At 48.1% G+C, this 140,427-nt stretch overlaps 3 long non-coding RNA genes across 4 annotated transcripts in view; 2 read left to right on the top strand and 1 right to left on the bottom strand.

The window, feature by feature from the left end:
* Positions 1–41,496: 41,496 nt before the first annotated feature.
* Positions 41,497–121,872, top strand: LOC130298380 (uncharacterized). Of its 2 annotated transcripts, XR_008849765.1 has the most exons (5): positions 41,497–41,627; positions 41,728–41,892; positions 81,126–81,290; positions 121,298–121,462; positions 121,565–121,872. It is a non-coding gene; the product is annotated as an uncharacterized LOC130298380 (long non-coding RNA). The 2 variants fall into 2 exon arrangements; XR_008849766.1 differs by lacking the exons at positions 41,497–41,627; positions 41,728–41,892; positions 81,126–81,290 and adding an exon at positions 121,060–121,195.
* Positions 56,398–59,754, bottom strand: LOC130298396 (uncharacterized). Its single transcript, XR_008849781.1, has 3 exons — positions 59,691–59,754; positions 57,389–57,456; positions 56,398–56,531 (listed from the first exon to the last, which is right to left on the bottom strand). It is a non-coding gene; the product is annotated as an uncharacterized LOC130298396 (long non-coding RNA).
* An 18,229-nt stretch (positions 121,873–140,101) lies between the features above and the next one.
* LOC130298386 (uncharacterized) overlaps positions 140,102–140,427 on the top strand; it is a 725-nt gene continuing 399 nt past the window's right edge. Inside the window, exons 1-2 of the long non-coding RNA XR_008849772.1 lie at positions 140,102–140,169; positions 140,270–140,427. The exon at positions 140,270–140,427 is cut by the window's right edge and continues 7 nt beyond it. This is a non-coding gene — a long non-coding RNA (uncharacterized LOC130298386). The remainder of the gene's footprint in view (positions 140,170–140,269) is intronic.

The following is a 140,427-nucleotide window of genomic DNA, read 5'->3' as shown; positions in this document are numbered from 1 at the left end:
GTGTGTGTGTGTGTGTGTGGGGGGGATTTACTATATAGTGTGTGTTGGGGGGGATTTATTATATAGTGTGTGTGTGTGGGGGGGGATTTATTATATAGTGTGTGTGTGTGGGGGGGGATTTATTATATAGTGTGTGTGGTGGGGGGGATTTATTATATAGTGTGTGTGGTGGGGGGGATTTATTATATAGTGTTTGTGTGGTGGGGGGGATTTATTATATAGTGTGTGTGGTGGTGGGGGATTTATTATATAATGTGTGTGGTGGGGGGGATTTATTATATAGTGTGTGTGTGTGATGGGGGGGATTTATTATATAGTGTGTGTGTGGTGAGGGGGATTTATTATATAGTGTGTGTGGTGGTGGTGATTTATTATATAGTGTGTGTGTGGTGGGGGGGATTTATTATATAGTGTGTCTTGGGGGCGATTTATTATATAGTTCGTGTTGGAGGGGATTTATTATATAGTTTGTGTGTGTGTGGTGGGGGGGATTTATTATATAGTGTGTGTGTGGTGGGGGGGGGATTTATTATATAGTGTGTGTGTGGTGGGGGGATTTATTATATAGTGTGTGTTGGGGGGGATTTATTATATAGTGTGTGTGTGTGTGTGATGGGGGGGATTTATTATATAGTGTGTGTGTTGGGGGGGGATTTATTATATAGTAAGTGTGTTGGGGGGGATTTATTATATAGTGTGTGGTGGGGGGATTTATTATATAGTGTGTGTGTGGTGGAGAGGGATTTATTATATAGTGTGTGTGTGTGTGTGTGGTGGTGGGGATTTACTATATAGTGTGTGTTGGGGGGGATTTACTATATAGTGTGTGTTGGGGGGGATGTATTATATAGTGTGTGGGGGGGATTTATTATATATTGTGTGTGGGGGTGATTTATTATATTGTGTGTGTGTGGGGGGGGTTATTATATAGTGTGTGTGTTGGGGGGGGATTTATTATATAGTGTGTGTGTTGGGGGGGGATTTATTATATAGTGTGTGTGTTGGGGGGGGGATTTATTGTATAGTGTGTGTGTGGTGGGGGGATTTATTATATAGTGTGTGTGTTGGGGGGGATTTATTATATAGTGTGTGTGGTGGGGGGGGGTTATTATCTAGTGTGTGTTGGGGGGATTTATTATATAGTGTGTGTGTGGTGGGGGGGATTTATTATATAGTGTGTGTGTGGTGGTGGGGGATTTATTATATAGTGTGTGTGTGGTGGGGGGGATTTATTATATAGTGTGTGTGTGGTGGGGGGATTTATTATATATTGTGTGTGTGGTGGGGGGATTTATTATATAGTGTGTGTGTTGGGGGGGATTTATTATATAGTGTGTGTGTGGTGGTGGGGATTTATTATATAGTGTGTGTGTTGGGGGGATTTATTATATAGTGTGTGTGTGGTGGGTAGGGGGATTTTATTATATAGTGTGTGTGTTGGGGGGATTTATTATATAGTGTGTGTGTGGTGGGGATTTATTATATAGTGTGTGTGGTGGGGGGGATTTATTATATAGTGTGTGTGTGGTGGAGATTTATTATATAGTGTGTGTGTGTTGGGGGGATTTATTATATAGTGTGTGTGTGGTGGGAGGGGATTTATTATATAGTGTGTGTGTTGGGGGGGATTTATTATATAGTGTTTGTGTTGGGGAGATTTATTATATAGTGTGTGTGTGGTGGGGGGGATTTATTATATAGTGTGTGTGTGGTGTTGGGGGATTTATTATATAGTGTGTGTGTGGTGGGGGGGATTTATTATATAGTGTGTGTGTGGTTGGGGGGGATTTATTATATAGTGTGTGTGTGGTGGGGGGGATTTATTATATAGTGTGTGTGTTGGGGGGGATTTATATATAGTGTGTGTGTGGTGGTGGGGGATTTATTATATAGTGTGTGTGGTGGGGGGGATTTATTATATAGTGTGCGTGTGGTGGGGGGATTTATTATATAGTGTGTGTGTGGTGGGGGGGATTTATTATATAGTGTGGTGTGTGGTGGGGGGGATTTATTATATAGTGTGTGTGTTGGGGGGATTTATTATATAGTGTGTGTGTGTGTGTGTGGTGGGGGGGATTTATTATATAGTGTGTGTGTGGGGGGGGGGGGGGGGATTTATTATATAGTGTGTGTTGGGGGGGATTTATTATATAGTGTGTATTGGGGGGGGGATTTATTATATAGTGTGTGTGGTGGGGGGGATTTATTATATAGTGTGTGTGGTGGTGGGGGGATTTATTATATAGTGTGTGTTGAGGGGGATATATTATATTGTGTGTGTGTGGTGGGGGGATTTATTATATAGTGTGTGTGTGGTGGGGGGGATTTATATTATAGTGTGTGTGTGGTGGGGGGATTTATTATATAGTGTGTGTGTGGTGGGGGGATTTATTATTTAGTGTGTGTGTGGTGGGGGGGATTTATTATATAGTGTGTGTGTGGTGGGGGGGATTTATTATATAGTGTGTGTGGTGGGGGGATTTATTATTTAGTGTGTGTGTGTGGTGGGGGGATTTATTATATAGTGTGTGTGGTGGGGGGATTTATTAATAGTGTGTGTGTGGTGGGGGGATTTATTATATTGTGTGTGTGTGGTGTGTGTGTGTGTGTGTGTGTGTGGTGGGGTGGATTTATTATATAGTGTGTGTGTGGTGGGGGGATTTTTTATATAGTGTGTGTGTGTGTGGTGGGGGGATTTATTATATAGTGTGTGTGGTGGGGGGGATTTATTATATAGTGTGTGTGGTGGTGGGGGATTTATTATATAGTGTGTGTGGTGAGGGGGGGATTTATTATATAGTGTGTGTGTGGTGGGGGTGATTTATTATATAGTGTGTGTGTGGGGGGGGATTTATTATATGTGTGTGTGGTGGGGGGGATTTATTATTAGTGTGTGTGGTGGAGGGGATTTATTATATAGTGTGTGGTGGTGGGGGATTTATTATTAGTGTGTGTGTGGGGGGGGGGATTTATTATATAGTGTGTGGTGCGGGGATTTATTATATAGTGTGTGCGTATGGGGGGAGATTTATTATATAGTGTGTGTGTGGGGGGGGGATTTATTATATAGTGTGTGTGTACTGGGGGGGGATTTATTATATAGTGTATGTGTGTGGTGGGGGGGATTTATTATATAGTGTGTGTGTGGTGGGGGGGAATTATTATATAGTGTGTGTGTGGTGGGGGGATTTATTATATAGTGTGTGTGTGTGATGGGGGGATTTATTATATAGTGTGTGTGTGTGGTGAAGGGGGATTTATATAGTGTGTGTGGTGGGGGAGATTTATTATATAGTGTGTGTGTGTGGTGGGGGGGATTTATTATATAGTGTGTGTGTGGTGGGGATTTATTATATAGTGTGTGTGTGTGGTGGGGGGATTTATTATAGTGTGTGTGTGGTGGGGGGATTTATTATATAGTGTGTGTGTGTGTGTGTGTGGTGGGGGGGATTTATTATATAGTGTGTGTGTGTGGTGCGGGGATTTATTATATAGTGTGTGGTGGGGGGATTTATTATATAGTGTGTGGTGGGGGGGATTTATTATATAGTGTGTGTGTGGTGGGGGGATTTATTATATAGTGTGTGTGTGGTGGGGGAATTTATTATATAGTGTGTGTGTGTGGTGGGGGGATTTATTATATAGTGTGTGTGTGGTGGGGGGATTTATTATATAGTGTGTGTGGTGGTGGGGGATTTATTATATAGTGTGTGTGGTGAGGGGGGGATTTAATTATATAGTGTGTGTGTGGTGGGGGTGATTTATTATATAGTGTGTGTGGTGGGGGGGATTTATTATATAGTGTGTGTGGTGGGGGGGATTTATTATATAGTGTGTGTGGTGGAGGGGATTTATTATATAGTGTGTGGTGGTGGGGATTTATTATATAGTGTGTGTGTGGGGGGGGGGATTTATTATATAGTGTGTGCGTATGGGGGGAGATTTATTATATAGTGTGTGTGTGGGGGGGGGATTTATTATATAGTGTGTGTGTACTGGGGGGGGATTTATTATATAGTGTATGTGTGTGGTGGGGGGGATTTATTATATAGTGTGTGTGTGGTGGGGGGGAATTATTATATAGTGTGTGTGTGGTGGGGGGATTTATTATATAGTGTGTGTGTGTGATGGGGGGATTTATTATATAGTGTGTGTGTGTGGTGAAGGGGGGATTTATATAGTGTGTGTGGTGGGGGAGATTTATTATATAGTGTGTGTGTGTGGTGGGGGGGATTTATTATATAGTGTGTGTGTGGTGGGGATTTATTATATAGTGTGTGTGTGGTGGGGGGATTTATTATAGTGTGTGTGTGGTGGGGGGATTTATTATATAGTGTGTGTGTGTGTGTGTGTGGTGGGGGGGATTTATTATATAGTGTGTGTGTGTGGTGCGGGGATTTATTATATAGTGTGTGGTGGGGGGATTTATTATATAGTGTGTGGTGGGGGGATTTATTATATAGTGTGTGTGTGGTGGGGGGATTTATTATATAGTGTGTGTGTGGTGGGGGAATTTATTATATAGTGTGTGTGTGTGGTGGGGGGATTTATTATATAGTGTGTGTGTGGTGGGGGGATTTATTATATAGTGTGTGTGGTGGTGGGGGATTTATTATATAGTGTGTGTGTGGTGGGGGGATTTATTATATAGTGTGTGTGTGGTGGGGGGGATTTATTATATAGTGTGTGTGTGGTGGGGAGATTTATTATATAGTGTGTGTGTGTGTGGTGGGGGATTTATTATATAGTGTATGGTGGGGGGGATTTATTATATAGTGTGTGGTGGGGGGATTTATTATATAGTGTGTGTGTGTGGTGGGGGGGATTTATTATATAGTGTGTGTGTGTGTGTGGTGGGGGGGATTTATTATATAGTGTGTGTGTTGGGGGGGATTTATTATATAGTGTGTGTGGTGGGGGGATTTATTATATAGTGTGTGTGTGGTGGGGGGATTTATTATATAGTGTGTGTGGTGGGGGGGATTTATTATATAGTGTGTGTGGTGGGGGGGATTTATTATATAGTGTGTGTTGGGGGGGGATTTATTATATAGGTGTGTGTGGTGGTGGGGATTTATTATAAAGTGTGTTTGGTGGGGGGAATTATTATATAGTGTGTGTTGGGGGGGATTTATTATATAGTGTGTGTGTGGGGGGGGGGGATTTATTATATAGTGTATGTGTGGGGGGGTTTATTATAAAGTGTGTGTGGTGGGGGGGATTTATTATATAGTGTGTGTGGTGGGGGGGATTTATTATATAGTGTGTGTGGTGGGGGGGGATTTATTATATAGTGTGTGTGGTAGGGGGGGGATTTATTATATAGTGTTTGTGTGGTGGGGCGGATTTATTATATAGTGTGTGTGGTGGTGGGGGATTTATTATATAGTGTGTGGTGAGGGGGGATTTATTATATAGTGTGTGTGGTGGGGGGATTTATTATATAGTGTGTTTGTGGTGTGGGGGATTTATTATATAGTGTGTGTGGTGGTGGGGGGATTTATTATATAGTGTGTGTGGTGGGGGATTTATTATATAGTGTGTGTGTGTGGGGGGGATTTATTATATAGTGTGTGTGTGGTGGGGGGATTTATTATATAGTGTGTCTTGGGGGCGATTTATTATATAGTTCGTGTTGGGGGGGATTTATTATATAGTTTGTGTGTGTGTGTGTGTGTGTGTGTGTGGTGGGGGGGGATTTACTATATAGTGTGTGTGTGGTGGGGGGGGATTTATTATATAGTGTGTGTGTGGTGGGGGGATTTATTATATAGTGTGTGTGTTGGGGGGGATTTATTATATAGTGTGTGTGTTGGGGGGGATTTATTATATAGTGTGTGTGTGTGTGTGGGGGGGATTTATTATATAGTGTGTGTGTGGGGGGGGATTTATTATATAGTGTGTGTGGTGGGGGGGATTTATTAGATATAGTGTGTGTGGTGGGGGATTTATTATATAGTGTGTGTGTGTTGGGGGGGATTTATTATATAGTGTGTGTGTGGTGGGGGGATTTATTATATAGTGTGTCTTGGGGGCGATTTATTATATAGTTCGTGTTGGGGGGGATTTATTATATAGTTTATGTGTGTGTGTGTGTGTGTGTGTGGTGGGGGGGATTTACTATATAGTGTGTGTTGGGGGGGGATTTATTATATAGTGTGTGTGTGTGTGGGGGGGGATTTATTATATAGTGTGTGTGTGTGGGGGGGGGATTTATTATATAGTGTGTGTGGTGGGGGGGATTTATTATATAGTGTGTGTGGTGGGGGGGATTTATTATATAGTGTTTGTGTGGTGGGGGGGATTTATTATATAGTGTGTGTGGTGGTGGGGGATTTATTATATAGTGTGTGTGGTGGGGGGGATTTATTATATAGTGTGTGTGTGTGATGGGGGGGATTTATTATATAGTGTGTGTGTGGTGAGGGGGATTTATTATATAGTGTGTGTGGTGGTGGTGATTTATTATATAGTGTGTGTGTGGTGGGGGGGATTTATTATATAGTGTGTCTTGGGGGCGATTTATTATATAGTTCGTGTTGGAGGGGATTTATTATATAGTTTGTGTGTGTGTGGTGGGGGGGATTTATTATATAGTGTGTGTGTGGTGGGGGGGGGATTTATTATATAGTGTGTGTGTGGTGGGGGGATTTATTATATAGTGTGTGTTGGGGGGGATTTATTATATAGTGTGTGTGTGTGTGTGATGGGGGGGATTTATTATATAGTGTGTGTGTTGGGGGGGATTTATTATATAGTAAGTGTGTTGGGGGGGATTTATTATATAGTGTGTGGTGGGGGGATTTATTATATAGTGTGTGTGTGGTGGAGAGGGATTTATTATATAGTGTGTGTGTGTGTGTGGTGGTGGGGATTTACTATATAGTGTGTGTTGGGGGGGATTTACTATATAGTGTGTGTTGGGGGGGATTTATTATATAGTGTGTGGGGGGGATTTATTATATATTGTGTGTGGGGGTGATTTATTATATTGTGTGTGTGTGGGGGGGGTTATTATATAGTGTGTGTGTTGGGGGGGGATTTATTATATAGTGTGTGTGTTGGGGGGGGATTTATTATATAGTGTGTGTGTTGGGGGGGGGATTTATTGTATAGTGTGTGTGTGGTGGGGGGATTTATTATATAGTGTGTGTGTTGGGGGGGATTTATTATATAGTGTGTGTGGTGGGGGGGTTATTATCTAGTGTGTGTTGGGGGGATTTATTATATAGTGTGTGTGTGGTGGGGGGGATTTATTATATAGTGTGTGTGTGTGGTGGGGATTTATTATATAGTGTGTGTGTGGTGGGGGGGATTTATTATATAGTGTGTGTGTGGTGGGGGGATTTATTATATATTGTGTGTGTGGTGGGGGGGATTTATTATATAGTGTGTGTGTTGGGGGGGATTTATTATATAGTGTGTGTTTGGTGGTGGGGATTTATTATATAGTGTGTGTGTTGGGGGGGATTTATTATATAGTGTGTGTGTGGTGGGTAGGGGGATTTATTATATAGTGTGTGTGTTGGGGGGATTTATTATATAGTGTGTGTGTGGTGGGGATTTATTATATAGTGTGTGTGGTGGGGGGGATTTATTATATAGTGTGTGTGTGGTGGGGATTTATTATATAGTGTGTGTGTTGGGGGGATTTATTATATAGTGTGTGTGTGGTGGGGAGGGGATTTATTATATAGTGTGTGTGTTGGGGAGGATTTATTATATAGTGTTTGTGTTGGGGAGATTTATTATATAGTGTGTGTGTGGTGGGGGGGATTTATTATATAGTGTGTGTGTGGTGGTGGGGGATTTATTATATAGTGTGTGTGTGGTGGGGGGGATTTATTATATAGTGTGTGTGTGGTTGGGGGGGATTTATTATATAGTGTGTGTGTGGTGGGGGGGATTTATTATATAGTGTGTGTGTTGGGGGGGATTTATTATATAGTGTGTGTGTGGTGGTGGGGATTTATTATATAGTGTGTGTGGTGGGGGGGATTTATTATATAGTGTGCGTGTGGTGGGGGGATTTATTATATAGTGTGTGTGTGGTGGGGGGGATTTATTATATAGTGTGTGTGTGGTGGGGGGATTTATTATATAGTGTGTGTGTTGGGGGGGATTTATTATATAGTGTGTGTGTGTGTGTGTGGTGGGGGGGATTTATTATATAGTGTGTGTGTGTGTAATGGGGATTTATTATATAGTGTGTGTGTGGTGGGGGGATTTATTATATAGTGTGTGTGTGGTGGGGGGGATTTATTATATAGTGTGTGTGTGTTGGGGGGGATTTATTATATAGTGTGTGTGTGGTGGTGGGGATTTATTATATAGTGTGTGTGTGTTGGGGAGGATTTATTATATAGTGTGTGTGTGGTGGGTAGGGGGATTTATTATATAGTGTGTGTGGTGGGTAGGGGGATTTATTATATAGTGTGTGTTGGGGGGGATTTATTATATAGTTCGTGTTGGGGGGGATTTATTATATAGTTTGTGTGTGTGTGTGTGTGTGTGTGGTGGGGGGGATTTATTATATAGTGTGTGTGTGGTGGGGGGGGATTTATTATATAGTGTGTGTGTGGTGGGGGGGATTTATTATATAGTGTGTGTTGGGGGGGATTTATTATATAGTGTGTGTGTGTGTGTGTGTGATGGGGGGATTTATTATATAGTGTGTGTGTTGGGGGGGATTTATTATATAGTAAGTGTGTTGGGGGGATTTATTATATAGTGTGTGTGTGGTGGGGATTTATTATATAGTGTGTGTGTTGGGGGGATTTATTATATAGTGTGTGTGTTGGGGGGGATTTATTATATAGTGTGTGTGTGGTGGGGGGGATTTATTATATAGTGTGTGTGTGTGGTGGGGGGGATTTATTATATAGTGTGTGTGTGTGGTGGGAATTTATTATATAGTGTGTGTGTGGTGGGGGGGATTTATTATAGTGTGTGTGTGGTGGGGGGATTTATTATATAGTGTGTGTGTGGTGGGGGGGGATTTATTATATAGTGTGTTTGTGGTGGGGGGGATTTATTATATAGTGTGTGTGTGTGTGGTGGGGGGATTTATTATATAGTGTTTGGTGGGGGGGGGATTTATTATATAGTGTGTGGTGGGGGATTTATTATATAGTGTGTGTGTGTGGTGGGGGGATTTATTGTTACGCCGAGCGCTCTGGGTCCCCGCTCCTCCCCGGAGCGCTCGCAGCGTTCTCTCATTCGCAGCACCCCAGTCAGACCTGCTGACCGGGTGCACTGCGATATTACTCCCAGCCGGGATGCGATTCGCGATGCGGGACGCGCCCGCTCGCGATGCGCATCTCGGCTCCCGTACCTGACCCGTTCCCCGTCTGTGTTGTCCCGGCGCGCGCGGCCCCGCTCCTTAGGGCGCGCGCGCGCCGGGTCTCTGCCATTTAAAGGGCCGCTGCGCCACTGATTGGCGCAGCAGGCCTAATCAGTATTCTCACCTGTGCACTCCCTACTTATACCTCACTTCCCCTGCACTCCCTTGCCGGATCTTGTTGCCATTGTGCCAGTGAAAGCGTTTCCTTGTATGTTCCTAGCCTGTGTTCCAGACCTCCTGCCGTTGCCCCTGACTACGATCCTTGCTGCCTGCCCTGACCTTCTGCTACGTCCGACCTTGCTCTTGTCTAATCCCTTGTACCGCGCCTATCTTCAGCAGTCAGAGAGGTTGAGCCGTTGCTGGTGGATACGACCTGGTTGCTACCGCCGCTGCAAGACCATCCCGCTTTGCGGCGGGCTCTGGTGAATACCAGTAGCAACTTAGAACCGGTCCACCAGCACGGTCCACGCCAATCCCTCTCTGGCACAGAGGATCCACCTCCAGCCTGCCGAGTCGTGACATTTATTATATAGTGTGTGTGTGGTGGGGAAATTTATTATATAGTGTGTGTGTGGTGGGGGGATTTATTATATAGTGTGTGTGTGGTGGGGGGATTTATTATATAGTGTGTGTGGTGGTGGGGGATTTATTATATAGTGTGTGTGTGGTGGGGGGGATTTATTATATAGTGTGTGTGTGTGGTGGGGGGGGATTTATTATATAGTGTGTGTGTGGTGGGGAGATTTATTATATAGTGTGTGTGTGGTGGGGGGATTTATTATATAGTGTATGGTGGGGGGATTTATTATATAGTGTGTGTGTGTGGTGGGGGGATTTATTATATAGTGTGTGTGTGTGTGGTGGGGGGGATTTATTATATAGTGTGTGTGTGTTGGGGGGGATTTATTATATAGTGTGTGTGGTGGGGGGATTTATTATATAGTGTGTGTGTGTGGTGGGGGGATTTATTATATAGTGTTTTTGTTGGGGGGGATTTATTATATAGTGTGTGTGTGTGTGGTGGGGGGGATTTATTATATAGTGTGTGTGTGGTGGGGGGGATTTATTATATAGTGTGTGTGTGGTGGGGGGGATTTATTATATAGTGTGTGTGGTGGGAGGGATTTATTATATAGTGTGTTTTGGGAGGGGATTTATTATATAGTGTGTGTGGTGGGGGGGATTTATTATATAGTGTGTGTTGGGGGGGATTTATTATATAGTGTGTGTGGTGGGGATTTATTATATAGTGTGTGTGGTGGTGGGGGATTTATTATATAGTGTGTGTGGTGGGGGGGGATTCATTATATAGTGTGTGTGTGTGTGTGGTGGGGGGGATTCATTATATAGTGTGTGTGTGTGTGTGTGTGGTGGGGGGATTTATAATATAGTGTGTGTGGTGGTGGGATTTATTATATAGTGTGTGGTGGGGGGATTTATTATATAGTGTGTGTGTGGGGGGGGATTTATTATATAGTGTGTGTGGTGGGGGGGGATTTATTATATAGTGTGTGTTGGGGGGGATTTATTATATAGTGTGTGTGTGTGGTGGGGGAGGGGGGTTTATTATATAATGTGAGGGGGTATTTATTATATAATGTGGGGGGGTTATTATATAATGTGAGGGGGTATTTATTATATAATGTGGGGGGGGTATTTATTTATTATATGTGGGGGGGGGGGCTATTATATAATGTGAGAAGGGAGGAAATTATGCATGTGAGGGGAGGATAATAATGATTATTATAATCCTCCCCTCACATATATGTAACATCTCCCCCTCACATGTATAATCTGATCACCCCCTCCTCACATTGATTATCCCCTCACATATATAATATCATAATCAGATTATATGTGAGGTGATTATCGATGTGAGGAGGGGGGTTATCAGATTATATATGTGAGGGGGAGATGTAACATATATGTGAGGGGAGGATTATAATAATCATTATTATCCTCCCCTCACATGCATAATCTGATAATCGCCTCCCCCCATACGTATCCTGTACTGATCCTGAGTTATATCCTGTAACTCTTTTTTATTATAAAAATGAAAAACACACCTGATACAAAACATAAAACAAAAACAAGCTTAACCAGCTATAACAAAAATAAAATTACAAAAACAAACTCTGCCTATCCGGCCAGCCCAAACTTACTAAAATACACTTTTACTTTTTTTCCCCATTCCAATACAACACACACAAACACGCATTCCAAAAAATGAACAGAAAAATAGCCCAACTTGGCTTATAAAAATATATAAACATAAAATTCAGCACGACTTGGCTATAAAAAAAAAACAAAAGAAAAGGAACATAAAAGTAGCACAACTTTGCTCTAACTGAAAAATTACCCTTACCCAGGGGATAAAAATTAAGTAAATAAAAAAATATATAAAAAAATATATAAATAAAAAAAAAAAAAATTGCTCAGCACAACTTGCTAAAAAAAACAAACAACGCTCTGCCTCCCAGCCAGAGATCCACAGGTGAAAGAAGGGCAAGGAAAAGCAGCGCGGAGATGCGGCCGGAGAGAGGGCCCAAAGAGCCCAGCCCCACGCACCGCCCCCGCATGGCCGCAAGGCCCGCGAAGCACGCCCAGCGGGGCAAGGAGCCGAGGACGGCCAGAGAGGATCTGCGCACGGCCCAGAATCCGGTGAGCGCTGGACCTAAAAAGAGCAAGCCAGAACCGAAGAGAAGGACAACACCGCCGAAATACGAGACCGCGAAGCCGGAGGCGACGAGGGCAGAGACACCGGAGGGGAGCGGCCCCCCCAAGGAGAAAGATAAACATACACAAACATACACATAAATACATCTGACACCACTTAACTACTGGCCCGACTGCCACTATACACTATATAATATAAAACAATATAAATACAAAACACAATATATACAAAACACAATATATACAAAAATCACAGAAAATATACAAAATATAATAAATACACTACAGAAAGCAACAGAAAACACCTACACTAAAACTATCCCCTCACCCACACCACCCCTCCTGTACATGGGTCAGAGTCCATACCGTCCATACAGTTCTCAAAGTACAGTCCTTGACTGACCCATGTCAGGTCCCCAAAACACCACAAAAACACAACCCACAAATACACCCTCCCCACCTAACACTCCTCCTAACAAACTTATATACAAACTTATACACTCTGAACCACAACCCCCTTTAGGCCCAAGTTTGGTTGCCTGTAAGCCCTTCATACCATGTCTACTGAAAACAAAACAAAAAGCTAATGTGCACATGCATCAGCCCAACACCAGGGAGAAGGATGGCAGACCTGATACATAAATCATTTTATACTCTTTCCCTAACTCCCCCTACAATTCTCCCAAATTCTATCCCTACAATAAATCTGACCCTGCCCTCACCCTATCTCTACCCCTATAACACTGCCCCTAACCAAAATAAAAGGTACTCTACCCAAAAGGTTTAGTACCTAGGGCACATGAAATGAGAAACCTCTCCACTGGAGAGAAGCCCTACTGGTACCAAGACTGCCATACTCCAGAGACCTGATCTTCCTGAGGTCACCGGTGATGTTCCTACAGACCTCCACCTCGGAGAGGATTTTCTGTTGGGTCGACACTAAGCATCGTGCATTCCACGTGTAGTACCTAACCACTAAACTGACTAAGAATAAAGTGCCCCGATCTCGGCCACCCAGGTTCCTGAATGCCCCATAAGCCCACTCCGGATAGGCAAGGCCGGCAAGTTGACTCCAGCCGATGGAAGTGCCCACCCTGTTTTAGACCCCTATGTTAAAGGGACAATGAAGCAGGAAGTGGTCCATGCTTTCCAGCGTGTCCCCGCACTCTTCTCGGGGACATCCCCGGTCATCAGATCTCCTTCACTTCAGATTGTCCCTTACACATAGCTTCCCCTGAAAGCAGCGCCAGGCCAAGTCCCAAAACTTCTGGGGGATCCTTTTCATAACAAACAAAACAAGAACGTGGTCTCAAATGTCAGGAAGTGCTCGAGCCCAAATGCTGGTGTGCATTTATAGGGAATAGCAAGTCCTGCACTTGTGGCCCGTTGCTATGGGCAATCCCCAGCAAAAAATGCATACAATGGAGGATGTCTGCAACCAACCACAAGGACCAACATATATCATCCTTACCCGATGAATGGGTGTGTGGATGTGAACATAGAGAAGTACAGAAACACAACATAAACATAAATGCACTGGTGTGGTGGATGTAACAATGACATTAGCTAACCCTCAAAACCAGGCCCGTCGCTACAGGACAGGCAAACCAAGCAATTGCTTGGGGCCCCAAGCTGGCCTGGGGCCCCGAGCAGAGCCGGTGTTTGCCCGTCTGGCCTGGGGCCGCCGGGAGATAGCGCATGCCAGGACGTCACTGACGTCCCGTGCATGCGCCCATAGCAACGGAAGCGCAGAAGACCGGAGCATCGAGGAGGAAGACACGCATTGGCCAGCTTGGTAAGTGACCGGCGGGACGTCATCTTCGGTGTTCCGACCACCACTTCTCCAGTCCCGGGAACTAATGCTATGGCCGGAGCAGAGGAGCGGTGGTTGGATTACTGAAGTCGGGCAGTACACAGGCATACAGCCTCCAGCCATACACTGTATATGGCTGGAGGCTGTATGTCTGTTGTGGAACACTGCCAGCCTAATGTGAGGGAACACTGCCAGCCTAATGTGGGGGGAACACTGCTGCATCTAATGTGGGGGAACTGCACCTAATGTGGGGGGATCACTGCTGCACCTAATGTGGGAGGAACACTGCTGCACCTAATGTGGGGAGAACACTGCTGCACCTAATGTGGGGGGAACTCTGCTGCACCTAATGTGGGGGCCTCGTATCGACGTTCACTCACATCGCACTCCCAGAATTTAAGGGCCGGCGTTACTGCGTCCTGACGCCGGCCCTAGAGCGTGAGTGCGTGAACATCGGGGGGGGGGGGGGGGGGGAGGGGCCTCCATGTCTATTTTGCTTGGGGCCCCCAAGTTCCTTCAAACGGCCCTGCTCAAAACTGATGTACAATTGAGACATTAGCCAGTATATCCTTATATGAAGGACATACCTGAGCCCGCATACCACGCCAAGGTTTCTCAAGTGATGCGGGACCTAACCTAAACCTGCCTGTGCATGATAAGCAAGAAAACAGGGGCAAATTACAAAAGCTTTTGGTACCACTTACAGACTGCTCCCAGTGTCAACTCCAGTGTGTGGTCACACAAACAATGGGAGGGAGGAAGCAGGCTATAAGCCCCACCTAAGTAGGCTGATGAGTTGCCGGCCTCACAGGTGCATCTAAATGCTACCTATACATGATAATAAAGGCGCATTGGTATATTATTACAAAACAAACAAAACAAGAACGTGGTCTCAAATGTCAGGAAGTGCTCGAGCCCAAATGCTGGTGTGCATTTATAGGGAATAGCAAGTCCTGCACTTGTGGTCCGTTGCTATGGGCAATCCCCAGCAAAAAATGCATACAATGAAGGATGTCTGCAACCAACCACAAGGACCAACATATATCATCCTTACCCGATGAATGGGTGTGTGGATGTGAACATAGAGAAGTACAGAAACACAACATAAACATAAATGCACTGGTGTGGTGGATGTAACAATGACATTAGCTAACCCTCAAAACTGATGTAAAATTGAGACATTAGCCAGTATATCCTTATATGAAGGACATACCTGAGCCCGCATACCACGCCAAGGTTTCTCAAGTGATGCGGGACCTAACCTAAACCTGCCTGTGCATGATAAGCAAGAAAACAGGGGCAAATGCACAATTACAAAAGCTTTTGGTCCGACTTACAGACTGCTCCCAGTGTCAACTCCAGTGTGTGGTCACACAAACAATGGGAGGGAGGAAGCAGGCTATAAGCCTCCCATTGTTTGTGTGACCATACACTGGAGTTGACACTGGGAGCAGTCTGTAAGTCAGACCAAAAGCTTTTGTAATTGCGCATTTGCCCCTGTTTTCTTGCTTATCATGCACAGGCAGGTTTAGGTTAGGTCCCGCATCACTTGAAAAAACCTTGGCGTGGTATGCGGGCTCAGGTATGTCCTTCATATAAGGATATACTGGCTAATGTCTCAATTTTACATCAGTTTTGAGGGTTAGCTAATGTCATTGTTACATCCACCACACCAGTGCATTTATGTTTATGTTGTGTTCCGGATCCTTTTCATGTTTAAAAGATACAACCTCACCCTCAGATCCCGACCTGGGCAGTCCCTGAGCGCCAGAGGCTTCTGGAAGTGGGTCAACAGAACCCGTTTGTCAAGGAACTGCCTTGACTGGGTCCTGATCTCCCACACTCCCAGACCCCACCGACGTATAGCCTTCAGAGTCGGGGTAGCGTAAGCCGGAAGATATCCATGGGGCGTACGGAGGTCCTTCACTTGCCCTCCTGTCTCCCATTCCTGGAAGAAAGGCCGAAACCATTCCCTGCAGGAGAGTACCCACGGAGGAGCCCTCTCTTTCCAGAGGCTTGCAATGTTGGCTTTCAAGAAGGTGTTCGTTAAGAACACCACAGGGTTTACCATAGATAAACCCCCTAGTCTCCTCGTGCGGTACGTAACCTCCCTCTTGACTAGGTTCAACCTGTTCCCCCATAACAGTTGGAAAAACAGGCTGTAGACCCTAGTGTAGTAAGCCTCTGGTAAGATACATACACTGCCCAGATAGATAAACAAGGGGAGCAGGTACGATTTGATCAGGTGTACCCTTTCCCTGAGGGTCATAGACCATCCCTTCCACTGGTTCACCTTCTGAGTGGCATCCTGGAGCTTACCATCCCAGTTTTTGGTGGGATAATCATCCTGGCCGAATGTGATGCCCAGAATTTTTGTTGACTCTTGGAGCCCTGGAAGGGTGTCCGGGAGATCAAATGTGGGATCTCCCCCTCCCAGTCAGAGACTTTCACACTTATCCTGGTTGATCTTGGACCCGGATGCCTCCGAGTAGCGGTCCACCTCTGACATCACCACATCGACCTCCTCCCGTGAGGAGACGAAAATAGTGACATCATCAGCGTACGCCACCACTCTCTGGGCGACATCCGGCTCCGCCAGAGTCCTCCCGACTCCCGCCAATGGCCCACAATCTACCCTCCGGACGAAGGGATCAATTGCGAACACGTATAACAGCTGGCTCAAAGGACAACCATGACGGACTCCGGACCCCACCTCAAAAGAGCGGCCAGACCAACCGTTCATCAGCGGGAAACTCTCTGCCCCTGCATATAAGGTGACAAGCCACTTCACAAAAGTACTCGGTAAGCCATATCTCAGGAGGACGGACCAGAGGTACTCGTGGTTCACCCGATCAAATGCTTTAGCCTGATCCAAGGACAGCATGTACCCCTTCCAGAGACCCGCACTACTCCGCTCCACTGCCTCCCTGACACTGAGGACTGCACTTAAGGTGCTTCGGCCTGGAACAGAGCAGTGCTGGGCCCCCGAAAGGAGCCGGGGTGCAAACTTCACTAACCGATTAAACAGTATCTTAGCCAGAAGCTTCCTGTCCGTATTGAGAAGAGCTATGGGCCTCCAATTCTCAATCCGGCTAGGATCTTTACCCTTTGACAGAAGAATCAGGGCTGACCTCCTCATTGACTTTGGTAGAGTGCCCGAGGAGAGACACTCATTGAATACCTCAGTCAAGAGGGGAGCTAAAGACTCCTTAAAGGTCCTGTACCACTCGGATGTTAAGCCATCCGGACCTGGCGACTTCTTGGGGGCGAGCCCCTCGATCGCCAGTCTCACTTTCTCTTCCCTGATTTCTTCTGCCAAAACATCAAGAGAGGGGTCTACCCCTGGCTCAGGAATAGTTTCAGCCAGGAAAGCCGACATCCCGTCTCGATCTAGATCCTTCCTTCCCAAGAGGTGCGAGTAGAAGGATCTGACGACCTCCAGGATCCCCGATCTGGACCGATTCAGAGTTCCCGTACTATCAATCAGTCATGAGACCACTTTACTACTCACTGACATCTTAAAGTTCTTGTAAGGGTCGGGCGAGCGGTACCTCCCGTAATCCCTCTCAAAAACCAAAGATGCGTGTCTATCGTACTGACACCTCATCAGCAAGGACTTCACTCTGGAGATATCCTCACGGCTACCTCCAGTCGAGACAAGGAGCTCGAGTTTCCTCCTCAGACCCTGATACAGGCGGTACCTATTCAGGGACCTGAGGCTCGAGAGCTGGCGGAAGAACCCTGCAACCCGCTTCTTGACTATCTCCCACCACTCTGACTTACTACTACAAAGGTCCAGTAAAGGTACCTGACTCTGAAGAAAATCCTCAAAGGACTGTATTATCTTCGCTTCCTCCGGGAGGGACAAATTCAGCTTCCAATAACCTTTACCCATCCGGGGGGGGTCTCTGAAACATTCAAGGAAAACAAAATCATACAGTGATCGGAGAATTCCACCTCAACCACGGACACTGCAGAAGAGACGGCTTCCTCCATTTAAATAAAACCTGTCTATCCTAGACCTGCAGCTACCTCGATGATAGGTGAAACCCACGTGGCCTGAGGGGCTCCGGATGTGGGCGTCCTCTAGGCGAGCTTCCCTAACTATATTATTGAGGGCCACGCTATCGTAAGCCAGCGGACCATTGGAACCTCTCCTATCGTGACATTATTGAAGTCCCCTCCAAAAATCACTTGCCGGATAGTAAAAAGGAAGGGCTTAATCCTCATAAAGAGATCTTTGCGGCCCCACTTGGTTTGTGGGGCGTAGATGTTAATGAGCCGGAGCTCTTGCCCCTTCATGAGGACATCTAAGATCAGGCACCTCCCATTTCTAACTCAATAACCCGCCGGCATTCAACCGGAGCGGTAAAAAGGACCGCCACCCCACTATACGGCTCAGCCGCAAGAGACCAGTGGGAGGGCCCGCGCCTCCACTCTCTTCTGGCTTTAACCAGAGAGGCTAGATCTCACAATCTGGTCTACTGTAAAAAGAAAATGTCGGCTTCAACACGGCCGAGAAAATCAAAGGCTGCAAATCTAGCCGTATCCGACTTTATACTGGCACAGTTAATGGATGCCAGCGTCAATGGGGTGAGTGCCGCCATCATGGGTGATTGAGTTAGATGGCCTCACCTTTATTTTTTCTTACCCTTCTTCTTCATCCCCTCATCCCCAGAAGAAGAAGAAAGGGCAGGACCGCTTTTGCCTCTTTTTTTGGACTCACTCTGGTCCATATGGTCCCCGTCTGCATCTGACCCCGGTCTAGCCCTGCCCTCCGAGGAAGGTGCCCCAACAGGACAGGGCCCAGTTCCCCAGAGAGGCTCTTTCTCCCTGGGCACCTTGCCCTCACCTTCCCCCTCCAAGGAGGGGGAGGATATGTTATCAAGGACGAGGTACCGGTTTGACAGGTCAACCAGAGGGGGGGCAGTCAGGCTTCCGCTTGGGACCCGGCCCGCAGTACGAGGGAGAGAGGGCTTGCACCTCTTCTTTCTCCCTTTCCTTTTGCCCTTGTCTTTCTTTTTGGCCTTCTCTACACTCTCCTCATCCACACTTTCATAGTGGGAGGAATCGGAAGAGTCGGCCATATTGCCTTCCTCTTCGCCCAGTCTCCTGATCTCCTCATCCAGCACGTCCTCCTCCAGGGCTTCAGTAATTTCAGGGCCAGCTTCAGGAGCAGGGGCCGGAGCTACCCCCGTCACTTGGGCACTCTCCAGCTCCCTACTCCTCCTCCGATTTTCCTCCCGCCTTAGTTTGGCAGGGCCCTTCCTCCTCACTAGCCCTGGTGCGCCCCCATCCCTGCTCGTACCCTCTCCAGCCGAGGCAACTTCACAGCTCTCCCCAGCCGGAGCGGCCGCCGCACGGGCGAAGGCGCTAGGACAACGGCTAAAAGGGTGCCCGAGGACACCACACAGATGACAGCGGATCTGCCTACGGGATGCGGCCAGATGACCCACCCCACCACACAAAGCACAGACCTGTACAGTACAGGCTGCGTTAAAATGGGTGGGGCTGCCACACCTGTGACAGACCTTAGGCTGCCTCTGATAGAAGACCTGGATCCTGTCACGTCCAAGGAAGGCGGCTGACGGAATGTGGGCAACCGTACTCCCTGAACGCCTGAGTTTGACGGAAAACGTCCAGGCCCCGGACCAGATCCCGTGCTCATCAAAGTTTTTCTTGGGCATGTCCGTCACATCCCCATACCGACCGAGCCAGGTCATGATGTCGTAACAAGTAAGTGACTCGTTACGGGTCAAAACGGTCACCTTCTTGACTGAGTTCTGACGGGAAATTGCCTTTACGGCAAAATCCCGCCAGCCGGGCTCCTTCTTCGCCACCTCGTAGTTTGACCAGAAGAGTTCGAGACCCTCTGGCCGAACGAAACTGACGTCAAACTCGGACGTACCGTAGGGGTGGATCAGGGCAAAGATGTCACTCGCCCCGAATTCCATCTGGAGGAGGAGCTCAACCACTTTAGCGCGAGGTGGGCACGCATCCTCACCCCCCCAAATCAGACGGACCACATTCCTGCGGTTATTGTCCTGCCCGGTTGTCGGGAGGGACCAGACCACCTAACCATTCTGCTCTCGGAAAGCCCCCAAACCGTGCCTCTCTATCCAGAAAGACAGGTCGACCTCACCCCTTCCCTCTACCTGCATCGACCTGTCGCCCCTACGCAGAGCCTCCAGGAGGCGCTGTTGCAAGTAACCCCCGGGGACTGACGGAGACGGGGACCCCCCTGGACCCCCGGCAGTGACATTAGCATAGCTCCTAGGAGCAGTCACTGCCGGGGGGGCAGCCGGGCCAGACCCAGACCCACCATTCACACCACCACTCACATCACCACTCACATCATCCTTTTTTCCATCCATACCACTACTCCCACCAACATTCACTCCACTGACACTCCTCTCATCCACAACACTACTACACTCAGCATTCTCACTCATACCCTGTCTAACTGATTCTGGGCTTGCTGGGAATTGTAGTACTGCTGGCTTTACTAAGTTCTTTTTTTCCAGCTTGGCTGCTGCTGCTGACGATGGCTCCTCCTCCTGACTGGGCAATGACGCCACCTGAGTCTAGGGCTGCCCCCCCGAGCGCACCCCAGCTCCTCCCACGGCGCCATTGCCGGACACTGATCCCGGCACCAGGACACTCCCCCCCCCCCTCACAGGGGAGTGCCCCGCAGTGCCCGCAGAACAAACCGTACTCGGGGGACCACCCCCCAAGCACACCGACTCAATGCTCTTTGGCGCCCGGACACTCCCCCCCCCCCCTCACAGGGGAGTGCCCCGCGGCGCCTGTAGTGCCCACAGTACTCTTGGAACCGCCCCCCGAGCACACGGCAGCGTAACTTGCCTCTGGCACTTGGACACGCCCCCTGCCACCCTGGGGCGGTCCTTCAGTGCCAGAGCTGCCCGGCATGAGCCCATCCTGCCCTTCCCTACCGACAGAATGAGTGGGCTTCACAACTATTGCACCCTTAGCCTTTCCTGACGCCATGCTGTACCCCCCATGCTGGCCCCGCTCCACCACAGGAACGGGGTCTGGCAGTTTGGGGGAGCCTGCAGCCTAAACCAGCTTTGCAGCTGGCCCAGACTGCTGGAAAGGGACAAATACATATTGCACCGTCTCCTTTGTCTTGCGCTTCTTGGCCTTCTGCTTTACCACCACATCCTCACACTCTTCATCGCCAAAGGTGAAATTCTGGAGGTGGGCTGGGGACTCTTACATCATAATAGCTCTCAATAGACCCCCAGCCTCACCCTCCACGTCATCCTCCTCGCTCTCACTTGGTGGTAGTGCCACCTGTCCAGCCTCAATGTAGCTGTCCTGGGTCTGGGTGTCACAGGGAGTATCTACAACTTCCGCACATTGTGCACTTTCCTCCATCACATCTTCACCACCATCCTCACTATGTTCACCGCCACTACTCTCCCCATCATCCACCTCCACCTTACCTGGGGATTTCATGGCGGCAAACCGATCGCTGTTGATCAGCTTCTCCTTGAAGAGACCGCTCCCCTCCAGTATCTCCGCTCTCCTCGCCTCCAGCTTCACAATCTCGCCTTTCAGCGATGTTATCCTTCTCTTCAGTTCTGGCTTGCTCTTTCTGGATCTGGTGCTCATCAGACTCTTGGTCGCACGCAGATCCTCTCTGGCCATCCTCAGCTCCTTGCCGCGCTGCTCATACTCCGCAAACCTTGCGGCCATGCGGGAGCAGTACGTGGAACTGGACTCTCCAGGCCCACTCTCCGACCACATCTCCACACTGCTTTTCCGTGCCCCTCTTCCACCTGTGGATCTCTGGCTGGCACCCGTAGCCTGGGAAGCAGAGCCTGCATTTCTGCAGACTCTGCCAGATCTTCTCCCGGCCGAAACAATGGCTGTTGAAGTTTTCACTCCACTCCCCGCCAGCCTAGAACGGGAAGTGGAGCCATGAGGCTCCATTGCAGGGGGCTCTTCCCCAGGAATCTGCCACCTTCCTGGGAAAGCAGGTGGAAAAAATCAGCCTCTCTCCACTGGAAGTCTGGAGTCTCAGGAGCTCAGCAACACACAGACCTAGTGACCACATCCTCCAGAGCTGGACTCACTATTCTGCTGGTGAGGTCACTGTGTACATACATTACATTTCTGATCCTGTACTGATTCTGAGTTATATCCTGTAGATCTTTTATTAGAAAAATATAAATCATAACAAAAACACAAAACCAGCACAACTTGGCCATAACTGAAAACAGCAACATGAAATAACATAAACCAAAACTTTACATTTAAAATAAAAGAACATAAATCCTGCCTAACCGGCCAGCCCAGTTTTCCTAACAAAAAGAAACACACCTTACATAACCTAATATCTAACAACACACTCACATGCATACTCAACTTACATAACCAAAAAAGAAACATAAAAATAGCACTATTTAGCTGTAACTCAAAAACACCCAGACTTGGGAAAAACACAAACACACAGAAAACACAACAAGCACTCCCACTACACACCACACCCCTTTTTTTTTATGTTTTTTTTTTTGTATTTTTTTTTTTTTTTTGTAAACTATTATTTTTTTTTTTTTTTTTTATAATAACACTAAGAATAATAATAATAATAATAATAATAATAATAATAATAATAATACTATGCCACACACATGCATCACAGATCCATAACTTTACAAAGGCATAAAGATACATTAATCTACAACTCAAAAAACACCCAAACTTGGGAAAAATCACATATTACAAACCGAAAACACTCCCACTGCACACCAAATGTTATATATATATATATATATATATATATATATATATATATATATATATACACACACACACACACACTTTTTTTTTCCCCTTCCACACACATATATACATTAGTTTTCTACGTTATCCCACAAGACCTAAACCACAACTGGATACAAAAATTACTACAAAAATAACATCTGGTTCGACTGCCATATCTATCTCTACTATAAACACAATATAAACAATATATAATTCACAAATCAAGATTTAAAAAAAAAAAAAAAAATTAATATATATATTTTTATAGTAATTACATGTAATGTACACAATTTATACATATAAACTATATACACTATATACACACCTATTATTGTACAGGAAACACACCTAAATATACAATAAAACATCCTACTCTAAACTATCCCTTCACCCACACCACCCGCCCTTCTGTACATGGGTCAGAGTCCACAGTTCTCAATGTCCAGCCACGACTGACCGATGCCAGGTCCACCAAAAGAAAACCACCACCCACCAAATACACCCACCCAACCTAGAACTCCTCCCAACCAACTTAACCATAACCAACTTTATAACATACATAAACAATATAACCCACACTAGGCCCAAGTTCGGTGCCTGTAAGCCCTTCATAACCTAAACATCGGAAAACAAAACAAAAAGCTATGGTACACATGCATTAGCCCACCACCAGGAAGAAGGATGGCAATCCTGATACATACAAAAATTTACATACTTTCCCTAACACCTCCCTACCTCTCACCCTACCATTATCCCTAAAATAGAAACTGACCCTACTATCACCCTAACCCTGTCCCCTTACATCACTGTCCCTAACCAAAACAAGGGTACTCTACCCAGAAGGTCTAGTACCTAGGGCACATCAAAAGAAAACCCTCTCCATAGGAGAGAAGCCCTACTGGTACCAAGACTGCCATACTCCAAAGACCTGATCTTCCCGAGGTCACCGGTGATATTCCTACAGACCTCCACCTCGGAGAGGACTTTACGCTGCGTAGACACTAAACACCGTGCGTTCCACGTGTGGTACCTAATCACTAAGCTAACTAAGAATAAAGTGCCCCGGTCTCGACCACCCAGGTTCCTGAATGCCCCATAAGCCCACTCCGGGTAGGTAAGGCCGGCAAGTTGACTCCAGCCAATGGAAGCGCCCACCCTGTTGTAAACCCCTATATTAAAGGGACAATGAAGGAGGAAATGGTCCATGCTTTCCAGCGTGTCCACACACTCTTCTCGGGGACAGTCCCGGTCATCAGATCTCCTACACTTCAAATTGTCCCTCACATATAGCTTCCCCTGAAAGCAGCGCCAGGCCAAGTCCCAAAACTTCTGGGGGATCCTTTTCATGTTTAAAAGAAACAACCCCACCCTCAGATCCTGACCTGGGCAGTCCCTGAGCGCCAGAGGCTTCTGGAAGTGGGTCAACAGAACCCGTTTGTCAAGGAACTGCCTTGACTGGGTCCTGATCTCCCACACTCCCAGACCCCACCGACGTATCGCCTTCAGAGTCGGGGTAGCATAAGCCGGAAGATATCCATGGGGCGTACGGAGGTCCTTCACTTGCCCTCCTGTCTCCCATTCCTGGAAGAAAGGCCGAAACCATTCCCTGCAGGAGAGTACCCACGGAAAAGCCCTCTCTGACCAGAGGTTTGAGATGTTGGCTTTCAAGAAGGTGTTTGTTAAGAACACCACAGGGTTTACCAAAGATAAACCCCCTAGTCTCCTCGTGCGGTACGTAACCTCCCTCTTGACTAGGTTCATCCTGTTCCCCCATAACAGTTGGAAAAACAGGCTATAGACCCTAGTGTAGTAAGCCTCTGGCAAGATACATACGCTGCCCAGGTAGATAAACAAGGGGAGCAGGTACGATTTGATCAGGTGTACCCTTTCCCTGAGGATCATAGACCAACCCTTCCACTGGTTCACCTTCTGAGTGGCATCCTGGAGCTTACCATCCCAGTTTTTGGTGGGATAATCATCCTGGCCGAATGTGATGCCCAAAACTTTTGCTGATTCTTGGGGCCCCGGAAGGGTGTCCGGGAGATCAAATGTGGGATCCCCCCCTCCCAGCCAGAGACTTTCACACTTATCCCGGTTGATCTTAGACCCGGAAGCCTCCGAGTAGCGGTCCACCTCTGACATCACCACATCGACCTCCCCCCTCGAGGAGACGAAAATGGTGACATCATCAGCATACGCCACAACTCTCTGGGCGACATCCGGCTCCGCCAGACTCATCCCGACTCCCGCCAACGGTCCACAATCTACCCTCTGGACGAAGGGATCGATTGCGAACACGTATAACAGCGGGCTCAAAGGACAACCCTGACGGACTCCGGACCCAACCTCAAAAGAGCGGCCAGACCAACCGTTCACCAGCGGGAAACTCTCTGCCCCTGCATACAAGATCTTGAGCCAATTAACAAAAGTACTCGGTAAGCCATATCTTAGAAGGACGGACCAGAGGTACTCATGGTTCACCCGATCAAATGCTTTGGCCTGATCCAAGGACAGTAAGTACCCCTTCCAGAGACCTGCACTGCTCCGCTCCACTGCCTCCCTGACACTGAGGACAGCACTTAACGTGCTTCGGCCTGGAACAGAGCAGTGCTGGGCCCCCGAAAGGAGTCGGGGTGCAAAATCCACCAACCGATTAAACAGTATCTTGGCCAGAAGCTTCCTGTCCGTATTGAGAAGAGCTATGGGCCTCCAATTCTCAATCCGGCTAGGATCTTTACCCTTTGAGAGAAGAATCAGGGCTGACCTCCTCATTGACCTAGGCAGAGTGCCCGAGGAGAGACACTCATTGAATACCACAGTCAAGAGGGGAGCTAAAGACTCCTTAAAGGTCTTGTACCACTCAGATGTTAAGCCATCCGGACCTGGCGACTTCTTGGGGGCAAGCCCCTCGATCGCCAGTCTCACTTCCTCTTCCTTAATTTCTTCTGCCAAAACGCCAAGAGAGGGGTCTACCCCTGGCTCAGGAATGGTTTCAGCCAGGAAAGCCGACATCTTGTCCCGATCTAGATCCTTCCTCCCCAAGAGGTGCAAGTAGAAGGATCTGACGACCTCCAGGATCCCTGATCTGGACCGATTCAGAGATCCCGTACTATCAATCAGTCCTGAGATGATTTTACTACTCACTGACATCTTGCAGTTTCTGTAAGGGTCGGGCGAGCGGTACTTCCCAAAATCCCTCTCAAAAACCAAAGATGCGTGCCTATCATACTGACACCTCATCAACAAGGACTTCACTCTGGAGATATCCTCCCGGCTACCTCCAGTCGAGACGAGAAGCTCGAGTTTCCTCCTCAGACCCTGATACAAGTGATACCTGTTCAGGGACCTGAGGCTCGAGAGCTGGCGGAAGAACCCCGCAACCCGCTTCTTGAATATCTCCCACCACTCTGACTTACTACTACATAGGTCCAGTAAAGGTACCTGACTCTGAAGAAAATCCTCAAAGGACTGTCTTATCTCCGCTTCCTCCAGGAGGGACGAATTCAGCTTCCAATAACCTTTACCCATCCGGGGGGTCTCTGAAACATTCAAGGAAAACAAAATCATACAGTGATCGGAGAACTCCACCTCAACCACGGACACTGTGGAAGAGACGGCTTCCTCCTTTAAATAAAACCTGTCTATCCTAGACCTGCAGCTACCTCGATGATAGGTGAAACCCGCGTGGCCTGAGGGGCTCCGGATGTGGGCGTCCTCTAGGCGAGCTTCCCTAACTATATTATTGAGAGCTATGCTATCGTAAGCCAGCGGACCATTGGAACCTCTCCTATCTTGGGACCTTGTGACAGTATTGAAGTCCCCTCCAAAGATCACTTGCCGGCTAGTAAAAAGGAAGGGCTTGATCCTCATAAAGAGATCTTTGCGGCCCCACTTGGTTTGTGGGGCGTAGATGTTAATGAGCCGGAGCTCCTGTCCCTTCATGAGGACATCTAAGATCAGGCACCTCCCCATTTCTAACTCAATAACCCGTCTGCATTCAACCGGAGCGGTAAAAAGGACCGCCACCCCACTATACGGCTCAGCCGCAAGAGACCAGTGGGAGGGGCCGCGCCTCCACTCTCTCCTGGCTTTTACCAGGGAGGCTAGATCTAACAACCTGGTCTCCTGTAAAAAGAAAATGTCGGCTTCAACACGGCCGAGAAAATCAAAGGCTGCGAATCTAGCCGTATCAGACTTTATACTGGCACAGTTAATAGATGCCAGCGTCAATGGGGTGAGTGCCGCCATCATGGGTGATTGAGTTAGACGGCCCTAACCCCCTCACTTCTGTCTTTTCTTTACCCCCTCATCCCCAGACGAGGAGGCTTCTTTCTCTTTTAGCCTTTTTTTAGACTTTGATTGGTCCATTTTTGAATCCCCATCTCCGTCTGGCTCTGGTTTGGCCCCATCCCCTGAGGAAATTGCCCCATCAGGACAGGGCCCAGTTCCCCCCGGAGGCTCCCCCACTTCAGGTACCCCATCCTCGACCACCCCCTCCAAAGAGGGGGAGGAGATGTCATCAAGGACAGAGAACCGGTTAGACAGATCAATCAGAGGGGGGGCAGGTAGGCTTCCGCTTGGGACCTGGTCCGTAGCACGGGGACTAGAGGGCTCCGACCTCTTCTTTCCCCTTTTATTGCCCTTCTTTTTTGGCCGCTCTTCACCCTCCTCATCCACACTTTCAAAGTGGGAGGAATCGGAAAGATCGGCCTTGCTGCCCTCTTCTCCACAGATTCTCCCCGCTTCCTCCTCCAGCACATTTTCCTCCAGGGCCTCAGCAGTTTCAGGACTAACCTCTGGAGCAGGGTCAGAAGCTACCCCTGCCACATGGGAACTCTCCAGTTCCCTGCTCCTTCTGCGATTAGCCTCCCGCCTCAGCTTGGCGGGACTTTTCCTCTTCACTGACCCTGTTGCACCTTCACCCGCACTCGTGCCCTCCCCAGCTGAGGCAACATTACTGCTCTCACCAGCCAAGGTGACCGTCGCACGGGCAAAAGCGCTAGGACAACGGCTGAAAGGGTGTCCTAAGACACCACACAGATGACACCGGATCTGCCTACAGGATGCGGCAAGATGACCTACCCCACCACACAGAGCACAGACCTGCACGGTACAGGCTGCGCTAAAGTGAGTGGGGCTGCCACATCTGTGACAGACCTTGGGCTGCCCCTGGTAGAAAACTTGGATTCTGTCTCTCCCAAGAAAAGCAGCTGATGGGATGTGGGCAACAGTGCTCCCCGAACGCTTCAGTTTGACGGAAAACGTCCAGGCCCCAGACCAGATCCCATGTTCGTCATAGTTCTTTTTTGGCATGTCCGTCACATCCCCATATCGGCTGAGCCAGGTCATGATGTCATAGCAAGATAGTGACTCGTTACGTGTCAATACGGTCACTTTCTTGGCCAGATTCTGACGGGATATCGCCTTTACGGCGAAATCCCGCCAGCCGGGCTCAATCTTCACCACCTCATAGTTCGACCAGAAGAGTTCCAAACCCTCCGGCCGAACGAAGCTGATGTCAAATTCGGAAGTACCGTAGGGGTGGATCAGGGCAAAGATATCACTTGCCCTGAATTCCATCCGGAGGAGGAGCTCAACCACCTTACCCCGAGGCGGACATGCATCTTCGCCCCTCCACACTAAACGGACCACATTCCTACGGCCACTTTCCTGCCCGGATGTCGGGAGGGACCAGACCACATCCCCGTTTTGTTCTCGGAAGGCGCCTAAGCCGTGTCTTTCTATCCAAAAAGACAGGTCAACCTCACCCCTCCCCTCTACATGGATTGACCTGTCTCCCCTACGTAGAGCCTCCAGGAGGCGCTGTTGCAAGTGACCCCCAGAGCCAGATGGAGATGGGGATCCCCCTGATCCCCCGGCAGTGACTCTGGCATAGCTTCTGGGAGAAGCAGCCACTACCGGGGGGGCAGTCGAACCAGGACCTGACCCAGATCCCAAACCAGGACCCTTGTTCTTAGCTGAGGTGTCAGTCAAACCTCTCTCTGGCATTCCACTACCACTCCTCACCTGCATTCCACTTGCACCCCTCTCTTGCACTCCACTTGTACCCCTCTCTTGCACTCCATTTGCACCCCTCTCTTGCACTCCACTTGCACCCCTCTCTTGCACTCCACTTGCACCCCTCTCTTGCACTCCCCTTGCACCCCTCTCTTGCACTCCCCTTGCACCCCTCTCTTGCACTCCCCTTGCACCTCTCTCTTGCACCCCACTTGCACACCCCTCATCCACACTTCTACTACAACTCCTCCCATGCGCACTACCATAACTCACACTCTGGACATTACCATTTTTCCACACATTTTTGCTCTCACTTTCACTCTTGCTTACACTCTGTATATTACAGGCTGGGCTGGCTGGGTCTATTGCATTATGTATAAGGGTCGCCGGTTTCAGGACTAAGGTTGCATTTCCAGTCTTCTGGGGTGCAGACACAGGCTCCGCCTCTGATATGGATGGCACCGCCCCCTCACACGAAGTCATGGATTTTGGCAGGAGCTGTCCCTCCGGACGCACTCCTGCCCCGCCTACTGCAGCTGACGTGCAGGGAACCTCCCCCTTTACAGGTGAGTGCCCCGCAGCGCCAGAAACGGTACCAACCGCACATAGGGGACCGCCCCCTGAACCACCAAGGTCTGGTGCCCGGACACTCCCCCCCCTCACAGGTGAGTGCCCTGCAGCGCCAGGACTTGTACCGCTCACTTCAACCCGGGGACCGCCCCCTGAACGGGAGAAACTGCCGCCATTTTCTGGTGCCTGGACACCCTCCCCCCTCACAGGATGGTGCCCTTTTTCTTCTATAGCACCCGCGGCCATTTTGGGTGCACTACTGTATCCCCCATGCTGGCCCCGCTCCACTACAGAAACGGGGTCTGGCAGATTGGGGGACCCAGCACCCTGAGCTGACTTCTCAGCCGACCCAGGTTGCTGGAAAGAAGAAAATACAAATTTCACTCCTTGTGCCTTCTTCCTCTTCTTGCCCTTCACTTTCTTCCTCTTCCCCTTCTCTTCTGGGCCCAAATCATCACCAAAAGTGAAGTTCTCCAGACGGGTGGGGGACTCCTGCATAACAATCGCACGCAGGAGACCCCCATCTGCCGAGCCGCTGCAATCACTACAGTCACTGCCATCCTCATCGTCCTCACTGGAGGGAGGTAAGGCCACCTGAGCCGGGTTTATGTAGTCCACACTGAGGGTAAGTGGGGGGTCTGGGGTAACAGTGGTGGTACAAGCAGAACCCGTGTCCATATCCCCCTCACTCACATCCCCCTCCTCACCTCCCTCCATCTCCTCCTCACTCTCATCTTGGTGACTTTCTTTTTCTGCACCTCTGGAGACCCCCTTTTTGGGGAACCTCTCTTCATTAAGAATCTTCTCACTGAAGAAGCCGGCTCCAGCCACAATGTCCGCTCTCAGCTGAACAATCTCCTCCACCTCTTTCTTTAGTGCTCTCACCTTTGCAGTGAACGCTGCTCTCTTGCCCTTGGCTGCTGTAACTCTTTTTATTATAAAAATGAAAAACAAATCTGATACAAAACATAAAACAAAAAACAAGCTTAACCAGCTATAACAAACATAACATAAATAAAATTACAAAAACAAAATCTGCCTAACCGGCCAGCCCAAATTTACTAAAATATACTTTTACTTTTTTCACATACCAAAAAACTAAATATCACACTCAAACACGCATTCCAAAAAGAACATAAAAATAGCCCAACTTGGCTTATAAAAATATATAAAACATAAAATAAGCACGACTTGGCTATAAAACAAAAGAAAAGGAACATAAAGGTAGCACAACTTGGCTGTAACTCAAAAATGACCCTTACCCAGGGGGAAAAAAAAAAAAAGTAAAAAATAATATTTCAGCACAACTTGCTAATAAATAACACTCTGCCTCACAGCCAGAGATCCACCGGTGAAAGAAGGGCAGGGAAAAGCAGCGCGGAGACGCGGCCGGAGAGAGGGCCCAAAGAGCCCAGCCCCACGCACCGCCCCCGCATGGCTGCAAGGCCCGCAAAGCACGCACAGCACGGCAAGGAGCCGAGGACGGCCAGAGAGGATCCGCGCGCGGCCCAGAAACCGGCGAGAGCCGGACCCAAAAAGAGCAAGCCACAACCGAAGAAAAGGACAACACCGCCGAAAAGCGAGACCGCGAAGCCGGAGGCGAGGAGAACAGAGACACCGGAGGGGAGCAGCCCCCCCAAGGAGGAAAAAATAAAATATAAAATTTTATACACAAACATGTATACATGCATATACGCAAGCATACACATACATATACATACATATATATATATATATATATATATATATATATATATATATATACACATACATACACATGTATATACACATAAAGCACACATATACATACACATAAACACATATGACACTACTTAACTACTGGCCCGACTGCACTATACACTATATAATATAAAACAATATAAATACAAAACCAATATATACAAAACACAATATTTACAAAACTTACTGAAAATACACAAAAATATACTACAGAAAACAACGGAAAACACCTACACTAAAACTGTCCCCTCACCCACACCACCCCTCCTGTACATGGGTCAGAGTCCATACCGTCCATACAGTTCTCAAAGTCCAGTCCTTAACTGACCCATATCAGGACCCCAAAACACCACAAAACCACCACCCACAAATACACCCTCCCCACCTAACACTCCTCCCAACCAACTTATATACAAACTTATACATTCTGAACCACCACCCCCTTTAGGCCCAAGTTTGGTTGCCTGTAAGCCCTTCATACCATGTAAATTGAAAACAAAACAAAAAGCTAATGTGCACATGCATCAGCCCACCACCAGGGAGAAGGATGGCAGACCTGATACATAAATCATTTTATACTCTTTCCCTAACTCCCCCTACAATTCTCCCTAATTCTATCCCTACAATAAATCTGACCCTACCCTCACCCTATCTCTACCCCTATAACACTGCCCCTAACCAAAAATAAAAGGTACTCTACCCAAAAGGTTTAGTACCTAGGGCACATGAAATGAGAAACCTCTCCACAGGAGAGAAGCCCTACTGGTACCAAGACTGCCATACTCCAAAGACCTGATCTTCCCGAGGTCACCGGTGATGTTCCTACAGACCTCCACCTCGGAGAGGATTTTCTGTTGGGTCGACACTAAGCACCGTGCGTTCCACGTGTAGTACCTAACCACTAAACTGACTAAATATAAAGTGCCCCGATCTCGGCCACCCAGGTTCCTGAATGCCCCATAAGCCCACTCCGGATAGGCAAGGCCGGCAAGATGACTCCAGCCGATGGAAGCGCCCACCCTGTTGTAGACCCCTATGTTAAAGGGACAATGAAGCAGGAAGTGGTCCATGCTTTCCAGCGTGTCCCCGCACTCTTCTCGGGGACATCCCCGGTCATCAGAGTTCCTGTACTTCAGATTGTCCTTTACACATAGCTTCCCCTGAAAGCAGCGCCAGGCCAAGTCCCAAAACTTCTGGGGGATCCTTTTCATGTTTAAAAGATACAACCCCACCCTCAGATCCCGACCTGGGCAGTCCCTGAGTGCCAGAGGCTTCTGGAAGTGGGTCAACAGAACCCGTTTGTCAAGGAACTGCCTTGACTGGGTCCTGATCTCCCACACTCCCAGACCCCACCGACGTATCGCCTTCAGAGTCGGGGTAGCGTAAGCCGGAAGATATCCATGGGGCGTACGGAGGTCCTTCACTTGCCCTCCTGTCTCCCATTCCTGGAAGAAAGGCCAAAACCACTCCTTGCAGGAGAGTACCCACGGAGGAGCCCTCTCTTTCCAGAGGTTTGCAATGTTGGCTTTCAAGAAGGTGTTCGTTAAGAACACCACGGGGTTTACCATAGATAAACCCCCTAGTCTCCTCGTGCGGTACGTAACCTCCCTCTTGACTAGGTTCAACCTGTTCCCCCATAACAGTTGGAAAAACAGGCTGTAGATCCTAGTGTAGTAAGCCTCTGGTAAGATACATACACTGCCCAGATAGATAAACAAGGGGAGCAGGTACGATTTGATCAGGTGTACCCTTTCCCTGAGGGTCATAGACCAACCCTTCCACTGGTTCACCCTCTGAGTGGCATCCTGGAGCTTACCGTCCCAGTTTTTGGTGGGATAATCATCCTGGCCGAATGTGATGCCCAGAATTTTTGCTGACTCTTGGAGCCCTGGAAGGGTGTCAGGGAGATCAAACGTGGGATCTCCCCCTCCCAGCCAGAGACTTTCACACTTATCCCGGTTGATCTTGGACCCGGATGCCTCCGAGTAGCGGTCCACCTCTGACATCACCGCATCGACCTCCTCCCGTGAGGAGACGAAAATAGTGACATCATCAGCGTACGCCACCACTCTCTGGGCGACATCCGGCTCCGCCAGAGTCATCCCGACTCCCGCCAACGGCCCACAATCTACCCTCCGGACGAAGGGATCGATTGCGAACACGTATAACAGCGGGCTCAAAGGACAACCCTGACGGACTCCGGACCCCACCTCAAAAGAGCGGCCAGACCAACCGTTCACCAGCGGGAAACTCTCTGCCCCTGCATATAAGGTGACAAGCCAATTCACAAAAGTACTCGGTAAGCCATATCTCAGGAGGACGGACCAGAGGTACTCGTGGTTCACCCGATCAAATGCTTTGGCCTGATCCAAGGACAGCATGTACCCCTTCCAGAGACCCGCACTACTCCGCTCCACTGCCTCCCTGACACTGAGGACAGCACTTAAGGTGCTTCGGCCCGGAACAGAGCAGTGCTGGGCCCCCGAAAGGAGCCGGGGTGCAAACTTCACCAACCGATTAAACAGTATCTTGGCCAGAAGCTTCCTGTCCGTATTGAGAAGAGCTATGGGCCTCCAATTCCCAATCCGGCTAGGATCTTTACCCTTTGACAGAAGAATCAGGGCTGACCTCCTCATTGACTTTGGCAGAGTGCCCGAGGAAAGACACTCATTGAATACCTCAGTCAAGAGGGGAGCTAAAGACTCCTTAAAGGTCCTGTACCACTCGGATGTTAAGCCATCCGGGCCTGGCGACTTCTTGGGGGCGAGCCCCTCGATCGCCAGTCTCACTTCCTCTTCCCTGATTTCTTCTGCCAAAACATCAAGAGAGGGGTCTACCCCTGGCTCAGGAATAGTTTCAGCCAGGAAAGCCGACATCCCGTCTCGATTTAGATCCTTCCTTCCCAAGAGGTGCGAGTAGAAGGATCTGACGACCTCCAGGATCCCTGATCTGGACCGATTCAGAGATCCCGTACTATCAATCAGTCCTGAGACCACTTTACTACTCACTGACATCTTACAGTTCTTGTAAGGGTCGGGCGAGCGGTACCTCCCGTAATCCCTCTCAAAAACCAAAGATGCGTGCCTATCGTACTGACACCTCATCAGCAAGGATTTCACTCTGGAGATATCCTCCCGGCTACCTCCAGTCGAGACAAGGTGCTCGAGTTTCCTCCTCAGACCCCGATACAGGCGGTACCTATTCAGGGACCTGAGGCTCGAGAGCTGGCGGAAGAACCCCGCAACCCGCTTCTTGAATATCTCCCACCACTCTGACTTACTACTACAAAAGTCCAGTAAAGGTACCTGACTCTGAAGAAAATCCTCAAAGGACTGTCTTATCTCCGCTTCCTCCAGGAGGGACAAATTCAGCTTCCAATAACCTTTACCCATCCGGGGGGTCTCTGAAACATTCAAGGAAAACAAAATCATACAGTGATCGGAGAATTCCACCTCAACCACGGACACTGCGGAAGAGACGGCTTCCTCCTTTAAATAAAACCTGTCTATCCTAGACCTGCAGCTACCTCGATGATAGGTGAAACCCACGTGGCCTGAGGGGCTCCGGATGTGGGCGTCCTCTAGGCGAGCTTCCCTAACTATATTATTGAGGGCCACGCTATCGTAAGCCAGCGGACCATTGGAACCTCTCCTATCTTGGGACCTCGTGACATTATTGAAGTCCCCTCCAAAAATCACTTGCCGGCTAGTAAAAAGGAAGGGCTTAATCCTCATAAAGAGATCTTTGCGGCCCCACTTGGTTTGTGGGGCGTAGATGTTAATGAGCCGGAGCTCTTGCCCCTTCATGAGGACATCTAAGATCAGGCACCTCCCCATTTCTAACTCAATAACCCGTCAGCATTCAACCGGAGCGGTAAAAAGGACCGCCACCCCACTATACGGCTCAGCCGCAAGAGACCAGTGGGAGGGCCCGCGCCTCCACTCTCTTCTGGCTTTTACCAGGGAGGCTAGATCTGACAACCTGGTCTCTTGCAGATACAAAATGTCGGCTTCAACACGGCCGAGAAAATCAAAGGCTGCGAATCTAGCCGTATCCGACTTTATGCTGGCACAGTTAATGGATGCCAGCGTCAATGGGGTGAGTGCCGCCATCATGGGTGATTAAGTTAGACGGCCTCACCTTTATTTCTTCTTCCCCTTCTTCTTCGTGCCCTCATCCCCAGAAGAAGAAGAAAGGGCAGGACCACTTTTAACCCTTTTTTTGGATTCGCTCTGATCCATATGGTCCCCGTCTCCGTCCGACCCCGGTCTAGCCCTGCCCTCCGAGGAAGGTGCCTCAACAGGACAGGGCCCAGTTCCCCCCAGAGGCTCTCTCTCCCTAGGCACCTCGCCCTCACCTTCCCCCTCCAAGGAGGGGGAGGAGATGTTATCAAGGACTAGGTACCGGTTTGACAGGTCAACCAGAGGGGGGGCAGTCAGGCTTCCGCTTTGGACCCGGCCCGCAGTACGAGGAAGAGAGGGCTTGGACCTCTTCTTTCTCCCTTTCCTTTTGCCCTTGTCTTTCTTTTTGGCCTTCTCTACACTCTCCTCATCCACACTTTCATAGTGGGAGGAATCGGAAGAGTCGGCCATATTGCCTTCCTCTTCGCCCAGTCTCCTGACCTCCTCATCCAGCACGTCCTCCTCCAGGGCTTCAGTCATTTCAGGGCCAGCTTCAGGAGCAGGGGCCGGAGCTACCCCCGTCACTTGGGCACTCTCCTGCTCCCTACTCCTCCTCCGATTTTCCTCCCGCCTTAGTTTGGCGGGGCCCTTCTTCCTCACTAGCCCTGGTGCGCCCCCATCCCTGCTCGTACCCTCTCCAGCCGAGGCAACTTCACAGCTCTCCCCAGCCGGAGCGGCCGCCGCACGGGCGAAGGCGCTAGGACAACGGCTGAAAGGGTGCCCGAGGACACCACACAGATGGCAGCGGATCTGCCTACAGGATGCGGCCAGATGACCCACCCCACCACACAAAGCACAGACCTGTACAGTACAAGCTGCGCTAAAATGGGTGGGGCTACCGCACCTGTGACAGACCTTAGGCTGCCCCTGGTAGAAGACCTGGATCCTGTCACGTCCAAGGAAGGCGGCTGACGGAATGTGGGCAACCGTACTCCCTGAACGCCTGAGTTTGACGGAAAACGTCCAGGCCCCGGACCAGATCCCGTGCTCATCAATGTTTTTCTTGGGCATGTCCGTCACATCCCCATACCGACCGAGCCAGGTCATGATGTCGTAACAAGAAAGTGACTCGTTACGGGTCAAAACGGTCACCTTCTTGACCGAGTTCTGACGGGAAATTGCCTTTACGGCAAAATCCCGCCAGCCGGGCTCGTTCTTCGCCACCTCGTAGTTTGACCAGAAGAGTTCGAGACCCTCTGGTCGAACGAAGCTGACGTCAAACTCGGACGTACCGTAGGGGTGGATCAGGGCAAAGATGTCACTCGCCCTGAATTCCATCTGGAGGAGGAGCTCAACCACTTTAGCGCGAGGTGGGCACGCATCCTCACCCCTCCAAATCAGACGGACCACATTCCTGCGGTTATTGTCCTGCCCGGTTGTCGGGAGGGACCAGACCACCTCCCCATTCTGCTCTCGGAAAGCCCCCAAACCGTGCCTCTCTATCCAGAAAGACAGGTCGACCTCACCCCTTCCCTCTACCTGGATCGACCTGTCTCCCCTACGCAGAGCCTCCAGGAGGCGCTGTTGCAAATAACCCCCGGGGATGGACGGAGACGGGGACCCCCCTGGACCCCCGGCAGCGACATTAGCATAGCTCCTAGGAGCAGTCACTGCCGGGGGGGCAGCCGGGCCAGACCCAGACCCAGACCCAGAACCACCATTCACACCACCACTCACATCATCCTTTTTTCCATCCATAACACTACTCTCACCAACATTCACTCCACTGACACTCCTCTCATCCACAACACTACTACACTCAGCATTCTCACTCATACCCTGCCTGACTGATTCTGGGCTGGCTGGGAATTGTAGTACCGCTGGCTTAACTACAGTCTTTTTTTCTGGCTTGACTGCTGCTGACGATGGCTCCTCCTTCTGAATGGACACCGATCCCGGCACCGGGACACTCCCCCCCCTCACAGGGGAGTTCCCCGCAGTGCCCGCAGAACAAACTGTACTCGGGGGACCGCCCCCCGAGCACACGGACTCAACGCTCTCTGGCGCCCGGACACTCCCCCCCCTCACAGGTGAGTGCCCTGCAGCGCCAGGACTTGTACCGCTCACTTCAACCCGGGGACCGCCCCCTGAACGGGAGAAACTGCCGCCATTTTCTGGTGCCTGGACACCCTCCCCCCTCACAGGATGGTGCCCTTTTTCTTCTATAGCACCCGCGGCCATTTTGGGTGCACTACTGTATCCCCCATGCTGGCCCCGCTCCACTACAGAAACGGGGTCTGGCAGATTGGGGGACCCAGCACCCTGAGCTGACTTCTCAGCCGACCCAGGTTGCTGGAAAGAAGAAAATACAAATTTCACTCCTTGTGCCTTCTTCCTCTTCTTGCCCTTCACTTTCTTCCTCTTCCCCTTCTCTTCTGGGCCCAAATCATCACCAAAAGTGAAGTTCTCCAGACGGGTGGGGGACTCCTGCATAACAATCGCACGCAGGAGACCCCCATCTGCCGAGCCGCTGCAATCACTACAGTCACTGCCATCCTCATCGTCCTCACTGGAGGGAGGTAAGGCCACCTGAGCCGGGTTTATGTAGTCCACACTGAGGGTAAGTGGGGGGTCTGGGGTAACAGTGGTGGTACAAGCAGAACCCGTGTCCATATCCCCCTCACTCACATCCCCCTCCTCACCTCCCTCCATCTCCTCCTCACTCTCATCTTGGTGACTTTCTTTTTCTGCACCTCTGGAGACCCCCTTTTTGGGGAACCTCTCTTCATTAAGAATCTTCTCACTGAAGAAGCCGGCTCCAGCCACAATGTCCGCTCTCAGCTGAACAATCTCCTCCACCTCTTTCTTTAGTGCTCTCACCTTTGCAGTGAACGCTGCTCTCTTGCCCTTGGCTGCTGTATCCGCCTGGTAAGTTGCAAACTTTATGTCTTCTCTAAGACCACGAAGCTGTTTCCCAAGCTGCTCATATTGGGCCATCTTTGCCTTGATTCTAGATCCGAAAGTCTCCAGGGATTCCCTTGGCTCCTTTACCCCCCATTGCTGGGGTTCTGAGGAGCCTGAGGTAGAAGCCTTCACTCCACTCCTCTGCCTGGATGAGCTTCTTTTCCCAGAGGAACTTTTGCTGGAAGCCTTGCAGCTCCCAGCTGGGGATGGGGGAGGGGGCCCCACATGGCGATGGGCCCTGGTGGATCGTCTCACCCCATCCTGGCTGCTGGCCATCACATTTTCCTTTGCACCCCCCGCCGGCCGGGTACGGGGAGTGCAAGATGAAGCCTCCTGGGGCTCCATAGCAGGAAAACCCTCTACCCAGGTATCTGCCACACACCTGGGGAGGGGCGGATGGAAATCACTGCTTCACTGGAAGAGTCTGGAAGTAACAGGAGCTCAGACACACCCAACCTCTCTCCAGAGCTGGACTCACTATTCTGCTGGTGAGGTCACTGTGTACATACATTACATTACTGATCCTGTACTGATCCTGAGTTATATCCTGTATTATACTCCAGAGCTTTACTCACTATTCTGCTTGTGTGGTCACTGTGTACATACATTACATTAGTGATCCCGAGTGTGTGTGGGATGGAGGTGGGGGTGGGGGAACGGGGGGCCCAAAAAAAATTGCTTGCCAAAGGTCCAATCAAAATTAAAGACGGCCCTGTGTGTGCCGCTGGCACTGCACTGCGCTGCTGCTTGTGGGCCACTTACCGAGAATTGTGTGCCGTTTCGCTGCTGCTCGGGGGCAAAAACAAATGTAAGAATTACCTACAGATGTTCTTCATGAGTCCATAGAAAATGCCTATGGCAGTACATATCAGTATGGGCGGTGTAATTTGTGATGGGTGGGGTATATTGGCATGGGCGTGGCATACCTTGTGGGGGTGGAGCTTAGGGGCCTCCTCAAAAAATCTTGCAGGGGGGCCTCCAAATTTATTGTTACCCCACTGTTCCAGCTGTTGCAAAACAACAACTCCCAGCATTTCTGTACAGCCACTGACTGTCCAGGCATGCTGGGAGTTTAGCAACAGCTGGAGGCCCCCTGTTTGGGAATCACTGGTGTAGAATACCCCTATGTCCACCCCTGTGCAATCCCTAATTTAGTCCTAAAATGCGCATGGCGTATTTCAAGGAAACAGTTTAGGGCCACATATGGGGTATCTCCGTACTCGGGAGAAATTGCACTACAAATTTTGGGGGTCTTTTTTTTCCTTTTACCGCTTGTGAAAAGGAAAAGTTGGGGGCTACACCAGCCTGTTAGTGTAAAAAAATAATTTTTTTTACAATTACATGCTGGTGATGCCCCATACTTTTTATTTCCACAAGCGATAAAAGGAAAAAACAGACCGCCAACATTTGTAACACAATTTCTCCTGACTACGTAAATACCCCAGATGTGAGCGTAAAATGCTCTGCGGGCTCACAACAAGGCTCAGGAATGAGAGCGCACCATGTACATTTGAGGCCTAAATTGGTGATTTGCACAGGGGTGGCTGATTGTACAGCGGTTCTGACAAACACAAAAAAAAAAAATACCCACATGTGACCCCATTTTGGAAACTACACCCCTCACCGAACGTGACAAGGGGTATAATGAGCCTGAACACCCCACAGGTGTTTGACAAATTTTCATTAAAGTTGGATGGGAAAATTTAAAAATATATATTTTTTCACTAAAATGCTGGTGTTACCCTAAATTTTTCATTTTTACAAGGGAAAATAGGAAAAAAGCCCCCCCAAATTTGTAACCCCATCTCTTCTGAGTAAGAACATACCACATATGTGAATTTAAAGTGCTCTGCTGGCGAACTACAATGCTCAGAAGAGAAGGAGCGCCATTGGGATTTTGTAGAGAAAATTTGTCCGGAATTGAAGGCCACATGTGTTTACAAAGCCCCCATAGTGCCAGAACAATGGACCCCCGACACATGTGACCCCATTTTTAAAACTACACCCCTCACGTAATGTAATAAGGGGTACATTGAGAATTTACGCCCCAAATGTGTCTGACAGATTTTTGGAACAGTGGTCCGTAAAAATGAAAAATTAAATTTTTCATTTGCACAGCCCACTGTTCCAAAGAGCTGTGGGGTGTAAATACTCACTGCACCCCTTATTAAATTCTGTGAGGGGTGTAGTTTCCAAAATGGGGTCACATGTGGGGGGGTCCACTGTTCTGGCACCACGGGGGGCTTTGTAAACGTACATGGCCCTGACCATTCCAAACTAATTCTCTTTCCAAAAGCTCAATGGCGCTCCTCCTCTTCTGAGCATTGTAGTTCACCAGAACTTTCACAGTAGGAAAGCCGTTCACTGCAGCATCTTTGTCATTAGATCGGTCAGCCTGGTCCCAACCGGAGTGGTTGTGGTGCAAAACTGTGCAGCTAGGAAAAAACCACCAGTAAGTGCCCGCTGCATTCACCAGCACAGAAAGCCATATATGCCAGCGGAAAGCCGCCACATAAATGCTGCACGTGCTGGTCAAGTGGACCAGTTGCCCATAGCAACCAATCAGATCGCTTCTTTCACTTTTCAGAGGCCTTTTTAAAAATGAAAGAAACTACCTGATTGGTTGCTATGGGCAACTGGTCCACTTTTCCTCTTCCCTGGTTTTGATAAATCTCTAAGACCCCCCCCCCCCCCTAGTGCTTTTAGCAAAAATAACACAAAGATAGCTGAGAAAAGACATGAGGGGGAAGATTTTGATGTTTGCTTTTTTTTGCAAAATAAAAAACAAAACATCAAACAAGAATTGTGTTTGTTCCTAGGCTTAGGCTGTGATTAAAAACAACATATAAATGGTGTTTTTCAAAGCCCACATTGCTTTATTTCTGGTGCTTTTCCCCCCTTTCGACAGACGTCTGTCCAGCTATTGCAAAGCTACAACTCCCAGCATGCCCTGACAGCCGAAGGCTGAGAGTTGTAGTTTTGCAACAGGTGGGCAGCCACAGGGGATCGGTGTTGCAGTATGTCAATCTAGGGCCATGGTGTCTGATCTTGAACTGGCAGCAGGAGCCACGACCACTTTAAATCAATGGTTGCTGGGACGTCTGACTAGTGACATCCTTCGCTCCAGACCGCAACGTCAGGGACGTCACTCGTCAGACGTCCCGGCGGCCAGCGCTGCTCATTGAGCCTACCGGAGTAGCATTGATCTATGTAAGAAACCTATGGGCCCAGGCTGTTGGGGCCACCAAATGATATTACATATACAGAATGTCTGGTTAGGAGAAACAAATATAACGCACCCACAGGGAGTGGCGCCATTTTAATAAAAATTGTCAAAAACCTTAGATAACAGACATACAGAATATATTAGAAAGCTTTTTTGATTTTCAGCCAATCAGAGAGCAGCACTACTGAAATAGAACTCCCAGGAGGTAACAGCGTGTCACACATGTGATGTCATAACCATTGTCCACCAAAGAGCAGCACTGAGCAGAAATAACACGGCTCCTGTTCATTCTCCATCAGTGAGGGGCCGGTGCTGGACACTGTGTAGGGACGCGGGAATGCAAAGTCATACACATGACTGTGACTGGTAAGTGTTACATTGTTGTGTCCAAAAGATCTTTAGTGCAGTTCCATGTGTATTTCTATGATAAACATGTAAATAATTTATCTTTTTTTTCTTATCTTAGATGCACTATCTCCAGGACATGGAGTAGCATTTCCGGACCTACAGCAAGACGTTGGATGAAGGCATAGCCCCAGAAATAACACTGGTCCTGTTCATCAGTGAGGGGCCGGTGCTGGACACTGTGTAGGGACACGGGAATGCAAAGTCATGCACATGACTGTGACTGGTAAGTGTTACATTGTTTTGTCCAAAAGGTCTTTATTGCAGTTCCATGTGTATTTCTATGATAAACATGTAAATAATCTATCTTTTTTGTCCCATATCTTAGATGCACTATTTCCAGGACATGGAGTAGCATTTCGGGACCTACAGCAAGACGTTGGATGAAGGCACAGGCCTAGGAATCATGCACATACACAGAAACATTTGCCCAAATTATAGAGGTAACCTCCTTTAGTATGCCCACAGGAAGGGCCATACAGTAGCCATGGATTCCCTACAGGTTTCCTCCCCTCTGGAGGTTTTTCCTGTCCTGAGTATTAGTTACTGTACGCTCTTTGTGAGTGATGGGAGGTTACAAAAAAAACCCTACACAAACATTTTAATAAATAATAAATAAAGTTCCCCTTTTTTTTTTAACTGTTCTTTGACTTGTTCGACTCATTTATTTATTTCTGTGTGTGAAAATAGAGTTAGCAAAACATGGATGACCAAAGCTGCTCTCCTGCACGATCTGCATAATGCGGTGCGGAGAGAGGTAACTGGTGCTTGGTGGTGCAGTTTATGAGGCAAACGTAGAACACCCAGCAAGTTCCATGCACAAGCCTTTTTCTGATGAATGGGACTCATGCAGGGAACTTGCTAGGGGTCATACGGTTGCAAAGGATCAACTTTTGGGTACATGAACTGTCCCTTAAAGGGGTACTCCGCCTCTAGATATCTTATCCCCTATGTAAAGTATAGGGGATAAGATGTCTGATCAATGGGATCCTGCAGCTGGGACCCCAGCAATCTCCATGCAGCAACCAAAATTCTTAATAGTATGTTTAGCTCACTGGTTCCTGTGGCAGGATTTGTGACATCATGCCACACCTTCTTGTGACATCACACCACCTCCCATAGACATAAATGGAAAGGGCGTGGGGTGAGGTCACGACCCGCACCACGAGAACCCAGAGTTCTAAATATATTATTTGGAACGCCGGGTGCTGCATGAAGATCACGGGGGCCCCAGTGATCAGTCATCTTTTGTCCTATCCTTAAGGTAGGGGATAAGATATCTAGGGGCGGAGTACCACTTTAAGGAATTAGAGAGTGTAGGCATGCCTTACAAGCAGGTAGAAAAAGAACAGCTGGGAGAAATGACAGGACACAAAGCAATATTTGGCTGGGACCAATTTTGGGTGTGTTCTGGCCAATTAAAGGAGAACTATGGCAAAAATTAACTTATCCCCTACCCATGGGTTATGGGATAAGTAGCTGATCGTGGGGGGTCTCCCTGCAATACCTGGGATGAGACCCGTCGCTCAGTGAGAAGCGCTCGCTGCAGACGTCAAATCTCAATTTCCCTGGACCCCCCCCCCCTTCCTTCATGTCCACCACAGATGCCCCCAGACTGCTGTCTCTTACAGAGTTTTATGCCCAGAAATGGTTGGCTACTCACTTTGTCAGTAGATTCTCATCCTAAATATGAAGACAATCGGGGAAATGTACCTGTGGAGAGGAAATGTTGTCCAGTTTCTCTTAGCAACCAATCAGATCACTTCTTTTATTTTTCAGAGGTCTTCTCAAGAATGAAAGAAGCAATCTGATTGGTTGCTATGGGCATCCTGATGAAAACATCTTTTTTTTATTTAACAACTACAATACTACAACTCCCATTGCAGTGTGTCTGTTCAACCTGTGCCTCCTCCAACCCTGACCCTTAGGGGGGCATAGACGGACCACACTGGGGGTTGTAGTACTTTCATTTTTACAGTTCCCCTATAACTCTGCAGCTTCGGTAGAAGTATAAGGCTCAGCCTTAGAGTCAGTGTATATGGCTGCTCCGGTGTTCTTCTATTTTACAGCCTGGACCCTGTTCTCCTCCACACTGGTCCTTGTGGTCGGGTCAGATGGTTCTGGACTGGGGCTGAACGGTTGCTTGAGGGATTTAGTGGCAGATTTTTTTGGGACTTCAGTTGTTGGATGACCTCTCTCTTCAGTGGCTGCTGATATTCGTAGTACAGAATTTACAGGTGTTATGTAAAAGGGGTACTCCGGGGGAAAACATTTTTTTTTTTTTTTTTTTTTAAATCGACTGGTGCCAGAAAGTTAAACAGATTTGTAAATTACTTCTTAAAAATCTTAATCCTTACAGTACTTATCAGCTGCCGTATGCTACAGAGGAAGTTGTATAGTTCTTTTCGGTCTGACTACAGTGCTCTCTGTGAGTAGGAGCAAATCTCCATAGTAAACTTCTCCTACTCCGGACAGTTCCTCACATGGACAGAAGTGTCAGCAGAGCGCACTTCCTGTAGTCCAGAGAAGTTCAGTGTGTGCAGCGAGCGGGTGTGTCCCTTTCTGAGCTCCTCCAGACTTCCAGAGGCAAAGCAGCAGGTGTTACATCAGCTTTTCCCAGGAGCGTGGCAGGCTCCTCAGGAGAGCCTCCCTGCATGGAGTCTCGGGCCTCCACTCCTCGTTCTTCCAGGCTGGCGGGGAGTAAAGAGAAAACTGCAACAGCCAATGTTCCGGCCGGAGGAAGAAGATCTAGCAGAGTCTGCAGCAATGCAGGCTCTGCTCCTCCGGCAAAGTGTGCCAGCCAGAGATCTGGTAGAAAGAAGGTGAGGGGGAAAAGTGTGGAGTTGTGGGCTGAGAGAGGGCCCAAAGAGTCCAGCGAGACCTACTGCTCTCGCATGGCCGCAAGGTTTGCGGAGTACGACCAGTGCGGCAAGGAGCTGAAGATGGCCAGAGAGGATCTACGGGTGTCTCAGAATCTGGCAAATACGGGGTCCAAAAAGAACCATCCAGAATTAAAATAAAGGATCTCAGCGCTGAAAAGCGAAATTGTGAAATTAGAGATGCGGAGGGCAGAGATCATTGAAGGGAGCGGCCTCTTCCGGGAGAAGCTGATCAACGAGGATCGGTTTGCCGCCATGAAATCCCCAGGTAAGGTGGAGGTGGATGATGGGGAGAGTAGTGGCGGTGAAGAAAGTGAGGATGGTGGTGAGGAAGAGGAGAAGGTGGTGGAAAGTGCAGTTGTGGAGAAAGATGCTGTGCCTGTAGCCCATACCACCCAGGACAGCTACATTGAGCCGCACAGGTGGCACTTCCACTTACTGATAGCGAGGAGGATGATGCGGAGAGTGAGGCTGGGGGATTGCTGAGGGCTATAGTGTTACAGGAGTCCCCAGCCCACCTCCAGAATTTCACTTTTGGAGAAGACCCATGTGAGGATGTGGCAGTTAAGCATAAAGCTAAGAAACATAAGATGCAGGAAACTGTGCAGTATGTCTTTGTTCCTTTCCAGCAATCTGGGCCAGCTGCAAAGCTGGTTCAGGCTGCTGGGCCCCCCAGACTGCCAGACCCCGTTTCTGTGGTGGAACGGAGCCAGCGTGGGGGGTACAGCATGGCGTCAGTAAAGGCTGTGGACGCAATAGAAGTGAAGCCCACCCATCCTGCCGGTAGGGAGGGGCAGGATGGGCTCATGGTGGGCAGCTCTGGCACTGCAGGACCGTCCCAGGGTGGCGGGGGGCGTGTCCAAGTGCCAGAGGCGAGCTATGCCGCCGTGTGCTCTGGGGGGCGGTTCCCTGAGTTCTGTGGGCACTACCGGCACTGCAGGGCACTCCCCTGTGAGGGGGGGGGAGTGTCCGGGTGCTGGTGGCAGAGAGTGGTAGGTCCATGTGCTCGGGTGGCGGTCCTCCGAGTATAGTGTGTTCTGTGGGCACTGCGGGGCACTCCTCTGTGAGGGGGGGAGTGTCCGGGTGCCGGAATCATCCGCAGAGCCCGTGCGGTCGGGCAAGGCAGGTGCTGGCATTGTGGGAGGAGCTGGGGTGCGCCCAATGGGGCAGTCTCAGACTCTGATAATAACATCAGCCATGGAGGAGGAGCCATCGGTGTTGACCCCAGCAGCAGCAGCACCAGAGAAAAAGACCATTCTGAAGCCAGCAATACTACAACTCCCAACCAGCCCAGAATCTATTAGTCAGGTCAAGAGTGCAGGGTGGGTGAATGCTGAGTGTGGTAGTGTTGTGGATGAGAGGAGTGTATGTGGGAGTGTCAGTGGAGTGAATGTTGGTGGGAGTGGTAGTGATATAAATGGTAAGTCTGGTGTGGATGAGAGTGGTGGTGCGAATGGTGGTATTAGTAGTTCTGGGTCTGGTTCTGGGTCTGGTCTGGCTGCCCCCCGGTAGTGATTGCTCCTAGGAGCTATGCCAATGTCACTGCCGGGGGTTCAGGGGGGTCCCTGTCTCCGGCCGGCCCTGGGGGCCATTTGCAACAGTGCCTCCTGGAGGCTTTACGCAGGGGCGACAGGTCGATCCAGGTAGAGGGAAGGGGTGAGGTCGACCTGTCTTTCTGGATAGAGAGACACGGTTTGGGGGCTTTCCGAGAGCGGAATGGGGAGGTGGTCTGGTCCCTCCCGACACCCGGGCAGGACAATAACCGTAGGAATGTGGTCCGTCTGATTTGGAGGGGCGAGGATGCGTGTCCAGCACGCGCTAAAGTGGTTGAGCTCCTCCTTCAGATGGAATTCAGGGCGAGTGACATCTTTGCCCTGATTCACCCCCACGGTTCGTCTGAGTTTGACGTCAGTTTCGTTCGGCCAGAGGGTCTTGAACTCTTCTGGTCGAACTATGAAGTGGCGAAGAACGAGCCCGGCTGGCGGGATTTCGCCGTAAAGGCCATTTCCCGTCAGAACTCTGTCAAGAAAGTGACCGTTTTGACCCGTAACGAGTCGCTTTCTTGTTATGACATCATGACCTGGCTCGGTCGGTATGGGGATGTGACGGACATGCCCAAGAAAAACTTTGATGAGCACGGGATCTGGTCTGGGGCCTGGACGTTTTCCATCAAACTCAAGCGTTCAGGCAGTACGGTTGCCCACATTCCGTCAGCCGCCTTCCTTGGACGTGATAGGATTCAGGTCTTCTACCAGGGGCAGCCTAAGGTCTGTTACAGGTGTGGCAGCCCCACCCACTTTAGCGCAGCCTGTACTGTGCAGGTCTGCGCTTTGTGTGGTGGGTCATCTGGCCGCATCCTGTCGGCAGATCCGGTGCCACCTGTGTGGTGTCCTCGGACACCCTTTTAGCCGTTGTCCTAGCGCCTTCACCCGTGCGGCGGCCGCTCTGGCTGAGGAGAGCTGTGAAGTTGCCTTGGCTGGGGAGGGTACGAGCAGGGATGGGGGCGCAACAGGGCTAGTGAGGAGGAAAAAGGGCCCCGCCAAACTAAGGCGGGAGGAAAATCGTAGAAGGAGAAGGGAGCTGGAGAGTGCCTAGGTGGCGGGGGTAGCTTCAGCCCCTGCTCCTGAAGCTGGCCCTGTAACTGCTGAAGCCCTGGAGGAGAACGTGCTAGATGAGGAGATCAGGAGACTGCGCAAAGAGGATGGCAATATGGCCGACCCTTCTGATTCCTCCCACTATGAAAGTGTGGATGAGGATAGTGGGGAGAGGCCTAAAAAGAAATATAAGGGCAAAAGGAAAGGTAGAAAGAAGAGGTCAGAGTCATCTGCTCCTTGTACTACGGGCCAGGTCCAAAACGGAAGCCTGACTGCCCCCCCCCTCTGATTGACCTGTCAAACCGGTACCTAGTCCTCGATACCATCTCCTCTCCCTCCTTGGAGGGGGAAGGTGAGGGCGGGGTGCCTAGGAAGAAAGAGCCTCTGGGGGGAACTGGGCCCTGTCCTGTCGGGACACCTTCCTCGGAGGGCAGGGCTAGACACAGGCCGGATGGAGACGGGGATCAAATGGATCAATCTGAATCCAAAAAAAGGTCTAAGTGTGGTCCTGCCCTCTCGTCTTCTTCAGGGTATGAGGGGGCGAAAAATAAAGGGAAGCAAAAGTAAAGGGTGTGGCCGTCTAATTTAATCACCCTGTATGGCGGCACTCACCCCATTGACGCTGGCATCTATTAATTGTGCCAGCATAAAGTCGGATACGGCTAGATTTGCAGCCTTTGATTTTCTCGGCCGCATTGAAGCCGATCTTTTCTTTTTACAAGAGACCAGGTTGTCAGATCTTGTCTCTCTGGTAAAAGCCAGAAGAGAGTGGAGGCGCGGCCCCTCCCACTGGTCTCTTGCGGCTGAGCCGTATAGTGGGGTGGCGGTCCTTTTTACCGCTTCTGTTGAATGCCGACGGGTTATTGAATTAGAAATGGGGAGGTGCCTGATCTCAGATGTCTTCATGAAGGGACAAGAGCTCCGGCTCATTAACATCTATGCCCCGCAAACTAAGCGGGGCCGTAAAGATCTCTTTATGAGGATTAAGCCCTTTCTTTTTACGAGTCAGCAAGTGATCTTTGGAGGGGACTTCAATAATGTCACAAGGTCCCAAGATAGGAGAGGCTCCAATGGTCCGCTGACTTGCGATAGTGTGGCACTGATTAGCATAGCTAGAGAAGCTCGCCTGGAGGATGCCCACATCCGGAGCCCCTCGGGCCACACGGGTTTCACCTATCATCAAGGTAGTCGCAGGTCTAGGATAGATAGGTTTTATTTAAAGGAGGAATCCGTCTCTTCCGCAGTGTCCGTGGTTGAGGTGGAGTTCTCCGATCACTGTATGATTTCGTTTTCCCTGAATGTTTCAGAGACCCCCCGGATGGGAAAAGGTTATTGGAAGCTGAATTTGTCCCTCCTGGAGGAAGCGGAGATAAGACAGTCCTTTGAGGATTTTCTTCAGAGTCAGGTACCTTTACTGGACCTATGTAGTAGTAAGTCAGAGTGGTGGGAGATATTCAAGAAGCGGGTTGCAGGGTTCTTCCGCCAGCTCTCGAGCCTCAGGTCCCTGAACAGGTACCGCTTGTATCAGGGTCTGAGGAGGAAACTCGAGCTTCTCGTCTCGACTGGAGGTAGCCAGGAGGATATCTCCAGAGTGAAATCCTTGCTGATGGGGTGTCAGTACGATAGGCACGCATCTTTGGTTTTTGAGCGGGATTTCGGGAAGTACCGCTCGCCCGACCCTTACAGAAACTGTAAGATTTCGGGAAGTACCGCTCGCCCGACCCTTACAGAAACTGTAAGATGTCAGTAGTAAAGTCATTTCAGGACTGATTGATAGTACGGGATCTCTGAATCGGTCCAGATCAGGGATCTTGTAGGTTGTCAGATCCTTCTACTCGCACCTCTTGGGAAGGAAGGATCTAGATCGAGACAGCATGTTGGCTTTCCTGGCTGAAACCATTCCTGAGCCAGGGGTAGACCCCTCTCTTGATGTTTTGGCAGAAGAAATCAGAGAAGAGGAAGTGAGACTGGCGATCGAGGGGCTCGCCCCTAAGAAGTCGCCAGGTCCGGATGGCTTAACATCCGAGTGGTACAAGACCTTTAAGGAATCTTTAGCTCCCCACTTGACTGAGGTATTCATGAGTGTCTCTCCTCGGGCACTCTGCCGAAGTCAATGAGGAGGTCAGCCCTGATTCTTCTCTCAAAGGGTAAAGATCTCAGCCGAATTGAGAATTGGAGGCCCATAGCTCTTCTCAATACGGACAGGAAGCTTCTGGCCAAGATACTGTTTAATCGGCTTGTGAAGTTTGCACCTCGGCTCCTTTCGGGGACTCAGCACTGCTCTGTTCCAGGCCGAAGCACCTTAAGTGCTGTCCTTAGTGTCAGGGAGGCAGTGGAGCGGAGTAGAGCGGGTTTCTGGAAGGGGTACTTGCTGTCCCTGGATCAGGCCAAGGCATTTGATCGGGTGAACCACGAGTACCTCTGGTCCGTCCTCCTGAGATATGGCTTACCGAGTACTTTTGTTAATTGGCTTAAGATCTTGTATGCAGGGGCAGAGAGTTCCCGCTGGTGAACGGTTGGTCTGGCCGCTCTTTTGAGGTGGGGTCCGGAGTCCGTCAGGGTTGTCCTTTGAGCCCGCTTTTATACGTGTTCGCAAACGATCCCTTCGTCCGGAGGGTAGATTGTGGGCCGTTGGCGGGAGTCGGGATGAGTCTGGCGGAGCCGGATGTCACCCAGAGAGTGGTGGCATACGCTGACGACGTCACTATTTTCGTCTCCTCGAGAGAGGAGGTCGATGTGGTGATGTCGGAGGTGGACCGCTACTCGGAGGCATCTGGGTCTAAGATCAACCGGGATAAGTGTGAGAGTCTCTGGCTGGGAGGGGGGGATCCCACGTTTGATCTCCCGGACACCCTTCCAGGGCCCCAAGAATCAGCAAAAGTCTTAGGCATCACTTTCGGCCAGGATGATTATCCCACCAAAAACTGGGATGGTAAGCTCCAGGATGCCACTCAGAAGGTGAACCAGTGGAAGGGTTGGTCTATGACCCTCAGGGAAAGGGTACACCTGATCAAAGCGTACCTGCTCCCCTTGTTTATCTATCTGGGCAGCATATGTATCTTGCCAGAGGCTTACTACACTAGGATCTACAGCCTGTTTTTCCAACTGTTATGGGGGAACAGGATGAACCTAGTCAAGAGGGAGGTTAAGTACCGCACGAGGAGACTAGGGGATTTATCTATGGTAAACCCTGTGGTGTTCTTTACGAACACCTTCTTGAAAGCTAACATCGCAAACCTCTGGAAATAGAGGGCTCCTCCGTGGCTAATCTCCTGCAGGGAATGGTTTCGGCCTTTCTTCCAGGAATGGGAGAGAGGAGGGCGAGTGAAGGACCTCCGCACGCCCCATGGATATTTTCCGGCTTATGCTACCCTGACTCTGAAGGCGATACGTCGGTGGGGTCTGGGAGTGTGGGAGATCAGGACCCAGTCAAGGCAGTTCCTTGACAAACGGGTTCTCTTGACCCATTTCCAGAAGCCTCTGGCGCTCAGGGACTGCCCAGGTCGGGATCTGAGGGTGGGGTTGTACCTTTTAAACATGAAAAGGATCCCCCAGTAGTTTTGGGACTTGGCCTGGTGCTGCTTTCAGGGGAAGCTATATGTAAGGGACAATCTGAAGTGTAGGAACTCTGATGACCGGGGATGTCCCCGAGAAGAGTGTGGGGACACGCTGGAAAGCATGGACCATTTCCTGCTTCATTGTCCCTTTAATATAGGGGTCTACAACCGGGTGGGCGCTTCCATCGGCTGGAGTCAACTTGCCGGCCTTACCTATCCGGAGTGGGCTTATGGGGCATTCAGGAACCTGGGTGGCCGAGATCGGGCACTTTATTCTTAGTTAGTTTAGTGGTTAGGTACTACACGTGGAACGCACGGTGTTTAGTGTCGACCCAACAGAAAAACCTCTCCGAGGTGGAGGTCTGTAGGAATATCACCGGTGACCTCGGGAAGATCAGGTCTTTGGAGTATGGCAGTCTTGGTACCAGTAGGGCTTCTCTCCTGTGGAGAGGTTTTTCTTTTGATGTGCCCTAGGTACTAGACCTTTTTAGGTAGAATATCTTTATTTTGGTTAGGGGCAGTGTTATAGGGATAGTGATAGGGTGAGAGCAGGGTCAGTTTTAATGGAGGGATAGAATTAGGGAAAATTGTAGGGGGGAGTTAGGGAAAGAGTTTAAAATTATTTTCATGTATCAGGTCTGCCACCCTTCTTCCTGGTGGTGGGCCAATGCATGTGCACGCTAGCTTTTTGTTTTGATTTAAGCTGATATGGTATGAAGGGCTTACAGGCGACCAAACTTGGGCATAAGGTAGCTTTGGTTCAGTGTGTATATATGTATAAGTTTGTGTGTAAGTTGGTTGGGAGGAGTGCTAGGTGGGGAGGGTGTTTTTTTTTTTTTTTTGTGGGTGGTGGTGTTTTGCTTTTCTTTTGGGGACCTGACATGGGTCAGTTATGGACAGGACTTTGTGTACGAACGGTATGGACTCTGACCCATGTGCAGGAGGGGTGGTGTGGGAGAGGGTACAGTTTTAGTGTAGGGATTTTGGTAGGGTTTTCTATTGTTTTTTTAGGTTTTCTGTAGTGTATAAATATTATTTTTTTAGTTAAATACTATATTATTATGTTCATGTGATTTCGTATGTATATTGTTTATGTGTGTGTGTATATATATATTATGTGTGTGTGTATATATATATATATATATATATATATATATATAATAATAATAATAATTTTTTTTTTTCTTTTCACATTGCAGAATTACAGTAGTTATGGCAGTCGGACCAGTTATTATGTTACGTGCTTTATTTGAGTTTATTATGTTGTTACGTTGTTTATTTGAGCTTATTTTGTCCATTTTTTTAAAATTTATTTTTATTTATTTATAAAAAAAAAAATGAAATTTTTTATTTATTTATTTATTTATTTATTTTTCTTGTTTTGTTTCCCGAATATGGATGGTTTTGAGTTGTAGCCAGGTAGTGCTAAATTTTATTTTCATATTTTGATAAGCCAAGTGCTATTTTTATGTTCATTTTTGGTATGCGTGTGAGTGTGTTGTTTGGTTCGGTTAGGTGGGTTGACATATTTTAGGTTTTTGTAAAGCTGGGCTGGCCGGTTAGGCAGGGTTTTGTTTTAGTTCTTTGGTACCAGTATATTTGTTATTTATGTTATAGCTGGTTAAGCTTGTCTTGTGTTTTTGTATAAGTTTTGTACTTTTATAATAAAAAAGAGTGTCAGCAGAGAGCACTTCCTGTGGAACACAGCAGCTGTTGGGTGTGTCTGACTTCCAGAGTTTTCCAGAGAGAGAGGATTGAAGCAGTGTTTCCTACAGCCTTTTCCCCAGGAGGGTGGCAGCTTCCTTGGGAGAGCCTCCTGCTATGGAGCCCCAGACTTCCACCCCTCGAACTAGGACGGCGGGGGATGGGAGTGAGAGAGCTACGGCCGATTCCCAGGACAGGGTGAGAAGATCCAGCAAGCTCCGCAGTAATTTGGAGCCCACTCCGCCGTCCGTCGCTGGAAACCGCAAGGCGTCCAGTAAGAAGCTTATAGTTATGTCTTCGGGGACTGTGTCTGATACTATGGAACCCCAGCAATGGGGGGTGAAGGGTCCCAGGGAGTCGCTAGCTACTTTCAGTTCCCGCATGCAGGCAAATCTAGTAGAATATGAGTAGCTGGGAAAAAAGCTGAAAATCATAAGGGAAGACCTGAAGTTTGCTCGCTACCAAACAGATAACTCTGCCAAGGCCATGAGGGCAAGGTTCGCTGCCAGGGTGTGTCATCTGAAGGCAGAGGAGTAGGAGGTGGTGAGAGCCCGAATGCTGATTGTAGAGGGTGCAGGCATGTTTAAAGAAAAATTAAAGAATGAAAACCGCTATAAAACCATGCGTACCCCTGTGAAGGAGGAAGAGGATAGTCAGGGGGAGGAAGAGTGCTTGTGTGTCACGGAGGAGAAGATGGAGGAAGGTGGTGAGGGAGATGGCGGCAGTGAGGGTGATGAGAGTGAGGGGGATGTGTGTGATACCCCGTATACCCCTAAGACCTCTGTCACCCCGAGTGCAGATTACATCAACCCTGCCCAAGTCGCCTTACCAGCCACCTCTGAGGAAAGTGACAGTAGTGATGGCGGTGACAGTGGACTGGTCTGTGGGGGGCTCCTGTGGGCCATAGTGATGCAGGAGTCACCCACCCGTCTGTAAAATTGCAGTTTTGGCCAGGACCTGGGCCCTGAGGGGAGGAAGAGGAAAAAAAGAAGAAGAAAAAGGCTGAGGAGCAGATAAAGTTTGTTTTCTCTCCAATCCAGCAGTCTGGGCCACCTGAAAAGTTGATTCAGGCTGCTGGGCCTCCCACCCTGCCAGATCCCGCTTCTGCTGAGGAACGGGACCAGCACAGGGGGTACAGTGCTGCATCCAACATGGCCGCGGGTGCTACAGTCACGTGTCCTGCTGGTAGGGAAGAGCAGGACGGGCTAATGGTGGGCAATAGTTATGCGGCAGTTTGCAAGGGGAGCGGTTCCCCGAGTATTGTGGGCAATGTTACTAGCCCTGCGGGGCACTTCCCTGAGAGGGTGGGGGGGAGTGTCCAGGCGTCTGAGGTGTGTGGTGAGATCTTCTGCTCGGGGGGCGGTCCCCTGGGCGCTGCTAGTAGTGTCGGTGCTGCGGGGCACTCCCCTGAAAGGGGGGGAGCGTCCAGGTGTCAGAACCTGCTGCTGAGCCCGTGCGGTTGGGCACAGTGTGTGGCGCGGACACTGCAGGGATCTCCCCTGTGAGAGAAGGGAGTCCCTGCACATCAGTGGCACGAGGAGGGGTGAAGTTGCGCCCGGAGGGGCAGCCTCAGCTTCGGGAGGTGATGTCGGCGGTAACATCTCGAATGGAGGAGGAGTCAGCGTCGCCGACAATGGCAGCCGCCGGTGACCTGAGAATGTACAAAAATGCCAAGCTAAAGCATGTTTAGGCCAGCCCAGAGGTAGTGGGTGAAGCAGCTGCTGATCCCAAAAATACTGTCAATAAAAGCAATGTTAATACAAGGTGTTTGAAAGATGGGAGTGGTAGTGCGGTGGATGAGAGGGGTGTATGTGGCAGTGGCAGTGGTGCAAATGGGAGGAGTGGTAGTGGTGCAGATGGGAGGAGTGGTAGTGGTGCAGATGGGAGGAGTGGTAGTGGTGCAGATGGGAGGAGTGGTAGTGGTGTAGATGGGAGCAGTGGTAGTGGTGTAGATGGGAGGAGTGGTAGTGTTGTGGATGGGAGGAGTGGTAGTGGTGTGAATGAGAGTGGTGATAGTGGAGTGAATGAGAGGAGTGGTAGTGGTGCAGATGGGAGGAGTGGTAGTGGAGTGATTGGGAGGAGTGACAGTGAAGTGAATAAGAGTGGTGATAGTGGAGTGAAGAGGAGGGGTGGTAGTGGTGTGAATGAGAGGAGTGGTAGTGGTGCAGATGGGAGGAGTAGTGGTGTGAATGAGAGTAGTAGTAGTGGTGTGGATGGTAGGAATAAGAGTGGCTTTTGTGGCAGTACAGGTGGCCTAGGCGGGGATGTAGGGACGGTGTCTGGTCCGGCTGCCCCCCCGGTCGTCAGGAGTTATGCAAGTGTGGCGGCTGGGGGTTCAGTAGGATCTTTACCTCCTGCATCTGGTGAAGGTCAGTTGCAACGGCGCCTCCTGGAGGCACTAAAGAGAGGAGAAAGGACGCTCCAGGTAGAGGGAAAGGAGATGGACCTGTCTTTTTGGGTGGAGAGACATGGTCTGGGAGCGTTACGAGAGAGGAATGGGTAGGCCGTATGGTCTCTCCAGACACCCGGGCAGGAGATAGGTCGCAGGAATGTGGCCCGTTTGGTCTGGAAAGGCGAAGATGCGTGGTGGTGGTGGAGCTTCTTTTCCAGATGGGTTTCAGGGCTGGGGACATCTTTGACCTGATTCACCCCTTTGGCTCCTCCGAGTTTGACGTCAGCTTTGTTAGGCCGGAAGGACTAGATCTCTTTTGGTCTAATTATGAGCTGATGAAAAACGAGCCCGGATGGCGAGATTTCGCTGTAAAAGCGGTATCTCGCCAGAGTGTGGTAAAGAAAGTGACCGTTTTGACCTGTAACGAGTCACTTTCTTGTTATGACATTATGACCTTGCTGGGCAGGTACGGGGAGGTGACGGACGTCCCCCGGAAGAACTTTGACGAGCACAATATATGGTCTGGGGCCTGGACGTTTTCCGTTCGTCTCAGGCGTTCAGGGAACACGGTCACCCACATCCCTTCGGCCGCCTTTCTGGGACACGACAGGATTCAGATCTTCTACCAGGGGAAGCCGAGGCTGTGTCACAGGTGTGGTGACCCAAACCACTTTAGTGTCAACTGCACTCAGCAGATATGCGCCCTCTGCTGTGGGGTGGGTCCTCTGGCGGCCACCTGTGGGCAGATTCGGTGTAACTTGTGTGGTGACCTAGGTCACCCGTTCAGCCGGTGTCCACGCTTGTTCTCTAACACTGTGACCGCCCCGGCTGGGGAGAGCCTAACGGTTGCCCCAGCGGGGGAGGGGACTAGTGGAGGAGAGGGGGCACCAAAGCCAGTGAAGAAAAAACATAAGACCCCCTCTATGCGGAGGCGAGAGGAGAAGCGCAGGTTGGAGAGGGCCCTTGAGAATGCCCAGGTGCCAGGGGTGGCTCGGGGTCCCACTCCAGACACTGGCTCAGAAGGAGGTCAGAATAACTCTGAGGCTTTGGGTGGGGCCGAACTGGATGAGGAGATAGGGAGACTGCGTAGGGAAGAAGGTCAAGATGCTCCTTCCTCCAGTCATGCCTCTGAATCCGAAACTGTGGATGAGCAGGAGAAGGAGGGGCAGACAGTAAATGGTGGCCAGGAAAAGAAGAAGAGGAGGAAGAAGAAGGATAAGAGTAAGGCAGCGCCGTCCTCCTCTTCAGTTGTAGCCTCAGACCATAGAAGGAACAACTCAGTCTCTGACCCTCTGATCGTCCTTTCAAATCGATATGAGGCTCTTGGGGGATACCATCTCCCCTCCTCTTCTCGAGGGTCCGGAGGCAGTGCGGCCTCCAGGAGGTGCCGAGCCTCCTTCCTCTGGGGCAGTTTCCTCAGGGGCTAAGGTAACACCAGATGCTGGAGGTAAAGATCCTGGGATGATATATCCCTGAGTTTAACCCCTTGGGGACGGAGCCCATTATAACCCTTAGGACGGAAGCATTTTTTGCAATTCTGACCACTGTCACTTTAAGCATTAATAACTCTGAGATGCTTTTACTTTTTATTCTGATTCAGAGATTGTTTTTTCGTGACATATTCTTCTTTATGTTAATGGTAAATTTTCGGCGTTCCTTGCATCATTTCTTGGTGAAAATTCCAGAATTTGATGAAAATTTTGAAAATTTTGCATTTTTCTAACGTTGAAACTCTCTGCCTGTAAGGAAAATAGACATTCCAAATAAATTATATGTTGATTCACATATACAATATGTCTACTTTATGTAGGCATCATAAATTTGACATGTTTTTACTTTTTTTAAGATATTAGAGGGCTTCAAAGTAAAGTAGCAATTTTCAAAATTTTCTTGAAAATTTCAAAATTTGATTTTTTCAGGGACTAGTTAAGTTTGAAGTGGATTTGAGGGACCTTTCTGTGAGAAACTCCCCATTATGGACCCCATTATGAAAAGTGCACCCCTCAAAGTATTTAAAATGACATTCAGAAACTTTGTTAACCCTTTAGGTGTTTCACAGGAATGGCAGCAAAGTGGAGGCAAAAAATCTAAATCTCATTTTTATACACTAACATGTTCTTGTAGCCCCATTTTTAGACTTTTTACAAGGTGTTAAAGTAGAAAAAGACTCCTAAAATGTGTAGCCCAATTTCTCTCGAGTATGGCAATACCTCATATGTGGATGTTAAGTGCTCTGCGAACGCACCACATGGCTCAGAAGGGAAGGAGCAACTTTGCGATTTTGGAGAGAGAATTTTGTTGGAATGGTTTTTGGGGGGCATGTCGCATATAGGAAGCCCCATGGTGTCCTAACAGCAAAAAAAAAAAACCACATGGCACACTATTTTGGAAACTACACCCCTCAAAGAACGTAATAAGCATTACAGTAAGAACTTATACCTCACATATTTTTGAACAGTGGGTTGTAAAAGTTAAAAATTAGATTTTTAAACCCGAAAATTTTTGTGTTACCCAAAATTTTTCATTTTAACAAGGTGAAATTGAACAAAAATCTCCCCAAAACTTGTAGCCCAATTTCTCACGAATAAGTAAATACCTCATATGTGTAGGTAAATTGCTTGGCGAGAGCACTACAGGTCTCAGAAGAGAAGGAGCGCTGTTTGGCTGTAGGAGAGAGAATTTTGCTGTAATTGAAGTTGGGGGCAATGTGTGTTTCCAAAGCCCCCATGGTGCCAGAACAGCAGAAACCCCCCACATGTGACACCATTTTGGAAACTGCACCCCTCAAGGAACGTAATAAGCATTACAGTTAGAACTTAAACCTCCCAGGTTTATTGAACAGTGGGTTGTAAAAGTGAAAAATTTGATTTTTAACACGAAAATTTTTGTGTTACCCCAAATTTTTCATTTTAACAAGGTGAAATTGAACAAAAATCCCCCCAAAATTTGTAGCCCAATTTCTCACGAATAAGTAAATACCTCATATGTGTAGGTAAATTGCTTGGCAAGAGCACTACAGGTCTCAGAAGAGAAGGAGCGCTGTTTGGCTGTAGGAGAGAGAATTTTGCTGTAATTGAAGTTGGGGGCAATGTGCATTTCCAAAGCCCCCATGGTGCCAGAACAGCGGAAACCCCCCACATGTGACACCATTTTGGAAACTACACCCCTCAAAGAACGTAATAAGCATTACAGTTAGAACTTAAACCTCCCAGGTTTATTGAACAGTGGGTTGTAAAAGTGAAAAATTTGATTTTTAACACGAAAATTTTTGTGTTACCCCAAATTTTTCATTTTAACAAGGTGAAATTGAACAAAAATCTCCCCAAAATTTGTAGCCCAATTTCTCACGAATAAGTAAATACCTCATATGTGTAGGTAAATTGCTTGGCAAGAGCACTACAGGTCTCAGAAGAGAAGGAGCGCTGTTTGGCTGTAGGAGAGAGAATTTTGCTGTAATTGAAGTTGGGGGCAATGTGCATTTCCAAAGCCCCCATGGTGCCAGAACAGCGGAAACCCTCCACATGTGACACCATTTTGGAAACTGCACCCCTCAAGGAACGTAATAAGCATTACAGTTAGAACTTAAACCCCCCAGGTTTATTGAACAGTGTGTTGTAAAAGTGAAAAATTTGATTTTTAACATGAAAATTTTTGTGTTACCCCAAATTTTTCATTTTAACAAGGTGAAATTGAACAAAAATCCCCCCAAAATTTGTAGCCAAATTTCTCATGAATAAGTAAATACCTTTATATGTTGACGTAAATTGCTCGGTGAGCGCACTACAGGTCTCAGAAGAGAAGGAGCGCTGTTTTGGCTGGAATTGTAGTTGGGGGCAATGTGCATTTTTCAAAGCCCCCATGGTGGCAGAACAGAGGATCCCCCCAACTGTGCCATCTTTTTGGAAAATACACCCCTCAAGGAACATAACAAGGGGTACAGTGAGTATTTCCAACTCAGTTTTTTTTTGAACAGTGGGGCGTAATAATTTTAAATCTGATTTTTGACACTGAATTGCTAGTGTTAGACCAGTTTTTGTTTTTTAACAGGGATTATAGGAACCAATGCCCCCCAAAATTTATAGCCCAATTTCGTTAGAGTAAAGAAATACCCCATATGCAGATGTAAAGTGCTGTGCAGGTGAAAAACAGGGCTAAGGAGGGAAAGAGCATTGGGCACTTTTGACGCCGAAGGTGGTGATTTGCCCTGCAGTGGCAGAGTTTTAGACCCAAAATCTAAAATAAAAAAATGGCAAGTGACCAAAATTTTGAAAATACACCCTTCAAGGAACGTAACAAGGGGTACAGTGAGTATTTACAGCTCACAGGTTTTTGGAACAGTTGCCAGTAAATGTTAACAAAAAGATTTTTTTTTCATTTAAATGTTGGTGTTACACAAAATGTAGCAAATTCACAAGGGCTAATAGGAGAAAAAGACCCAAAAAAGTTTAGCTCAATTTCTCAAGAGTAAAAAAATACCCCATATGTGGACGTAACTTGCTGTGTAGGCAAATAATGGAACTCAAAACTCATAGAGTCATGTTTGCATTTGAGGGCTATGACATTTCATTACCTGGTGATTACATATATTCAGAGGAAGATAAAAAAAGAAACACCCACATGTGACACCATTATAGAAAGTACACCACCTGAGGAATATGTATAGGGGTGAAGTGGACATTTGGAACGGTCGGGTGTTTCTTATAATTATTTTCCTGGAATGGATGAAGTGTAGTTTAGGAAAATGGAAAATTGCAATTTTCCAACTGATATGCTATCTGTGTACGGAGTATGATGACCCAGAGCATAGCCAAAAGTAAAATGTGTGCCCGCCACAAACCCTATGCTCTGCTTCATCATTATGGGAATGTGTTGTGGGGTGGCCGTCCCTAAACTGTTACCTGAAAATGTGCACACCGCTCAGGGGAGGAGAGAGCAATGTGCATTTGAGTCCTCTGTTTCTAACTGACATATCAGTAACTGACAGTTACATACATTCAGAGGAAAATAAAAAAAAGAAACAGCCACATGTGACCATATTTTGAATGGACGGGCGTTTCCTAGATTTATTTTCCAGGAATGGATGAAGGGTAGTTTTATTGAAAAAAGAAAATTGCAATTTTCCTAATATAAAAAAATTGGGTACCCAGAATGATGACCCAGAGTATAGCCAAAGGTAAAAATTATGCCCACCCCAAACCCTATACTCTGATTCATCATTCTGGGAATGTGATGTGTGGGGCCGTCCCTATTCTGTTACCCCAAATGCGCACCCCGCTCAGGTGTAGAGAGAGCGCTGCACATTTGAGGCAACCTGAAAACTCCCGATGCAAAAGACTGACACATGACCCAATACCACCAGAGGTCTTAACTGGGGTATTATGTTAATGGATTTTGGGTTTTTTGTTTGGGGGGGGGGGGGGTTTCGAGGACAATGTACTGTGGACAGGTGTACATTGGTGTCAAGTCAAGGGGAATTAAAATTTGGAAAGGAGAATTTAGCGCTCCATGGAAGTGTGATACTCCCTGAAGCAATCCTTAATGCAGAGGCCCGGATGATCGGGGCAAGTGTCGCACTGATAGGTGGTGTCCTTCCGTATCCCCCTCCTGCGACACACTCTGCATTTTTTCTGGGATCGTCCCTTCTTTCCAGTGTGGGGGACCTCACCTGGAAAGTGTTGGCCGGGGACGATCCTGGTGCATACAGTTCTGGAAGTGCTCGGGGCCGCTTCCCCCTGACCACCAAAGATCAGGGCCTTTATGAGCACCTCCTGGAACTGTATAAATCTCCCAGTGTTGCCAGCGCTCCGGTATAGTACATATGCGTTGTACATGGCAACCTGGACCATGTAGATCGCGACTTTTTTGTACCATGCCCGGGTTTTGCGCATGGCATTATATGGCTTGAGGACTTGATCAGAGAGATCAACTCCCCCCATATACCGATTGTAGTCCACAATACAATCGAGCTTGAGGACCGGTGCCGCGGTACCTCGGACACTGACAGGGGTGGTGCCATTCCCATGAATTGTGGTGAGCATAAGGACATCCCTCTTGTCCTTATACCTGACCAGCAACAGGTTATCATGGGTAAGGGCACGGGACTCACCCCTGGGGATTGGCACCTGGAGGGGATAGGTCGGGAGGCCTCTCTGATTTTTCCGCACGGTCCCACAAGCAGACGTAGATCTGGCGGCGAGGGATTTGAACAGAGGGATACTAGTATAAAAGTTATCCACGTACAGGTGGTAACCCTTATCTAGTAGTGGGTGCAAAAGGTCCCACACGATCTTACCGCTGACACCCAGAGTGGGGGGACATTCTAGGGGTTCAATCCGGGAATCTCGACCCTCGTATATTCTAAACTTGTAAGTGTACCCGGAGGTACTCTCACAGAGTTTATACAGCTTCACGCCATATCTCGCCCGCTTGGATGGGATGTATTGGCGGAAAATGAGTCTCCCCTTAAAACTGATGAGAGACTCATCTACAGAGAGCTCCCTTTGGGGAACGTAGGCCTCCATAAATTTGGCCCCAAAGTGATCTATGATCGGCCGTATCTTGTACAGCCGGTCATAGGCAGGATCACCTTGGGGAGGACATGCTGCATTATCATTGTAATGCAGACATTTCCTTATGGCCTCAAAACGTTCCCGTGTCATGGCCATACTGTAAAGCGGGGTCTTGTATAGTATGTCTCCGCTCCAGTACTGCCTGACACTAGGCTTTTTGTCCAGGCCCATATGCAGCACGAGGCCCCAAAATGTCCTCATTTTGGCTGCATTGACAGCGTACCATCCGTTGGGCCTGGCCAAAATCGAGCCCGGGTGAGCGGCAACAAAATGTTGGGCGTACAGATTGAGGTGGAGTTCTCCGACCACTGTATGATTTTGTTTTCCCTGAATGTTTCAGAGACCCCCCGGATGGGAAAAGGTTATTGGAAGCTGAATTCGTCCCTCCTGGAGGAAGCGGAGATATGACAGTCCTATGAGGATTTTCTTCAGAGTCAGGTACCTTTACTGGGCCTATGTAGTAGGAAGTCAGAGTGGTGGGAGATATTCAAGAAGCGAGTTGCGGGATTCTTACGCCAGCTCTCGAGCCTCAGGTCCCTGAACAGGTATCGCCTGTATCAGGGTCTGAGGAGGAAACTCGAGCTTCTTGTCTCGACTGGAGGTAGCTGTGAGGATATCTCCAGAGTGAAATCCTTGCTGATGGGGTGTCAGTACGATAGGCAAGCATCTTTGGTTTTTGAGAGGGATTTCGGGAAGTACCGCTCTCCCGACCCTTACAGAAACTGTAAGATGTCAGTGAGTAGTAAAGTCATTTCAGGACTGATTGATAGTACAGGATCTCTGAAACGGTCCAGATCAGGGATCTTGGAGGTCGTCAGATCCTTCTACTCGCACCTCTTGGGAAGGAAGGATCTAGATCAAGACAAGATGTCGGCTTTCCTGGCTGAAACCATTCCTGAGCCAGGGGTAGACCCCTCTCTTGATGTTTTGGCAGAAGAAATCAGGGAAGAGGAAGGGAGACTGGCGATCGAGGGGCTCGCCCCTAAGAAGTCGCCAGGTCCGGATGGCTTAACATCCGAGTGGTACAGGACCTTTAAGGAGTCTTTAGCTCCCCTCTTGACTGAGGTATTCAATGAGTGTCTCTCCTCGGGCACTCTGCCGAATTCAATGAGGAGGTCAGCCCTGATTCATCTGTCAAAGGGTAAAGATCCCAGCCGTATTGAGAATTGGAGGCCCATAGCTCTTCTCAATACGGACAGGAAGCTTCTGGCTAAGATACTGTTTAATCGGCTGGTGAAGTTTGCACCCCGGCTCCTTTCGGGGGCTCAGCACTGCTCTGTTCCAGGCCGAAGCACCTTAGGTGCGGTCCTTAGTGTCAGGGAGGCAGTGGAGCGGAGTAGTGCGGGTTTCTGGAAGGGGTACTTGCTGTCCATGGATCAGGCCAAAGCATTTGATATGGTGAACCACGAGTACCTCTGGTCCGTCCTCCTGAGATATGGCTTACCGAGTACTTTTGTTAATTGGCTTAAGATCTTGTATGCAGGGGCACAGAGTTTCCCATTGGTGAACGGTTGGTCTGGCCGCTGTTTTGAGGTGGGGTCCGGAGTCCGTCAGGGTTGTCCTTTGAGCCTGCTTTTACACGTGTTTGCGATCGATCCCTTCGTCCGGAGGGTAGATTGTGGGCCATTGGCGGGAGTCAGGATGAGTCTGGCGGAGCTGGATGTCGCCCAGAGAGTGGTGGCGTACGCTGACGATGTCACTATTTTTCTCTCCTCGCGAGAGGAGGTCGATGTGGTGATGTCGGAAGTGGACCGCTACTCGGAGGCATCTGGGTCTAAGATCAACCGGGATATGTGTGAGAGTCTCTGGCTGGGAGGGGGAGATCCCACGTTTGATCTCCCAGACACTCTTCCCGGGCCCCAAGAGTCAGCAAAAGTTTTGGGCATCATATTCGGCCAGGATGATTATCCCACCAAAAACTGGGATGGTAAGCTCCAGGATGCTGCTCAGAAGGTGGACCAATGGAAGGGTTGGTCTATGACCCTCAGGGAAAGGGTACACCTGATCAAATCGTACCTGCTCTCCTTGTTTATCTATCTGCAGCGTATGTATCTTGCCAGAAGCTTACTACATTAGAATCTACAGCCTGTTTTTCCAACTGTTATGGGGAAACAGGATGAACTCAGTCAAGAGGGAGGTTACGTACCGCACGAGGAGACTAGGGGGTTTATCTATGGTAAACCCTGTGGTGTTCTTAACCAACACCTTCTTGAAAGATAACATCTCAAACCTCTGGTCAGAGAGGGCTTCTCCGTGGGTACTCTCCAGCAGGGAATGGTTTCGGCCTTTCTTCCAGGAATGGGAGACAGGAGGGCAAGTGAAGGACCTCCGTACGCCCCATGGATATCTTCCGGCTTACGCTACCCCGACTCTGAAGGTGATACGTCGGTGGGGTCTGGGAGTGTGGGAGATCAGGACCCAGTCAAGGCAGTTCCTTGACAAACGGGTTCTGTTGACCCACTTCCAGAAGCCTCTGGCGCTCAGGGACTGCCCAGGTCGGGATCTGAGGGTGGGGTTGTACCTTTTAAACATGAAAAGGATCCCCCAGCAGTTTTGGGACTTGGCCTGGCGCTGCTTTCAGGGGAAGCTATATGTGAGGGTCAATTTGAAGTGTAGGAACTCTGATGACTGGGGATGTCCCCGAGAAGAGTGCGGGGACACGCTGGAAAGCATGGACCATTTCCTGCTTCATTGTCCCTTTAATATAGGGGTTTACAACAGGGTGGGTGCTTCCATCGGCTGGAGTCAACTTGCCGGCCTTACCTATCCGGAGTGGGCTTATGGGGCATTCAGGAACCTGGGTGGCCGAGATCGGGGCACTTTATTCTTAGTTAGTTTAGTAATTAGGTACTACACGTGGAATGCACGGTGTTTAGTGTCGACCCAACAGAAAATCCTCTCCGAGGTGGAGGTCTGTAGGAACATCACCGGTGACCTCGGGAAGATCAGGTCTTTGGAGTATGGCAGTCTTGGTAACAGTAGGGCTTCTCTCCTATGGAGAGGGTTTTCTTTTGATGTGCCCTAGGTACTAGACCTTTTAGGTAGAGTACCTTTATTTTGGTTAGGGACAGTGTTATAGGGATAGAGATAGGATGAGAACAGGGTTAGTTTGAATGGAGGGATAGGATTAGGGAGAATTGTAGGGGGAGTTAGGGAAAGAGTGTAAAATTATTTTGAATGTATCAAGTCTGCCATCCTTTTTCCTGGTGGAGGGCTAATGCATGTGCACGCTAGCTTTTTGCTTTGTTTTTAAGCTGATATGGTATGAAGGGCTTACAGGCGACCAAACTTGGGCCTAAAGTGGGTTGTGGTTCAGTGTGTATAAGTTTGTGTATAAGTTGGTTGGGAGGAGTGCTAGGTGGGGAGGGTGTGCTTGTGGGTGGTGGTGTTCATCTTTGGGGGACCTGACATGGGTCAGTTAAGGACTGGACTTTGTGAACTGTAAGAACGGTATGGACTCTAACCCATGTACAGGAGGGGTGGTGTGGGTGAGGGTACAGTTTTAGTGTAGGGTTTTTTCCTAGTTTTTTCTATTGATTTTGTAGGTGTTTTCTGTAGTGCATATATTTTGTTTATATTATATTTTATTTATATAGTAAATTTAGTAATTTTGTACCTATATTGTGTTATATCTATATTGTTTCATATTGTTTCATGTTATAACGTTATGGTAGCCTGACCAGTTGTTGTGTTGATATGTGGTTTATTTTGTTTATTTCAGTTATTTGGTCTGTTTTATGTTTTCTTTGGTATTTTCATTAGTCCCGGATAGAGGATACAGTTAATTTGGACGTTTTGTAAGTGAATGTATGTGTGATATGATTATTTTGATAATTTTTATTATTATTATTATTATTATTATTATTACAATATACATTTTTTTTTGCAATTTTTTTAAATTAATTTATTTATTTTTTTATTTTAATATATGAGAAGAAAAAAAAAATATCTATATATAAATATATATATATATATATATATAGATTAAAAAAATATAAAAAATGTAAAAAATAAATAAAAAAATATATAAAAAAATAAAATGTTAAAAAACATACAATAATTATTTTTATTTTATTTTATTTTTTTATTTTTTTTAGGTGTGCTTGCTACTTTTCTGTTTAGTTTTCTTGTTGCGTGTTCCCAAGTATGGATGGTTTTGAGTTATAGTCGGGTAATGATAACTTTTATGTTTATATTTTGACAAGCCAAGTTGTGCTATTTTATTTATTTATTTTTCTTATGTTCATTTTCGGTAAGCGCAGTGGCGTTGCTAGGGTTGGTGTCACCCGGTGCGGTAGAAAATGGTGTCACCCCCATACCTACCCCCTCCCCCCAGAAAGTTTTTAGCCTGTTGTGACAGACACCACTGTTGTAGCGCATTGTGAGAAATTCCAGTATAATAATCAGATATACCAGTTGCCACAGAATGGGAAAGTGTTAAAGAAGTTTTCACCATTTAAATATACAGCTCCCAGAATTACTTAAAGGGGTACTCCACTGGAAAACATTTACTTTTATATCAACTGGTGCCAGAAAGTTGAACAGATTTTTAAATTACTTCTATTTAAAATCTTAATACTTACAGTACTTATAAGCTGGTGTATGCTCCACAGGAAGTTGCGTAGTTCTTTCCAATCTGACCACAGTGCTATTCGCTGACACCTCTGTCCATGTCAGGAACTGTCCAGAGCAGGATAGGTTTGCTATGGGGATTTGCTCCTACTATGGACAGTTCTTGACATGGACAGAGGTGTCAGCACAGAGCACTGTGGTCAGACAGAAAAGAAATTAAAAAAGAAAATAACTTCCTGTGAATCGCTTATACAGCAGCTAATAAGTACTGGAAGGATTAAGATTTTTAAATAGAAGTAATTTACAAATCTGTTTAACTTTGTAGCACCAGTTGATTAAAAAAAAATGTTTTCCAGTAGAGTACCCCTTTATGCAGTGGTGAGGTTATGCTGGGAGTTGTAGTTTCACTGACCATAACTGTAGAACTGACAAGCGACTACAGCTCTGATAGGACACAGAGAGGAGAATACACAATGATATCAGTGACGTCTTCTCTATAGTCTTCCATTATCTAATTCAGATGGTACATACCGCCTGGTCCAGCTAAAACTTCTCTCTGTAGAATGTGACGCCCAGACGTCTCCTCACTATGTCAGCGCATTCTCATCCTCTATATGAAAACAATTATTATTATAAACCTGACAGACACTGTATCCTCTAAATATAATACTACTATACACTATACTCTTTGATTATAAACCTTCCATACACCGTACCCACTGAAAATAATACTACCGCATACTGTACATTCTGAATATACCAACACATACTGTACACTCTGAATATAAATCTGCCACATACTGTACCCCCTGAATATACCGTCACACACTGTACCCTCTGAATATAAATCTGCCACATACTGTACCCTCTGAATATAATACTACCACACACTGTACATTCTGAATATAATACCATCACATACTGTACCCTCTGAATATAAATCTGCCACATACTGTACCCCTGAATATAATACTATCACATACTGTACCCTCTGAATATAATACTACCATATACTGTACCCTCTGAATATAAATCTGCCACATACTGTACCCCTGAATATAATACTATCACATACTGTACCCCTGAATATAATACTATCACATACTGTACCCTCTGAATATAATACCAACACATACTGTGCACTCTGAATATATTACTACCACCCACTGCGCCCTCTGAATATAATACTTAGAGATGAGCAAACTACAGTGAATTCAACTCGTCACAAACTTCTCGGCTCGGCAGTTGATGGCTTTTCCTGCATAAATTAGTTCAGCTTTCAGGTGCTCCCGTGGGCTGGAAAAGGTGGATATTGTCCTAGGAGAATCTTTCTTATGAATGTATCCACCTTTTCCAGCCCACCGGAGCACCTGGAGGCTGAACTAATTTACGCAGGATAAGTCATCAACTGCTGAGCCGACAAGTTCGTGACGAATCGAATTTACTGTAAGTTCGCTCATCTCTAATAATACTACCACAAACTGCGCCCTCTGAATATAATACTACCACCCACTGCGCCCTCTGAATATAACACTACCACAAACTGCGCCCTCTGAATATAACGTTGCTATACAGTGCACCCTCTGAATATAATACCACAACCGCAGTAACACCCCTCAACATCTGTTAGCTGATGCTATTACCACGGGAGGGGGGTATTGGTGGTGTTGCTAGTGGATGATCGGGGTGCTACTACTGGGGGGGGGGGGGTGTTGCTGAAGGATGATGAGGGTGCTACTGGCCATCCCCCCTGGCAGTATCACCCCCATCATCCATCGGCAGGATCATCCTCCTGGCAGGAGCACCGCCATCATCCACCATCAGGATCTGCTGATGGAGGTGCTGCGGGGGGGGGGGGGGGGTATAGTTGCTGGCGGATGATGAGGGTGCTCCTGCCAGGGGGGGGGGAGCATTAGGTAGGCAGCAGTTCCCCCACATTAGGTAGGTAGCAGTTTCCCCACATTAGGTAGCATCTTTTCCCCACATTAGGTAGCATCTTTTCCCCACATTAGGCAGCATAGATTCCCCACATTTGGTACCAGTTTCCCCACATTAGGTAGGTACCAGTTACCCCACATTAGGTAGCAATTTCCCCATATTAGGTAGCACAGATTCCCCACATTAGGTAGCAGTTTCCCCACATTCGGTAGCACAGATTCCCCACATTAGCTAGCATAGACTCCGCACATTAGGTAGCATAGACTCCGCACATTAGGTAGCATAGACTCCGCACATTAGGTAGCATATACTCCGCACATTAGGTAGCATAGACTCCCCACATTAGGTAGCATAGACTCCCCACATTAGGTAGCATAGACTCCCCACATTAGGCCGCAGGTTCCCTTGCAGGTTCCCCACAATGCGTCAGTCTCCCCACACACACACACACACACACAAAAATAAAAACACATACAACACAGAGAGACACACACACAAACACACACAGTCAGAGAGACACACACTCGCAGACAGACACACAGTCACACAGTCACACACACACAGAGTCACACACAGAGTCACACACACACACACAGAGTCACACAAACACACAGTCACACACAGAGTCACACAAATACACAGAGTCACACACACACTCAGAGAGTCACACAAACACACACAGTCTCACACACAGACACACAGAGTCACACACACAAACATAGATAGAGACACACACTCACCCATCCAGCGCAGCGATCCTTCTCACTGGGCGCAATGCGAGTGACGTAACTGACGTCCCCCTGCGCGGCCATGCGGTGTGACGTCAGGCCGGCGCAGACGTGGGAGCGGAGGCCGGGCACAGTACTGGTGAAGGTGAGAGGGGGGGGGGCGCGTGATGACGGACGGGCGCACTGAAAGGGGGGGGGGGGGTTGCTAACGGACGGGCGCACCGCACACACAGCACAGGGGGGGGGGGTGCTGACGGATGGGAGGCCGGTCGGGCACATAGGGGGGTGTCAGTGTAGCTGGGGAGGGGGTGTGGGTGCTGCGGAGCGTCTTGGTGTCACCCCATTAGGTTGGTGTCACCCGGTGCGGGCCGCACCCCCCGCACCCGGGTCGCAACGCCACTGGGGAAGCGTGTGAGTGTTTGATTAGATATTTTGGGCATATTTTAACCCCTTCAGGACCAAGTCCATTTTGGCCTTAAGGACTAGAGCGTTTTTTGCACATCTGACCACTGTCACTTTAAGCATTAATAACTCTGGAATGCTTTTAGTTATCATTCTGATTCCGAGATTGTGTTTTCGTGACATATTCTACTTTAACATGGTGGTAAATTTTTGTGGTAACTTGCATCCTTTCCTTGTGAAAAATCCTAAAATTTGATGAAAATTTAGAAAATTTTGCATTTTTCTAACTTTGAAGCTCTCTGCTTGTAAGGAAAATGTATATTACAAATAAAAAAAAAATGTATTCACATATAAAATATGTCTACTTTATGTTTGCATCATAGAAGTGACGAGTTTCTACTTTTGGAAGACACCAGAGGACTTCAAAGTTCAGCAGCAATTTTCAAACTCACTATTTTTCAGGGACCAGTTCAGATTTGAAGTGGATTTGAAGGGTCTTCATATTAGAAATACCCCACAAAAGACCCCATTATAAAAACTGCACCCCCCAAAGTATTCAAAATGACATTCAGTCATCATTTTAACATTTGAAGGAGAAAATTCACAATCTTCATTTTTTACACTCGCATGTTCTAGTAGACCCAATTTTTGAATTTTTTCAAGGGGTAAAAGGAGAAAATGTATACTTATATTTGTAGCCCAATTTCTCTTGAGTAAGCACATACCTCATATGTCTATGTAAAGTGTTCGGCGGGCGCAGTAGAGGGCTCAGAAGGGAAAGAGCGACAAGGGGATTTTGGAGAGTATGTTTTTCTGAAATGGTTTTTGGGGGGCATGTTGCATTTAGGAAGCCCCTATGGTGCCAGAACAGCAAAAAACCCTCACATGGCATACCATTTTGGAAACTAGACCCCTTGAGGAACATAACAAGGAATAAAGTGAGCCTTAATACCCCACAGGTGTTTCACGACTTTTGCATATGTAAAAAAAAATTTATTTTTTTTTCACAAAAATGTGTATTTCCCCCCAAATTTCACATTTTTCCAAGGGTTAATATGTGAAAATACCCCCCAAAATTTGTAACCCCATCTCTTCTTAGTATGGAGGTACCCCATAAGTTGACCTGAAGTGCACTATGGGCGAACTACAATGCTCAGAAGAGAAGGAGTTATATTTGGCTTTTTGAGAGCAAATTTTGCTCGGGGAGCATGTCGCATTTAGGAAGCCCCTATGGTGCCAGGACAGCAAAAAAAAACACATGGCATACCATTTTGGAAACTAGACCCCTTGAGGAACGTAACAAGGGGTACAGTGAGCATTTGCCCCCCACTGGTGTCTGACAGATCTTTGGAACAGTGGGCTGTACAAGTTTTCATTTTCACGGACCACTGTTCCAAAGATCCGTCAGACACCTGTGGGGGGTAAATTCTCACTGCACCCCTCATTACATTCCCTGAGGGGTGTCGTTTCCGAAATGGGGTCACATGTCGTTTTTTTTTTTTTTGTGTTTGTCAAAACCGCTGTAACAATCAGCCACCCCTGTGCAAATCACCTCAAATGTACATGGTGCGCTCTCCCTTCTGGGCCTTGTTGTGCGCCCCCAGAGCACTTTGCGCCCACATATGGAGTATCTCCGTAGTCAGGAGAAATTGCGTTACAAATTTTGGGGGGCTTTTTTCCCTTTTACCTCTTGTGAAAATGTAAAGTATAGGGCAACATCAGCATGTTAGTGTAAAAAATTTAAATTTTTTACACTAACATTCTGGTGTAGACCCCAACATTTCCTTTTCATGAAGGGTTAAAGAAGAAAATACCCCCAAACCTTGTAACGCAATTTCTCCCGAGTACGGCGATACCCCATATGTGACCCTAAACTGTTGCCTTGAAATACGACAGGGCTCCAAAGTGAGAGCGCCATGTGCATTTGAGGCCTAAATTAGGGATTTGCATAGAGGTGGACATAGGGGTATTCTACGCCAGTGATTCCCAAACAGGGTGCCTCCAGCTGTTGCAAAACTCCCAGTATGCGTGAACAGTCAACGGCTGTCCGGCAATACTGGGAGTTGTTGTTTTTCAACAGCTGGAGGCTCTGTGTACCGGACGTTCTTATTGGGGGAGGGGGGCTGTGTAGGGATATGTGTATATGTAGTGTTTTTAACTTTTTATATTATTTTGTGTTGGTGTAGTGTAGTGTTTTTAGGGTACAGTCACATGGGCGGGGGATTACAGCGAGTTTCCCAGCGCAAAATCTGCTGGATCTCAAACTTGCAGCGAGAAACGAGAAACCCACTGTAAAAGCCTCGCCCATGTGAATGTACCCTGTACATTCACAGGGGGGGGGGGGGGGGGGGGGTGCACCAGCTGTTGCAAAACCACAACTCCCAGCATGCATGGTCTGTTGCATACTGCATGCTGGGAGTTATAGTTTTGCAACAGCTGGAGGCACACAGGTTAGGAAACACTGAGTTAGAAACAGACAATGTTTCCCAACCAGTGGGTCTCCAGTTGTTGCAAAACTACAACACCCAGCATGCCCAGACAGCTGAAAGGCATGCTGGGAGTTGGGGATCGGCAACATCTGAAGGGCCAGATGTTGCTGAACTAAAACTCCCAGCATTCCTGGACAGTCAGTGCATACTGGGAGTTGTAGTTTTGCAACAGTTGGAAGAGCACAGATTGGAGACCATTATACAATGGTCTCCAAACTGGGGCCCTCCAGATGTTGCAAAACTACAACTCCCAGCATGCTTGGTCTGTTAGTGCATGCTGGGAGTTATAGTTTTGCAACAGCTGGAGGCACACAGGTTAGGAAACACTGAGTTAGAAACAATGTTTCCCAACCAGTATGTCTCCAGTTGTTGCAAAACTACAACTCCCAGCATGCCCAGACAGCTGAAGGGCATGCTGGGAGTTGTAGTTCGGCAACATTTGAAGGGCCAGATGTTGCTGAACTAAAACTCCCAGCATGTCTGGACAGTCAGTGCATGCTGGGAGTTGTAGTTTTGCAACAGCTGGAAGAGCACAGATTGGAGACCATTAAACAATGGTCTCCAAACTGGGGCCCTCCAGATGTTGCAAAACTACAACTCCCAGCATGCCCAGACAGCCAAAGGCTGTCTAGGCATGCTGGGAGTTGTAGTTTTCAGACTCCTAGAAGCAGCACTGAAGATCTTCACTGCTGCTTCTAAAGACCATGTACTTACCTGCCGTTCCCGTCGCTGCTCGTCCACGTGGCCGGTCCCGCGCTGCTCCTCGGTCCCGCCGCTGGTTCGGGTAAGTCCGCCGGTCCCCGCGTGTTCCCCCACTTATGCCGCGAGCCCCCGCAGCCATCATCCCCCGTTCTGCCTGACTTCCAGGGGCGGGCAGTGCGGGGGATCTGAACTTTCACCCTAGATCACTGTGATTGGTCCACAGGGACCAATCACAGTGATCGCTGACCAGGACCATCAATGGATGGTCCTGGGGGTGAAGCAGAAGTTGTCCCCTGCTGGAAACAGCGGGACTTCTGCCAGTTAACCCGTGCGATGCTGCGCATCGCCGGGTTAACTGAATGTCATTTATAAACGTCGGGATGCGTGAACGAACTGCACAACCCGGCGTTTATATATGCCATTCTGCGGGAAGGGGTTAATATCTTAGTATTTTAGTATCTTAGTATAGCTGGGCTGGCCGGTTAGGCAGGGTTTTGTTTATGAGGTTTTGTTTTTGGTTCTAGAGTATTTCTTATTTATGTTATAGCTGGTTAAGCTTGCTTTGTGTTTTGTATTTGATAAGTTTTGTATTTTTCTAATAAAAAGAGTGTCAGCAGAGAGCACTGTGGTCAGACTGGAAAGAAATCCAAAAAGAAAATAACTTCCTCTGTAGAATACAGCAGCTGATAAGTATTGGGAGGATTAAGATTTTTAAATAGAAATAATTTACAAATCTGGCAAATTTCCCCAACCTCAAGGTTAATGTTTAACCACTTAAGGACCTAGGGCGTATGGAAACGCTTTGACGTCCTGGTACTTAAGGACCCAGGGCGTATCCATACGCCCGTGGGAATTTCAGTCCCCGCCGCGCGCCGGGTGGGGATCGGGCCAGGGTGACTGCTGATATCAATCAGCAGGCACCCCGCGCAAATGCCCAGGGGGGTCATCAGACTGTGGTCTCTAACTGTAGCCCTCCAGATGTTGCAAAACTGCAACTCCCAGCATGCCCAGACAGCTGTTTGGGCATGCTGGAATATGTAGTTTTGCAACAGCTGGAGTGCTGCAGTTTGAGACCACTATACAGTGGTCTCTAAACTATATACCTCCAGATCTTGCAAAACTACAACTCCTAGCATGCCCACATAGCTGTTTGTTGTCTGGGCATGCTGGGAGTTATAGTTTTGCAACATCTGGAGGTCCACAGTTTGGAGATCACTGTGCAGTGGTCAAAAAACTGTAGCTCTCCAGATGTTGCAAAACTGCAATCCCCAGCATGCCCAGAAAGCAAACAGCATTCTCGGCATGCTGGGAATTGTAGTTGGGTACCTCCTGCTGTTGCATAACTACATCTCCCAGCATGCCTTTCGGTGATTAGTACATGCTGGGAATTGTAGTTTTGCAACAGGTGGAGGCACACTGGTTGGAAAATACTGAGTTAGGTAACAGAACCTAACTGAAGGTTTTCCAACCAGTGTGCCTCCAGCTGTTGCAAAAGTACAACTACCAGCATGCACGGTCTGTCAGTACATGCTGGGAGTTGTAGTTTTGAAACAGCTGGAGGTTTGCCCCCCCCCCCCATGTGAATGTACAGGGTACATTCACACAGACAGGTTTACAATAAATTTCCTGCTTCAAGTTTGGGCTGCGGCAAATTTTTTGCCGCAGCGCAAACTCCTAGCGGGAAATTCACCGTAGCACGCCAGTGTGAATGTACCCTAAAAACACTACACTACACTAACACATAATAAAGGGTAAAACACTACATGTACACCCCCTTACACTGTCCCCCCCACCCCAATAAAAAATTAAAAACGTCTTGTACGGCAGGGTTTCCAAAACGGAGCCTCCAGCTGTTGCAAAACAACAACTCGCAGCATTTCTGGACAGCCACTAACTGTCCAGGCATGCTGAGAGTTTAGCAACAGCTGGAGGCACCCTGTTTGGGAATCACTGGCGTAGAATACCCCTATGTCCACCCCTGTGCAATCCCTAATTTAGTCCTCAAATGCGCATGGCGCTCTCTCACTTCGGAGCCCTGTCGTATTTCAAGGAAACAGTTTAGGGCCACATATGGAGTATCTCCGTACTCGGGAGAAATTGCACTACAAATTTTGGGGGTCTTTCTTTCCTTTTATCGCTTGTGAAAAGGAAAAGTTGGGGGCTACACCAGCCTGTTAGTGTAAAAAAATAAAAAAAAATTTACACTAACATGCTGGTGTTGCCCCATACTTTTTATTTCCACAAGCGGTAAAAGGAAAAAAACACCCCCAAAATTTGTAACGCAATTTCTCCTGAGTACGGAAATACCCCAGATGTGAGCAAAAAATGCTCTGCGGGCTCACAACAAGGCTCAGGAATGAGAGCGTTGAGGCCTAAATTGGTGATTTGCACAGGGGTGGCTGATTGTACAGCGGTTCTGACAAACGCAAAAAAATTAAATACCCACATGTGACCCTATTTTGGAAACTACACCCCTCACCAAACGTGACAAAGGGTATAATGAGCCTGAACACCCCACAGGTGTTTGACGAATTTTCTTTAAAGTTGGATGGGAAAATGAAAAAAAAAATATTTTTTCACTAAAATGCTGGTGTTACCCTAAAATTTTCATTTACACAAGGGAAAATAGGAAAAAAGCCCCCCCAAATTTGTAACCCCATCTCTTCTGAGTAAGAACATACCCCATATGTGAATTTAAAGTGCTCTACGGGCGAACTACAATGCTCAGAAGAGAAGGAGCGCCATTGGGATTTTGTAGAGAAAATTTGTTCGGAATTGAAGGCCACATGTGTTTACAAAGCCCCCATAGTGCCAGAACAATGGACCCCCGACACATGTGACCCCATTTTGGAAACTACACCCCTCATGTAATGTAATAAGGGGTACATTGAGAATTTACGCCCCACAGGTGTCTGACAGATTTTTGGAACAGTGGTCCGTAAAAATGAAAAATTTAATTTTTCATTTGCACAACCCACTGTTCCAAAGATCTGTGGGGTGTAAATGAAGGGGCAAGCTGTGCATAACTAGCTTGCCCCCTGACTGGTGAGCAGTTAAGGGGTTAAGAAATATACAGGCAATGTTTTTTAGCCCCCTCCCCCGCCTGTAAAAACTTGTTGCTAACTATAGTGGTATGTCCCATGGGTGGGGGGGAAGGAGTGCACCAATCAGGGGTCTAATAGTTTCCTCCCCTGGGTATTTATAGCTGTGGTGCCTCCCTTCCCCCCTCAATCTGCCCAGGACCCGGAGTTTTGCCCTCCCTCCCTCCCTTTTTGTATCTCTGTTTATTGTAAGTCACAGCTTGGCGGTAAGAAGACGGTGAAAGCGGGGTCAACCCGGGGTAGACCTCCACACAGGACAGTGTGGCAGCACCTCTCGGGTTGGCAAGAAGCCAATCGGTGTCTTTGTTACAGTTAAATTGTTATTTATATAAGTAATTTTATAAATAAAGCTGTGGCCGATCCCCACCCACGGAAAAGTTGAATTGTTGTTGTGTCAGTTATTATTTAATTAATTATTGTAGTAAGGGGGAGGGGTAGTTATAGCCTGCTCGGAGCTAATTGGGTCTCAACAGTCTACTCACTGCATCCCTTATTAAATTCTGTGAGGGGTGTAGTTTCCAAAATGGGGTCACATGTGGGGGGGTCCACTGTTCTTGCACCACGGGGGGCTTTGTAAACGCACATGGCCCTGACCATTCCAAACTAATTCTCTTTCCAAAAGCTCAATGGCGCTCCTCCTCTTCTGAGCATTGTAGTTCGCCAGAACTTTCACAGAAAGAAAGCCGTTCACTGCGGCATCTTGGTCGTTAGATCGGTCAGCCTGGTCCCAATCGGAGTGGTTGTGGTGCAAAACTGTGCAGCTAGGAAAAAACCACCAGTAAGTGCCCGCTGCATTCACCAGTGCAGAAAGCCATATATGCCAGCGGAAAGCCGCCACATAAATGCTGCACATGCTGTATGCCGCAACTATGCAAATATATCTAGCACAGCCTGCAGCCTGTTCACACCTATTGTGAAAACATTCATTTCAGCTGGGATTACACTTGGCGTGTTTGTCATAAAAAACACCATGCTCGCTGCGGGCACATGTTAGGTTGGAATCAATAGGGTAATATGAAACACCAGACACTAATGGGGGTTTCTTCATCCTTTTATGGTGTTTTTAGGCTATCAAATCTGTGGGATGCCGAGAGCATGTTTTTTTTTTTTTTTTTTTTGTATTTTGTATTTTCTCACAATTTTTTTTTTATAGAAATCCTTCAGTCAAATGATGAAAGAATCACATGACTTGTAATGAGAAAAGCCAGAGGGGAAAAAAACACCAAAGAAAAAACACTTCCTATAATAATAATAATAATAATAATAATAATAATAATAATAATAATAATGATGATGATGATGATGATGATGATGATGATGATGATAATAATACACATTGGGACAGATGTATGAAAACCTGTGAATGAAAGAAACTACCTGATTGGTTGCTATGGGCAACTGGTCCACTTTCCCTTTTCCCTGGTTTTGATAAATCTCTTAGACACCCCCCCCCCCCCCCCCCCCCAGTGCTTTTAGCAAAAATAACACAAAGATAGCTGAGAAAAGAAATGAGGGGGAAGATTTTGATGTTTGTTTTTTTTTGCAAAAAAAGAAAAAAATATCAAACAAGAATTGTGTTTGTTCCTAGGCTTAGGCTGTGATTAAAAACAACATATAAATGGTGTTTTTCAAAGCCTATATTGCTTTATTTATGGTGCTTTTTCCCCCCTTTCGACAGACGTCTGTCCAGCTATTGCAAAGCTACAACTCCCAGCCAGTGGCGGATCCAGGGGGGGGGCAACGGGGCAATTGCCCCCCCCCCCCCCCGAGATTGCTGCCCCCCCGCTCCCTAGCATGGTGGAGCAGAAGCTGTAAGCTCCGGCTCCACCATTCACTAACCCAGTGTTTTTCAACCACTGTGCCACGGCACACTAGTGTGCCGTGACATAGTGTAAGATGTGCCGTGGGAAAAACACCTGCCGGGTGTTTTTGCCGCAGGACACCTCTGTGTCCCGAAAGTTGCTTTTGGGACACAGGGATGCCTCTAAATCCCTGCGGCCCCACGTTCACTTTAAAAACGCGGGGACCGCCGGGAGGTAGCGCACGCAGGGACGTCACTGACATCCCATGCGTGCGCCCAGAGCAACAATCGCAGAGGACCGGAGCAGCGAGGAGGACGCGCGCTGTCAACTTGGTAAGTGTTACCAGCGGCGCGTCACCTTTGGTGTTCCAAGCACCGCTCCTCCGGTCCTGGGACCTACTTGTATAGCCGTACCGGAGGAGTGGTGCTCGGAACACCGAAGTGGGGCAGTACACAGGCATACAGTCTTCAGTAATACACTGTATGGCTGAAGGCTGTATGTTTGTGGGGGAACTGCACCTAATGTGGGGGGACTATACTGGGCCTAATGTGGGGGGACTATACTGGGCCTAATGTGGGGGGGAATATACTGGGCCTAATGTTGGGGGACTATACTGGGCCTAATGTGGGGGGACTATACTGGGCCTCATGTGGGGGAAAATAAGATATATGCCAAATAAGATATATGCAGTGTGCATAGGAATTTGTTCATATATATATATATATATATATATATATATATATATATATATATTTTTTTTTTTTTTTAACTATAGTCCGGTCCTCCAAGGAGACAAGTGCAATAAGTACTGAGTGACAGTAAGACAGATAAATAGATATAGTGCGGTGCGTTTTTTCCCTCTTTTTTTTTTGCTCGTCAACCTCGGTAGCGGTGCCTCGCGAAAAAAAAAAATTCCGAGGTGTGCCCCGACCCGAAAAAGGTTGGGAAACACTGCACTAACCTTACACACACACTGTGAGTACACAGCGTGTGAGCTGCGGGGACGAGATCCACTAAAGGCCGGCGCGATGACGTCACATCATCGCGCCGGCGCCTGAAGGACCCGTCCCTGCGGCCTGCATACTGTAAGTAAGGGTATGCTCAGGGTCCAGGGGATTATGGAAACAGGATATGCTGCACTGTTAGGAGGAGGGGGGTCAGAGAAAAGGGAATATTTAATGAGGGTCTGCAGGGCAAAGCACAGGGGGCATTATATGTGAAGAGCACATGACAGGGGGGCCCCCTGTCCTGTGCCCTTCACATATAATGCCCCCTGTGCTGTGCCCCTCACATAATGCCCCCTGTCCTGTGCCCTTCACATATAATGCCCCCTGTGCTGTGTGCCCCACACATATAAATTATGCACAGCACAGGGGGCATTATGTAAGGGGCACAACACAGGGGACATTATATGTGAGGGGCACAACACAGGGGGCATTATATGTGAGGGGCACGGGACAGGGGGGCATTATATCATATAATGCCCCCTGTGCTGTGCCGTTCACATAATGCCCCCTGTGCTGTGCCACACATATAAATTATATGTGTGGGGCACACAGCACAGGGGGCATTATATGTGTGGGGCACAGCACAGGGGGGCATTATATGATATAATGCCCCCCTGTGCTGTGCCCCTCACATATAATGCCCCCTGTGCTGTGCCCCTCACATATAATGCCCCCTGTGCTGTGCCCCTCACATATAATGCCCCCTGTGCTGTGCCACACATATAAATTATATGTGTGGGGCACAGCACAGGGGGCATTATATGTGTGGGGCACAGCACAGGGGGGCATTATATGATATAATGCCCCCTGTTATGTACCCCACACTTATAATGCCCCCTTTGCTGTTCCCCTCACATATATTGCCCCCTGTGCTGTTCCCCTCACATATATTGCCCCCTGTGCTGTGCCCCTCACATATAATGCCCCCTGAGGGGACAGGACATGGGGCTTTATATGTGAAGGGCACAGCACAGGGGGCATTATATGTGAGGGGCGCATGATAAGGGCATTATATGTGCGGAACGCATGATGGGGGCTTTATATATGAGGGGCGCATGATGGATGCATTATATGTGAGGGGCAAAGAATGAGGGCATTATATGTGAAGGGCACAGCACAGGGGGCATTAAATGTGTGGGGCACATGACAGGAGCATTCTATGTGAGGGGCACAGCACAGAGGGCATTATTATGTGGGGGAACAGGACGGGTCATATTATATGTAGGGGCACAAGATGGGGCATTATTACTATATGTGAAGGCACAGAGTGTTTTGCCTTTCAGAAGTATAGTGTATATTGTGAGGAATTTCTGGGGTGGTACGTTTTTTAGGGGCCACAATACATTACGGTATTTTACTCAGAGGGTAGTTACAGCACAGCAAGTTATATTCAGAGAATGCACTGTGTGGTAGTATTAGATTTAGAGGGCACAGTGTGTGTTAGTATTATATTCAGTGGGTACAGTGTATGATAGTATTATATTTAGAGGGTGCAGCGTGTGATAGTATTATATTCAGAGGGTGCAGTGTTTGGTAGTATTACATTTAGAGGGCACAGTGTGTGGTAGTATTATATTCAGAGGGTACAGTGTATGGTGGTATTATATTCAGAGGGTACAGTGTTTTGTATATTCAGGGGGTACAGTATGTCAGAATTATGTTAGGAGGGTATGTGCCAGTATTATATTCAAAGAATACAGTGTTTGGCAGTATTATAATAATTATTGTTTTCATATAGAGGATCAGAATGCGTTGGCATAGTGAGGAGACGTCTGGGCATCAAGTTCTGCAGAGAGAAGATTTAGCTGGAACAAATCCTGGCGGTATTTACCATCTGAATTAGATAAGGAAAGACTATAGAGAAGACGTCACCTGTAATCACTGATATCATTGTGTATTCTCCTCACTATAGAGAAGACGTCACCTGTAATCACTGATCTCTAAAGTGAGGAGAATACACAATGATATCAGTGATTACAGGTGACGTCTTCTCTATAGTGAGGAGAATACACAATGATAAGACCGTCACCTGTAGTCACTGATATCACTGCGTATTCTCCTCACTATAGAGCCTTAGCACTTTCCCATTCTGTGGCAATTGGTATATATGATTATTATTCTGACATATGAGCACGGCCTAAGAGTCTTAAACAAGGTTAGGACTGTATGATACATTTAATAATATTGTAAGTTCCGTAATCTTCTGTCCACCAACACAAAATACTCTAATAGCGCCCCTCCCGAGACTCGACTCTGGATCTGCCCCTGCTCCAGCATGCCCTGACAGCTGAAGGCTGAGAGTTGTAGTTTTGCAACAGGTGGGCAGCCACAGGGGATCGATGTTGCAGTATGTCAATCTAGGGCCATGGTGTCTGATCTTGAACTGGCAGCAGGAGCCACGACCACTTTAAATCAATGGCTGCCGGGACGTCTGACTAGTGACATCCTTCGCTCCAGACCGCAACGTCAGGGACGTCACTCGTCAGAGGTCCCGGCGGCCAGCGCTGCTCATTGAGCCTACCGGAGTAGCATTGATCTATGTAAGAAACCTATGGGCCCAGGCTGTAGGGGCCACCAAATGATATTACTTATACAGAATGTCTGGTCAGGAGAAACAAATATAACGCACCCACAGGGAGTGGCGCCATTTTAATAAAAATTGGCAAAAACCTTAGATAACAGTCATACAGAATATATTAGAAAGCTTTTTTGATTTTCAGCCAATCAGAGAGCAGCACTACTGAAATAGAACTCCCAGGAGGTAACAGCGTGTCACACATGTGATGTCATAACCATTGTCCACCAAAGAGCAGCACTGAGCAGAAATAACACTGCTCCTGTTCATTCTCCATCAGTGAGGGGCCGGTGCTGGACACTGTGTAGGGACGCGGGAATGCAAAGTCATACACATGACTGTGACTGGTAAGTGTTACATTGTTGTGTCCAAAAGATCGTTAGTGCAGTTCCATGTGTATTTCTATGATAAACATGTAAATAATCTATCTTTTTTGTCCCTATCTTAGATGCACTATTTCCAGGACATGGAGTAGCATTTCGGGACCTACAGCAAGACGTTGGATGAAGGCATAGCCCCAGAAATAACACTGGTCCTGTTCATCAGTGAGGGGCCGGTGCTGGACACTGTGTAGGGACACGGGAATGCAAAGTCATGCACATGACTGTGACTGGTAAGTGTTACATTGTTGTGTCCAAAAGGTCTTTAGTGCAGTTCCATGTGTATTTCTATGATAAACATGTAAATAATCTATCTTTTTTGTCCCCTATCTTAGATGCACTATTTCCAGGACATGGAGTAGCATTTCGGGACCTACAGCAAGACGTTGGATGAAGGCACAGCCCTAGGAATCACACACATACACAGACACATTTGCCCAAATTATAGAGGTAACCTCCTTTAGTATGCCCAGAGGAAGGGCCATACAGTAGCCATGGATTCCCTACAGGTTTCCTCCCCTCTGGAGGTTTTTCCTGTCCTGAGTATTAGTTACTGTACGCTCTTTGTGAGTGATGGGAGGTTACAAAAAGTCCCCTACACAAACATTTTAATAAATAATAAATAAAGTTCCCCTTTTTTTTTTTAACTGTTCTTTGACTTGTTCGACTCATTTATTTATTTCTGTGTGTGAAAATAGAGTTAGCAAAACATGGATGACCAAAGCTGCTCTCCTGCACGATCTGCATAATGCGGTGCGGAGAGAGGCAACTGGTGCTGGGTGGTGCAGTTTATGAGGCAAACGTAGAACACCCAGCAAGTTCCATGCACAAGCCTTTTTCTGATGAATGGGACTCATGCAGGGAACTTGCTAGGGGTCATACGGTTGCAAAGGATCAACTTTTGGGTACATGAACTGTCCCTTAAAGGGGTACTCCGCCTCTAGATATCTTATCCCCTATGTAAAGGATAGGGGATAAGATGTCTGATCAAGGGGATCCTGCTGCTGGGACCCCAGCAATCTCCATGCAGCAACCAAAATTCTAAATAGTATGTTTAGCTCACTGGTTCCTGTGGTGGGATTCGTGACATCATGCCACACCTTCTTGTGACATCACACCACCTCCCATAGACATAAATGGAAAGGGGCGTGGCGTGAGGTCACGACCCCGCACCACGAGAACCCAGAGTTCTAAATATATTATTTGGAACGCCGGGTGCTGCATGAAGATCACGGGGGTCCCAGTGATCAGTCATCTTTTGTCCTATCCTTAAGGTAGGGGATAAGATATCTAGGGGCGGAGTACCACTTTAAGGAATTAGAGAGTGTAGGCATGCCTTACAAGCAGGTAGAAAAAGAACAGCTGGGAGAAATGACAGGACACGAAGCAATGTTTGGCTGGGACCGATTTTGGGTGTGTTCTGGCCAATTAAAGGAGAACTATGGCAAAAATTAACTTATCCCCGATCCATGGGTTATGGGATAAGTAGCTGATTGTGGGGGGTCCCCCTGCAATACCTGGGATGAGACCCGTCGCTCAGTGAGAAGCGCTCGCTGCAGACGTCAAATCTCAATTTCCCTGGACCCCCCCCCCCCTTCCTTCATGTCCACCAAAGACGCCCCCAGACTGCTGTCTCTTACAGAGTTTTATGCCCAGAAATGGTTGGCTACTCACTTTGTCAGTAGATTCTCATCCTAAATATGAAGACAATCGAGGAAATGTACCTGTGGAGAGGAAATGTTGTCCAGTTGCTCTTAGCAACCAATCAGATCACTTCTTTTATTTTTCAGAGGTCTTCTCAAGAATGAAAGAAGCAATCTGATTGGTTGATATGGGCAACCTGATGAAAACATCTTTTTTTTCTTTAACAACTACAGTACTACAACTCCCATTGTAGTGTGTCTGTTCAACCTGTGCCTCCTCCAACCCTGACCCTTAGGGGGGCATAGACGGACCACACTGGGGGTTGTAGTACTTTCATTTTTACAGTTCCGCTATAACTCTGCAGCTTCGGTAGAAGTATGAGGCTCAGCCTTAGAGTCAGTGTATCTGGCTGCTCCGGTGTTCTTCTATTTTACAGCCTGGACACTGTTCTCCTCCACACTGGTCCCTGTGGTCCGTTCAGATGGTTCTGGAATGGGGCTGAACGGTTGCTTGAGGGATTTAGTGGCAGATTTTTTTGGGACTTCAGTTGTTGGATGACCTCTCTCTTCAGTGGCTGGTGATATTCGTAGTGCAGAATTTACAGGTGTTACGTAAAAGGGGTACTCCGGGGGAAAACATTTTTTTATTTTATTTTTTTAAATCAACTGGTGCAAGAAAGGTAAACAGATTTGTAAATTACTTCTTAAAAATCTTAATCCTTACAGTACTTATCAGCTGCCGTATGCTATAGAGGAAGTTGTATAGTTCTTTTCGGTCTGACTACAGTGCTCTCTGTGAGTAGGAGCAAATCTCCATAGTAAACTTCTCCTACTCCGGACAGTTCCTGACATGGACAGAGGTGTCAGCAGAGAGCACTGTGGTCAGACTGGAAAGAAATCCAAAAAGAAAATAACTTCCTCTGTAGAATACAGCAGCTAATAAGTATTGGAAGGATTAAGATTTTTAAGAAGTAATTTACAAATCTGGCAAATTTCCCCAACCTCAAGGTTAGTGTTTAACCACTTAAGGACCTAGGGCGTATGGATACGCTTTGACGACCTAATACTTAAGGACCCAGGGCGTATCCATACGCCCGTGGGAATTTCACTCCCCGCCGCGCGCCGGGCGGGGACCGGGCCGGGGTGACTGCTGATATCAATCAGCAGGCACCCTGCGCAAATGCCCAGGGGGGGTCATCAGACCCCCCCCCCCCCGCCCCCAATTGGCAATCGGCGCAAATCGCAAGTGAATTCACACTTGCGATTTGCGCCGATTCCGGGTCATACGGGTCTATTGTGACCCGGTGACCCGGAATAGAAGGGGGATCGCGGTTGTCTAAGACACCCACGATCCCCCTGTAGGCATAGGAGTGGGGTGGCAGGTATGCCACCCCTCCTATCCCTGCTATTGGTCTGCTATTGATCGTCAGAGGCGACGACCAATAGCAGACCGGGGGCAGGGGGGTTAACTTTCGTTTTCCCCGTCCTGCCCACCCACAATAGGCGGGGCAGAACAGGGAACCGAAGGGGACCGGGCTCCGACGTCCACTTACCCGTCCGGAGGCTGCGGCGACGTTGATCGGCGGGCGGCGTCACGTGCTTCTGAAGAGGACGGCTCCCGGGATCCTACGGAAGCCGGTAAGTTGATCTGGAGGGCTACAGTCTGAGACTGTGGTCTCTAACTGTAGCCCTCCAGATGTTGCAAAACTACAACTCCCAGCATGCCCAGACAGCTGTTTGGGCATGCTGGAATATGTAGTTTTGCAACAGCTGGAGTCCTGCAGTTTGAGACCACTATACAGTGGTCTCTAAACTATATCCCTCCAGATCTTGCAAAACTACAACTCCTAGCATGCCCACATAGCTGTTTGTTGTCTGGGCATGCTGGGAGTTGTAGTTTTGCAACATCTGGAGGTCCACAGTTTGGAGATCACTGTGTAGTGGTCTAAAAACTGTAGCTCTCCAGATGTTGCAAAACTGCAATCCCCAGCATGCCCAGAAAGCAAACAGCTGTCTCGGCATGCTGGGAATTGTAGTTGGGTACCTCCAGCTGTTGCATAACTACATCTCTCAGCATGCCCTTCGGTGATTAGTTCATGCTGGGAATTGTAGTTTTGCAACAGCTGGAAGCGCACTGGTTGGAAAATACTGACTTAGGTAACATAACCTAACTGAAGGTTTTCCAACCAGTGTGCCTCCAGCTGTTGCAAAAGTACAACTCCCAGCATGCACGGTCTGTCAGTACATGCTGGGAGTTGTAGTTTTGAAACAGCTGGAGATTTGCCCCCCCATGTGAATGTACAGGGTACATTCACACAGACAGGTTTCCAGTAAATTTCCTGCTTCAAGTTTGGGCTGCGGCAAATTTTTCGCCGCAGCGCAAACTCCTAGCGGGAAATTCACTGTAGCACGCCAGTGTGAATGTACCCTAAAAACACTACACTACACTAACACATAATAAAGGGTAAAACACTACTTATACACCCCCTTACACTGTCCCCCCCCCCCCAATAAAAAATTAAAAACGTCTTGTACGGCTGGGTTTCCAAAACGGAGCCTCCAGCAGGTGTAGCGGAGGCCCACGCAGCCCCCGCGGTGCGGGGGGCCCCGTCTAGGCTGGGGTCCCGGATTATCACTGGCGCTGTGGTCCAAAGCCTTTGGAGCACCTGCTCCAGGAACCCGCGCACAGTGAAGAAGGGGGCCCCCCGTTGCTAGGCCCGCGGGGCCCCCATTGCTACTCCACTAAGATATACCGGCTGAGAGGAGAGCGCGGGGAGATGAGCTCCCACCGGCAGTTTTCCAGCGCCAGGCCAGTACAGGTACCCCTCCCTCCCACTACAACTACCAGCATGCCCGGAGAGCCTTCAGCTGTCCGGGCATGCTGTGAGTTGTAGTTTTGCAACAGCTGGAGGAGCCCTGGTTAGCAAACACTGCCTTAGGGCCTAACCCAGTGTTTCCCAACCTGGGTGCCTCCAGCTGTTGCAAAACTACAACTGCCAGCATGCCCGGAGAGCCTTTGGCTGTCCGGGCATGCTGTGATGTGTGTGTGTGGTGGTGGTGGGGGGGGGGGGATTTATATAGTGTGTGTGGTGGGGGGGATTTATTACCGTATTTATCGGCGTATAACACGCACTTTTTAGGCTAAAATTTTTAGCCTAAAGTCTGTGTGTGTGTTATACGCCGATACCCCCCCAGGAAAGGCAGGGGGAGAGAGGCCGTCGCTGCCCGCTTCTCTCCCACTGCCTTTCCTGGGGTCTAGAGCGCTGCTGTCGGCCCTTTTCACCCCCTGGTTATCGGCGCCGCTGCCCGTTCTGTCCCCCTGACTATCGGTGCCGGCGCCAATAGCCAGGGAGAGAGAAGCGGCGCCGACAGCCAGGGGGAGAGAAGGGGCAGCGGCACCCATTGCCGGCGCCGCTGCCCCGTTGCCTCCCCGGTGGCATAATTACCTGAGTCCGGTCCGCGCTGCTCCGCTGCTCCAGGCCTCCGTCGTGCGTCCCCGGCGTCATTGCTATGCGCTGAACGGCGCGGCGCATGACGTCAGAGCGCCGCGCCGTGCATAGCAACGACGCTGGGGACGCACGATGGAGGCCTGGAGCAGCGCGGACCGGACTCAGGTAATTATGCCATCGGGGATGGGGGGAGGCAACGGGGCAGCGGCGCCGGCAATGGGTGCCGCTGCCCCTTCTCTCCCCCTGGCTGTCGGCGCCGCTTCTCTCTCCCTGGCTATCGGCGCCGGCACCGATAGTCAGGGGGACAGAACGGGCAGCGGCGCCGATAACCAGGGGTTAAAAAGGGGCCGACAGCAGCGCTCTAGACCCCAGGAAAGGCAGGGGGAGAGAAGCGGGCAGCGAAGGCCTCTCTACCCCTGCCTTTCCTGGGGGTATATCGGGGTATACACGCGCACAACACGCACCCTCATTTTTTCATGGATATTTGGGTAAAAAACTTTTTTTACCCAAATATCCGTGGTAAAATGAGGGTGCGTGTTATAGGCCGGTGCGTGGTATACCCCGATAAATACGGTATATAGTGTGTGTGTGGTGGGAGGGATTTATTATATAGTGTGTGTGGTGGGGGGGGATTTATTATATAGTGTGTGTGTTGGGGGGAATTATTATATAGTGTGTGTGGTGGGGGGTATTTATTATATAGTGTGTGTGTTGGGGGGGGGGGATTTATTATATAGTGTGTGTGTGGTGGGGATTTATTATATAGTGTGTGTGTTGGGGGGGGATTTATTATATAGTGTGTGTGTTGGGGGGATTTATTATATAGTGTGTGTGTGGTGGGGGATTTATTATATAGTGTGTGTGTGTGTGGTGGGGATTTATTATATAGAGTGTGTGTTGGGGGGGATTTATTATATAGAGTGTGTGTTGCGGGGGGATTTATTATATAGTGTTTGTGTGGTGTTGGGGATTTATTATATAGTGTGTGTGGTGGGGGGGTATTTATTATATAGTGTGTGTGTGGTGGGGGGGATTTATTATAGTGTGTGTGTGGTGGGGGGGATTTATTATATAGTGTGTGTGTTGGGGGGATTTATTATATAGTGTGTGTTGGGGGGAATTTATTATATAGTGTGTGTGGTGGGGATTTATTTTATAGTGTGTGTGTGGTGGGGGGGATTTATTATATAGTGTGTGTGTGGTGGGGGATTTATTATATAGTGTGTGTGTGGTGGGGGGATTTATTATATAGTGTGTGTGTGGTGGGGGGATTTATTATATATTGTGTGTGTGGTGGGGATTTATTATATAGTGTGTGTTGGGGGGGATTTATTATATAGTGTGTGTGTTGGGGATTTATTATATAGTGGGTGTGTGGTGGGGGGGATTTATTATATAATGTGTGTGTGGTGGTGGGGGGATTTATTATATAGTGTGTGTGGTGGGTATTTATTATATAGTGTGTGTGTGGTGGGTGGATTTATTATATACTGTGTGTGTGGTGGGGGGGATTTATTATATAGTGTGTTTGTGGTGGGGGGATTTATTATAGTGTGTGTGGTGGGGGGTATTTATTATATAGTGTGTGTGTGGTGGGGGGGATTTATTTTATAGTGTGTGTGTGTGTGGTGGGGGGGATTTATTATATAGTGTGTGTGTTGGGGGGGATTTATTATATAGTGTGTGTGTGTGGTGGGGGGGAATTATATAGTGTGTGTGTGTGGGGGGGATTTATTATATATTGTGTGTGGTGGGGATTTATTATATAGTGTGTGGTGTGGGGGGATTTATTATATTGTGTGTGTGTGGGGGGGGGGGGGATTTATTATATAGTGTGTGGAGGGGGGGATTTATTATATAGTGTGTGGTGAAGGGAATTTATTATATAGTGTGTGGTGGGGGGATTTATTATATAGTGTGTGTGTGTGTGGGGGGGAGATTTATTATATAGTTTGTGTGTGTGAGGGGGGGATTTATTATATAGTGTGTGTGTACTGGGGGGGGATTTATTATATAGTGTGTGTGTGGTGGGGGGGATTTATTATATAGTGTGTTTGTGTGGTGGTGGGATTTATTATATAGTGTGTGTGTGGTGGGGGGGATTTATTATATAGTGTGTGTGGTGGAGATTTATTATATAGTGAATGTGGTGGGGGGGGGATTTATTATATAGTGTGTGTGTGTGTGGTGGGGGGTATTTATTTTATAGTGTGTGTGGTGGGGGGGATTTATTATATAGTGTGTGTGTGGTGGGGGGAATTTATTATATAGTGTGTGTGTGGTGGGGGGGATTTATTATATAGTGTGTGTGTGGTGGGGGGGATTTATTAAATAGTGTGTGTGTGGTGGGGGGGATTTATTATATAGTGTGTATTTGTGGGGGGGGGGGGGATTTATTATATAGTGTGTGTGTGGTTGGGGGATTTATTATATAGTGTGTGTGTGTGATGGGGGGATTTATTATATAGTGTGTGTGGTGGGGGGGATTTATTATATAGTGTGTGTGTGTGTTGGGTGGATTTATTATATAGTGTGTGTGGTGGGGGGGGGATTTATTATATAGTGTGTGTGTGTGGTGGGGGGGATTTAATATATAGTGTGCGTGGTGGGGATTTATTATATAGTGTGTGTGGTGGGGGGATTTATTATATAGTGTGTGTGTGGTGGGGGAGGATTTATTATATAGTGTGTGTTGGGGGGGATTTATTATATAGTGTGTGTGTGTGTGGTGGGGGGGAATTTATTATATAGTGTGTGTGTTGGGGGGGATTTATTATATAGTGTGTGTGGTGGGGGGGATTTATTATATAGTGTGTGTTGGGGGGGATTTATTATATAGTGTGTGTTGGGGGGAGATTTATTATATAGTGTGTGTGGTGGGGGGATTTATTATATAGTGTGTGTGTGGTGGAGGTATTTATTATATAGTGTGTGTGGTGGGGGGGATTTATTATATAGTGTGTGTGTGGTGGGGGGATTTATTATATAGTGTGTGTGGTGGGGGGGATTTATTATATAGTGTGTGTGGTGGGGGGGATTTATTATATAGTGTGTGTGGTGGGGGGGATTTATTATATAGTGTGTGTGGTGGGGGGGATTTATTATATAGTGTGTGTGGTGGGGGGGATTTATTATATAGTGTGTGTGTGTGTGTGTGGTGGAGTGGATTTATTATATAGTGTGTGTGTGGTGAGGGGGATTTATTATATAGTGTTTGTGGTGGTGGGGATTTATTATATAGTGTGTGTGATGGGGGGATTTATTATATAGTGTGTCTTGGGGGGGATTTATTATATAGTTCGTGTTGGGGGGGATTTATTATATAGTGTGTGTTGGGGGGGATTTATTATATAGTGTGTGTTAGGGGGGGGATTTATTATATAGTGTGTGTGTGTGTGTGGTGGGGGGGATTTATTATATAGTGTGTGTGTTGGGGGGGATTTATTATATAGTGTGTGTGTTGGGGGGGATTTATTATATAGTGTGTGTGTGGTGGGGGGATTTATTATATAGTGTGTGTGTGGTGGAGAGGGATTTATTATATAGTGTATGTGTGTGTGGTGGTGGGGATTTACTATATAGTGTGTGTTGGGGGGATTTACTATATAGTGTGTGTTGGGGGGGATTTATTATATAGTGTGTGGGGGGGATTTATTATATAGTGTGTGTGTTGGGGGGGATTTATTATATAGTGTGTGGGGGGGGATTTATTATATAGTGTGTGTGGGGGGCATTTATTATATGGTGTGTGTGTGGGGGGGGATTTATTATATAGTGTGTGTGTTGGGGGGGATTTATTATATAGTGTGTGGGGGGGATTTATTATATAGTGTGTGTGGGGGGCATTTATTATATGGTGTGTGTGTGGGGGGGGATTTATTATATAGTGTGTGTGTTGGGGGGGATTTATTATATAGTGTGTGTGTTGGGGGGGATTTATTATATAGTGTGTGTGTTGGGGGGGGGATTTATTGTATAGTGTGTGTGTGGTGGGGGGATTTATTATATAGTGTGTGTGTGTGTGTGGGGGGGGGGTTATTATATAGTGTGTGTGTGTGGTGGGGGGGATTTATTATATAGTGTGTGTTGGGGGGATTTATTATATAGTGTGTGTTGGGGGGGATTTATTATATAGTGTGTGTGTGGTGGTGGGGATTTATTATATAGTGTGTGTGTGGTGGGGGGATTTATTATATAGTGTGTGTGGTGGGGGGGGGGTTATTATATAGTGTGTGTTGGGGGGATTTATTATATAGTGTGTTGGGGGGGGATTTATTATATAGTGTGTGTGTGGTGGGGGGGATTTATTATATAGTGTGTGTGTGGTGGGGGGGATTTATTATATAGTGTGTGTGTGGTGGGGGGGGATTTATTATATAGTGTGTGTGTGGTGGGGGGATTTATTATATAGTGTGTGTGTGTTTTTGGGGGGGGGATTTATTATATAGTGTGTGTGTGTGTGTGGTGGGGGGGATTTATTATATAGTGTGTGTGTGTTGGGGGGGATTTATTATATAGTGTGTGTGGTGGGAGGATTTATTACATAGTGTGTGTGTGTGGTGGGGGGATTTATTATATAGTGTGTGTGTGTTGAGGGGGATTTATTATATAGTGTGTGTGTGGTGGGGGGGGGATTTATTATATAGTGTGTGTTGGGGGGGGATTTATTATATAGCGTGTGTGGTGGGGGGGATTTATTATATAGTGTGTGGGGGGGGGTTATTATATAGTGTGTGTGGTGGGGGGGATTTATTATATAGTGTGTGTGTGTGTGGGGGGGGATTTATTATATAGTGTGTGGGGGGGGGGGTTTATTATATAGTGTGTGTGGTGGGGGGGATTTATTATATAGTGTGTGTGGTGGTGGGGGATTTATTATATAGTGTGTGTGGTGGGGGGGATTTATTATATAGTGTGTGTGTGGTGGGGGGGGATTTATTATATAGTGTGTGTGGGTGGGGGGGGATTTTATTATATAGTGTGTGTGGTGGGGGGGATTTATTATATAGTGTGTGTGTGGTGGGGGGATTTATTATATAGTGTGTGTGTGGTGGGGGGATTTATTATATAGTGTGTCTTGGGGGTGATTTATTATATAGTTCGTGTTGGGGGGGATTTATTATATAGTTTGTGTGTGTGTGTGTGTGTGTGTGTGTGTGTGTGTGGTGGGGGGGGATTTATTATATAGTGTGTGTGTTGGGGGTATTTATTATATAGTTTGTGTTGGGGGGGATTTATTATATAGTGTGTGTTGGGGGGGGGATTTATTATATAGTGTGTGTGTGGTGGGGGGGGATTTATTATATAGTGTGTGTGTTGGGGGGATTTATTATATAGTGTGTGTGTTGGGGGGGGATTTATTATATAGTGTGTGTGGTGGGGGGATTTATTATATAGTGTGTGTGTGGTGGAGATTGATTTATTATATAGTGTGTGTGTGTGGTGGGGGGGATTTACTATATAGTGTGTGTTGGGGGGGATTTACCTATATAGTGTGTGTTGGGGGGATTTATTATATAGGGTTTTTGGGTGTTTATTATATATTGTGTGTGGGGGGGGATTTATTAGATAGTGTGTGTGGGGGGGGGGATTTATTATATAGTGTGTGTGTGTTGGGGGGGATTTATATATAGTGTGTGTTTTTGGGGGGGGATTTTATTATATAGTGTGTGTGTTGGGGGGTATTTATTGTATAGTGTGTGTGTGGTGGAGGGGATTTATTATATAGTGTGTGTGTGTGGGGGGTTATTATATAGTGTGTGTGTGGTGGGGGGGATTTATTATATAGTGTGTGTGTGGTGGGGGGGATTTATTATATAGTGTGTGTTGGGGGGATTTATTATATAGTGTGTGTTGGGGGGGATTTATTATACAGTGTGTGTGTGGTTGGGGGGGATTTATTATATAGTGTGTGTGTGGTGGAGGGGATTTATTATATAGTGTGTGTGTGGTGGGGGAGATTTATTATATAGTGTGTGTGGTGGGGGGGGGGGGTTATTATATAGTGTGTGTTGGGGGGGATTTATTATATATTGTGTCTGTGGTGGGGGGGATTTATTATATAGTGTGTGTGTGGTGGTGGGATTTATTATATAGTGTGTGTGTGGTGGTGGGGATTTATTATATAGTGTGCGTGTTGGGGGGATTTATTATATAGTGTGTGTGTGTGGTGGGGATTTATTATATAGTGTGTGTATTGGGGGGGATTTATTATATAGTGTGTGTGTGTGGTGGGGATTTATTATACAGTGTGTGTTGGGGGGGATTTATTACATAGTGTGTGTGTGGTGGGGATTTATTATATAGTGTGTGGTGGGGAGGGGATTTATTATATAGTGTGTGTGTTGGGGGGGATTTATTATATAGTGTTTGTGTTGGGGGGATTTATTATATAGTGTGTGTGTGGTGGGGGGGATTTATTATATAGTGTGTGTGTGGTGGGGGGGGATTTATTATATAGTGTGTGTGTGGTGGGGGGATTTATTATATAGTGTGTGTGTGGTTGGGGGGGATTTATTGTATAGTGTGTGTGTGGTGGGGGGATTTATTATATAGTGTGTGTGTGTGGTGGTGGGTATTTATTATATAGTGTGTGTGTTGGGGGGGATTTATTATATAGTGTGTGTGTGGTGGGTAGGGGGATTTATTATATAGTGTGTGTGTTGGGGGGGATTTATTATATAGTGTGTGTGTGGTGGGGATTTATTATATAGTGTGTGTGGTGGGGGGGATTTATTATATAGTGTGTGTGTGGTGGGGATTTATTATATAGTGTGTGTGTTGGGGGGGATTTATTATATAGTGTGTGTGTGTTGGGGATTTATTATATAGTGTGTGGTGGGGAGGGGATTTATTATATAGTGTGTGTGTTGGGGGGGATTTATTATATAGTGTTTGTGTTGGGGGGATTTATTATATAGTGTGTGTGTGGTGGGGATTTATTATATAGTGTGTGGTGGGGAGGGGATTTATTATATAGTGTGTGTGTTGGGGGGGATTTATTATATAGTGTGTGTGTGGTGGGGAGGATTTATTATATAGTGTATGTGTGTGGTGGTGGGGACTTATTATATAGTGTGTGTGTGTGGGGATTTATTATATAGTGTGTGTGTTGGGGGGATTTATTATATAGTGTGTGTGTTGGGGGGGATTTATTATATAGTTTGTGTGTGTGGTGGGGGGATTTATTATATAGTGTGTGTGTGTGGTGGGGGGGATTTATTATATAGTGTGTGTGTGTGGTGGGGATTTATTATATAGTGTGTGTGTGGTGGGGGGGATTTAATATAGTGTGTGTGTGGTGGGGGGATTTATTATATAGTGTGTGTGGTGGTGGGGGATTTATTATATAGTGTGTGTGTGGTGGGGGGGATTTATTATATAGTGTGTATGTGTGGTGAAGGGGATTTATTATATAGTGTGTGTGGTGGGGGGGATTTATTATATAGTGTGTGTGTGGTGGGGGGGATTTATTATATAGTGTGTGTGGTGGGGGGGATTTATTATATAGTGTGTGTGGTGGGGGGGATTTATTATATAGTGTGTGTGATGGGGGGATTTATTATATAGTGTGTCTTGGGGGGGATTTATTATATAGTTCGTGTTGGGGGGGGATTTATTATATAGTGTGTGTTGGGGGGGATTTATTATATAGTGTGTGTTAGGGGGGGATTTATTATATAGTGTGTGTGTGTGTGTGGTGGGGGGGATTTATTATATAGTGTGTGTGTTGGGGGGGATTTATTATATAGTGTGTGTGTTGGGGGGGATTTATTATATAGTGTGTGTGGTGGGGGGATTTATTATATAGTGTGTGTGTGGTGGAGAGGGATTTATTATATAGTGTATGTGTGTGTGGTGGTGGGGATTTACTATATAGTGTGTGTTGGGGGGATTTACTATATAGTGTGTGTTGGGGGGGATTTATTATATAGTGTGTGGGGGGGATTTATTATATAGTGTGTGTGTTGGGGGGATTTATTATATAGTGTGTGGGGGGGATTTATTATATAGTGTGTGTGGGGGGCATTTATTATATGGTGTGTGTGTGGGGGGGGATTTATTATATAGTGTGTGTGTTGGGGGGGATTTATTATATAGTGTGTGGGGGGGATTTATTATATAGTGTGTGTGGGGGGCATTTATTATATGGTGTGTGTGTGGGGGGGGATTTATTATATAGTGTGTGTGTTGGGGGGGATTTATTATATAGTGTGTGTGTTGGGGGGGATTTATTATATAGTGTGTGTGTTGGGGCGGGGATTTATTGTATAGTGTGTGTGTGGTGGGGGGATTTATTATATAGTGTGTGTGTGTGTGTGGGGGGGGGTTATTATATAGTGTGTGTGTGTGGTGGGGGGGATTTATTATATAGTGTGTGTTGGGGGGATTTATTATATAGTGTGTGTTGGGGGGGATTTATTATATAGTGTGTGTGTGGTGGTGGGGATTTATTATATAGTGTGTGTGTGGTGGGGGGGATTTATTATATAGTGTGTGTGGTGGGGGGGGGGGGTTATTATATAGTGTGTGTTGGGGGGATTTATTATATAGTGTGTTGGGGGGGATTTATTATATAGTGTGTGTGTGGTGGGGGGATTTATTATATAGTGTGTGTGTGGTGGGGGGGATTTATTATATAGTGTGTGTGTGGTGGGGGGGGGATTTATTATATAGTGTGTGTGTGGTGGGGGGATTTATTATATAGTGTGTGTGTGTTTTGGGGGGGATTTATTATATAGTGTGTGTGTGTGTGTGGTGGGGGGGATTTATTATATAGTGTGTGTGTGTTGGGGGGGATTTATTATATAGTGTGTGTGGTGGGGGGATTTATTACATAGTGTGTGTGTGTGGTGGGGGGATTTATTATATAGTGTGTGTGTGTTGAGGGGGATTTATTATATAGTGTGTGTGTGGTGGGGGGGGATTTATTATATAGTGTGTGTTGGGGGGGATTTATTATATAGCGTGTGTGGTGGGGGGGATTTATTATATAGTGTGTGGGGGGGGTTATTATATAGTGTGTGTGGTGGGGGGGATTTATTATATAGTGTGTGTGTGTGTGGGGGGGGATTTATTATATAGTGTGTGGGGGGGGGGTTATTATATAGTGTGTGTGGTGGGGGGGATTTATTATATAGTGTGTGTGGTGGTGGGGGATTTATTATATAGTGTGTGTGGTGGGGGGGATTTATTATATAGTGTGTGTGTGGTGGGGGGGATTTATTATATAGTGTGTGTGGTGGGGGGGATTTATTATATAGTGTGTGTGGTGGGGGGGATTTATTATATAGTGTGTGTGGTGGGGGGGATTTATTATATAGTGTGTGTGTGGTGGGGGGATTTATTATATAGTGTGTCTTGGGGGTGATTTATTATATAGTTCGTGTTGGGGGGGATTTATTATATAGTTTGTGTGTGTGTGTGTGTGTGTGTGTGTGGTGGGGGGGATTTATTATATAGTGTGTGTGTTGGGGGTATTTATTATATAGTTTGTGTTGGGGGGGATTTATTATATAGTGTGTGTTGGGGGGGAAATTTATTATATAGTGTGTGTGTGGTGGGGGGGATTTATTATATAGTGTGTGTGTTGGGGGGATTTATTATATAGTGTGTGTGTTGGGGGGGATTTATTATATAGTGTGTGTGGTGGGGGGATTTATTATATAGTGTGTGTGTGGTGGAGATTGATTTATTATATAGTGTGTGTGTGTGGTGGGGGGGATTTACTATATAGTGTGTGTTGGGGGGGATTTACTATATAGTGTGTGTTGGGGGGGATTTATTATATAGGGTTTTGGGTGTTTATTATATATTGTGTGTGGGGGGGATTTATTAGATAGTGTGTGTGGGGGGGGATTTATTATATAGTGTGTGTGTTGGGGGGGATTTATTATATAGTGTGTGTGTTGGGGGGGGATTTATTATATAGTGTGTGTGTTGGGGGGTATTTATTGTATAGTGTGTGTGTGGTGGAGGGGATTTATTATATAGTGTGTGTGTGTGGGGGGTTATTATATAGTGTGTGTGTGGTGGGGGGGATTTATTATATAGTGTGTGTGTGGTGGGGGGGATTTATTATATAGTGTGTGTTGGGGGGATTTATTATATAGTGTGTGTTGGGGGGGATTTATTATACAGTGTGTGTGTGGTTGGGGGGGATTTATTATATAGTGTGTGTGTGGTGGAGGGGATTTATTATATAGTGTGTGTGTGGTGGGGGAGATTTATTATATAGTGTGTGTGGTGGGGGGGGGGGTTATTATATAGTGTGTGTTGGGGGGGATTTATTATATATTGTGTCTGTGGTGGGGGGATTTATTATATAGTGTGTGTGTGGTGGTGGGGATTTATTATATAGTGTGTGTGTGGTGGTGGGGATTTATTATATAGTGTGTGTGTTGGGGGGATTTATTATATAGTGTGTGTGTGTGGTGGGGATTTATTATATAGTGTGTGTATTGGGGGGGATTTATTATATAGTGTGTGTGTGTGGTGGGGATTTATTATACAGTGTGTGTTGGGGGGGATTTATTACATAGTGTGTGTGTGGTGGGGATTTATTATATAGTGTGTGGTGGGGAGGGGATTTATTATATAGTGTGTGTGTTGGGGGGGATTTATTATATAGTGTTTGTGTTGGGGGGATTTATTATATAGTGTGTGTGTGGTGGGGGGGATTTATTATATAGTGTGTGTGTGGTGGGGGGGGATTTATTATATAGTGTGTGTGTGGTGGGGGGATTTATTATATAGTGTGTGTGTGGTTGGGGGGGATTTATTGTATAGTGTGTGTGTGGTGGGGGGATTTATTATATAGTGTGTGTGTGTGGTGGTGGGTATTTATTATATAGTGTGTGTGTTGGGGGGGATTTATTATATAGTGTGTGTGTGGTGGGTAGGGGGATTTATTATATAGTGTGTGTGTTGGGGGGGATTTATTATATAGTGTGTGTGTGGTGGGGATTTATTATATAGTGTGTGTGGTGGGGGGGATTTATTATATAGTGTGTGTGTGGTGGGGATTTATTATATAGTGTGTGTGTTGGGGGGGATTTATTATATAGTGTGTGTGTGTTGGGGATTTATTATATAGTGTGTGGTGGGGAGGGGATTTATTATATAGTGTGTGTGTTGGGGGGGATTTATTATATAGTGTTTGTGTTGGGGGGATTTATTATATAGTGTGTGTGTGGTGGGGATTTATTATATAGTGTGTGGTGGGAGGGGATTTATTATATAGTGTGTGTGTTGGGGGGGATTTATTATATAGTGTGTGTGTGGTGGGGAGGATTTATTATATAGTGTATGTGTGTGGTGGTGGGGACTTATTATATAGTGTGTGTGTGTGGGGATTTATTATATAGTGTGTGTGTTGGGGGGATTTATTATATAGTGTGTGTGTTGGGGGGGATTTATTATATAGTTTGTGTGTGTGGTGGGGGAATTTATTATATAGTGTGTGTGTGTGGTGGGGGGGATTTATTATATAGTGTGTGTGTGTGGTGGGGATTTATTATATAGTGTGTGTGTGGTGGGGGGGATTTAATATAGTGTGTGTGTGGTGGGGGTATTTATTATATAGTGTGTGTGGTGGTGGGGGATTTATTATATAGTGTGTGTGTGGTGGGGGATTTATTATATAGTGTGTATGTGTGGTGAAGGGGATTTATTATATAGTGTGTGTGGTGGGGGGGATTTATTATATAGTGTGTGTGTGGTGGGGGGGATTTATTATATAGTGTGTGTGGTGGGGGGGATTTATTATATAGTGTGTGTGGTGGGGGGGATTTATTATATAGTGTGTGTGGTGGGGGGGATTTATTATATAGTGTGTGTGTGGTGGGGGGATTTATTATATAGTGTGTGTGTGTTGGGGGGGATTTATTATATAGTGTGTATGGTGGGGGGATTTATTATATAGTGTGTGTCTGTGGTGAGGATTTATTATATAGTGTGTGTGTGGTGGTGGGGATTTATTATAGTGTGTGTGTGGTGGGGGGATTTATTATATAGTGTGTGTGTGTGTGGTGGGGGGGGGGATTTATTATATAGTGTGTGTGTGTGTGGTGGGGGGGATTTATTATATAGTGTGTGTGGTGGTGGGGATTTATTATAGTGTGTGTGTTACGCCTAGCGCTCCGGGTCCCCGCTCCTCCCCGGAGCGCTCACGGCGCCTTTCTCCCTGCAGCTCCCCGGTCAGCGCTGACCGGGAGCACTGCCCTGTCATGGCCGTTGGGGATGCGATTCGCACAGCGGGACGCGCCCGCTCGCGAATCGCATCCCAGGTCACTTACCCGTTCCCGTCTCCTGCGGTCATGTGCTGGCGCGCGCGGCTCCGCTCTCTAGGGCGCGCGCGCGCCAGCTCCCTGAGACTTAAAGGGCCAGTGCACCAATGATTGGTGCCTGGCCCAATTAGCTTAATTGGTTCCCATCTGTTTCCTGGCTATATCTAGTCTCCTCCCTTGCACTTCCTTGCCGGATCTTGTTGCCCTTGAGCCTAGTGAAAGCGTTTTTTGTGTGTTTATACCCTGTGTACCAGAACTTTGCTATCTCCCCTGACTACGAACCTTGCCGCCTGCCCCCGACCTTCTGCTACGTCCGACTTTGCTTCTGCCTACTCCCTTGTACCTCGCCTATCTTCAGCAGCCAGAGAGGTGAGCCGTTGCTAGTGGATACGACCTGGTCACTACCGCCGCAGCAAGACCATCCCGCTTTGCGGCGGGCTCTGGTGAAAACCAGTAGTGACTTAGAACCGGTCCACTAGCACGGTCCTCGCTATCCCTCTCTGGCACAGAGGATCCACCTCCTACCAGCCGGGATCGTGACAGTAGATCCGGCCATGGATCCCGCTGAAGTTCCTCTGCCTGTTGTCGCCGACCTCCCCACACTGGTCGCCCAGCAAGCCCGACAGATTGCCCAACAAGATCACCAGCTGTCGTACTTGACCACCATGACTCAGCAACTCCAGTCGCAGCTACAGCAGATTCAGTCTCAGCTACAGCAGCAGCAACCATCTCCTCCGCCAGCTCCTGCACCTCTTCCGCAGCGAGTGGCCACTCCTAGCCTCCGCCTGTCTTTGCCGGACAAATTTAATGGGGACTCTAAGTTTTGCCGTGGCTTTCTTTCCCAATGTTCCCTGCATCTGGAGATGATGTCGGATCAGTTTCCTACTGAAAGGTCTAAGGTGGCTTTCGTAGTCAGCCTTCTGTCTGGAAAAGCCCTGTCATGGGCCACACCGCTCTGGGACCGCGATGACCCCGTCACTGCCTCTGTACACTCCTTCTTCTCGGAAATTCGAAGTGTCTTTGAGGAACCTGCCCGAGCCTCTTCTGCTGAGACTGCCCTGCTGAACCTGGTCCAGGGTAATTCCTCCGTTGGCGAGTACGCCATACAATTCCGTACTCTTGCTTCTGAACTATCCTGGAATAATGAGGCCCTCTGCGTGACCTTTAAAAAAGGCCTATCCAGCAACATTAAGGATGTTCTGGCCGCACGAGAGACTCCTGCTAACCTGCATGAACTCATTCATCTAGCCACTCGCATTGACATGCGTTTTTCTGAGAGGCATCAAGAGCTCCGCCAGGAAAAGGACTTAGATCTCTGGACACCTCTCCCACAGTCTCCACTGCAATCTGCGCCTAGGCCTCCCGCCGAGGAGGCCATGCAAGTGGATCGGTCTCGCCTGACCCTGGAAGAGAGGAATCGCCGTAAGGAAGAGAATCTTTGTCTGTACTGTGCCAGTACTGAACATTTTTTGGTGGATTGCCCAATCCGTCCTCCACGTCTGGGAAACGCACGCTCGCACTCAGCTCTCGTGGGTGTGGCGTCTCTTGATGCCAAGTCGGCTTCTCCACGTCTCACGGTACCTGTTCGGATTTCCACTTCAGCCAGCTCTCCCCTCTCAGCCGTGGCCTGTCTGGACTCTGGAGCTTCTGGGAATTTTATTCGGGAGTCCTTTGTGAATAAATTCCATATTCCGGTGACCCGTCTTGTCAAGCCACTCCACATTTCCGCGGTCAACGGAGCCAGGTTGGACTGTACCATACGTTTCCGCACGGAGCCCCTTCTTATGAGCATCGGATCTCATCACGAGAGGATTGAACTTTTGGTCCTCCCCAATTTCACCTCGGAAATTCTCCTTGGACTTCCCTGGCTTCAACTTCATTCCCCAACCCTGGATTGGTCCACTGGGGAGATCAAGAGTTGGGGGTCCTCTTGTTCCAAGAACTGTCTAAAACCGGTTCCCAGTAACCCTTGCCGCAACTCTGTGGTTCCTCCTGTACCCGGTCCCCCTAAGGTCATTAAGGACTCTGCCTGCCACAGGAAATGCCCTTCCCCCCCTCCCAGTTCCATCAGGCAAGCTTCTGTGTCCCCTCATGGCCCTCGTCCTGGTGTCACACTGCCCCGTGCCAGGTCCCGCCCTCTGCCCTCTCTCCCCATTCCTACTCCTGCGGTTCTGCCTGCCGTTGAGGAATCCCTCCATCCTTTCCCGGTGTCCTCATCCCAGGGGAGGCAGTTACCCGATAAAGAGAAGGGGAGACCTAAGGGGGGGGGGTACTGTTACGCCTAGCGCTCCGGGTCCCCGCTCCTCCCCGGAGCGCTCACGGCGCCTTTCTCCCTGCAGCTCCCCGGTCATCGCTGACCGGGAGCACTGCCCTGTCATGGCCGTTGGGGATGCGATTCGCACAGCGGGACGCGCCCGCTCGCGAATCGCATCCCAGGTCACTTACCCGTTCCCGTCTCCTGCGGTCATGTGCTGGCGCGCGCGGCTCCGCTCTCTAGGGCGCGCGCGCGCCAGCTCCCTGAGACTTAAAGGGCCAGTGCACCAATGATTGGTGCCTGGCCCAATTAGCTTAATTGGTTCCCATCTGTTTCCTGGCTATATCTAGTCTCCTCCCTTGCACTTCCTTGCCGGATCTTGTTGCCCTTGAGCCTAGTGAAAGCGTTTTTTGTGTGTTTATACCCTGTGTACCAGAACTTTGCTATCTCCCCTGACTACGAACCTTGCCGCCTGCCCCCGACCTTCTGCTACGTCCGACTTTGCTTCTGCCTACTCCCTTGTACCTCGCCTATCTTCAGCAGCCAGAGAGGTGAGCCGTTGCTAGTGGATACGACCTGGTCACTACCGCCGCAGCAAGACCATCCCGCTTTGCGGCGGGCTCTGGTGAAAACCAGTAGTGACTTAGAACCGGTCCACTAGCACGGTCCTCGCTATCCCTCTCTGGCACAGAGGATCCACCTCCTACCAGCCGGGATCGTGACAGTGTGTGTGGTGGGGGGATTTATTATATAGTGTGTGTGTGTGTGTGTGGTGGGGGGGGATATATTATATAGTGTGTGTGTGTGTGGTGGTGGGGATTTATTATATAGTGTGTGTGTGTGGTGGGGGGATTTATTATATAGTGTGTGGTGGGGGGGATTTATTATATAGTGTGTGGTGTGGGGATTTATTATATAGTGTGTGTGTGTGTGTGGTGGGGGGATTTATTATATAGTGTGTGTGTGGTGGGGAATTTATTATATAGTGTGTGTGTGTGATGGGGGGGATTTATTATATAGTGTGTGTGTGGTGGGGGGATTTATTATATAGTGTGTGTGGTGGTGGGGGATTTATTATATAGTGTGTGTGTGGTGGGGGGGATTTATTATATAGTGTGTGTGTGTGGTGGGGGGGATTTATTATATAGTGTGTGTGTGGTGGGGGAGATTTATTATATTGTGTGTGTTGGGGGGGATTTATTATATAGTGTGTGTGGTGGGAGGGATTCATTATATAGTGTGTGTGTGCGTGTGTGTGTGTGTGTGTGTGTGTGTGGTGGGGGGATTTATAATATAGTGTGTGTGGTGGGGGGGATTGATTATATAGTGTGTGTGTGTGTGTGGTGGGGGTATTTATTATATAGTGTGTGTGTGGTGGGGGTATTTATTATATAATGTGGGGGGGTTATTATATAATGTGAGGGGGTATTTATTATATAATGTGGGGGGGGTATTTATTATATAATGTGGGGGGGGCTATTATATAATGTGAGAAAGGAGGAAATTATGCATGTGAGGGGAGGATAATAATGATTATTATAATCCTCCCCTCACATATATGTAACATCTCTCCCTCACATGTATAATCTGATCACCCCCTCCTCACATTGATTATCCCCTCACATATATAATATCATAATCAGATTATATGTGAGGGGATTATCAATGTGAGGAGGGGGGTTATCAGATTATATATGTGAGGGGGAGATGTTTCATATATGTGAGGGGAGGATTATAATAATCATTATTATCCTCCCCTCACATGCATAATCTGATAATCGCCTCCCCCCATACGTATCCTGTACTGATCCTAAGTTATATCCTGTAACTCTTTTTTATCATAAAAATGAAAAACACACCTGATACAAAACATAAAACAAAAACAAGCTTAACCAGCTATAACAAAAATAAAATTACAAAAACAAACTCTGCCTAACCGGCCAGCCCAAACTTACTAAAATACACTTTTACTTTTTTTCCCCATACCAATACAACACACACAAACACGCATTCCAAAAAATGAACATAAAAATAGCCCAACTTGGCTTATAAAAATATATAAACATAAAATTCAGCACGACTTGGCTATAAAAACAAAACAAAAGAAAAGGAACATAAAAGTAGCACAACTTGGCTATAACTGAAAAATTACCCTTACCCAGGGGATAAAAAATAAGTAAATAAATAAAAATATTAAAATAAAAAAAAATAAATAAAAAAAAATTGCTCAGCACAACTTGCTAAAAAAAAAAAAACAACGCTCTGCCTCCCAGCCAGAGATCCACAGGTGAAAGAAGGGCAAGGAAAAGCAGCGCGGAGATGCGGCCGGAGAAAGGGCCCAAAGAGCCCAGCCCCACGCACCGCCCCCGCACCGCCGCAAGGCCCGCGAAGCACGCCCAGCGCGGCAAGAAGCCGAGGACGGCCAGAGAGGATCTGCACACGGCCCAGAATCCGGCGAGCGCTGGACCTAAAAAGAGCAAGCCAGAACCGAAGAGAAGGACAACACCGCCGAAAAACGAGACCGCGAAGCCGGAGGCGAGGAGGGCAGAGACACCGGAGGGGAGCGGCCCCCCCAAGGAGAAACATAAACATACACAAACATACACATACACATAAATACATCTGACACCACTTAACTACTGGCCCGACTGCCACTATACACTATATAATATAAAACAATATAAATACAAAACACAATATATACAAAACACAATATATACAAAAATCACAGAAAATATACAAAATATAATAAATACACTACAGAAAGCAACAGAAAACACCTACACTAAAACTATCCCCTCACCCACACCACCCCTCCTGTACATGGGTCAGAGTTCATACCATCCATACAGTTCTCAAACTACAGTCCTTAACTGACCTATGTCAGGTCCCCAAAACACCACAAAAACACAACCCACAAATACACCCTCCCCACCTAACACTCCTCCCAACCAACTTATATACAAACTTATACACTCTGAACCACAACCCCCTTTAGGCCCAAGTTTGGTTGCCTGTAAGCCCTTCATACCATGTCTACTGAAAACAAAACAAAAAGCTAATGTGCACATGCATCAGCCCAACACCAGGGAGAAGGATGGCAGACCTGATACATAAATCATTTTATACTCTTTCCCTAACTCCCCCTACAATTCTCCCTAATTCTATCCCTACAATAAATCTGACCCTGCCCTCACCCTATCTCTACCCCTATAACACTGCCCCTAACCAAAATAAAAGGTACTCTACCCAAAAGGTTTAGTACCTAGGGCACATGAAATGAGAAACCTCTCCACAGGAGAGAAGCCCTACTGGTACCAAGACTGCCATACCCCAGAGACCTGATCTTCCTGAGGTCACCGGTGATGTTCCTACAGACCTCCACCTCGGAGAGGATTTTCTGTTGAGTCGACACTAAGCATCGTGCATTCCACGTGTAGTACCTAACCACTAAACTGACTAAGAATAAAGTGCCCCGATCTCGGCCACCCAGGTTCCTGAATGCCCCATAAGGCCACTCCGGATAGGCAAGGCCGGCAAGTTGACTCCAGCCGATGGAAGCGCCCACCCTGTTGTAGACCCCTATGTTAAAGGGACAATGAAGCAGGAAGTGGTCCATGCTTTCCAGCGTGTCCCCGCACTCTTCTCGGGGACATCCCCGGTCATCAGATCTCCTGCACTTCAGATTGTCCCTTACACATAGCTTCCCCTGAAAGCAGCACCAGGCCATGTCCCAAAACTTCTGGGGGATCCTTTTCATGTTTAAAAGATACAACTCCACCCTCAGATCCCGACCTGGGCAGTCCCTGAGAGCCAGAGGCTTCTGGAAGTGGGTCAACAGAACCCGTTTGTCAAGGAACTGCCTTGACTGGGTCCTGATCTCCCACACTCCCAGACCCCACCGACGTATCGCCTTCAGAGTCGGGGTAGCGTAAGCCAGAAGATATCCATGGGGCTTAAGGAGGTCCTTCACTTGCCCTCCTGTCTCCCATTCCTGGAAGAAAGGCCGAAACCATTCCCTGCAGGAGAGTACCCACGGAGGAGCCCTCTCTTTCCAGAGGCTTGCAATGTTGGCTTTCAAGAAGGTGTTCGTTAAGAACACCACAGGGTTTACCATAGATAAATCCCCTAGTCTCCTCGTGCGGTACGTAACCTCCCTCTTGACTAGGTTCAACCTGTTCCCCCATAACAGTTGGAAAAACAGGCTGTAGACCCTAGTGTAGTAAGCCTCTGGTAAGATACATACACTGCCCAGATAGATAAACAAGGAGAGCAGGTACGATTTGATCAGGTGTACCCTTTCCCTGAGGGTCATAGACCATCCCTTCCATTGGTTCACCCTCTGAGTGGCATCCTGGAGCTTACCGTCCCAGTTTTTGGTGGGATAATCATCCTGGCCGAATGTGATGCCCAGAATTTTTGCTGACTCTTGGAGCCCTGGAAGGGTGTCCGGGAGATCAAATGTGGGATCTCCCCCTCCCAGCCAGAAACTTTCACACTTATCCTGGTTGATCTTGGACCCGGATGCCTCCGAGTAGCGGTCCACCTCTGACATCACCACATCGACCTCCTCCCGTGAGGAGACGAAAATAGTGACATCATCAGCTTACGCCACCACTCTCTGGGCGACATCCGGCTCCGCCAGAGTCATCCCGACTCCCGCCAATGGCCCACAATCTACCCTCCGGACGAAGGGATCAGTTGCGAACACGTATAACAGCTGGCTCAAAGGACAACTCTGACGGACTCCGGACCCCACCTCAAAAGAGCGGCCAGACCAACCGTTCACCAGCGGGAAACTCTCTGCCCCTGCATATAAGGTGACAAGCCAATTCACAAAAGTACTCGGTAAGCCATATCTCAGGAGGACGGACCAGAGGTACTCGTGGTTCACCTGATCAAATGCTTTAGCCTGATCCAAGGACAGCATGAACCTCTTCCAGAGACCCGCACTACTCCGCTCCACTGCCTCCCTGACACTTAGGACTGCACTTAAGGTGCTTTGGCCTGGAACAGAGCAGTGCTGGGCCCCCGAAAGGAGCCGGGGTGCAAACTTCACCAACCGATTAAACAGTATCTTAGCCAGAAGCTTCCTGTGCGTATTGAGAAGAGCTATGGGCCTCCAATTCTCAATCCGGCTAGGATCTTTACCCTTTGATAGAAGAATCAGGGCTGACCTCCTCATTGACTTTGGTAGAGTGCCCGAGGAGAGACACTCATTGAATACCTCAGTCAAGAGGGGAGCTAAAGACTCCTTAAAGGTCCTGTACCACTCGGATGTTAAGCCATCCGGACCTGGCGACTTCTTGGGGGCGAGCCCCTCGATCGCCAGTCTCACTTTCTCTTCCCTGATTTCTTCTGCCAAAACATCAAGAGAGGGGTCTACCCCTGGCTCAGGAATAGTTTCAGCCAGGAAAGCCGACATCCCGTCTCGATCTAGATCCTTCCGACCTCCAGGATAACCGATCTGGACCGATTCAGAGATCCCATACTATCAATCAGTCATGAGACCACTTTACTACTCACTGACATCTTACAGTTCTTGTAAGGGTCGGGCGAGCGGTACCTCCCGTTATCCCTCTCAAAAACCAAAGATGCGTGTCTATCGTACTGACACCTCATCAGCAAGGACTTCACTCTGGAGATATCCTCCCGGCTACCTCCAGCCGAGACAAGGAGCTCGAGTTTCCTCCTCAGACCCTGATACAGGCGGTATCTATTCAGGGACCTGAGGCTCGAGAGCTGGCGGAAGAACCCCGCAACCCGCTTCTTGAATATCTCCCACCACTCTGACTTACTACTACAAAGGTCCAGTAAAGGTACCTGACTCTGAAGAAAATCCTCAAAGGACTGTCTTATCTCCGCTTCCTCCGGGAGGGACGAATTCAGCTTCCAATAACCTTTACCCATCCGGGGGGGGGGTCTCTGAAACATTCAAGGAAAACAAAATCATACAGTGATCGGAGAATTCCACCTCAACCACGGACACTGCGGAAGAGACGGCTTCCTCCTTTAAATAAAACCTGTCTATCCTAGACCTGCAGCTACCTCGATGATAGGTGAAACCCACGTGGCCTGAGGGGCTCCGGATGTGGGCGTCCTCTAGGCGAGCTTCCCTAACTATATTATTGAAGGCCACGCTATCGTAAGCTAGCGGACCATTGGAACCTCTCCTATCTTCGGACCTCGTGACATTATTGAAGTCCCCTCCAAAAATCACTTGCCGGCTAGTAAAAAGGAAGGGCTTAATCCTCATAAAGAGATCTTTGCGGCCCCACTTGGGGCGCAGATGTTAATGAGCCGGAGCTCTTGCCCCTTCATGAGGGCATCTAAGAACAGGCACCTCCCCATTTCTAACTCAATAACCCGCCGGCATTCAACCGGAGCGGTAAAAAGGACCGCCACCCCACTATACGGCTCAGCCGCAAGAGACCAGTGGGAGGGCCTGCGCCTCCACTCTCTTCTGGCTTTAACCAGAGAGGCTAGATCTGACAACCTGGTCTCCTGTAAAAAGAAAATGTCGGCTTCAACACTGCCGAGAAAATCAAAGGCTGCGAAGCTAGCCGTATCCAACTTTATACTGGCACAGTTAATGGATGCCAGCGTCAATGGGGTGAGTGCCGCCATCATGGGTGATTGAGTTAGATGGCCTCACCTTTATTTTTTCTTACCCTTCTTCTTCATCCCCTCATCCCCAGAAGAAGAAGAAAGGGCAGGACTGCTTTTGCCTCTTTTTTTGGACTCACTCTGGTCCATATGGTCCCCGTCTCCGTCTGACCCCGGTCTAGCCCTGCCCTCCGAGGAAGGTGCCTCAACAGGACAGGGCCCAGTTCCCCCGAGAGGCTCTTTCTCCCTGGGCACCTCGCCCTCACCTTCCCCCTCCAAGGAGGGGGAGGAGATGTTATCAAGGACGAGGTACCGGTTTGACAGGTCAACCAGAGGGGGGGCAGTCAGGCTTCCGCTTGGGACCCGGCCCGCAGAAGGGGGGAGAGAGGGCTTGCACCTCTTCTTTCTCCCTTTCCTTTTGCCCTTGTCTTTCTTTTTCGCCTTCTCTACACTCTCCTCATCCACACTTTCATAGTGGGAGGAATCGGAAGAGTCGGCCATATTGCCTTCCTCTTCGCCCAGTCTCCTGATCTCCTCATCCAGCACATCCTCCTCCAGGGCTTCAGTAATTTCAGGGCCAGCTTTAGGAGCAGGGGCCGGAGCTACCCCCGTCACTTGGGCCCTCTCCAGCTCCCTACTCCTCCTCCGATTTTCCTCCCGCCTTAGTTTGGCGGGGCCCTTCCTCCTCACTAGCCCTGGTGCGCCCCCATCCCTGCTCGTACCCTCTCCAGCCGAGGCAACTTCACAGCTCTCCCCAGCCGAAGCGGCCGCCGCATGGGCGAAGGCGCTAGGACAACGGCTAAAAGGGTGCCCGAGGACACCACACAGATGGCAGCGGATCTGCCTACAGGATGCGGCCAGATGACCCACCCCACCACACAAAGCACAGACCTGTACAGTACAGGTTGCGCTAAAATGGGTGGGGCTACCACACCTGTGACAGACCTTAGGCTGCCCCTGGTAGAAGACCTGGATCCTGTCACGTCCAAGGAAGGCGGCTGACGGAATGTGGGCAACCATACTCCCTGAACGCCTGAGTTTGACGGAAAACGTCCAGGCCCCGGACCAGATCCCGTGCTCATCAAAGTTTTTCTTGGGCATGTCCGTCACATCCCCATACCGACCGAGCCAGGTCATGATGTCGTAACAAGTAAGTGACTCGTTACGGGTCAAAACGGTCACCTTCTTGACTGAGTTCTGACGGGAAATTGCTTTTACGGCAAAATCCCGCCAGCCGGGCTCGTTCTTCGCCACCTCGTAGTTTGACCAGAAGAGTTCGAGACCCTCTGGCCGAACGAAACTGACGTCAAACTCGGACGTACCGTAGGGGTGAATCAGGGCAAAGATGTCACTCGCCCTGAATTCCATCTGGAGGAGGAGCTCAACCACTTTAGCGCGAGGTGGGCACGCATCCTCACCCCCCCCCCCAAATCAGACGGACCACATTCCTGCGGTTATTGTCCTGCCCAGTTGTCGGGAGGGACCAGACCACCTCCCCATTCTGCTCTCGGAAAGCCCCCAAACCGTGCCTCTCTATCCAGAAAGACAGGTCAACCTCACCCCTTCCCTCTACCTGGATCGACCTGTTGCCCCTACGCAGAGCCTCCAGGAGGCGCTGTTGCAAGTAACCCCCGGGGACGGACGGAGACGGGGACCCCCCTGGACCCCCGGCAGTGACATTAGCATAGCTCCTAGGAGCAGTCACTGCCGGGGGGGCAGCCAGGCCAGACCCAGACCCAGACCCAGACCCAGAACCACCATTCACACCACCACTCACATCACCACTCACATCATCCTTTTTTCCATTCATACCACTACTCCCACCAACATTCACTCCACTGACACTCCTCTCATCCACAACACTACTACACTCAGCATTCTCACTCATACCCTGCCTAACTGATTCTGGGCTGGCTGGAAATTATAGGACTGCTGGCTTTACTAAGTTCTTTTTTTCCAGCTTGGCTGCTGCTGCTGCTGCTGACGATGGCTTCTCCTCCTGACTGGGCAATGACGCCTCCTGAGTCTGGGGCTGCCCCCCCGAGCGCACCCCAGCTCCTCCCACGGCGCCATTGCTGAACACTGATCCCGGCACCGGGACACTCCCCCCCCCCTCACAGGGGAGTGCCCCGCAGTGCCCGAAGAACAAACCGTACTCGGGGGACCGCCCCCCGAGCACACGGACTCAACGCTCTCTGGCGCCCGGACACTCCCCCCCCTCACAGGGGAGTGCCCCGTGGCGACAGTAGTGCCCACAGTACTCGGGGAACCGCCCCCCGAGCACACAGCAGCGTAACTTGCCTCTGGCACTTGGACACGCCCCCTGCCACCCTGGGGCGGTCCTGCAGTGCCAGAGCTGCCCGGCATGAGCCCATCCTGCCCTTCCCTACCGACAGGATGGGTGGGCTTCACAACTATTGCACCCTTAGCCTTTCCTGACCCCATGCTGTACCCCCCATGCTGGCCCCGCTCCACCACAGGAACGGGGTCTGGCAGTTTGGGGGAGCCTGCAGCCTGAACCAGCTTTGCAGCTGGCCCAGACTGCTGGAAAGGGACAAATACATATTGCACCGTCTCCTTTGTCTTGCGCTTCTTGGCCTTCTGCTTTACCACCACATCCTCACACTCTTCATCGCCAAAGGTGAAATTCTGGAGGTGGGCTGGGGACTCTTGCATCATAATAGCTCTCAATAGACCCCCAGCCTCACCCTCCACGTCATCCTCCTCGCTCTCACTTGGTGGTAGTGCCACCTGTCCAGCCTCAATGTAGCTATCCTGGGTCTGGGTGTCACAGGGAGTAGCTACAACTTCCGCACATTGTGCACTTTCCTCCATCACATCTTCACCACCATCCTCACTATGTTCACCGCCACTACTCTCCCCATCATCCACCTCCACCTTACCTAGGGATTTCATGGCGGCAAACGGATCGCTGTTGATCAGCTTCTCCTTGAAGAGACCGCTCCCCTCCAGTATCTCCGCTCTCCTCGCTTCCAGCTTCACAATCTCGCCCTTCAGGGATGTTATCCTTCTCTTCAGTTCTGGCTTGCTCTTTCTGGATCTGGTGCTCATCAGACTCTGGGCCGCACGCAGATCCTCTCTGGCCATCCTCAGCTCCTTGCCGCGCTGCTCATACTCCGCAAACCTTGCGGCCATGCGGGAGCAGTACGTGGAACTGGACTCTCCAGGCCCACTCTCCGACCACATCTCCACATTGCTTTTCCGTGCCCCTCTTCCACCTGTGGATCTCTGGCTGGCACCCGTAGCCTGGGAAGCAGAGCCTGCATTTCTGCAGACTCTGCCAGATCTTCTCCCGGCCGGATCAATGGCTGTTGAAGTTTTCACTCCACTCCCCGCCAGCCTAGAACGGGAAGTGGAGCCATGAGGCTCCATTGCAGGAGGCTCTTCCCCAGAAATCTGCCACCTTCCTGGGGAAGCAGGTGGAAAAAATCATCATCTCTCCACTGGAAGTCTGGAGTCTCAGGAGCTCAGCAACACACAGACCTAGTGACCACACCCTCCAGAGCTGGACTCACTATTCTGCTGGTGAGGTCACTGTGTACATACATTACATTACTGATCCTGTACTGATCCTGAGTTATATCCTGTAAATCTTTTTTATTAGAAAAATGTAAATCGTAACAAACACAAAACCAGCACAACTTTGCCATAACTGAAAACAACAACATAAAATAACATAATCCCAAACTTTACATTTCAAATAAAAGAACATAAATCCTGCCTAACCGGCCAGCCCAGTTTTCCCTAGAAAATACTAGAGACACACCTTACGTAACCGAATGTCTAACAACACTCACATGCATACTCAACTTGCATTACCAAAAAAGAAACATAAAAATAGCACTATTTAGCTGTAACTAAAAAAACACCCAAACTTGGGAAAACACACACAACAAGGACTCCCACTACACCCCATTAATTTAATGTATATATATATATATATATATATATATATATATACACACACATACTTTTTTTTTCTCCTAATTGTTAAGAAGGAAAATTAAATCTATAACTCAAAAACACCCAAACTTGGGGAAAAGAAGACCTTGACCAAAGAAAAACGAAATCCACTGCGGGATGCAAAAATACCAAAGAAAAATTACTTACAAAAATAACAACTGGTTCGACTGCCATAATATAAGATAAACAAAATTATAACATATTATACATATAGAATATATACACTATATACACCTAAATATACAGAAACACACCTACAAATACAATAAAACAACCTACACTAAACTGTCCCTTCACCCACACCACCCGCCCTCCTGTACATGGGTCAAAGTCCATACAGTTCATAGTCCTCAATGTCCAGTTCATAACTGACCCATGCCAGGTCCACCAAAACAAACAACCACCACCACCCACAAATACACCCTCCCAACCTAGAACTCCTCCCAACCAACGTTATCATTATCAGCATTACAATACACATAAACAAACAATACAATCCACTTTAGGCCCAAGTTCGGTGCCTGTAAGCCCTTCATAACCTTAACATCTGAAAACAAAACAAAAAGCTATGGTGCACATGCATTAGCCCACCACCAGGAAGAAGGATGGCAATCCTGATACATACAAAATATTTACATTCTTTCCCTAACTGCACCCTACCTCTCTCCCTACCATTATCCCTAAAAATAAACTGACCCTACTATCACCCTAACCCTGTCCCTACATCACTGTCCCTAACCAAATCATGGGTACTCTACCCAAAAGGTCTAGTACCTAGGGCACATCAAAAGAAAACCCTCTCCATAGGAGAGAAGCCCTACTGGTACCAAGACTGCCATACTCCAAAGACCTGATCTTCCCAAGGTCACCAGTGATGTTCCTACAGACCTCCACCTCGGAGAGGACTTTCCGCTGTGTAGATACTAAACACCGTGCATTCCACGTGCAGTACCTAACCACTTAACTGACTAAGAATAAAGTGCCCCGATCACGGCCACCCAGGGTCCTGAATGCCCCATAAGCCCACTCCGGATAGGTAAGGCCGGCAAGTTGACTCCAGCCGATGGAAGCGCCCACCCGGTTGTATACCCCTATATTAAAGGGACAATGAAGCAGGAAATGGTCCATGCTTTCCAGCATGTCCCCGCACTCTTCTCGGGGACACCCCCGGTCATCAGATCTCCTACACTTCAAATTGTCCCTCACATATAGCTTCCCCTGAAAGCAGCGCCAGGCCAAGTCCCAAAACTTCTGGGGGATCCTTTTTATGTTTAAAAGATACAACCCCACCCTCAGATCCCGACCTGGGCAGTCCCTGAGCGCCAGAGGCTTCTGGAAGTGGGTCAACAGAACCCGTTTGTCAAGGAACTGCCTTGACTGAGTCCTGATCTCCCACACTCCCAGACCCCACCGACGTATCGCCTTCAGAGTCGGGGTAGCGTAAGCCGGAAGATATCCATGGGGCGTACGGAGGTCCTTCACTTGCCCTCCTGTCTCCCATTCCTGGAAGAAAGGCCAAAACCATTCCCTGCAGGAGAGTACCCACGGAGGAGCCCTCTCTGACCAGAGGTTCGAGATGTTAGCTTTCAAGAAGGTGTTCGTTAAGAACACCACAGGGTTTACCATAGATAAACCCCCAAGTCTCCTCGTGCGGTACGTAACCTCCCTCTTGACTAGGTTCATCCTGTTCCCCCATAACAGTTGGAAAAACAGGCTGTAGATCCTAGTATAGTAAGCCTCTGGCAAGATACATACGCTGCCCAGATAGATAAACAAGGGGAGCAGGTACGATTTGATCAGGTGTACCCTTTCCCTGAGGGTCATAGACCAACCCTTCCACTGGTTCACCTTCTGAGTGGCATCCTGGAGCTTACCATCCCAGTTTTTGGTGGGATAATCATCCTGGCCGAATGTGATGCCCAGAACTTTTGCTGACTCTTGGGGCCCTGGAAGGGTGTCCGGGAGATCAAACGTGGGATCTCCCCCTCCCAGCCAAAGACTTTCACACTTATCCCGGTTGATCTTAGACCCGGATGCCTCCGAGTAGCGTTCCACCTCCGACATCACCACATCAACCTCCTCCCTCGAGGACACGAAATTGGTGACATCATCAGCGTACGCCACTACTCTCTGGGCAACATCCAGCTCCGCCAGACTCATCCCGACTCCCGCCAACGGCCCACAATCTACCCTCCGGACGAAGGGGTCGATTGCGAACACGTATAAAAGCTGGCTCAAAGGACAACCCTGACGGACTCCGGACCCCACCTCAAAAGAGTGGCCAGACCAACCGTTCACCAGCGGGAAACTCTCTGCCCCTGTATACAAGATCTTAAGCCAATTAACAAAAGTACACGGTAAGCCATATCTCAGGAGGACGGACCAGAGGTAGTCATGGTTCACCCGATCAAATGCTTTGGCCTGATCCAGGAACAGCAAGTACCCCTTCCAGAGACCCGCACTTCTCCGCTCCACTGCCTCCCTGAAACTAAGGACCGCACTTAAGGTGCTTCGGCCTGGAACAGAGCAGTGCTGGGCCCCCGAAAGGAGCCGAGGTGCAAATTTCACCAGCCGATTAAACAGTATCTTGGCCAGAAGCTTCCTGTCCGTATTGAGAAGAGCTATGGGCCTCCAATTCTCAATGCGGCTGGGATCTTTACCCTTTGAGAGAAGAATCAGGGCTGACCTCCTCATTGACTTTGGTAGAGTGCCCAAGGAGAGACACTCATTGAATACCTCAGTCAAAAGGGGAGCTAAAGATTCCTTAAAGGTCCTGTACCACTCGGATGTTAAGCCATCCGGACCTGGCGACTTCTTGGGGGCAAGCCCCTCGATCGCCAGTCTCACTTCCTCTTCCCTGATTTCTTCTGCCAAAACATCAAGAGAGGGGTCTACCCCTGGCTCAGGAGTGGTTTCAGCCAGGAAAGCCGACATCCTGTCTCGATCTAGATCCTTCCTTCCCAAGAGGTGCGAGTAGAAGGATCTGACGACCTCCAAGATCCCTCATCTGGACCAATTCAGAGATCCCGTACTATCGATCAGTCCTGAAATGACTTTACTACTCACTGACATCTTACAGTTTCTGCAAGGGTCGGGCGAGCGGTATTTCCCGAAATCCCTCTCAAAAACCAAACATGCGTGCCTATCGTACTGACACCTCATCAGCAAGGATTTCACTCTGGAGATATCCTCTCGGCTACCTCCAGTCGAAACAAGAAGCTCGAGTTTCCTCCTCAGTCCCTGATACAGGCGATACCTGTTCAGGGACCTGAGGCTCGAGAGCTGGCGGAAGAACCCCGCAACCCTCTTCTTGAATATCTCCCACCACTCTGACTTACTACTACAAAGGTCCAGTAAAGGTACCTGACTCTGAAGAAAATCCTCAAAGGACTGTCTTACCTCCGCTTCCTCCAGGAGGGACGAATTCAGCTTCCAATAACCTTTACCCATCCGGGGGGTCTCTGAAACATTCAAGGAAAAATAAATCATACAGTGATCGGAGAACTCCACCTCAACCACGGACACTGCGGAAGAGACGGCTTCCTCCTTCAAATAAAACCTGTCTATTCTAGACCTGCAGCTAGCTCGATGATAGGTGAAACCCGCGTGGCCTGAGGGGCTCCGGATGTGGGCATCCTCTAGGCGAGCTTCCCTAACTATACTATTGAGAGCTATGCTATCATAAGCCAACCGATCATTGGAGCCTCTCCTATCTTGGGATCTCGTGAACGTATTGAAATCCCCTCCAAAGATCACCTGTCGGCTTGTAAAAAGAAAGGGCATAATCCTCATAAAGAGATCTTTACGGTCCCACTTGGTTTGCGGGGCGTAGATGTTAATAAGCCGGAGCTCTTGCCCCTTCATGAGGACATCTAAGATCAGGCACCTCCCCATTTCTAACTCAATAACCCGTCTGCATTCAACAGGAGCGGTAAAAAGGACCGCTACCCCACTATACGGCTCAGCCGCAAGAGACCAGTGGGAGGGCCCGCGCTTCCACTCTCTCCTGACTTTTACCAGGGAGGCTAGATCTGACAACCTGGTCTCTTGTAAAAATAAAATGTCGGCATCAACACGGCCGAGAAAATCAAAAGCTGCGAATCTAGCCGTATCAGACTTTATGCTGGCACAGTTAATAGATGCCAGCGTCAATGGGGTGAGTGCCGCCATCATGGGTGATTGAGTTAGACGACCCTAACACCCTCATTTCTGCTTTTTCTTCACCCCCTCATCCCCAGACGAGGAGGCTTTGGACCGTTTTTTTTTATTCTGACAGGTCCATTTTTGAATCCCCATCTCCACCTGGCTCCGGTTTGGCCCCATCCCCTGAGAAAATTGCCCCATCAGGACCGGGCCCAGTTCCCCCTGGAGGCTCCCCCACTTCAGGCACCCCATCCTCGACCCCCCCCCTCCAAGGAAGGGGAGGAGATGTCTTCAAGGACAGAGTACCGATTAGACAGATCAATCAGAGGGGGGGGGCAGGTAAGCTTCCACTTGGGACCTGGTCCGTAGCACGGGGACTAGAGGGCTCCGACCTCTTCTTTCCCCCTTTATTGCCCTTCTTTTTTGGCCTCTCTTCACCCTCCTCATCCACACTTTCATAGTGGGAGGAATCGGAAAGATCGGCCTTGCTGCCCTCTTCTCTACAGATTCTCCTCATTTCCTCATCCAGCACATTCTCCTCCAGGGCCTCAGCAGTTTCAGGACTATCCTCTGGAGCAGGGCCAGAAGCTACCCCTGCCACATGGGAACTCTCCAGTTCCCTGCTCCTTCTCCGATTAGCCTCCCGACTCAGCTTGGCGGGACTTTTCCTCTTCACTGACCCTGTTGCACCTTCACCCGCACTCGTGCCCTCCCCAGCTGAGGCAAAATTACTGCTGTCCCCAACCAAGGTGACCGTCGCACGGGCAAAGGCGCTAGGACAACGGCTGAAAGAGTGTCCTAAGACACCACACAGATGACACCGAATCTGCCTACAGGATGCGGCAAGATGACCTACCCCACTGCACAGTGCACAGACCTGCACGATACAGGCTGCGGTAAAGTGGGTGGGGCTGCCACACCTGTGACAGACCTTGGGATGCCCCTGGTAGAAAACTTGGATTCTGTCGCTCCCAAGAAAAGCAGCTGATGGGATGTGGGCAACAGTGCTCCCCGAACGCTTCAAATTGACGGAAAACGTCCAGGCCCCAGACCAGATCCCATGTTCGTTAAAGTTCTTTTTTGGCATGTCCGTCACATCCCCATATCGGCTGAGCCAGGTCATGATATCATAGCAAGAGAGTGACTCGTTACGTGTCAAAACGGTCACTTTCTTGACCAAATTCTGACAGGATATCGCCTTTACGGCGAAATCCCGCCAGCCGGGCTCGCTTTTCACCACCTCATAGTTCGACCAGAAAAGTTCCAAACCCTCTGGCCGAAAAAGAAAAATTTTCTAGACAGGTGGGTGACTCCTGCATTACAATCGCCCGCAGGAGACCCCCTGTCTGCCAATCCGCTGCCTTCACCGCAGTCACTGCCATCATCCTCCTCACTGGAGAGAGGTAAGGCCACCTGAGCCGGGTTTATATAGTCTGGGTAAGTGGGGGGTCAGGGGTAGCAATGGTGGCACATACAGTGTCCATATCCCCCTCACTCACATTGCCCTCCTCACCTCCAACACCTTCCTCCATCTCCTCCTCCTCACTGCAGCAATCCTCATCTTGCTGACTTTCACAACCTCTGGAGGCCCTCATGCTGGAGAACCTCTCTTCATGAATTAGCTTCTCACCAAGAAACCCAGCACCCTCCACAATGTCCGATCTCCTCCTCACAAGCTCCTCCACCTCTTTCCTCAGAGACCTCACCTTGGTGTTGAATGCTGATCTCTTTGCCTTAGGTGCCTGATCAGCTTGATAGATGGCAAACTTTAGATCTTCTCTAAGGCCACGAAGCTGCTTTCCAAGCTGTTCATATTCAGCCATCTTCGCCTGGATTCTTGATCCAAAGGTCGCCAGGGATTCTCTGTTCCCCTTTACCCCCCATTGCTGGGGTTGTGAGGATCCAGAGACGGCTGCCTTCACTGCACTCCTCTGCCTGGAAGAGCTTCTTTTCCTTACAGGGCTTTTGCTGGAGGCTTTGCAGCTCCCAGCTGAGGACGGGGGAGGGGGCACCACATTACTGTGAGCCCTGGTTGTTCTCCTAATTCCGTCCTGATTATTGGCCGTGGCATTTTCCTTGACACCCCCCGCCGGCCGGGTACGGGGAGTGCAAGATGAAGCTCCAGATCCCCTGGGCTCCATAGCAGGAGAACCTACCCAGGTGTATGCCACACACCTGGGGAGGGGCGGAAGGAAATCACTGCTTCTGTGGAAGTCTCAGGAGCTCAGCAGAACACAACCTCTCTCCAGAGCTGTACTCACTATTCTGCTTGTGTGGTCACTGTGTACATACATTACATTACTGATCCCGAGTGTGTGTGGGATGGAGGTGGGGGATCGGGGGGTCCAAAAAAAATTGCTTGCCCAAGGTCCAATCAAAATTAAAGACGGCCCTGTGTGTGCCGATGGCGCTGCACTGCGCTGCCGCTCGTGGGCCCCTTACCGAGAATTGTGTGCCGCTTCGCTGCTGCTCGGGGGCAAAAACAAATGTAAGAATTACCTACAGATGCTCTTCATAAGTCCATAGAAAATGCCTATGGCAGTACATATCAGTATGGGCGGAGTAATTTGTGATGGGTGGGGTATATTGGCATGGGCGTGGCATACCTTGTGGGGGGTGGAGCTTAGGGGCCTCCTCAAAAAATCTCGCAGGGGGGCCTCCAAATTTATTATTACCCCACTGCTCCAGCTGTTGCAAAACAACAACTCCCAGCATTTCTGGACAGCCACTGACTGTCCAGGCATGCTGGGAGTTTAGCAACAGCTGGAGGCCCCCTGTTTGGGAATCACTGGCGTAGAATACCCCTATGTCCACCCCTGTGCAATCCCTAATTTAGTCCTCAAATGCGCATGGCGCTCTCTCACTTCAGATCCCTGTCGTATTTCATGGAAACAGTTTAGGGCCACATATGGGGTATCTCTGTACTCGGGAGAAATTGCACTACAAATTTTGGGGGTCTTTTTTTTTCCTTTTACCGCTTGTGAAAAGGAAAAGTTGGGGGCTACACCAGCCTGTTAGTGTAAAAATATAATTTTTTTTTACAATTACATGCTTGTGTTGCCCCATACTTTTTATTTCCACAAGCGGTAAAAGGAAAAAACAGACTGCCAAAATTTGTAACACAATTTCTCCTGAGTACGGAAATACCCCAGATGTGAGCAAAAAATGCTCTGCGGGCTCACAACAAGGCTCAGGAATGAGAGCGCACCATGTACATTTGAGGCCTAAATTGGTGATTTGCACAGGGGTGGCTGATTGTACAGCGGTTCTGACAAACGCAAAAAAAAAAAATACCCAAATGTGACCCCATTTTTGAAACTACACCCCTCACCGAACGTGACAAGGGGTATAATGAGCCTGAACACCCCACAGGTGTTTGACGAATTTTCATTAAAGTTGGATGGGAAAATGAAAAAATATATTTTTTTTTCACTAAAATGCTGGTGTTACCCTAAATTTTTCATTTTCACAAGGGAAAATAGGAAAAAAGAACCCCCAAATTTGTAACCCCATCTCTTCTGAGTAAGAAAATACCCCATATGTGAATTTAAAGTGCTCTGCGGGCGAACTACAATGCTCAGAAGAGAAGGAGTGCCATTGGGATTTTGTAGAGAAAATTTGTCCGGAATTGAAGGCCACATGTGTTTACAAAGCCCCCATAGTGCCAGAACAATGGACCCCCGACACATGTGACCCCATTTTTAAAACTAAACCCCTCACGTAAAGTAATAAGGGTTACATTGAGAATTTACGCACCACATGTGTCTGACAGATTTTTGGAACAGTGGTCCGTAAAAATAAGAAAAATTTAATTTTTCATTTGTACAGCCCACTGTTCCAAAGATCTGTGAGGTGTAAATACTCACTGCACCCCTTATTAAATTCTGTGAGGGGTGTAGTTTCCATAATGGGGTCACATGTGGGGCGGGGTTCACTGTTCTGGCACCACGGGGGGCTTTGTAAACGCACATGGCCCTGACCATTCCAAACTAATTCTCTTTCCAAAAGCTCAATGGCGCTCCTCCTCTTCTGAGCATTGTAGTTCGCCAGAACTTTCACAGAAAGAAAGCCGTTCACTGCGGCATCTTGGTCGTTAGATCGGTCAGCCTGGTCCCAACCGGAGTGGTTGTGGAGCAAAACTGTGCAGCTAGGAAAAAACCACCAGTAAGTGCCCGCTGCATTCACCAGCACAGAAAGCCATATATACCAGCGGAAAGCCGCCACATAAATGCTGCACGTGCTGTATGCCGCAACTATGCAAATATATCTAGCACAGCCTGCAGCCTGTTCACACCTATTGTGAAAACATTCATTTCAGCTGGGATTACACTTGGCGTGTTTGTCATAAAAAACACCATGCTCGCTGCGGGCACATGTTAGGTTGGAATCAATAGGGTAATATGAAACACCAGACACTAATGGGGGTTTCTTCATCCTTTTATGGTGTTTTTAGGCTATCAAATCTGTGGGATACCGAGAACATGTTTTTTTTTTTGTTTTTTTTTGGGGGGGGGGGGTATTTTCTCACTATTTTTTTTTTTATAGAAATCCTTCAGTCAAATGATGAAAGAATCACATGACTTGTAATGAGAAAAGCCAGAGGGGAAAAAACACCAAAGAAAAAACACTTCCCATAATAATAATGATGATGATGATGATGATGATGATGATGATAATAATAATAATACACATTGGGACAGATGTATGAAAACCTGTACAGAGGTCAAGTGGACCAGTTGCCCATAGCAACCAATCAGATCGCTTCTTTCACTTTTCAGAGGCCTTTTTAAAAATGAAAGAAACTACCTGATTGGTTGCTATGGGCAACTGGTCCACTTTCCCTCTTCCCTGGTTTTGATAAATCTCTAAGATCCCCCCCCCCCCCCCAGTGCTTTTAGCAAAAATAACACAAAGATAGCTGAGAAAAGAAATGAGGGGGAAGGTTTTTTAGCAAAAAACAAAAACAAAACATCAAACAAGAATTGTGTTTATTCCTAGGCTTAGGCTGTGATTAAAAACAACATCTAAATGTTGTTTCTCAAAGCCCACATTGCTTTATTTCCTGTGCTTTTCCCCCCCTTTCGACAGACGTCTGTCCAGCTATTGCAAAGCTACAACTCCCAGCATGCCCTGACAGCCGAAGGCTGAGAGTTGTAGTTTTGCAACAGGTGGGCAGCCACAGGGGATCGGTGTTGCAGTATGTCAATCTAGGGCCATGGTGTCTGATCTTGAACTGGCAGCAGGAGCCACGACCACTTTAAATCAATGGCTGCTGGGACGTCTGACTAGTGACATCCTTCGCTCCAGACCGCAACGTCAGGGACATCACTTGTCAGACGTCCCGGCGGCCAGCGCTGCTCATTGAGCCTACCGGAGTAGCATTGATCTATGTAAGAAACCTATGGGCCCAGGCTGTTGGGGCCACCAAATGATATTACATATACAGAATGTCTGGTTAGGAGAAACAAATATAACGCACCCACAGGGAGTGTCGCCATTTTAATAAAATTTGTCAAAAACCTTAGATAACAGTCATACAGAATATATTAGAAAGCTTTTTTGATTTTCAGCCAATCAGAGAGCAGCACTACTGAAATAGAACTCCCAGGAGGTAACAGCGTGTCACACATGTGATGTCATAACCATTGTCCACCAAAGAGCAGCACTGAGCAGAAATAACACTGCTCCTGTTCATTCTCCATCAGTGAGGGGCCAGTGCTGGACACTGTGTAGGGACGCGGGAATGCAAAGTCATACACATGACTGTGACTGGTAAGTGTTACATTGTTGTGTCCAAAAGATCTTTAGTGCAGTTCCATGTGTATTTCTATGATAAACATGTAAATAATCTATCTTTTTTGTCCCCTATCTTAGATGCACTATCTCCAGGACATGGAGTAGCATTTCCGGACCTACAGCAAGACGTTGGATGAAGGCATAGCCCCAGAAATAACACTGGTCCTGTTCATCAGTGAGGGGCCGGTGCTGGACACTGTGTAGGGACACGGGAATGCAAAGTCATGCACATGACTGTGACTGGTAAGTGTTACATTGTTGTGTCCAAAAGATCTTTAGTGCAGTTCCATGTGTATTTCTATGATAAACATGTAAATAATCTATCTTTTTTGTCCCCTATCTTAGATGCACTATTTCCAGGACATGGAGTAGCATTTCGGGAACTACAGCAAGACGTTGGATGAAGGCACAGGCCTAGGAATCATGCACATACACAGAAACATTTGCCCAAATTATAGAGGTAACCTCCTTTAGTATGCCCAGAGGAAGGGCCATACAGTAGCCATGGATTCCCTACAGGTTTCCTCCCCTCTGGAGGTTTTTCCTGTCCTGAGTATTAGTTACTGTACGCTCTTTGTGAGTGATGGGAGGTTACAAAAAATCCCCTACACAAACATTTTAATAAATAATAAATAAAGTTCCCCTTTTTTTAAACTGTTCTTTGACTTGTTTGACTCATTTATTTATTTCTGTGTGTGAAAATAGAGTTAGCAAAACATGGATGACCAAAGCTGCTCTCCTGCACGATCTGCATAATGCGGTGCGGAGAGAGGTAACTGGTGCTGGGTGGTGCAGTTTATGAGGCAAACGTAGAACACCCAGCAAGTTCCATGCACAAGCCTTTTTCTGATGAATGGGACTCATGCAGGGAACTTGCTAGGGGTCATACGGTTGCAAAGGATCAACTTTTGGGTACATGAACTGTCCCTTAAAGGGGTACTCCGCCTCTAGATATCTTATCCCCTATGTAAAGGATAGGGGATAAGATGTCTGATCAATGGGATCCTGCTGCTGGGACCCCAGCAATCTCCATGCAGCAACCAAAATTCTAAATAGTATGTTTAGATCACTGGTTCCTGTGGTGGGATTCGTGACATCATGCCACACCTTCTTGTGACATCACACCACCTCCCATAGACATAAATGGAAAGGGCGTGGCGTGAGGTCACGACCCGCACCACGAGAACCCAGAGTTCTAAATATATTATTTGGAACGCCGGGTGCTGCATGAAGATCACGGGGGTCCCAGTGATCAGTCATCTTTTGTCCTATCCTTAAGGTAGGGGATAAGATATCTAGGGGCGGAGTACCACATTAAGGAATTAGAGAGTGTAGGCATGCCTTACAAGCCGGTAGAAAAAGAACAGCTGGTAGAAATGACAGGACACGAAGCAATGTTTGGCTGAGAACGATTTTGGGTGTGTTCTGGCCAATTAAAGGAGAACTATGGCAAAAATTAACTTATCCCCTATCCATGGGTTATGGGATCGGTAGCTGATCGTGGGGGGTCCCCCTGCAATACCTGGGATGAGACCCGTTGCTCAGTGAGAAGCGCTCGCTGCAGACGTCAAATCTCAATTTCCCTGGACCCCCCCCCCCTTCCTTCATGTCCACCACAGACGCCCCCAGACTGCTGTCTCTTACAGAGTTTTATGCCCAGAAATGGTTGGCTACTGACTTTGTCAGTAGATTCTCATCCTAAATATGAAGACAATCGGGGAAATGTACCTGTGGAGAGGAAATGTTGTCCAGTTGCTCTTAGCAACCAATCAGATCACTTCTTTTATTTTTCAGAGGTCTTCTCAAGAATGAAAGAAGCAATCTGATTGGTTGCTATGGGCAACCTGATGAAAACATTTTTTTTTTCATTAACACCTATAGTACTACAACTCCCATTGTAGTGTGTCTGTTCAACCTGTGCCTCCTCCAACCCTGACCCTTAGGGGGGCACAGACTGACCACACTGGGGGTTGTAGTACTTTCATTTTTACAGTTCCCCTATAACTCTGCAGCTTCGGTAGAAGTATGAGGCTCAGCCTTAGAGTCAGTGTATCTGGCTGCTCCGGTGTTCTTCTATTTTACAGCCTGGACCCTTGACTAGGGGATATTATAGCTGCTAAAGCCTACCATCCACCAACCCCCAAAGCCCCCTTGTGTCCAAAACGTATTCAATGTCGGGCATGTCACCCAGATATGGGACATTGTCCCTTTTGAGCGTCCGCACCTCCAACATGCATCAGAAGCCTGTGCGAACATCTGCGCCAAAAGAGACGGCACTCTGTACCATCTCGTGATGATTTTATAGTTAGTTTCTTGTGCCTTGCATGAGATACTAGATTTGTGACAATGTAGCAGAGCACGAGACCAGTCATTGTCAGGAATAGAACATTGTAGTTCCCTTTCCCATGCCACTCGATAGGGCAGGGGAATTTCAGAGCGTTCCCCTATGATCAGGGCATAGAGAGTTCCGATTGCATGGGGGACAGGAGCGGAGGCCGCACAAAGGGTTTCAAAGGGGGTCAGTTGTCTATGAAGACGGAGTGCGGCTTTGTTGGTGTTATAGAAGTGTAGAAGTTGACTATATTGGAACCTATATATAGTTGAAGGCTGAGTTCCACCCAAAAGGTCGGAGAGGGATTTCAAGCCTTTGGGTTGCAGTAAGGAAGAGAATAGGACATAATCAGACTTTTTCCGCGTTAAGAAAGTGGCAGAAGTCTGCGCTGGAGGGAAGAGCACATTGCCAAACAGGGGCATAAGGGGGCCATCCAGGAAATAGTGAGATGTATTTTTCAGGTAGGACTGATGTGCTCGCAGTATTGAATGTGTTACCGGGGGTAAATGGTCAGGTGGGTGCAAGGGGGCGGGCAGTCTTTTGGTCCACAAGGTAGACCTAGCATCCACACCACAGAGATTTCTTTAAAAGACAACCCATTGCTTAGCAGTCTGACTGTGGTAGCAGTCTAGTATTCTGGCTAATATGATCGCCTTGTAATACGATAGGCAGTCTGGCAGTGCGAGGCCACCCACCCTCTTGCGTCTATAAAGCACCTTCCCTGCCAAGCGGGGATGTTTCTTACTCCAAACAAAGTGAGACTGCATTGCAGAGAGGTCCTTAAAGAAAGAATGGGGGAAAAGACAGGGGATACAGGCAAAGAGATAGAGTAAGCGGGGTAGGATGTTCATTTTAAAAATATTTACCCTGCCAATCCATGAGAAGTTTTTATTGTCCCATTGCGACAAGTCAGTTCTCAGGGTGTGGAACAATGGGGGAAAATTTAATTGAAAAGTGCTAGCCAGATCACTAGGGACTAGGATCCCAAGATATTTCAGTGATGACCTCTGCCATTTAAAAGGGTAAGTGGAAGAAATGTGAGTGATCATTTGGGAGGGCAGTGTGATATTCAAAGCTTCGCTTTTGGATGGGTTCAGTTTATAGTTACTATAAGCCGAATATTGTGCTATGGTGGAGAGGAGGGAAGGGAGGGTAGTGAGCGGGGAGGAGAGAAATAGAAGGACATCGTCAGCGAACGCTGAGCATTTGCAACTGCACGAGGGAGAGGAGAGGCCTCTTATATCTGGATTCGAGCGTATTGAATTGAGCAAGTGCTCCATGCATAGGACATAAAGGATAGGTGATAATGGGCATCCTTGCCTCGTATCGTTGCGAATGCTAAAGGGAGCCGACAGCTGTCCATTGATTCTGATTCTAGCCTGGGGTGAGGAATACAGCGCCATGATTCTGGCAAACATATGGGGGCCCAAACCTATTTGTCTCAGAGTCGATCCCAAAAATTCCCAGTCCACCCGGTCAAAGGCCTTCTCCGCGTCCAGAGAGAGCAAGAATAGGGGAGAACCGTGTAATCGAGCACAATGCACTGCAGAGAATGCTCATAGAGTATTATCTCTTGCCTCCCTTCCGTGGACGAAGCCCACCTGATCCGGGTGGATGAGGGAGCTCATGTAGGGTGCCAATCTATTTGCTATTAATTTCGCGAATAATTTTGTGTCAGTGTTAAGGAGAGATATTGGTCGGTAGTTAGAGCACTGCAGGGGGTCCCTCCCATCTTTTGGAATGACTGTGATATATGCGTCAAGGAAGGCCTGGGGGATTGAGGAGGAAGATGAGATAGCATTAAAAGTCAGCAGGAGTGTGGAGGACAGGTCATCCCTGAGGGTCTTATAGAACTTGGCAGTATAGCCATCTGGTCCCGGACTTTTACCAGCAGGTAGGGCCGATATCGCCAGGTGGAGTTCCTCAGGGGTGAACTGAGCCTCCAAGTCCGAGATAGATTCAGCAGTTAGGATGGGCAATGCCGTTTCATGTAAGTAATTCTGTAAGGAGGGTTGAGTGTCAGTGTGAGAGGAGAGAGCGGTAGGTTTAGGGAGGTTATATAGGTCTGTATAATATTTCTGAAAAGTTTCCAGTATTTCCGGCGTGAGGGAAGAAGGGGTGCCTGATCGAGTGCGAATGGAGGGGACATAGAGGGTCGAGCGTGTCGCCCTAAGGGCCCTCGCCAGCATCTTCCCCGATTTATTACTCCACTCGTAGAACAGTCTACCCGTTAGTTGTCTATAGTGGCAGTGTTTTTTGTTGAGCGTCTCTAACAGATCACTCCTGACTCTGATGAGTTCACGGTAAGTTGAGTCCTGTTGGTGTTGTTTGTGCCGTGTCTCTAGGATGTGCAGCTCTCGGTATAATGTCATCAGCTTAGCTGAGGCTTCCCTTTTCAGCCGAGCCCCATGCCTCATCAAAACTCCCCTCAAGACACATTTCAATGTTTCCCACTTGATTAGCGGTGACGACGGATCTGACGAGTGGTCTTGAATAAAATGGGGAATCGTCGATTTCAGTTCCAGAATGCAAAGAGCATCAGAAAGTAATGACTCATTAAGCTTCCAAGAGGCATGTTGCTTGGCCAAGGTCGGAAGCGTAAATGTACCCTGAACTGGGGCATGATCAGACATAGAGACAACACCAATCGTAACAGAAGTAAAAGAGGGGAGGAGGGAGTGTGAACAGAGAATGTAGTCTATTCTACTGTATGTTTGTCTAGGGTGTGAGGAGAAGGAATAATCTCGTCCTTGTGGATGGAAGGCTCTCCAGGTATCAATTAATTGTAGTAGATGTAGCTTATGCCTAAGGGCCCTGAGTTTACTATGAGAGATGTATGAGTGTCCTGACGAGGTGTCCACCTGAGGGAATAGAGGTGTGTTAAAGTCTCCACACAGGAGAATCTCACCCGTGGCAAAGGAGGAGAGTCTCTCCAAAGTCTTCAGTAAGAACTGAATTTGGTTATGGTTCGGAGCGTATATAGAGGCCACCGTCAGATTACGTCCCGCAAGGAGGCAATTGGCGAAGACAAATCGAGCGTCTGTGTCAACTAGGGAGGTCTGGATCGTAATGGGAAGCGTCCTGTGAAAAACTATGGATACACCCTTAGTCCTGGAGTTAGGGTTAACACTATGTATCCATTTATCATAGTGCCTGGTTGGTATGGTAGGGAGGTGACCTTTTTTAAAATGTGTTTCCTGTAGAGCTATGATATGGGATCTTTGCTTATGAATGGAGAACAACGTCTGGGCACGCTTTTCGGGGGTGTTGAAACCCTTGACATTAAGGGTAGTAATGTGAAGGTCAACCGCCATCAGATGTAATGTGTAAATGCCAATATTCACCACACCGTTGGTAGACAGTTGGAGGGTCCAGCCCATCAGTCAGGCAAGTGTCCGAGGATTCAAGTCTGCGTATAGAAGAGAGCACAAGTAAGTGGGGAGGAAGTGAAAAGGGAGGAAAGCAAGGGAAGAGAAGCTTTTGCACAGACACAGAAGCAAAGGGACTAAAGGAGTAGACCATAAGGGTCAGAGCTACCAACGGAACCAGTCCGATGTACATACTAGTGGGGTAACGTGATAGACAAGCCAGAAAGGACAGCATTTAGTGGTCCTGGGTTGGACTTATGAGTAACAGGTCAGAGCTTCATCCCCGCTTAAGGGGATGAGGCGAGTATGAAACGGGCTAAGTGTGACAACAGTAGCAACTAAATTAGGGGAACAATGGTAGTTGGTAGGTTATGGGCATTATGTGTGCAGGTAGTAAATTATATTTAGGAAGAGTGGGTACCATGGGAGCAAAGGAGACATAAAATAAACAAGTAAAGAAGATAAGACTAACAGGCCAGGAAACAGTGACCATATGAGGACAAGCTAGAAAAGACAATAAATATCAGTAATCTATCTGCGGTGACATAATGCAACCACATTTGACAGTGTTAAACTACATATGAGGTAATACACTAATATCTCAGATAGGCAGTTCAGGTTTTACGTTTCGATCTTTGCTGCAGCGGGACACTTGTGGTGACCTCGGATGGACGGTCTCTCGGAGATCGATCAGGACGGTTTTGCAGTGCAGCAGGAAGGGGAGATAAGAACAAGGCTTCCCACTCAGGCAGACTGACATGGGGGAGACGGAAGGCTTCAAGGAAGGCAGGCAAATCTTCCGGTCTCTTGAGCGTAGAGATATTGGATCCATACTTTGCAATCAGAGAGAAGGGGAAGCCCCATCTGTAAACAATTTTAGCATTTTGTAGCAGAGCCAGCAACGGTTTCAAGGAGGCTCTCAAACGGAGGGTCCGTAGAGAAAGATCTGGGTATATCTGTATAGGGGAACCATTATAGGAAAGGTTTTTAACCTGTCTAGTACCTCTCAGGATTGCCTCTTTCTGGAGAAAATGATGCACTCTGCAGACAACATCACGGGGCTTTTTCGGATCAGGATGTTTCGCTATGAGAGCCCTGTGAGCACGATCCAGTTCTATGTTCGAATACGGCGGTTTCTTTAGTAGTTCATTAACCCCTTAAGGACTCAGCCCATTTTGGCCTTAAGGACTCCTCCTCCTCGCCTTCTAAAAATCATAACTCTTTTATATTTTCATCCACAGACTAGTATGAGGGCTTGTTTTTTGCGCGACCAGTTGTCCTTTGTAATGACATCACTCATTATATCATAAAATGTATGGCGCAACCAAAAAACACTATTTTTGTGGGGAAATTAAAACGAAAAACGAAATTTTGCTAATTTTGGAAGGTTTTGTTTTCACGCCGTACAATTTATGGTAAAAATGACATGTGTTCTTTATTCTGAGGGTCAATACGATTAAAATGATACCCATTATTATATACTTTTATATTATTGTTGCGCTTAAAAAAAACCACAAACTTTTTAACCAAATTAGTACGTTTATAATCTCTTTATTTTGATGACCTCTAACTTTTTTATTTTTCCGTATAAGTGGCGGTTTGGGGGCTCATTTTTTGCGCCATGATCTTTACTTCTTTTTTGATACCACATTTGCATATAAAAAACTTTTAATACATTTTTTATAATTTTTTTTTAAATAAAATGTATTAAAAAAGTAGGAATTTTGGACTTTTTTTTTTTTTTTCGTTCACGCCGTTCACCGTACGGGATCATTAACATTTTATTTTAATAGTTCGGACATTTACGCACGCGGTGATACAAAATATGTCTATAAAAAATGTTTTTTACGCTTTTTGGGGGTAAAATAGGAAAAAAACTACGTTTTACTTTTTTATTGGGGGAGGGGATTTTTCACTTTTTTTTTACTTTTACTTTTACATTTTTTTTAATTTTTTTTTACACTTGAATAGTCCCCATAGGGTACTATTCATAGCAATACCATGATTGCTAATACTGATCTGTTCTATGTATAGGACATAGAACAGATCAGTGTTATCGGCGATCTTCTGCTCTGGTCTGCTCGATCACAGACCAGAGCAGGAGACGCCGGGAGCCGCACGGAGGAAGGAGAGGGGACCTCCGTGCGGCGTTATGAATGATCGGATCCCCGCAGCACCGCTGCGGGCGATCCGATCGTTCATTTAAATGGCGAACTGCCGCAGATGCCGGGATCTGTATTGATCCCGGCACCTGAGGGGTTAATGGCGGACGCCCGCGAGATCGCGGGCGTCGGCCATTGCCGGCGGGTCCCTGGCTGCGATCAGCAGCCGGGATCAGCCGCGCATGACACGGGCATCGCTCCGATGCCCGCGGTTATGCTTAGGACGTAAATGTACGTCCTGGTGCGCTAAGTACCACCTCACCAGGACGTACATTTACGTTCTGCGTCCTTAAGGGGTTAAAGAGACGTTGCAATGTATCTGGCAAGTTCTGAGGTAGAACTGTTTCCGGAAGGCCCTTGATCCTAAGATTATTGCGCCGATTCCTATTATCAAGATCGTCCAAGTGATCAATTGTGTGGATTTGCTGTAATGTCAATTTCTCTGTGGCTTCCTGTAGTTTATGGAGGTGGGTTGTAGTAGTAGAGCAAAAATCCTCCAGTCTCTGGACCTTCTTATGTAAGTTAGACACCTCAGCCTTAACGGGTTCCAGGTCACGGTTCCAAGCAAGTTTGAGATCGGTCGCCAGTGTTGCCAAGTCAGCTTTAGTGGGGATCAGGGTCAAGAGTGCTTGCAATTCAGGGTGTCCCTGCAATGTCGAGAGCGCCCTCTCAGGAGTAAGTGGAAAGGTAGGAGGTGGCACATGTGACTGAAACGCGGCAGCTATGGCTGGCATCTGCTGTCTAGAGGGTGCAGACCTATGAGGGGCATCCTCCGTTGGAGTATGAGAGTCCTCAGAGGATGAATGGTCACGGGAGCGGCGTTTATTATGTCTCACTTTCATCGGGGTCTTGAATAATTTTTTCTTTGCAGGGGGACTTTTACCCCAGTACACAGGGGCGTCACTATCCACAGATGAGTCTTGAGAGTCTCTATCAGAGTTGGAGCCATCAGAGTACATTTCATTGGCCCAGTCAGTTATGTCGCATGCCGGAGGGCCAGGAACCTTTTCTGGGAGCACAGGTAGCTGGGGTGGCGCAGCCGCTCCGCGTACAGGTGATGTACGTAAAGTCCCTTGAGATTTATGTCGTTTCTCAACCAGCCTCCAATCGCCATCTTGTGACTGCTGGGCATTCCCCGAGTCCTGGCAGGTAGGTAATAAAGGTGTCATAGATGCAGGATTCGTATACTGGATCTCACGTGAAACGTGTTGGCCAGTGGCAGGAGACAGCAAGGATGGCGAGGGGCCAGCAGCCTGTGGATTCATTGCGGCAGGACCGGCAGCCATGGAGGAGGCTATTGTGTCGGGTGATGTATTATTGGGAATTGGGGACTCAGGCTGCAAGCCCTGGCGAAATTCAGGTGCAGGAAGTACCTGATGTTCAGGTTGTGGCATCAAGCTGTGGTCAGGAGCCGGGGAGGCAGGTATTGCAGACTGCCCTACTGGTTTGTGATCAGTAGACTGTGAGGATCCCATCCCTATCTGTGTCACATAGAGGTTGGTGGATATAGGCTGTATGGCAGGGCCTAGCTTCTTAGCGGGTTGATGCCCAGGCATTGGTGGTCTGACAGAGGCAGATAAGCACTCAGGTAGGGATGTGGAGGTAAGTGGGGAAGGAGTCTCTAAGTTAAGTTCAGTTCCGCACCAGTAGGTGACCGGGTGCTGGACGGCACAGGTCTGTGCCGGACGCTGTGGCGCAGCAGGAGATGGCAGCAGTGGAGGCCGTGAGGTAGCCGAGCACTGGTGCTGGAGGGAGGCGGCGGCACTTACTTCCAGTATCGCGCACGGCGCGTTGTCAAAGCCCGGAGCAGAGTCCTGTGTATTGTCGCTGGTCTCTCTCTGTCTGCAGGCTGTGTGAGCTGCACTGTCAGCGGGGTCACTTGCTGCAGACGCCGCGTGGAGCGCCTGCTCACTCCTTCTCCCCGCCTCGCACTGCTGTTGTTGGGGAATGGTGTCTGAAGGCCGCACCACAGGCTGGTCGGTCCGATCGGATGGCTGAGATGCAGAGGAGGCACAGTGGGTGCAGGTTGCTTCTTCTTCCGTTTGGCACGAGATCTACCACCCATAACCTTCAGATTAGCCCGTTTTCAGTCCAGTCCGGCGGGAGCTCTCACACCATGCTTCCTCTCTCTAGCGAGTCCAGTCACGCCCTGAATAAAACATTCTTAACATAAGTTAACCAATTAACATGTCCCTAATACAGGAGGAGGACCTGAAGGCACTGTTACCGAGCCCAAGCTAGAATGGGGCCTCACTTGCTCCTAGCCGTTAGCGCCTGCACAGGAGCACCATTTTGTGAGGCCCCCCAACCATCCTGGGAACCCATGTTCCCTTGCAGAATTTTCCATCGGGCTGGGACCGCTCCCAGCCCACCTCCACACTGTATCCCATCACCTCCATGCCATCCACTTGTACCTCCAGGTCTGTCTCCTGCCACCGCCACAATGGCGACAAGTGACTCCTCACTTGTCCCCGTTCCACCACAGACTAAGTGCTCACTCCACCACCTCCCGAATCTCCAAGATCCACAGATCCATACCAAAAATATTCAGATGAACGCCATCATCATCCAAGAACTCCGAAGAGCTCCCCTCCAATTCTCTATGACGCACCACCAGGCCACCATTACGGGCCACGAATTTGCCCACCACCTTATTGAGTTTAATCCGTGCTCTATTAATGGCAACCACAGACCTGGCCTGCCTCCATTTCCTCCTGGCCACCATTTCAGACCACACGATGATCAGGCCTGGAAAGGACGACCACAATCGCATCAAGTCCAGCTTGATGTCCCGGGTCAGATCCCGGGATCTCCTCACACCCAAATCATTCCCTCCTAGGTGTATGACAAAGTCGTTGGGGGCTCTGTCCAAGTGTACAAAAAACTGAACCCTGGCTAACAATTCCGCATTCCGCTCTTCCCCAACCAGTGGACCTGACCTGCCGAACTCGTCAAGCCCAACTGCCGGCCCGCTGGACGAACACCAGCCCGCACCCCACCCCTCACCACATAGGAGTGGCCGATAATCCACACAAGTCCCGGGCCGCCACCTGAAAGATAAAAAACAATAACAAAATACAAACCGCACTCCCCCAACACACAACAATCACAGCAAATGAGGACGAACATACAACTGAAACCTCTCCGACTCCCACCTCCCAATCCGCCTAATGATCTCGGGTTACAAGCCCCAACGAGACGCCTCGGTAGCCGCCCCAATGTGGAACGCATGCGAGCTATAATCCCGTGCCACACAACCCACCACCACCAAACACTTCCGAAAAACCCCCACAAATTGAAAACGCAATAAAAAACTCCCGTCTGCGTGTACCAATAAAGGACCCACAACCCCCACCCTCACCTCCAAAAAAGCCGCATAGCAAAAAAACGGACACATAGCCGAGCCCTGTAAGGCCGCCAAACGCACAGTAACCCCACGACCCTCCTGATCTGTTTTGGAACGGCGCAGCAAAGAACGCAAAACCCCACCTTGCAAACTAACATCCGAAATGCCCCAAAAAACGCCAAAACAAACGCCAATCAAAACAAACAACGCTCGTAATCCGAAATACAAATCCCATCCAATGCCGTCCCCAACCGACACAAAAGCGGAAAAGTCACCGGACGCCTCGAATCCCTGGACACCGCCCCCCTCCGAAACCCCCGCAGTGCCTAACGCACCAAAAACTACTTAGAGACGTCCGGCAAACCACGAACTTTGAACCAGAACGCAAAAGCCGACATCCGACGGCCAATCCCCGCCGGAGACACGTCCTCGCAAAACGGCCTACCAACATAATACAATAGGGCCGCCTCCCAATCTGCAGGGGCGCCCATAAACGACAACTGTCCCAGTAGCGTCTCCCAGTCCGACCCCCAGCGTCGATAAGAAGCCCAAGTAGCCTGGCTTACTGACCGACAGACTAAAGCGAGCGCCACCTCTAAACCAGATGCCACAGCCATTCCGGACACGGAAGGCCGGTCACCTCGGCCTCCGGCGCCAGTTCCCGGAAACGGTCCCACTGTAAGGGAGAGAGAGCGTCAGCCACCGAATTATCTACCCCCGGCACATGCAACGCCACCACCTGAGAATTAAGCTCTAGCACCCTCAACACTAATCGCCTCAGCAACGTGACCACTGGTGGAGAACTCGCCATCTGGTTGTTGATAGCCAAAACCACCCCCAGGTTGTCACAATGGAAGCACACATTCCTATTGCGAAACAGCTCCCCCCATACAAACACCGCAACCACGATCGGGAACAATTCCAGGAATGCAAGGTTCCTAGTCATCCCCGTCTCCCGCCATACCTCCACACACCACTGACCCTGAAGGTAAACCCCAAACCCGCAGGCCCCAGCCGCATCGGTATACAGATCCAGGTCAACGCTCGATACCAGCCTCCCCATCACCACAGAGCGCCCATTGTACCGACCCAAAAAATCCTGCCACACCCTCAGGTCCTCACGCAACCCCACCGGCACCCGCACATAGTGATTAGGCCGAGAAACACCCACCGTGACCGCCGTGAGACGTCTGCAAAAAACCCTCCCCATAGGCATGATCCGTCACGCAAAATTGAGACGCCCCAGCAAAGGTATTTTCAGTATTTCCCTCCTTTTGTAATTCTACCCACAGTGATTCCACCTCCTCAGAATCATCACACACTATGGCATCGTTCACACTGACTTTCATACCACTTCTTACATACAGACAGACTCCACCACCTTTTCTGTTCATTCTATCCTTGCGAAACAATGTAAACCCCTGCAGATTGACAGCCCAGTCATGCGAGGAGTCCAGCCATGTCTCAAAGACCCCAACTATATCAATATTTCCATCCTTTATGTTATTGGGGTTAATGGGATTCAAGGGTGTAAGTTTTATTTTCCTATGAAGCCTATTCCTATTAACTATTCTAACCCCTCCCTCCGCTCCACCCCCAGGTACATTTATAATTCCCACCTCTCTATCTACACTATCTTCCCCCTCTTTGCTGTAGGTTCCCTCCCCCCAAGTCCCTAGTTTAAACACTCCTCCACCCTTCTAGCCATCTTCTCCACAAGCAAAGCTGCACCCTCCCCATTGAGGTGCAGCCCGTCCCTACGGTAGAGCCGGTAACCGACAGCGAAGTCAGCCCAGTTCTCCATGAACCCAAACCCTTCCTTCCTACACCAGCTTCTGAGCCACTTGTTTACCTCCCTGATCTCCCGCTGCCTCTCTGGTGCGGCTCGTGGTACTGGTAGTATTTCAGAAAATACTACCTTGGAGGTCCTTGCCTTAAGCTTGCCGCCTCAGTCCCTGAAATCATTTTTAAGGACACTCCACCTACCTCTTACTTTGTCATTGGTGCCAATATGTACCATGACTGCTGGGTCCTCTCCAGCCCCGCCCAGCAACCTGTCAACCCGATCCGCGATGTGCCGAAGAACTCCGGCCCCCGCTAACCTCCGTGCCTGCGACCCCGAGGGAAAGCAGGGGATTGGCCAACGGGTCCAGGGCAACAGCAGGACCATCAGCCAGCAGCAGCTCATCACCGCTGGCATCGCTAGGGGCGGGGCTAATTTCATTCCCCCCGTACACTGCAGCTCCCCCTGCAGCAGCAGCAGCCTGCGACAATCTAGTATGCCGCCTGCCCCCTCTAGTGGAGGAGGCCGCAGGTGCATCATGAATCAAGGACCAGGGCCCGGACTCCCCCACCGACTGCGCTGCGAATCCCGGAAACTGCTCCGCGAACCACTGGGGCCCACGGAGCAGCGCCTCCTGCCTCACTCGCCTCAAGATCGCGTCCATGTCCTCCATCAGGTAGGGAGCTCTTCTCACGTTCCTCCTCATGTCCCGACTGGCCCTAACTTCCTGCCTACCTACTTGTGACCCCTGTACCTAGCTCCTCCCTTTCCTCCTTGAACCTCCCGCTCTAACCCATTAACCCTTTCCTCGCTGCCTAATCCCCCTGTCATGTGCCCCTACAGTCCAATGCTTTCCCTTCCAGGGCATTCTGTTCTCCTCCACACTTGTCCCTGTGGTCTGGTCAGATGGTTCTGGACTGGGGCTGAACGGTTGCTTGAGGGATTTAGTGGCAGATTTTTTTGGGACTTCAGTTGTTGGATGACCTCTCTCTTCAGTGGCTGCTGATATTCATAGTGCAGAATTTACAGGTGTTACGTAAAAGGGGTACTCCGGGGGAATTATTATTTTTTTTTTAAATCAACTGGTGCCAGAAAGTTAAACAGATTTGTAAATTACTTCTTAAAAATCTTAATCTTTACAGTACTTATCAGCTGCCGTATGCTACAGAGGAAGTTGTATAGTTCTTTTCGGTCTGACTACAGTGCTCTCTGTGAGTAGGAGCAAATCTCCATAGTAAACTTCTCCTACTCCGGACAGTTCCTGACATGGACAGAGGTGTCAGCAGAGAGCACTGTGGTCAGACTGGAAAGAAATCCAAAAAGAAAATAACTTCCTCTGTAGATTACAGCAGCTGATAAGTATTGGAAGGATTAAGATTTTTAAATAGAAATAATTTACAAATCTGGCAAATTTCCCCAACCTCAAGGTTAGTGTTTAACCACTTAAGGACCTAGGGCGTATGGATACGCTTTGACGTCCTGGTACTTAAGGACCCAGGGCGTATCCATACGCGCGTGGGAATTTCAGTCCCCGCCGCGCGCCGTGACTGCTGATATCAATCAGCAGGCACCCTGCACAAATGCCCAGGGGGGTCATCAGACCACCCCCCCCCCCCATCGGTGATCGGCGCAAATCGCAAGTGAATTCACACTTGCGATTTGCGCCGATTCTGGGTCATACGGGTCTATTGTGACCAGGTGACCCGAAATAGAAGGGAGATCGCGGTTGTCTAAGACACCCACGATCCCCCTGTAGGCATAGGAGTGGGGTGACAGGGTTGCCACCCCTCCTATCCCTGCTATTGGTCTGCTATTGATCGTCAGAGGGGACGACCAATAGCAGACCGGGGGGGGGGGGGGGTTAACTTTCATTTTCCCCGTCTTGTACACCCACAATAGGCGGGGCAGAACGGGGAACCAAAGGGGACCGGGCGCCGACGTCCACTTACCCGTCACGTGCTTCTGAAGAGGACGGCTCCCGGGATCCTATGGAAGCCGGTAAGTTGATCTGGAGGGCTACAGTCTGAGACTGTGGTCTCTAACTGTAGCCCTCCGGATGTTGCATAACTGCAACTCCCAGCATGCCCAGACAGCTGTTTGGGCATGCTGGAATATGTAGTTTTGCAACAGCTGGAGGGCTGCAGTTTGAGACCACTATACAGTGGTCTCTAAACTATATCCCTCCAGATCTTGCAAAACTACAACTCCTAGTATGCCCACATAGCTGTGTTTGTTGTCTGGGCATGCTGGGAGTTGTAGTTTTGCAACATCTGGAGGTCCACAGTTTGGAGATCACTGTGCAGTGATCTAAAAACTGTAGCTCTCCAGATGTTGCAAAACTGCAATTCCCAGCATGCCCAGAAAGCAAACAGCTGTCTCGGCATGCTGGGAATTGTAGTTGGGTACCTCCAGCTGTTGCATAACTACATCTCCCAGCATGCCCTTCGGTGATTAGTACATGCTGGGAGTTGTAGTTTTGCAACAGTTGGAGGCACACTGGTTGGAAAATACTGAGTTAGGTAACAGAACCTAACTGAAGGTTTTCCAACCAGTGTGCCTCCAGCTGTTGCAAAAGTACAACTACCAGCATGCACGGTCTGTCAGTACATGCTGGGAGTTGTAGTTTTGAAACAGCTGGAGGTTTGCCCCCCCATGTGAATGTACAGGGTACATTCACACGGACAGGTTTACAGTAAATTTCCTACTTCAAACCTTTCGCCGCAGCGCAAACTCCTAGCGGGAAATTCACTGTAACACGCCAGTGTGAATGTACCCTAAAAACACTATACTACACTAACACATAATAAAGGGTAAAACACTGCATATACACCCCCTTACACTGTCCCCACCCCCCCAATAAAAAATTAAAAACGTCTTGTACGGCAGGGTTTCCAAAATGGAGCCTCCAGCTGTTGCAAAACAACAGCTCCCATCATTTCTGGACAGCCACTGACTGTCCAAGCATGCTGTGAGTTTAGCAAAAGCTGGAGGCACCCTGTTTGGGAATCACTGGCGTAGAATATCCCTATGTCCACCCCTGTGCAATCCCTAATTCAGTCCTCAAATGCGCATGGCGCTCTCTCACTTCGGAGCCCTGTCGTATTTCAAGGAAACAGTTTAGGGCCACATATGGGGTATCTCCGTACTCGGGAGAAATTGCACTACAAATTTTGGGGGTCTTTTTTTCCTTTTACCGCTTGTGAAAAGGAAAAGTTGGGGGCTACACCAGCCTGTTAGTGTAAAAAAATAAAAATGTTTACACTAACATGCTGGTGTTGCCCCATACTTTTTATTTCCACAAGCGGTAAAAGGAAAAAAAGACCCCCAAAATTTGTAACGCAATTTCTCCTGAGTACGGAAATACCCCAGATGTGAGCAAAAAAGGCTCTGCGGGCTCACAACAAGGCTCAGGAATGAGAGCGCACCATGTACATTTGAGGCCTAAATTGGTGATTTGCAGAGGGGTGGCTGATTGTACAGCGGTTCTGACAAACGCAAAAAAAAAAAAAAAAACACATGTGACCCCATTTTGGAAACTACACCCCTCACCGAACGTGACAAGGGGTATAATGAGCCTGAACACCCCACAGGTGTTTGATGAATTTTTATTAAAGTTGGATGGGAAAATGAAAAAATATATTTTTTTTCACTAAAATTCTGGTGTTACCCTCAATTTTTCATTTTCACAAGGGAAAATAGGAAAAAAGCTTCCCCCAAATTTGTAACCCCATCTCTTCTGAGTAAGAACATATCCCATATGTGAATTTAAAGTGCTCTGCGGGCGAACTTCAATGTTCAGAAGAGAAGGAGCGCCATTGGGATTTTGTAGAGAAAATTTGTTCGGAATTGAAGGCCACATGTGTTTACAAAGCCCCCATAGTGCCAGAACAATGGACCCCCGACACATGTGACCCCATTTTGGAAACTACACCCCTCACGTAATGTAATAAGGGGTACATTGAGAATTTACGCCCCACAGGTGTCTGACAGATTTTTGGAACAGTGGTCTGTAAAAATGAAAAATTAAATTTTTCATTTGCATAGCCCACTGTTACAAAGAGCTGTGGGGTGTAAATACTCACTGCACCCCTTATTAAATTCTGTGAGGGGTGTAGTTTCCAAAATGGGGTCACATGTGGGGGGGTCCACTGTTCTGGCACCACGGGGGGCTTTGTAAACGCACATGGCCCTGACCATTCCAAACTAATTCTCTTTCCAAAAGCTCAATGGCGCTCCTCCTCTTCTGAGCATTGTAGTTCGCCAGAACTTTCACAGAAAGAAAGCCGTTCACTGCGGCATCTTGGTCATTAGATCGGTCAGCCTGGTCCCAGCCGGAGTGGTTGTGGTGCAAAACTGTGCAGCTAGGAAAAAACCACCAGTAAGTGCCCGCTGCATTCACCAGTACAGAAAGCCATATATGCCAGCGGAAAGCCGCCACATAAATGCTGCACATGCTGTATGCCGCAACTATGCAAATATATCTAGCACAGCCTGCAGCCTGTTCACACCTATAGTGAAAACATTCATTTCAGCTGGGATTACACTTGGCGTGTTTGTCATAAAAAACACCATGCTCGCTGCGGGCACATGTTAGGTTGGAACCAATAGGGTAATATGAAACACCAGACACTAATGGGGGTTTCTTCATCCTTTTATGGTGTTTTTAGGCTATCAAATCTGTGGGATGCCGAGAGCATGTTTTTTTTTTTTTTTTGGGGGGGGGGGGGGGGTATTTTCTCACAATTTTTTTTATAGAAATCCTTCAGTTAAATGATGAAAGAATCACATGACTTGTAATGAGAAAAGCCAGAGGGGAAAAAAAACACCAAAGAAAAAACACTTCCCATAATAATAATAATAATAATGATGATGATGATGATGATGATGATGATGATAATAATAATACACATTGGGACAGATGTATGAAAACCTGTACAGAGGTCAAGTGGACCAGTTGCCCATAGCAACCAATCAGATCGCTTCTTTCACTTTTCAGAGGCCTTTTTAAAAATGAAAGAAACTACCTGATTGGTTGCTATGGGCAACTGGTCCACTTTCCCTCTTCCCTGTTAGCAAAAATAACACAAAGATAGCTGAGAAAAGAAATGAGGGGGAAGATTTTGATGTTTGTTTTTTTTTGCAAAAAAAAACCAAAACATCAAACAAGAATTGTGTTTGTTCCTAGGCTTAGGCTGTGATTAAAAACAACCTATCAATGGTGTTTTTCAAAGCCCACATTGCTTTATTTTTGGTGCTTTTTCCCCCCTTTCGACAGACATCTGTCCAGCTATTACAAAGCTACAACTCCCAGCGTGCCCTGACAGCCGAAGGCTGAGAGTTGTAGTTTTGCAACAGGTGGGCAGCCACAGGGGATCGGTGTTGCAGTATGTCAATCTAGGGCCATGGTGTCTGATCTTGAACTGGCAGCAGGAGCCACGACCACTTTAAATCAATGGCTGCTGGGACGTCTGACTAGTGACATCCTTCGCTCCAGACCGCAACGTCAGGGACGTCACTCGTCAGACGTCCCGGCGGCCAGCGCTGCTCATTGAGCCTACCGGAGTAGCATTGATCTATGTAAGAAACCTATGGGCCCAGGCTGTTGGGGCCACCAAATGATATTACATATACAGAATGTCTGGTTAGGAGAAACAAATATAACGCACCCACAGGGAGTGGCGCCATTTTAATAAAAATTGTCAAAAACCTTAGATAACAGTCATACAGAATATATTAGAAAGCTTTTTTTATTTTCAGCCAATCAGAGAGCAGCACTACTGAAATAGAACTCCCAGGAGGTAACAGCGTGTCACACATGTGATGTCATAACCATTGTCCACCAAAGAGCAGCACTGAGCAGAAATAACACGGCTCCTGCTCATTCTCCATCAGTGAGGGGCCGGTGCTGGACACTGTGTAGGGACGCGGGAATGCAAAGTCATACACATGACTGTGACTGGTAAGTGTTACATTGTTGTGTCCAAAAGATCTTTAGTGCAGTTCCATGTGTATTTCTATGATAAACATGTAAATAATTTATCTTTTTTTTCTTATCTTAGATGCAGTATTTCCAGGACATGGAGTAGCATTTCCGGACCTACAGCAAGACGTTGGATGAAGGCATAGCCCCAGAAATAACACTGGTCCTGTTCATCAGTGAGGGGCCGGTGCTGGACACTGTGTAGGGACGCGGGAATGCAAAGTCATGCACATGACT

Source organism: Hyla sarda, assembly GCF_029499605.1.
Source record: "Hyla sarda isolate aHylSar1 chromosome 2 unlocalized genomic scaffold, aHylSar1.hap1 SUPER_2_unloc_6, whole genome shotgun sequence".
NCBI lineage: Eukaryota > Metazoa > Chordata > Amphibia > Anura > Hylidae > Hyla > Hyla sarda.
This window is presented reverse-complemented; position numbering and strand designations above follow the sequence as displayed.